General features: G+C 36.1%; 1 long non-coding RNA gene across 1 annotated transcript; it reads right to left on the bottom strand.

The window, feature by feature from the left end:
* Positions 1 to 84,232: 84,232 nt before the first annotated feature.
* Positions 84,233 to 125,397, bottom strand: LOC128626276 (uncharacterized). The gene is made up of 4 exons (XR_008390197.1): positions 125,222 to 125,397; positions 99,627 to 99,666; positions 87,994 to 88,134; positions 84,233 to 84,343 (listed from the first exon to the last, which is right to left on the bottom strand). It is a non-coding gene; the product is annotated as an uncharacterized LOC128626276 (long non-coding RNA).
* Positions 125,398 to 144,179: the final 18,782 nt, after the last annotated feature.

Raw genomic sequence — 144,179 nt, 5'->3', positions numbered from 1 at the left:
GATAGGGGGGAGGGCAAGGATAGTAGGGGAAATATAGAATCTAAAGAACTTGAGACACGTGGTCATAAACTAAAGGGGTGGGAATGGTGGGGGGTGTGCAGGGTGGAGGGGAATGGAGGGGGGAAATAGAACAACTGTAATGGCATAATCAAAAAAATTTTAAAGAATAAGAAAAATGAAAAAGGATATTTTGAACTCACTGATGTGCTCTTGGCAAATCAAGAAAAATGCCAACAACCAAAAAAAAGGGGCAAAGATGTGAGCAGAAAAGACATTATAAATGATTTTGTAAGCATGAAAAAATGCTCGTTAACATTTGTTGTATAATAATGACAAATTAGAGCTAGTCTGTCTTGCATCAAAAGTTTGGCAGACCCAAACCTCGATTATCCACTATGTTGGCAATGATGTGGGAAAACAAGCACTTTTATATAACCTGTGTAGAGGTTTAGTTGGCATAAATCTTTAGGAGGGTAACTTGTTAACATCTACCAAAGGTAACAATGTGCATACCTGTTGACTTAGCAATTCTACTTCTAAGACTTCATGCTGTATCTAAGTGTGTTTCTAGTCAACGTTAATATATATACCCAGCAATTCAGTGAGTACCTTTTCTGCAAGGGTCAAAAGGTTTAAAACAATGTACCGTCCACTCACAGAAGATAGAATAAATACATAACACATCTTCAAAAAGCTGTTTAGACGCATAAGGGAAATGTTGTCACACTGATATACGTGAAGAACTCCAACATTTGCTATTAAATGCCAATCATTTCAGTGTAAATATAGAGTAATGGATCACTTACATTAAAAGGCAACAACAAGCCAGTTATCTTTGAATTCTGAAACATGTGAATGTATTAACTATTCAAACAACTAATAAAATACAATTTTAAGAAAAATGTGACTATTAGACCTTACTATATTTTGAAATGCTTTAGCTTTTCTTTTGAGACCCGGCTTCCTGTTCTGTTTTTCCTTCCTCCTTCACGCCCAGTTTTTACTGGCTGATGGGGAGTGAGGTTAAAGATGTGGTGTGTGGTGCGACATTTATTTTCTTTTGACGAAGAGTTCAGCTCTGCATCACCATTACAAACTAGCCTGCGTCTCCTACTTTGTATTTAAAATTTTATTAAGGCAGTATATTCAATTATATATAAACATTACTCCTTTTTTCTTCCTTACTAATATTTTCATAAAGGAAAGTTTTCAAAATCATAGTTCTTAAGTTGGGGAAAAGAAATGTTTTTTAAGCATTTTTTAATTCCATTTCACAGAAAGTCATTTTAAAAAATGTCCTTGTTGTGTTACTTTTATTCCTGGAATCTACAACATTTATTGGTAATCATAGAATGCCATTAAGCTAATTTTAGAAAATATTTTCTTCAACTGTACCCAACCTGTTTATTTTTGCCTTCATCGAATCCCTGCTCATGACCACTGCAGAGACCTAGAGAACTGTGCTGATTTTGTTATCTTTTCCATCCACTCTTATTACTATCTGAAGCCCAGGGAAGTAAAAGAGAAGGGAGTTGAGGGTTTACAGCGTAGCTCGAGTTTAGGCTTTTAAACACTGGAATCTTTAATTCTGCTCACCCAAGGGTGGAAGAAAAGACTGACTCAAATTAGAAAACAGGCTGACAGTAGATAGTATACATATTAGGAATATTTTAAGGAGAAAGCATGGGATTGCTGAGCAACCTCCCAAATAATAAATTATCATTTTGAGATGTTATGAATTCTCCGAGTATCTTGAAACATAAATGAAAAAAGAAACCCACACTTTAAAGCTAAATACAAGTCATTGTTATTATACACTTTAATGATCAATAGATAAAATACAGCAAACTACATGTTATAAAATAATAAGCATATGGGCTGGTGTTTCTGGAAGCTTTGGATAAGCTCTAATGTGATCTACAAGTGCTAATTGCATTTGTATCCTAATAATTAAAACATTGTTATATTAGTCAGTGGTTCAGCATCATTTATTGAGCTTTTCTTTGTACTGGAGCCCTGTTAGAGGGGGCGTGAGTGATGGGGCAGAAATAATCCTCTACGTTCTCTGCGTAACGCTGGTGTGAAGACATGCGTGTGCACACACGCACTGAGAATCGTATTGACCGTCATCTGTAAAAAGGATACATTGCAGAGTAAGATGCAAAATAAAAGGGTGTTTAATGTCAAAAGACAGTAAGAATATTCTCTGAGGCCCTAAGTTTTGAGCCATGTTTTGAGGAAGGAATATATGAGCCTGGTTCTGATACTCGCTTACTTGTTTAAATTTTTAGTATGTCTTGTAATTTTTTTTTTGCTGAAAGTTGGACACAATGTACTTGGTAAAAGAAGCTCTGGTAAAAAGGCCTTTCACGACGTGGTGACAAGGTGTGGGGGAGGGGCATCACTTTCTAGTTCCTGAGTAGGTCTCGATCTTTTGGTAAGCGTGCATCCTGGGAGTGTGAATTTAAGTGTTTCCTCCACCCTACATCCTTATCTCTTAGATGGGACAGGATGGCTAGGAGGAGGTGGAGTTGGGTATTTCCCTTTTCCCAGGGAAGTCTGGCTCTGACGAAACCCCAGTAGGTGTGGCTCCTTTCTTGAGAGTATCTTTGTTGAAAAAACAGAAAAAAATTGCTTATTTCAAAATGTTTCCTTTCCTTCTGCCCCTGCCTGAAATATAAGGGATTTTTTTCCTCAGATATTTGATGTAAGAACCTGATAGATTTTCTGGAGATAAAACTCACAAAAGTGTGCTGGCTGCCCAAGACTGAACTCCGTTGGAGTTTTGAACTTTCAGTGTTAACTCAGTCCACACTGAGTCTCCAGCAATTCAATCACAGTTCAGGTTTTCCTGCCTCAGTACTTGTCCCCATAAGGGTTTCTGGTGGTGAGTCTGCTTTGGTAGGTTTTGATTCTCTGTATCTGCCTGCTTACCTTTTCAATTTTGGGGACAGCAGTTTTCCCTGTGACCTCATGTCTCTGATGGACCTAAGGAGAGCTGCTGGTGTTTCAGTTTGCTCAGCTTATTTTTTATTAGGGTTGGATGCTGACTTACATGGTAGACTGGGAACCAAAATTTATTTTATGCTTAGATTTAATCACGACTTGATTTCCATACTAGACCCATATTTTAAATGATCTAAAGAGACTTATTGCATTGTTAAATGAATGAGTTTCCACTCAGTTCTGTTGTCTACCCTATGGGAGAAAAACCAGGCCTAATTCTAATTGGACAATATACTTGCTTCATCAAGAAGTATAAACATGACATTTTATCTTTGGCTTGCCTTCTTACTTTAAAATATTTAGGAAGATAGAAGAAAAGGAAAGAGAAACTCTTAAGTGTTTTGTTAAAAGAAGTTTTATTTATTTATTTATTTACTTACATTTTTGCAAAGATAATTATTATTGTCCCTACTCAGAAGACAAATATTTTGAGACTGAGGCTATGAACACTCTCTCTCTAGAACCAAAGGTATGTAAATACAAATTTTTATATAAGATTTTAGTGTCGTTACAAGTGTGACAAAGTCAGTGGAAACCTGGTTAAATGCCTAGATTTCAAACTTCTTTCTTTTTGGATCTTGCAGATAATCGCAATTTCTCGTATTTACAGAAGGTATTTACTTCACAAGATTTTACTTAATTAAATGTTGATAAGTGGTTATTAGAACCCTTTCTTATATGATTTTAAAAGTTACTATAGTATTTATAATATTTATAAGAATTTTACATGTTTATAATATTAAAAATTTAATTGGATTTTCTCTAAATTCTTATTTTTAATAGTAAATATGCAATTTATAAAATTCAGTTTATAGCTATCTACATATTTCAATCTAGATAAATTTTATTAAGAGACATTTGTACATAGGTTCAAATCTTCCCTTTTCTGCTTACTATCTTTGCAAACTTTGGGCAAATTATTTCTCTTTTTCTAGCCTTGGATTCATATTTAGCAATATAGAGATTAGAATGCCTATATCATACAGTGGTTGTAAGAAGTAAGTACTTAGCTTAAGGACTTCTTTTAGGGATTGTTTCTAATGTTCTCAGCAGTTTCAAGCTTTTTATTCCATGTTCCTTACTTATGGTTAGCTTATAAATCCAGGTTATGTTATCTGATATAAATATCTGGTGCCAACACGTAGCAGTGGGTAGAGTTATAGTCTTGTAGGATCTAATTGTAACTGAACCCATGGTGCAAAACAAGGTCAAATTTTCCTCCTAGCTGACCTAAAATTCTCCTCAACTTGACATTGACATCTGTGAGTAGTACCAGGCTTAGAGTCATAAAAAGGTTGAGCTCCACAACCTCCTTAAAGACGTTCAGAACATCTAAGACTAAGTGTTTCATCAAGAAAGAGGCAGGACAGTTCCAGAGAACAGGTGAATAGAGAGCAGTAGCTACCTTATAAACGAAGGGTTTTTGCAAATCAGGTATGAGGAAGATCGTAAGACAGGGAAAAGAGCAGAGAATTTCAGAGTTCAACTTTGCATTTAACAGAGAAAGAAGTGAAAGTGCAGAAAAAATGCAAAATAGCCCTGGCTGGTGTAGCTCAGTGGATTGAGCAAGGGCCTGTGAACCAGATGATTGAGGTTCGATACCCAGTCAGGGCACATGCCTGGGTTGCAGGCCAGTTCCTAGCAGGGGACGCATGACAGGCAACCATACACTGATATTTCTCTCCCTCTCTCCTTCCCTTCCCCTCTAAAGATAAATAAATAAAATCTTTTAAAAAAAGAAAAATAATGTCATAATTTATCAAGCACTTTCACACATTGTTTCCTTTGAATCTCGTAGTCACATAGCAAAACAGCTGATATCTGTATATCCCTCCACAGATGAAGAAAGAATTCCAAAGTGGTTAGTGACTCACTGAATATGTATGACTCACTGATAGAACATCCCGTTACTTCATTCTTCCTTGTATAATTTATATCTTTTAATTAAAACAACATAATTTCTTTATCCAATTTGTTTTTCACCTTTACCCAGTCACTTCTTAACTCTCAATTGTTCTCGTTGGTGATTTCCTGAGAGATTTTTAAAAAATGTTCTAGGTAACTTCTCTTTTTTTCATTCTTCAAAAGAAAATGACAATCGAAAAGGTCACATGCTAGTAGTGGTGAGATACAACCTAGAGTCCAGATTTTTCTGGCAGTTTCTGAATTTTAATCAAATAATTATCTAACCTAGAAGTCCAAGTGTAGAATTTTTACATTTCAATGGTAATAGCTAAAACGTCTCCCCTTCCCTTCCCTTCCCTTCCCTTCCCTTCCCTTCCCTTCCCTTCCTCCTTCCCTTCCCTTCCCTTCCCTTCCCTTCCTTCCTTCCCTTCCCCTTCCCTCCCCTCCCTCCCCTCCCTCCCCTCCCCTCCCCTCCCCCTCCTCCCCTCCCCTCCCCTCCCCTCCCTCCCCTCCCCTCCCTCCCTCCCCTCCCTTCTCTCCCCTCCCTCTCCTCCCCTCCCCTTCCCTCCTTCCCTTCTTTCATTTCTTCTTTCCTTCCATCTCCAAGGGATGAGCTGAATGAACATTTCTCATTGACTAATTTGTAGTTGTACTTAACAGTCTACAGTTTTCACTACAAATTTATTTTTCAATGACCTCAGCCTGCCATTCTACCTCTGATAAATGTCTACATCTTCTGCTTGGGTTGCCTTAGTCCTTCACTTGGCTCCACGGTGAGGACAATAATCTCATTAGAAGATGAGTACCATTTGGAAAGAAGCATAACGACTTTTGTCTGATTGCTTAGGCTTATTAGTCCTGTAACACGAAGGGCAAAATAAGATAATTTAAACTTAGAATAGGGTTTGAGAACTGATGTCAGGGTCACTCCAGCAATTTGTGTCGCTATGTACAAAGCAAAAGGAAATGTGGAAGCCAAAAGAGTAGAAGGTATCTCTTTGCACATTATGGAACTTAAAAAATTCTATGCTATTATCAGACATTTGGTCCACTGTTTTTATGGGTTGGAGGGATGTGTAGCCACATGCCAAAAGGCACTTTTCATGATTTTTAAGGTTCAATTTTCTTCCTCATATCTTACAAAAGTGATTGTATTTTGCTCATATGCTTTTGGTTTGATTTTAAATTCCAGTGTAAATGGGTCTACATATTTATATGTCCGTTTGTATGTTTGTTTATTTCAGGGCACATTCCAGCTGGTTACTCCAAAATAATTGGTAGTAATTTAAGTAGAATATTATTTTTTTTTCTATCAAGTGGTCCTTTAAACTTATGCCAGGTACTAATCCAGATATTGTTCTTGCAAGAGTCAATGAAACTGAACTCTGGCCATTATTGAGAGATTTGAGTGTTCACTAAGATCCCAGTGAAACTGAATCAATTCTAAGACTCACACATTTTCCTTATATTTTACTTCTGGTGTCATTCCCACTTGCTATGAAAAATGATCTTATATTTTATGATAGGTTTTTAAGAGTTTTTATGAAAAAGGTAATGTATATTTAATGTAAAATAAATCAAGCTATGCAAACATCCATTCCACACGCAGAAATATAAATCCTCCAACTTATATCCCTCCCAATTTAAATTTGGGTATTATTTTATGTATTTTAAGTCCATCCAACAAGGACCTACTTTTTCTTTCATTTGCCATTTATTCTGTGCTGCAGGCTAGTCTACAAATCTCATAATATTAAACCTTTGGTCTGTATTCCCTACCAAAAATATACAGTAAGACTAAATTACTCTCTGAGCTAATATACTCACAGTATTCTATGTATTGCTCTTTCAATGTCTTTGTGGAGGCCAAAGAGCTCACTTTCAATCTTTACAAATGATCTCCAGCTTCTCAATTTTTAAGACATTATCCCTTGGGAAAAATCGTTTCTCCCAATATGGATCTGTATTTTCTAGCCATTCATAGGTTTGCCATGAGTCATATCTCCTAAGCAAATCAACAGGGCCTATGAAATTTATCCTTCCCAAGACAGATTCTTCAAGCTCACCTCACTTTTCCAAGCTCAATTCATTTGATCCATTGCAATTGATCCCCTCTTAAGAATAGTGCACAATGGCCTCAATTCTTTATTTTATAACTTGGTGGAGCTACAAGAAAATAGAGAGGAAAATATACAACACTATGACTTCTACAGTGAGTTCTTACCTTGGGCCTGATGTTCCTTGATTCTCTCAGGAGTAAGCATGCAACACTGGGAAACACCAACCCTGTGTATTCAGTGGCTGAGTCCCTTTACAGCATAAATATTTTATAAACCCTGAAGTATATATTGATAAATGTCATATGTAGTATGTCAACATACAATGCATTTTAATAAATATTTATAGATATCTTATAGGGCCTTGAAAACGCGTATAGGAAACTCACGGTCATAAGCTTCTCACCTTCGCTCTTCTTACGCTCCCTGATCTAGGGTTGCACTGGCAGGTATGTATAGGTAGAGCAAATATATTCAAGACTTTCATTCTTACATTTTTCCAAAAAGATGGATGTTGGGGGTGCCATCAGGAAAATTTAGGGTAAGGCTTCAGTCCTTGTTCTGAGAAGTCCAATCATAATATTGGTGTTGGGTGTTGGAGTAAGATCTTCTATATCATTTCCCCATCTGCTTGCTATTATTGGGAACTGCTTTAACAAATTTAATACTTACATTGGCACACCGAGGTAGGTATTACCATCATATCCATTTTATCGATGATGAAGCTTATGTACTCATAGAAAGGTTAAATAATTTGCTGAAGGTCACAAACCTAACAAAGAGAAGAGCCAGGATTCAAACAGGAGCAGCATGTTTCCAGAAGCCGGGCTCTTAAACATTATATTTACCTTCTTCAAATATAGATATCGATACACTATGTTTTCAGTATATAACCTTTTAATGCTTCGGAAAGCCTAATTAGCCTTAGGAAAATCTATGGAGTAAAAGTTGTGCTATTGTATTTTTAAAGTTGATAGATTCATGTTATAGAGCCTATAAAGAAAACACAACAGATTAAGATTGATAAAGCAAATATCAGTGAGTGGAGAAATAAAGAGAAGAGTTTGGGGGTCTCTGACACACTGCACAGGAAAGGGACAAGAAAGAGGAGGGTATTATATTCTGATAATACGGAGAATAACTTTCCTTTATCTTAAAGTCCAATTAGAGATCTGCTTTTCCTTGTTTCTCATAATATGCTTTGGAGTGAGTAATACCTCGATTTACCAGTCTGTGGGGTCCAAGTGTGTTCAGTTTGGTCTTCTCTTTGAGACAAGAGCCTTTTCTCCTCCTATGTAGGAGCTCTGAGCTCAGCTATAGATGAAGAGTATTCACTCACCATCACAGGTTTAATGCTCTGTGTGGCTAGTCAACAATGAACTCACAACTATAACATTAAGCTCTGGAGGCTTCCTTGACCTCACTGCATTTGGTGCAAGACATAAAAAGCAGACCAGAAGTACTTGTGAGACTCCAATCTTCCATTTTTCTGTCAGACACATTTCTACCAAAAGGACAAAACACAATTGAAAATAAGTAGCGGAGACTAACTTAAAATGCAGTCTCTGTCTCTACCACATTCTACCCCTCCTCCTTTTAACACCTGGTTTTGCCATATGGTTTCATCAACGTATTTTCTTTTCAAATGAAGATTGTATGTCTTCTTACACCTTACATAGAGCTTACTTGAACATATGGGTGGGGACAAAGAGACAGAGACAGAGAAGGAGGCAGGAAACACACTCTATCTACTTTGAAATTCTATTTTGGACGCTACTTTCTGACAGTGAAAGTTTTATGGTTTGATTGTGGTGCTGCCCTATTTGTTTTGGCAGCTGTTAAATATTATGCTGGCTATATAAAAAATTCATCTTCTTAAATCTTTAACCACAGCAATAAATCAATGCAATAAGAACTAGGGAATCTGATGGGCGAGGGAATGTGTGTTAACATGAAGAGAAAATTTAAGAACATCAGTAGGTCCATTTTGGCAAAAAATAATCTACTTCTTGCTGCTCTTAGGGTAGTTGCCTATCCACCATATTTCCACTTTCATCTGGAAATACTTCTAGGCAGAAAAAACTCCACATTAATTGCATTTCAGCACACTAGGAACAGTGGCCAGGGACTATGAGCATAATGATACCTGGAAAAAATAAAGATAAGTTATTGAAACAGGGTGGGTTACTGAAACTGTAAAGCTCCTAGAATAAAACTAGGGGGAAGGCTACTGTCATTGGTTTTGGCAATGATGTTTGGGATATGTCACCAAAAGCACAAGACATCAAAGCAAAAAACAGGCAAATGGGGCTACATCAAACTAAAAAGCTTCTGCACAGCAAAAAGAAAAACAACAAAATAAAAAGGCAACCTATGAATGGGAGAAAATATTTGTGAACTATGTATCTGATAATGAGGTTAATATCCAAAATACATAAGGAACTCCTACAAATCAATAACAAGGAAATCCTGCCATAAGTGACAATGTGGATAAATGTATGTGATATCTGGCTTAGTAAAATTAGTAAGTCACAGAAGGACAAATGCTTATGATTATATGAAGTATATAAAATAGTCAAACTCATAGCAATAGAGTAGAATGGCAGTTCCCAGGAAGAGGAAATAAGAAAAAATGGGAAATTGTTATTCCATGTGTATTAAGTTGTGGTTATGCAAAATGAATGAATTCTAGAAGTCTGCTGTACAACATTGCACTTATAGTTAATAATACTGTATTGTGTATGTAAAAATTTATCTAGAGGGCAGATCTCATACTGTATTCTTATTATAACTTAAAAAAAAGAAAGAGGAGGTATTAACATCCAGAGTTAGAGGTTGAAATCAGTATCCTGAATTGAAACAGGCTTGCTCTGATAAAATTCTGGAGGCTTTTCACAGCGCAGTGTTAAAGGAACCCATGAGAAATGTTGAAGTACCCAGGGACTAACATAGTGGGAGCCCATCGCTGCCTTTAGGTGTGAAAAGGCAACCAGAGGGAAGAGTATTGTTGAAGTGGTGTGAGAGCTAAAGAAAGGGAGGGACGCTGCCTAGTAAGATTGTAAGGACATGATGTGTCCAAACCCCGGAAACGAAACATGAAGGGTGTGGGGAAGAAATATCCTGGCCCCTCTCTGCTGGTGTTCCCTATTTTTTTCACCTTATGACCTATTCAGAATCTGGAGAGCAATGAGGTCTGGCTTATACAGTGTATGGTGTCTGTCTCTAGGGCAAAGCATAGTGAAGAGGGGGGCAGACGATGAATCTGGAGGGGGAATGGAGAAAAGTCAGTATAAACAGTGAAGATAGAAAAGATGATATAGTAAAGAATATTTCTTACATTTACATGTTGTAGTGGGCAAATTTCCAAACTTCATAAAAAACATAGGCCTCAGAAAGATTTTCTTTCACTTTTTTTCTACTTTATAGTAGTCTTTTTGTGGTAACTACACTTTATTTTTAGTTAATGCAACTATTTTAAAGAAATCCATGTTGTCATTACACAATTCCAGTGTTCACCATTATTCTTGGATGAAAAGAAAAATGTAGATGAATCCATGAAAAATATTTAATTTGTGATACCATCAGTATTGAGTCTGAGAATGTTTTCAAAGGCTGTAAGTTCCTGAAAGCACTTTCATAAAGGTATGTCTTCAACCAAATAACTAGAAGGGTATTTAATGACAAGATTTCTACCTTTTTTTTTTTTTAACAACTGAAGCGTGCAGAGAATTCTTTGGAAACCTGATTCTATTAAGGCATTCTCCCTTCAAAGTTTGAGAGCAGTTTTGGAGAGTCATTAATATGACATCAGTGATAAAGGGAATGAGTCATTCCTCTTTCTTGAGAAAGAATATTTTGTGTTTGATTCTTATGAACAAACAGGTGGAATGCAGATGGGATATATATATATTTAATCTTCCTTATACGTTTTAAAATATATTTTATTGATTATGCCATTACAGTTGTCCCATTCCCCCCTTCATTCCCCTCCACCCTGCACACCCCGTCCCACTCACCTTTCCTCTCTTCAGTTCATGTCCATGTGTCATAAGTTCTTTAGCTTCTACATTACTCTTGCCCTCCCCCTATTTTCTCCCCACCATGTATGCTACTTATTCTTTGTACCTTCTGCCCCCCTCTCCTCCTTCCACTCCCCTATTGCTATCCCTCCATGTGATCTCCATTTTCTGTGGTTCTGTTCCTGTCCTAGTTGTTTGCTTAGTTTGCTTCTGTTTTTGTTTTAGGTGCGGTTAGTAATTGTGAGTTTGCTGTCATTTTACTATACATGTTTTTTTATCTTCTTTTTCTTTTCTTTTTTAATTTTTATTTTATTGATTATTCCATTACAGTTGTTCTATTCCCCCCTTTATTCCCCTCCACCCTGCACCCCCCACCCCTGCCATTCCCCCCTTTAGTTTATGACCATGTGTCTCAAGTTCTTTAGATTCTGTATTTCCCATACTATTCTTACCCTCCCCCCATCTATTTTCTATCTACTGTCTATGCTACTTATTTTCTGTACCTTCTCCCCCCTTCTCCTCCTCCCACTCCCCTGTTGCTATCCCTCCATGTGATCTTCATTTCTATGGTTCTGCTTCTGATCTAGTTGTCCTTTTAGTTTGCTTTCGTTTTAGGTGTGGTTGTTAATATCTGTGAGTTTGCTGTCCTTTCACTGTTCATATTTTTTATCTTCTTTTTCTTAGATAAGTCCCTTTAACATTGCATATAATAAGGGCTTGGTGATGCTGAACTCCTTGAATTTGATACTATCTGAGAAGCACTTTATCTGTCCTTCCATTCTGAATGAAAGTTTTGCTGGATAGAGTAATCTTGGTTGTAGGTCTTTGGATTTCATGACTTGGAATACCTCTTTCCAGCCCCTTCTTGCCTAGAAGGTCTCTTTTGAGAAATCAGCTGACAGTCTGATGGGAACTCTTTTGTAGGTGATTGTCCCCTTATTTCTTGCTCCTTCTAGGATTCTCTCCTTCATATTAACCTTTGCTAATGTAATTATGATGTGCCTTGGTGTGTTCCTTCTTGAGTCCAACTTCTTTGGGACTCTCTGAGCTTCCTGGATTTCCTGGAAGTCTATTTTGTTTGCCAGATTGGGGAAATTCTCCTTTATTATTTGTTCAAATAAGTTTTCCACTGGTGGCTGTTTCTTTCCCCCTTCTGGTATTCCTATAATTTGAATGTTGGAGTGTTTAAAGATGTCCTGGAGGTTCCTAAGTCTCTCCTCATTTTTTTGTTTCTTCATATTTTTTCGTTTCTTCATATGTTTCTTCATATTTTCCTGTTTGGTCATTTTTTCCTTCCTTCTTGTTCACTCCCTTGATTTGAGTCCCAGTTTCCTTTTCATCACTATTGGTTTCCTGTGCAATTCCCTTCATTTCAATTAGTTTAGTCTTTATATGTTCCTCTAATTTGTGACTAAAATCAACCAGTTCTGTGAGCATCCTGATCACCAGTGTTTTGAACTGTGCATCTGAAAGTTTTGCTATTTCTTCGTCGCTTAGAGTTTTGGGCTCTGGGGCTTTGAGATCTTCCTGAGCCATTTTTGGTCTGTTCGGCCTGTTAAGTATGGGGAGCGGAGCCTAGTTGTTCACCAGGGTAGGGCTACCAAGGTTGCTAGGTTGTGACGCTGTATATGGGGGCGGGGTCAGAGCGGGGGAAATGGCAGCCCCCTCTGCCGCCTCCCACTGCTGGGGCTTGCTCAGTCTCGTCTCACTGCCCACTCCCTCGCAGGTCTATCTGCACAGAAATGCGCCGCCACAGTCAACCCGCCTCCCTGAGCCCTGGCTGGGTCACCGGTTGTTCACTGGGTCCACCTGTTGCAACCCCATGCCTGGGATCTGCACGCCTGAGTCCATCTGACCCAGTTTTCTGGTGCGACCCAGTTTTCTGGTGCAACCCCGCTCCGCCAGCTGCTGGCTTTGCCCCTCTTATCTGTCGGGCTGAAGAATTTGTTGTTATCAGACTTCCGAAAAGTTCAATTTTCTGTGTTCTGGCTGTGTTTCCTGTTGCTAATATTTTGTTGTCTCTAAACTTGGTTGTGTGAGAAAGCATGGCGTCTCCACCTATGCCTCCATCTTGGCCAGATGGGATATTTTGGGGAGAGCAAAATTTTGATATCAAATATTATTCTATGCTTAGTTTTAAAGTTACTAATAAATGTTTCAGCAACTCTATAGCGCTTATGAAATGCTTTATTGCTTTCACATACTTTATGTATGTGGTGGGATTTTAAATAGCTTCTGTGGAAAGAAAGTGTAACACTTGATTATTTAAATGATTATAAAATATAGCTATGAAAATTTCAGCTTTGACTTTCAAGCAGTAAAAACTATTCCACTTTTTGAGGGGAGGACTGGTTTATACTAGTTTATTAGACTGAAATAAGATAGCACAACATGGAGAGATTCTTAGTAAAGACTCAGAAGGAGAAAATGATAGTTATGGGCCCTGTGGCTTAGATTGGGTAATTAAAAAAAATTGCATCTATTCTTACTATTTTTAAATATTTTATTTTTTGTGATTGCTAATTAACTTTATACATTTTTAATTATTGAATTATGCCTGTGAGATAAAAATGGGTATGTTAAGGAAAAGAAACTACTATTGGTTAGTGTTCTAGAAGGAAGCAGGTAACATTCAAAATGGGGTAATAGAAATGAACAGATTTTTTTTTTCCAATGGTGTAGAGAAAGAACATCAAGGGTAACTGATGAGTTATGGTGATGTACCTAATGACTAGCAAATGGAAAGACTGTATCATCACTCCTTGGATTAAAGGGGTAAGGAGAGAGAATAGTGACTGAAAGCCCATGAGAGCAGTAACTATAGGAAAGGCACATCTGTCAAGATATGTCTTTTTTCTTTTCTTGTTTGTTTTTATTCTTTTAAAAAAATTTATTTAATTATTGTTCAAGTACACTTTTCTGTCTTATACTCCCATCCCAGCCCCGCCCCCCTAGTGCTCCCCAGCTCCCTCCCATTCCCCCACCTTAGTTTTTGTGCATGTGTCCTTTATAGTTGTTCCTGTGAATCCTTCCCCTTTTCCCCTGAAATTCTCTCCCCTCTCCCCTCTGGTCCCTGTCCCCCTCTTCTGTTTTTCAGTGTCTTTGCTCATATTTTGCTTGCTTGTTTGTTGTGTTGTTTAGGTTCCTGTTAAAGGTGAGATCATATGGTATTTGTCTTTTCAATTATAGTTGACATATAATGTTATATCAGTTTCAGGTGTACAACAGAGTGATTAAGCACTTCTATAACTTCCCTTCCTGTTTTTCACCCATCTTCCCAACCCCCTCCATCTTGCAAACATCAAAATGATCTCTGTATCTATGCGTCCATCAATGGACAAATGGGTGAAGAAGATATGCTACATATATACAAAGAATCTTAGTCAACCATAAAAAAGAATAAAATGTAATTCACAACAAAATGGATAGACCTAGAGGGTATTGGGCTAAGAAAAATAAGTTAGAAAAAGAAAGACAAAATATCATATGATTTCATTTACATGTGGATTTCAAAATATGTGTTTTGATTAGAGGAACACAGTGTCTGCTAACACTCAGCCAAAAAAGGAGGGAGCCTGGAGAATGAACACTTCCTACTTCTCTCACCTCCTTTGTCTCTTATAGTTGACTCCACTGGAAGTACAGAGTAAGGGAGCTAGAATGATGTGATTTAAAGAGACCATCTTAGATGCAGACTAAAGCAGAACAGGCTGGAAAAGTATAGGGAATTGCCCTAGGGGGCAAATCTAAAATATGCAGCACAAAATGCATGTTTGGAAGAGAAAGGACTCTATGGTTCTGATAACTTTGGCTAAAGTTAGTTTCTGCATGAGACTATATGTTAGCATGGAGCTTATTACTGATATTTGTAGTAAGACAAAGCATTAAGAACCAAATTAATTTTTGAATTCAGTTCAGCCTGAGTTTTGAGCTCTACATTGAAGAGAGCTATACCTTTTCACAAGTCATTGTTATTTTACAAAAAAAATGTACAAATAGAAGTAGAAATAAAAAGTAGTGATCACCATGGTTTGATGCTATGTTAAGTAACAGTTGGACAGTAGCCACAGGTCAGTCTGAAACAACATTTCCAAGGTCATTGCCAGCAGATTTAGGCCGGGTAGCATTTGGAGAAAGCTGCGTTAGAAGTAAATGATTGAAAAGAAACATAAAAACAAAAGATCTCAAGGAAAGAAATTAGAAAATTATTTTAAGAGTTGAAGACAAAGGAGCAAAAAACCGAAAACAAAGATAGCAATACCTGGTTAAAATTAAGTACAAATAAAGTGCCAAGATAAAGAATCAACTATTTCTGTTAATTGCTATTATTTCTATCTCTGTTTTTAAAAATCCCTGCTATTTTGGGTTGTGTGTCTGTGTGTGCATGCACACTTGTGTGTAACTATCATCTAAAACACAGGATGGCTCCTGCCACCAGGTAAAAGCGGGCCATTAGTTTGTGTCATTGGAGTAAAATTTTTCATCTTTGTAGGGACCAATGTAATGTGAAAATATCAAGTTCAGTTCAAGCACATATAAAAATTCCACACCCTCATTTTGTAATCAAAACATTCTGTATATTACTGATAAGAAATAACAAGTGTGATAAACCAGACAATTTTTAGTTTTAGTTGCTAGGGATGTTAAAAAATGTCCATCTCTATCCTGAAGCTACAGAGGCCAATATGAAATAAGAGCCCAAATGGATGGTACAGAAAGAATAATGACTGCTTTTGGAATTCAGAAAAAGGAGGGGAGATGAGAGCAAACAGGAGAACCTGGGGAAGGAGTCAGAGTTAGAGATCATGTCCCAGACATTACGTTGTGTGGAGGTTTGGGGTGCAATGGTGTGGGTATCTGGGAGTTCAAGGCGTTATGGGAGAATGCTCTAAATATAGCAGTCTCAAGGGAACTAAAGCACAGAGGATTTTCAATAGTGGAAGATTATGCTAAAAGTACTTGCGTAGGAAGGGTTGTTTGCAGCAGGAAGGTGGAGGGTGATAGGTTGTTGCTAGGCCTATCCTTGAACCCCAGCTTTTACAGGCTATTGCAACTCCCTCTTAGTTGGGTATAAGAAGGCCAATTCTAGGACACTGTGGAAAGGAGTAAGTCCATTAATGCACATTCAAGTAATTAGGACAGTGTTTAGCATCTCAACAAGCACGCATTAGTTATGTGACTTCCTTTCTTTGAGACTTAGATTAAAGGTGAATGGAGCAGATGATTAGAAAGGAGGGTAAAAGAGAAGTTCCAGATTCAGGTAAGGGATATGGGCAGTGAAATTTTTGCAAAGATACTATTGGGCAAATTTCTGTTCCTGCCAGGAGTTGCTAAACTCCATGGACAGGAAAATGATGATTGATTTCATTACTTATAAAGGCACCAAATTTAATGAAGAAACTCAATATGAGTTGAACTTTGCCTGCTTCCTGCCGACTTTCATATACAGAGTGGGGCAAAAGTAGGTTTATGGGTTTTTTAAGATGGAAAATAATACAATAAATAATAATAATATAGTAATAAACTGTGTTTTGTGTACTCACAACTGTAACCCTACTTTAGCCCACACCTATATATCCCTTAGAAGTCTAGCTTGCTTAGCTTATTCTCTGAGAAGCTTCCATAGAAGAATCTGGAAGCCCAGGACTGGAATTTTACTTAGCATTTGGCACATCAATGTCACAGTCCAGGATTTATTTCATCTCTTGTGGCATCTTCTGGTAATAGTTTGATTTATGTGTAAACCAGAAGGAAGAGTCTACTGTGACTGTTTCATCCCAACTGTTGGCTGTACCAGCTAGAAGAAAAAAGGATAAAACATAGAGGCACTGGCAACAAAAATCATGTGGAACTATGTAAAATGAGGGGAGTGGATAGGATAAGACCCACTAAGATGGGAAAAGACCTAGATCAGGGCATGGGTCTTCTGCTATCTATCACATAGGAAGAGCCATCATGGATTGACTGAAGTAACACCAGTGGAATCATTTAACTGAGTACCTATCCTCAGACATACAATATTGTTTTTGTTGTTGCTGCTGCTATTATTGTTGTATTTCCCACTAATGGCTGCAACTGTATAAGCAAACAGCTTGTATAGAGCTTGCTGGTAAATTCTGCCAGATTATCAACTTTGGGTTTTCTTTTTCTGCTCTCACAAGCTTTTCACTGCTCTTTCATTTTCATTTCTTTGCCTAAAGTGCATCTAAGGTAGAAGACTCCTTTAGCACCCTGTCCAACCATCTTACAGTCTATTTTTTTTCTGCTCACCTTTACTCTCCTGTCCATTCTTCTTTATTCTGTAACCACTCTGACTTCTTCTGACTGTGAACAGATCATCTGTCCATCTGGAATAGACCTATGTTCCACTGATCATCAAGTAGCCGTCAGCCCTCAGGAATACGTCTAAATGAACTCTTTCATTTTTTCTCTAAAAATCTTTCTGATCTTTTTGTTTTCATTCATATTTTGGCCAGTCACTAAGACTGTTTCTGAATTTTATTATCTAGGTGTTCTCTGAAGGAAAAGATTGTTTGTTTACAGTTTTGTTAAATCAAATTAATTATTCTTTCCTTAAGATATTAATCTTAGGCAGATTACTTTTAACATCCATGTTTGTTGGCTTATTCTCATGTTGATATTAAATTCTTATTACAGCCCTCATGTAAAATGGAAAAATATATCTACATAATGGTTAAAACATGAGATTTCCCTATATTAGAGTGCTAGTTGATTTAAATGCCTTATCTTTTTTAAAAACAACTTTTGCTTAAAAATTATAATTTATTTTATGTAAGAAGTAATGAGAAAATAGTCAAAGACACATGCTTTTGGAAGGAATGGTGAATCCCAGGGAGATCAACGTGGAATCTTAGTCTGGATCAGACATTGTCCAAGTAATTTAACATGCATTTATTTCTGTAAAATGGGTGTAATAATGCTGACTCTTTGTGTGTTGCAATATTTAATTAATGATTATGAGTTTTGCATAATGTGTGTCCATGTATTAATAGGTTAATAATGTGCATTCTCAATGCACTTTATTAAAGTACATTGGGAGCTAATTAAAAGGAATGTAATTTGTGCTTTTGGGAGGAAAAGTGTTATCTAAGTGTAAATTAGGGAGGGAAGTGGCAGTTAAATCTATACAACGTATCTATTACCACACATTTGAGGCTTAACTCTAATTACAGATTGGACATGTGAGCAAACAGCATCTGGGAGACTTCCACTCATTTCAGAAGGCCCTTCTTCCCATCTCTACAAGAAGGCTATTCATCTAATAACGAGGATTATTAATAAGCCACTTTCTGCTCAGAACAAAAGGTCAGAAGGAAAAGACCTCTGTCGAAGTCAGCATATTGACAGTATTTACTGTTCTTTTTTGAAGACAAAGTCCCCCCACAACAAGTTTCCTGAGAAAGGAGTGTATTGTTCAGCCCTTTAGACACAGGAAAACATTTCTGTGGATCGATAACTTTGCCCAGAAAGGGCATTTACACCTGGTGGAAGAGGAAAATTCTATATACAGATTTGTGCCTGTCTTCAAACCTTTTACCATCTGAATAACCCCCGAGGTTAAATAGCTGGTAGACATCTGTAGGCAGAAGTAAGAGAAATGAGATCATCAAGGAAATGGTATCGTGCTTACAACATGTGGTGAAATGAGTGGCTCTTCACCATCTGTTATTTGTGTGTGTATTTTATTATGTAAATGTTCGTACACACTGCATTCTAAACAAAGGAACATTACTTCCACTTTGTTGATGCTGCCAAGCTTGCGTATGTGTCCTGGAAAAAGAAAGTGGCAGACAGAAAATTCAGGGTTCATCTAGCCACTTGTGTCCCCACTCCTTTCACCAAGAGGGTGAGAGACTTTAAGTAGGTTTGATTCCTTTTCTACATCCTGTTAACAAATACAAAGCTCGACTGTGAATGGAAAACAATGTCTTAAATACGACAGTTATGGTCTAAAGCTTCTTTTGCTGGCATCCACGGGAAAAAGATACTGCAAGCTAGGATGTCTGGGATGGTTCCAATATACACCAGTGATAAATCCAAGCTGGGAAATAGATTTGGACAGAGAAAACAGGCTCTGTTCAATTTTCTCTCATCTGCTTAATTCCTGGCACATATCTCTGGGTCATGGGAAGGTTCTGGTGGACTGCTGTCATTGTCTCCCCCAAACAAGAGGGGTGTGTGTGTGTGTGCATGTTTCGTTGGAATGAAAGTGAGGAGATTTGGGTGACACATATTCTGGTTTAAATTTTCATAAAATTACCAATTTAAATTGAAATGTAATTATCCTAACTGGCATCTTTTTGGCAGCCACTTAAAAAAAAATCCCTCGGCTTTACTGTACCAAGCAAAAGCCCAGAGGAGTCCTGACACTGGCCTTTAATCAAAAGCTGAAAAGACACAAAAGCTTTCAGATAATCTATGCCAAGCTATCTTGGACAGCACGGAATTGCCTGGAGCACCCTTCTGGTGGCATTTAAAACACCTGGTGCCCTTAGAAAAAAAGTACATCTGTGTCTGCAGTTTCTCCTTCTGTAATTCCCTTAAATCTCTCTATCTCAACCCGTTCTCCTATCTTTAAAAGTAGGGACACGTCAGTGACAGTAAAATAAAGCAGTTTTATTTACCAGGAGAATGATACTTGTCATTGGCTATGCCTGGAGGTGACAGACTCAGGTGCCCATCTGCACAAACACTTCCTCACTGTTTATTTCATGTGGTTTAATATAATTAAACTATCATTGTGCTCATTGATTCAGCTCAAATTTTAATTTGATAATTGGGGGAAAGGTGTGCATTTGAAATGGAGGCAATTAATTGACACTTTAAATGCACTTGAACAGAAATAATATAAGTTACACCATACTTAGTGGTGACTTATACTGCTGTGTTTATGCAGATTCTTTAATTTAGCTCCTGTCATTAATGGGGAGAGGTAAATAATGTTACTCAGCCTAAATCCTTTCTATACTGGTAGTTGAATTCTGCAATTTAGAAATACTTTCATGGGCACAGACAATCCTATTCATTTCATAGTCATAGGCTTTTCTAAAATAAAGACATTTTAACTTTGAACTACAATCTAATCATTTATAACTAGTCTTACATATATGCAACATAATTATGCAGATTATCACCTAATTTTGTCACTAGACAGCCTGATTCTCATTCTATCAAACATCTTGCTCAAAGAAATAATGAGAATAACAAAGGCACAATTTCTCAACTTATACTGCCCATCTTTCCCATGATTTGAAAAAAAAGGAAGAAAAGTAACTAGTTCTTAGTTATTTAATTTTTCTCCAAAACCACTTTTACTTAAATTTGTTGCAAGACAATTTATACATTTTGGTGAACTTACTGAAACTTAAGAAGGAATCATATTTATTGGTAAAGCAATTTGTTGGTGCTAATTATCTTCCATCTGGAAACAAATATGCTTTCATATTTGTTAAGAATTTAAGAACAAAGCTAGTTTGCTTCAGCAACCTACAAAATCTTCATCATTTTAACTGGAGCTCTTTCCTTCACAGAGCCTGAAATAAATATTTTTCATTGAAACGGAAGCAAATTCGACTCTGAAAAATGTTAATGAGCACAAATTATACCTGAAATAAATATTGTCCCTTACTAAAAATTATTGTTGTTTCTCTATATGACCTGAGAAAACTTGTTCTTAAAATAGTGGACTAGAACAACCACTCTGCCTTTTATATGAAGGCTTATGCTCTTTCTTCTGTCTATTATTCAATATTTTTAATATTCTGTGTAACCATGGATGAACCTAAGAAACTTTTGGCAGGTCATTTCAGTTAAGCAACCACACTCTTTTTATTAAAGCTGGAAACCTCATTAAAATAGGCTCTGTGAAGATTTTCTAAACTTCAGCTTCAAATTAAGGTTGGCAATAATGCTCCAAAATCTTTTTATATAAATGTGGTTCTTTTGGCCCTTTCAAGTTTTTGAAAGTAAGAAATGTTATAAAGTAGAAAAAGGCAAGAAACAGAGAAAACAACCAAATGAAAGAACGTAAAATGCACGCACCTCACACACACGCTCCTATGCATAAGCATAGAATGAACCAAAAGCCAATTGATTTCCCTTATCTTTTGTTTCCATTATCTACTTTCAGGCCAAATTCCCCCAAAACATCTTTGCTACATCAGCTTATATAATAGTTATAAAGAAGGAAAAAACATAATCGTGAACATAATCTTTAAGCGTACTTAAAAAGAGCCTTTGGTTATGTGGCAGTAATTGAGGTGTCCTGAGAGATCAGAAGAATTTTGAAGCTGGAAGAGAACCGATAGATCAACTGATCTGTAGCTTGGTAACTGCAAAAGAGATGGTGGGCCAGAGATTAAAGACTGTGCATACTCGACAACTAGTGAGCGGTGGGACCAAGATTGTTAAACAAATCTTCAGACCCTCACCTCAATGCTAATTCTCTATGGATTTGCTTGTACTTTTATATTTCTGGTGCAAATAGCAATTGGACACAATTTGACATCTAAATTAATAAATCCATTTCAGATTAGGGTATTTTAAAATTAATTTCTCTCTCTTTTTTTTCAGGAAAGCCAAATTTCACACATCTAAGTCTCTATTGTGTAAAGTATTCTTATTTTTATCAACTTCTTAAACATAACATTGATACACTGCTGTTCCTAATCTTTAAAATTTGAATTAATCAATAATCCTTTTTCTTAATCTATGTTGTGAATTAATTCACAGAAGGATCTTTCTCTTTTTTGTCCAGAATTTTCTCCCCAGTGTTGAGAAGATTTTTTGAAAGCTTATTAATCCCATAGAGGTATTATTTAGGTAGGTATTAAAAATGAATATCATGCCAAGTGATTGACATAGTCTCTTTTTTAAATTTATTTTTAAAAAATATTTATTTATTTATTTATCTTTAGAGGGGAAGGAAAGAGGGAGAGAAACATCAATGTATGGTTGCCTCTAGTGCGTCCCCTGCTGGGAACTGGCCTGTAGGAAACTGGCTTGCATTGCAACCCAGGCATGTGCCCTGACTGGGAATTGAACTGCGATCCTCTGGTTCGCAGACCTGTGCTCAATCCTCTTGATGCTTATTTAAATGGCAAAGACCATCCCTCATGAAGGAAACCTAAAGTTCCTCAATTTGATTTCAGTTAAGCTCAACAGAATTAGTATCTAGGTCTGGTCTGAGTTTTTAGGGGGGAAAAGAAAGAAAACATACATGATAGAGTTAATCATCTCAAATTAGCTGAGCAATCCATATACTTACATAAAAACAGCCACAACATTCAACAAAAATACAAGATAGAAATAAAAGTCCTTAAATATATTGTACTAGTCCCAACAGGCATTAAATGAATTATATTTTCTTATTTGTAGAATAATTGAATATTTTTCATTTTTAAAGTTTTTCAGACTGATTAAAAGAAGCTGTATGAGAAATGCAGTTTGGGGTCCTGCTAAATAAACACTTTTTCTGTGACCAGGAAACAATGACTTTATGTGAAGACCTACAACCTACAGTTGTAACTGTTATAGGAATGAAAAACTAAGTGTTGGGTCCCTTAAATTGTGTGGGGACAATTAAGGAAGATATATTGGAGCTGTGAAGGAGTACATTTGTAAATGAGCCAGGAGTATATAAAAATGACTGGATGTAAATGCAGTGCCTAGAACAAGACACAAGGATACAGAACAATGAACAACACACAAATCCCTTGATAGTGGCAATAGTTGCATGTTATCTAGCCCTTCACATGCATGGACCGTGTTTCTCAGTTTGGGGGAATATTTGGAATGGAATTTTTATATACATGGAACACATGGCAATTTGTCAGAGAAATTGAACCTTATTTACTGAACTATTTCCTCAACTTAGGGGGAAAAAGATAAAATCGATGCATTTAGGACATTGCAACCTTAATTTTCAGTGTTAAAAATAACACAAAGGTAAGTTGAGACAACTCATTGTGACCACTAAACTTAACTGGCATTTCCCTAACTTTCAAAACATTGACATTTAAACAGCAGCTTCTACTTAGTTACACTCCCTGCTCCTCTCTCTGCGTACTAACGTTGGCCTGCTGTTTTACAGTCTTTCCAAGTGTGTAGGAAATTTGGCCGAGTTGAGAGTTTCATGTTAATATATTCTTGGAAATTTTATCTTCGGCAGTTCTCTGTGCTTTCAGCAAGTGGCTCAAATGGATGCAGGTTTTCTAGGTCTGACGAGGTAATGCCTAATAACACCATCAGCTGCAACAAAAATCATGTAGCAGCATGTCATACTAGAAATGGCCCAGGTGTCACCTTGCCACTTTCCCCCCAGTCTCATATATTAGTTTCATTGTAATGAAATCAGGAAAAAGATCTCTGGGCACTGAAGCTACTCATGGCACTTTTGAAAGCCTTAATAATTGCATCGGCAGCTCAGAGGCCTTAGCAAACCAAGAGATGCACATGGAATTGCCAGCAGCAGTCAAAGACTCTGGAAAGCATCACCCAAAGAGTGGTGAAGCTCCCCTAATCAAGAGTCTGTCCACTTCCCAGCATTTCTGTTGTGACCAGAGTACGTCCACACAGAGCCTCAAGGATGGCTTATCAGAATGAATGCAAGGGTAGCAGGACTCTGCCGGCTCCACTCTATCAGTGTTTGGTACCCGGTTCAGAGCCAATGTGACTTTCCACAACACTGCAAGCAATGAGAGTCATCTATGTCTCATAGTCCTCCTAAGATCCAGCTAGGACAGTTTCCAGATGGGCAAGGTCAGCCCTTGCTGACGAATCAGCCTTCCCTTAAGCTTATTTCCCAGCTCAAGCCCACCTACTAAAGAGTATCAGGCTGCTTGGATACTAGCTTTTGTTTTCCAGGGTGGGAAGTGGGGTTGGGGGGAGAATATGGCTTTGGCCATTTCATTAGAAGAAGGGCTCCCAAAGCTTCCACTCGAGTTAAAGGTGTGAAAAGTAGAAACTGACCTGCTGTTTAAATGTTATCCCCAGAAAGTTTAGATTTAGTATGTTGTGGACTGAGAGGCAGAGTACTTAAGAAAGAGTATTTTGAGATGAAGCCTATTGTTTTATGTGTTAGTAAGGGTAAGGATGGGTTTTCTGTGGCTAATAGCACTCCTCTGAATCACTGCCTTATTTACCGTGGAGGAATGTTGCAGATATCATATTTCATCAGCAATGATGGCTTGAATATGTTCTGTGAATAATTACAGTATCTTTTCATCTCCCTTTTGTTATAGGAAACCTTTATAGTAAAGCCTTTTAAATATGCAGCAGGAGTGTGTAATTCAAGTATCAAGTCTAATGAGAAATTGTTTTGGCAAGTTCAGAACCCTCTCAAAATTCATGGGTTTGGAGTTACATATCTAATTGGAACCTTTTAATGTTGGAATACGTTGCTCTTAGGAAAACAGTGTAAAACTTTTAAAGAAGGGGGGTTGAAACTTTTAAGAAATACCCAGCAGGATTCTGTGACATTAAAATTATGTTTATTTAAAAACAGAAACTCCCGTGTTCTGGAATCTTTACATAACGAGAGTGAAATGGGGATTATGTGCACATCTGCAAGAATCACAAGCCTTTGAAAAATTGCTTGTGCAAAAGCTTTGTGAGCTATTGTTGAGCCAAATAATGAAAAAAAGCTTGAGGGTGTCAGAGAGGTAATGAGGGATTCAGTTAAACATGTTGCCATTTGCTAGAAATTTTCTCTCAAGAATATGGGCCAGCTGTGTTAAGACATAATTTAGGTTTTCCCTCTCCTATTCTTAACTTAAATCGTCCTGAGGTTATTTACTACTACATTGAGAAAAGAGCCATTTTCTTTTTTCTGAAAATGCTTTCTAGTTCTCACTTTCTAACTTTCATCTACACCACAAGGTAGGCACACTGGCCTGCTAGCTGGTCAAATAGAAGGAAGTAGAAAATCTATTCTGCCTTGTCTCCTTCTAGTCTCGGTATGTTCAGTGTAGATAACTGCCATATGGTTTAGCCTTAGTGAGAACGTTATGTGTGTTGAGTAGAAAGAATCCTTCCTAACATGAAGCTTAGGAAGAAGTTGTTGGTGCAAAGCGTTGTCATACACAGGTGAACCTAGCTCTCGGATCACTGCTGCTGGTGGTGGTGAGAAAAAATTGCCCTGGCAACATCCGCCAGGTCGGGTGTTTGTAAAACAAGGCCTCAGAGATGGAGAGAATTATGAAGAAAGTCTGGGGTGGGTGGCTCCCTGGTTATATGAACATATATACTTGATACCCATTCTGGAGCTTCGTGTTTCAATTTTAATAAAGGTTAATTTGTCATTTGTAAGAAGTGACTCAGGCATTTGTGTTCTTTCAAATGTGTTTACCTATCTCAAGGATACAAAGGCTTTATTCCCTTTTATGAGAAGTTTTTTAGTTTTTGATTCTTGGGTCTAGACATACTTTTTTTTGTTAAGTGCTTTGTATAGTAAGTTAGGTAAGAACCAATGTTCACTTTTTTCCCCATATAAATATCCAGTTGTAACATTGTTTTGGGAAAAACATTTCTTTTCATCACTGAAAGGCCTTTGTACATTTCTTGGAAAATCATTCAGCCAATGTTGTTCAGATCTACTTCTGAAATCTATTTTTTCTATTTATTTTTAGATATATATTTTTCTGTAATACTATACTCTCTCAATGACTGTATATTTATAGCAAGTCATTAATCAGGACATTTAAATTCACTATTTTTCTTCTTTTAAAAAATTCTTTAGTGTATTCCTATTTATTAGCATTTCCACAAAAATTTCAGATTTATCATGTCTACTTCTGCAAAAACATGCTGAAATTTTGATTGGGATTGTATTGAATTTATAAATTTGGAGTAAACATTTCTTATACACACCTCACTGCATACTATTAGTAAAATCATCATGTTAACGTTAGTAAAATACTATTAACATTGGTATAATGCTGACTTTATTCAAGTTTCCTCAGTTGCTCTACAAACACTCTCTTTCTGGACCACAGTGCCATCCAAGGTCATACATTGCAGTTAGTTCTAATGTCCCCTTGGGCTCTCCTACTCTGGAAGAAGTAAGTCTTTTTGTCACTTGTGTCCTTAACACATTGGAAGAGTCTTGGCCAGTTATTTTGTTGCTATCTCCCAATTTGGTTTGTCTGATGTTTCCATATGTTTAATTTCAGGTTTTTCATTTTTAGAAGGAAAACCATAGAAGAGATGCCACACTGTCTCAGTACAGGTGATATTAATTCTATCACTTGTTTAAGATGGTATGTTACATTTCATGCAATATAAAGTTATTCTTCCTTTTTTCTTAGAAATTAATAAGTCTGTTGTAGGTCATATGTTTCTTCAGATTGGATGCTTTCTATTAATATGTTTTCAAATTTACTGACCCATTAATCTCTGTATCTCCTAAGCTTATCCAGTGGATTATTTTCTATTTCAGGCACTAAAATTAATAGTTCTAAAATACCCAGTTTTCAATATTTGCAGAGATACCTTATGTTATCACTTATCACAAGTGTAATTTTCTTTGTCACTGAGCATACATGCTTTATAAAAGTATTGTCTAAAGATTCCAACATCTGGTAATCTTGAGGTTGACATTCGTTTATAGTCTTTTCCCTTGAGGCTGGGTCGCACTTCTCTGGCTATTTATATGTGAATAATATTGGACCATGTCCTGGATGATCTGAATATTAGGTTGTGGGGAATCTGGATTTTGTTATATTGCTCCAAAAAGTGTGGATGCTTTAGTGTTAGCAGGTAATTAACTTAGACGCAGAGTGCAAAGAAGCATGTCTGCAGTGGACAGTGGCTGAGACTCAGATCAGGTCTTCAGACTCCCATGGTAAGCTGCTTTGCATTTTTCCCATTTAATATGTGGTTTAGTGGTCAGCCAGAGACTTGGCCTGAGTTTAACCACAGAATTTGGAATCTTTCTCTGGGTTTCTCCTTTCTATTCTCTCATTCTCTGGTAACACCAGTTGCCCTATGCTTTTTGCCTTATTTCCTTTAGCTGGTGAGTCTGTGGGCTTCTTATCAGCTTTTGAATCATTCTTATGCCACCACCATTGTGACTGAGGCTGCCCTCAGGGAAAACTGCCAAAAAATGAGGAATTCAGTCTGTTTGATTATTTTCCTCAAGTTTGGCACTGCTCCAAAATCTGCCTTTTGTACGTCAGTCTTTAGAAGCAGAGCTTCGTGTGGTTATTTATAATTTTACCAATTTATAGGTATTTCTAGGAGGATTGCTTTGTATGATGATTATTTTCTAATTATGATGAAGACTTAAGCAATGAGTTTTAAACTGGTTTTTGAATCGTGAAAAGGTGTTGTTCTAAAAATTATAGTGAATATGAAGAGTAAAGGACTTGAGAAAGAGACTTTTAGACAAAACTTTACTTGCATAACATAGTGCACTCCTTTGGGGATTTCCCTACTCATAATGAACCACTTAAGTACTTGTACTTCAGATCCTGCTGTATCCGTAACATAAGCAGGAAGCAGCCATATTCATACAGTGGCTCATCGAGTCCCTAGCCAGAGGCAACTGAGAAGTGATTGGACACCCCACCTGATCTGGGCCCAAGTTATGAATTAGGATCGAGAGAGTTCATCTCTCCACTATAGCTTGAATTCTGCTATGTACTGCACAGTAATGTTATGTTCTTATGCTATCATGTGAATTGAATTAGGAGAATAAAAAAACAGTACACCGAAAAACAGAGAGGTAAAGTTGTTGCACAGAAATAAGCAGAATCAAAAAAGTGGTGAGAGGGTGGTCCCAGTGTCCAATCATCTAATGCTCCTTTCTGTCCCACTTGACACCTGACTGCATTATTTTCCTTAACTATCATTAGCATTCTTGTATCCTAACGAGGAATCTTTTTTTCTTAAGCCGACTTTTGTAATTTGCAACTTTAAGAATTCTGACAAGTTCAAACACTTTTAATAGTACAAGCATCACAAGAAGGCTTATGTTACTCTAGTGATGGGTATACAGAAAACTGTGTGCCAGTGGATGTTAAAGTGGCAGGACATGGGCTAAAATGTTTTGGTATTTAAAATGAGATGATATTTAAATTATTATGTTAAAACTACCATATACATTTTAGGCACAGATCCTAACTGTTAATTTGAATGTATCAGAAAAAAATAGATACAAATTTTAAAAATAGTTTTCCCCTTTAATTAAGTAAATGCTAAAAAAAATGATATTAGAGTTTCAAACTTTGTAAATGCAACATTTGTGTCTTTTCCTGGTGTTCATTCCCCACCTCTGTGTCAAATCATTACCATAATTAAGTTTTGGCTTAATCAATTTTATTTCTGTGCATAATAAAAAGAGGCAATTTTTCTAGATGTTCTGTTTTTCCAATTATATAACCGCTAAGAAGTCGATTGCTTAACAAAAGTTAAAGCAATATGATTTGGACATAAATTACTCTGTAACAGAAGGACATAATGAGCCAGATGAAAAATCAGATCCTGTCTCCCAGCCCCCCAAATAAATAAATAAATCTCAGCAAAAGCAAACCTTGGGATTCTTTGGATTTGTCAAACATTTCACGGATCTTCCAAAACATTTTGGCAGGATAATTCCCTAAAGTGATTCATTATCCATCAATTCATATTTCAATGTCACTTAATATTTGTTGAATATTCACAACGTGCTAGCATCTCACAGCTGCTGAGAACATGCTTCTCTGTCTCTCAGCCTCACGCTGCATGTTTTTTTCAAAGATAAAAACATTAGATATATTTTAAAATTTGTTGAGAGGATAGGAGAAAACCAGTCTAAAAACAAATCAGTACATACAACCTTAAATAATTAACCATTGTTTTTTAAAGCACAAAAAATGTACCCTGTAGTACTATTTCTACATATTAAATATTCCTATATTTTATTTATATGTAAAATTATGTATATATTTAGAGATAATTTTACATTTTGATATTACTTTTATGTGTCTGTGTATACTTTAATTCTACTATTACTTCTATAAAAATTTGTTTTACTACAACATAATTTTTATCCACAACCTAATTTTTAAATCTTTATAAGTAACTCGGGTATTTCCATTTGTTAATAAATACTGAAGTTTCTTCTTATCTGCTCCTTATTTGCACTTGTTTTCTAACTTGAAAATTCTTACATAGAGACTTGTATATACATTTTTGGTTTTCATAAGGAGAATCTCTTAACCTCCATTTGCTCCATAAACCAGTAAGCTTCATTCCCTCACCTCATTCAAGTATCTGTTTAGAGAAGACTTCTCATATCACACTATCAATTCTTACCACACTCTTGGTCCTTGGATTTTGCTTTACTTCTCTTCCTTGCTATATGGATTATTTTGAACTTTATTGTCTCTTTCCACTCACTATAATATTAAGCCCATAAAACAAGATTTTATTTTTTTCTTTCCTTCATCTCTATGCCTCCATAAATTAGAACAGTGTGGAGCACCTGTAGGTGCTTCACAAATGTTGTTGAATTAATGAATGAATTCTGTAAGAAAAAGTGTCATTTTCCTCTTTATTCAAATCTTAATTTCAAGACAGAATTCAATTTGCAAGTCAGCCTAGTCTTCCACCCTCTCATTTTTTCTTCCTTTTAGAGGAAGATTTGAATTTTAGATTTATTCCTTTTGCCCAATCTTCCCTTTATCCTGATTTTACAAGGGTGAGCAGTGTCCATTTCTTGTGAAAACTTTTCTTGGCTATTTGCTTTTTTTTATGTGTGTGGAAACCCTCATTATAATTTTTTTCTTTATACTTCTTTCACCAAGATATTTTATAAGAAATACAAATGTTAAGTGTATAAGAAGTACAATGAATTCTCTTGCAAAAATACTTAAATATGTACAGATTTTAGTGTAGTTTCTCTAATACTTTGAAAGATTCTAAAATGCTACAATTGTGACAAAATATTAAAAAAACAGATGTTTTTAAAAATGCTCACAAAATATCTTTTGATATAAATGAATGTTAATGTTCTATATGTTCACTGACCTAACAGAAATAAGGGATATAATAATATTATTAGTTATAAATGTTGTTATTAACTATCATTTTTTCCATAATAAAAGTAGAGACTCACAAAGAACATGAAATGCAAAAGAAGGCTAAGATGTTGGCTTAGAAAAAACAATTAATTTTGTTTATTGCAGTGATTTTATGAGATATAACTGGTTCAGTGTAGCTCCAGAACATCCCATTCACTCTTTTTCCATACTCTGGAATAATGGACTGTTACATCCACTCAAAACAAGAGCTGTGACATCTGGTTGCTTTTCTTTTGTTTCTTTCTCATACAATACTATGTATTTCAGTACAAAGTTTCCTTAAAATGCTGTGTTTACCAGTGTGCTTTACATTGCCTAGTGTATTTTTAAATTAACAGAAAAACAAAACACTAATGACGAGCATTATAATTATTCAGTAATAGTCCAAGCAGTTGCCTGACTTTCTCTTTTGTTTTTGCTTAGAATTTCCTTTCATATTCTGAAAAAGAGAAAGTATGGAAAATAACCTTTTGATTGAAGTTGGATGTGTTTTTTGTAGGTAAAAATATAAATTATATTTGTTGAAGATTTAGAAAATAGATTCTCATTCTGTTTTTTCAAAGGAACAGTGAAAGATTATGGTAATGATATCAACAAATTTTGGTTTTTCTGAGAACAGAGTACTACATCTCAACAGCCCTTTTTTCTCCAATAGAAACAAGTTAAAGATGGCAGTTTTACTGTTGTCTATATAGACAAATGGCTATTTTTCTATTATTTTCTTGACCTGAAAAATCTATATAATAAGTGGTCATTTGACCACTGATAAATATTGATGATTTATACTCTTGTACATCTTAGGAGTACCCATGTCCCAGCACCTCCTGTGTTGAACTGCATTTATCAATTTATGGGTTTCCTTCTCCTTAGACCACATAATCTTAGCGAGTGAGGTTCGTGGTCACATAGCTTTTTATACCAACTGCCAAAACCGAACCTATGTTATGGAGACATTCTGTTCACTGAAACCATGTGCCAGAGGAAGCTTATATGATTCCTCCCAGGTACCTAACTAAGTGGGTGCAGCTAAATCAAGTTGTTCCCCAGAAATTTAACTAACATTTAAGTTTTTCCAAAATGTTTGCAAGCATAGCCAACTGTTTATATCTCTGACATAATATTTCCAAAATAATCTAGATATTTTCTATCCAAAGTACTATGAATGCAAAATATGAAAATAACTTAGGAATTAATTTTCTGTTCATTTGCATGATGCAGTGGTAGAAGGAGCATTGGGATGGCAATTTAAAATCTCTTTTCTACTTTCACTTCTGCTAGTCTGCTCTGTGTGCAATCAGTAAATTCTCAAGTCTTGTTGGTCCTTAGAGACTGTAAAATAAGGACGGTGGTTTATGTTGTTTCTATGCTTCTGTTCAATTTTAATATCTCAGATTCAAATTTCATTAATATGCCATAAACTGTTGCATTTGAACCTTCACTACTCATTACAATAGATTAGAATTCATGTCCCACTATCTTTCTGAGAAAATAACCTATAATAACCTTAGAAATCACTGTCTTCTATAGATAATAATAATAACAATATAATTACCTCAGTTTTTATCTCATTTTGTTCTTTTAAATCATAGTTGGCTTTGCAAAATCTGACAAGGTGATTTTACCTGTGATTGTGATCAAAGTCTAAAAAACAAATGCTTAGTATTAATAATATTAGGAGTTACTATGCACTGAGTGACTAAGTAACAGGGACTGCAAAGTGACTTTTATATTTTTACCCTCACAATAACCAATTTGAAGTAGGTATTAACATTCCTATTGCTACAACTATACTCATGTAGTTGGAAGCCGAGGCTCCAAGAAGTACAATACATTATCGAGATTTCCAAGTTTGTACATCCAAAAAATGCTGAAGCAGGGATTAAATCTAGCTTTTGGTTTTCTTTTGTCAAACTAAAAAGAAAAAAATCTTAGTCTTAAATCTAAAAACATGTGTATCATCTGGGCAGCTGGAAACCCTGGAATAAGTAATAAATTTACCAAAGCATCACATAAATCACAACTGAAAAAGTCATTCAAATCTTATGTATTTATTTAGATTTTGCAATCTTTAATTTTTTTTGGAGTCATTCAAATTTTAAACTGTGAAAACAGGAAGCCTCTAAAAAAGTGTTTTTTGACAGAGTCAAAATGTTTTTCCAGGCTTTATTGTCATTATTATTACAATCACCAAAATCTCACCACATAATACCATTCATATTTTCACCTTCAGTTTTTTAGAGATGATTGTGTCTGCGGTTTCATGTCCACCTTTGGCCAAATTCCTCTCACGAGGTTTTCCTTTCACAGCCTGTCATGCCAGAAGTATGTTTGAGGGAGTATCAGTCACATTGATGAAAATAGTTATATATTTATGTAAATATATATAGGAACATAAAAAAATTTAAAGATAAAGATATCAGAGACCAATCTTCTCTTTTTACTTTTTCTCTAATTATCTTTTAAGCCATAATTCAAATAAACAATTTCAAATAGCAATTACATGTTATATTTTAAATAATTACTTTGTTTTTATAATATGGCTTGTTTTCACCCCATAAAGAATGGTTGTCCAAGGTTGTTCTTCAAAATATTTCCTAAGAAGCTTGAAAAGTGCTTGTGTTTAATTTTGTTATATAACAATTCATTCATGCTACAGCACTGAGTATTAGCACACTAATATTTTGATGACTTTGCATAAATTATGGTATGAGGGAGAGATGGCGGATGTTCTAGAGAGACAAGAATGTATAAAGATTTTTGAAGGATGAGATATAGAAGGTGAGAAAAAGAGAAAATTCAAAGGTAAATATTGTTTTTCTCATCTGTGCAAGACAGCACATGGTGTTGTTAGTTCAGAGAGCAAAGATATGAAAGAGAATCAGATCGAGGGCAGGGAAGAGATAAATTATGACTATAAAATATTGTTATATTTTTTTATACTTGATTTCTTGCAATTTGATTATTCTGATAAACTAGACAACATAAAATTTCCTGTTTTAATCATTTTTAGGTACCTTCTTCAGTGGCATTAAATATATTAATAACATTGTACAATTATCACCACTATCTATATCTATAACTCTTTTCATCTTGCAAAAATGAAACTTGATACCCACTAAACAATAACTTCACATTTCTCTTTCTCCTTATCCATTGGCAACCACCATTTATTTTCTGTCTGTATGATTTTGACTACTTTAAGTACCTCATGTAAGTGGAATCATGCAATATTTGTCTTTTTGTGATTGGCTTATTTCACTTAGAGTAATGTCCTCAAAGTTCACTGATGATGTAGCATTTGTCAAAAATTTTTTCCATTATAAGGCTGGCTAATATTCCATTGTATATATGTACTACATTTTGTTTATCCATTCATCCAGCGATGGACGCTTGGATTGTTTCCATTTTAGTTGTTATGAATAACGCTACTATGAGCCTGGCTGTATGAGTATTTTATTGAGACCTTGATTTTAATTCCTTTGGGTATATAGACTGAGAATTGGGATTGCTGAACTATGTGGTAGTTCTTTAACTTGTTGATGAATCACCAAACTTTTTTCCATACCGGCTGCACCATTATACATTCTCGTCAACAGTGCACTAGGGTTCCAATTTCTCTACATCCTCACCAACACTTATTTTCTGCTTTTTAAGATAGTAGCCAATAAATGGGTGTGACGTGGTATCTTATTGTAGTTTTAATCTGTATTCTCTAATGATTAATGATGTTGAGCAACTTTTTATGTGCTTATTGACCATTTGTGCATCTTCTTTGGAGCAACATCTATTCAAGTCCTTTGCTCATTTTTGAATTTTTTAAAATTGTTGTTGACTTTAAGAAGTTCTTGATATTTTCTGGGTATTAATACCTGATCAGATAAATAATTTGTAAAAATCTTGCTATATGAGCTACCTAAATAGAGATGTTGATGAGATTATGTATATGCGGTTCTTGAATTAGAGATGAAATTTGCATCTTCGGTATATAAATAGTAATGGAAATGTTGAGTATGGATTAAAGGGCATAGGAAAGTTTTGACCAGCAAGTAAAGGCCTCCACAGATGGATTGTGCCTCTCTAATATTGTACTTTTAATTAAAACAGACATCACTGAACTTTCAGGAGTGGGAAAATAACTAAAGTGAAGATTTTAAATAAAAGTTACAAATAAAAATCTTTGCTGTGTACAAACTGCATTTTAAAATACCCAACTCAGTGTTTTGAAGCGACTTTATCATCTTGTATTTTCTTCTCAAGAACACAAGTTCTGCTGCATTCTTACTTCTCTATTCATTCACGCACACATACCATCAGCTAGCTTCCTATCGGTGCAATAAAGTCGCATCAAAGAAATATATTACCACACAGGATCAGTGATGTTCCCAAGTAATTCTGTCAGCAAAAAATAAATCACACTTTATTTTTTAGATTCAGTTGCTAAATAAACCGTAGCATTGTGAATGACTGTAAATCATTGTAAATGATGAACAGAGAGGCTAAAATTTTGGCTCGCCAGTTGCCGTTATGATGTCATCAGGAGATCTAGTCTAGTTTGCCTTAAGAAGTACCTAACTCACTGGTTAGGTCAGTTATGCTATTATCAATTATAAATACAATTTGAAAACATGCAGACATTTTAATCAGACAGATGTTTATCTCCTGGAATAGAAAGATATTCATGATACAGCGTCTTAGATTGGGTTCCTGAGAAGAGGCAACATTCTGAGAAGAGGCAAGTACAGAATGTTTGTTTACTGGGATGTGAGGAAGTGGGCAGGGCAGGATTAAGAGAGGGAAAATATGACTTTTAATGTTGTTATAACTGAGGACTCAACTGGTATTATAGGAAGCTTTGACTTAGTATGTTTCTTGAAAGTTATACCAAAATGTGGCAAAGTGGGAGGAGGGATTGTATCTCTATATTTTTCAGTCGTTGGTCAGGGGTTTTCTCTACCCCTTAACATGTGGCAGCCAACATTCTCTTTCTGTTTCTATGAGTTTGATGTTTTTAGATTTCGTATATAAATATCTTGCATATGTATTTGTCTTCATCTGTCTGTTTTAGTTTGGGAGTTCCCTGGAAACAAACTGAGATTGGAAATTGTATGCAGCACTCTGATTGGTGAATAGTCTCGGGGTTTACATCTGCAAGTGTAAAATGAGTAGGGAAAATTGGAGTGAGCAAAAGGAGAAGCTGGCTCGCAGCCTGCAGAATGCTATGAATATGGTACGGCCTTTAAGTATTGTTCCAAGTGAGGCTGGAGAGGCTGAGCAATTATGTCCCCACATCAGCCAGTCTTTCGCTGTGGATGTCACCTGGAATGTGAGCATAACTTTGTGCCTGGCAGTCCCTAGTAACCAAGGGCAACTATCAGTAAGAGGCATGGTTATGCATCATCAGAAGTGCCTGGAATAGGGGATCATCAGAGTACTATACCTCCACTGCGTGTGAGGATGAAGACGATTAATGATGATGTTGGTGATGATTATCAACAGTAAGAGCTAACACAGCAATTTGCTGTGCCAACACTATTTTAAGATTTTATAATATAGTTTGCATATAATCCTACTAACAACTTTATGAGTTAGGTAGCACTGCTATTTATATTTCTTGATGGAGAGACTGAAACATAGAGAATGCCAGTAACAATTAGTCTCATAGGTATTAAGCAGTGGAAGTGGCACCTGACTCCATGAAGGTGAAGGACACTGAAAGAAAAAAAAAGAAATGTACATAAAGGTGTAAAATATGAGCCTATTCATGTCAAAAGCATATGTGTATGTATAGATAAAATACATTTAAGCAGCTATAATATATGTGAAATATAAACATTGTAAATATATATGTAATATATATATATATATATATACGTATGTTATTGAAATGCCACTTCATAAAAGTGGTTGCTACTAGAGATTAGGACTTGGGGGGAGCTAAAATAAGGGTTTATTTTTTGCATATTCATCTTTGAACTTTTAAAATAATTACTCTGTTTTTATCTGTGTAGAGTCAGTCTAAGCAAAATTATTCAATTCCCCCAAACTGAGAGTCTGTCTGTCACTTGGCTACTGGTGCAACCTCTCTCATTTAGTTAACCCACAGCAAAGACAGACTTTAGTCTCCCCAGACTTTATATTTTGATTATAACCTTTCTTTTTTCATTTTATCAGATGTTCTTTCAACTCCAAGTTTTCTACCTGTGGGGATTGTGTTTATTTATGAATTCCTGTATTTACTGGATGATTTGCAGTCCCTGGGTTTCATTTTTCCATCTGAGCTGATCTGTACATGAATATAGGTCATGTGGATTTAACTTCTTTAGCAGTGAGGAGATCAGTTGCAATGTTGTCATGAGATCTCTGTGGAATTTGCCTGTATTTTCAGTGAATGCACCTGCCCACAGTGAGGGGTGAGAGGTGTCTTTGCAGGGGCCTTGGGGTTATTACTCATGACTGCAGGGAGAGAAAGGCTAAGGGGAGTAGTCAAAGGCTAAGGGGAGCACATGTGGCATTTTTTGGTGGTGGGGGGTTGGCAGAGGATGTGCAATCCATTTATACACTCAAATGCTCATGTAACCAGAGAACTTTAAGTTTACTACTCACCTATTTGACCTTGCTGACACCTTATTATTACAGATTTCCATCTTAAAAGTTATGGGTATTTGTTTTTTATGACCTCACTTCCTCCTCTCTTTTTTGTTGTTCCCTATTCTCTGTGCTTTACACTAAGCTCATTAATTTCCTGAGGAAAGTGACAATCTATTGTTCTAACTGTATCAGAAAAGGAAGTGGCAACACAAAACAGAGCTGGAAGGAAAGAAGAAGGGGATATGAGGGTACATGATCTACTTTAAAGGCAGAAAAATATCTAAAACCTCTTCATTTAATTTTAACGTATGTCATTGGGTCTTCAAGTCTTATAACAATAATTAATCACTTCTTAAAAAAAAAGACAGTAAATTATTGGTGTTGGAATCTATTTAAGTAATTATCCAGTCTACTTTATAGATCAAAATGGATGTAGAAATATTAACCAAATATCTTATGGCCACGCAATCCTCGAAGGAAGGATTGCATGCAATCCTTATAATCATGCAATCCTTATGACCATGAAATATCTTATGACCACACAATCCTACAAGGAGGGAACTTAATACACATCCATACATGAAATAGGATTGAAGGCTGGACTAGCAGATGCTGAGGTCTGGCTCTCAATGTGACCTTTGGTGTCTAGGATACTAAGACCACTGAGGTAGAATGAGTCCACTGTCCTGGGAGATCTATGGCCCAGAAAAATCAAAATTTATCATCAGAGCCATTGATTTGTGTATTTATCCACAATGTTTTTGAAAATTTCTGTTGACAATGACACTAGGTATCATTTTTCCAGATATAGTACTAGTATAAAAGAAAGCATACTATTCTACACAAAATCTTTACCACTCTCTAATAGAAAATACCTTTTTATATTAGGGGATCCTTTTATACCTTTGGGAATGGGAGAGATAGGAAGAGAGAGAGAGAGAGAGAGAGAGAGAGAGAAACGCCTTTAACACTTTGTTTATGGACAATTCATCCTCAGAATGTCCCCCTTGAAAAAGCTACATGAAAATCATCCCAGGGGCTTTTCAACTACAAAAAGTTTGCTCATAGGTGAGCTCTAGTCTCTTCAGGCAGTGTTGCTCAATCCTGGCTGTATATTAGATTCACTCAGAGAGTTCTAAAGTAACACCTATGGCCCCACCCCAGACAAATTAAATAAATTTCTTTGGGGATGAGACCTGGACACCAGTATTGAATAACAAAGAAATTCTTCCATACAACTAGAGGTGAGAATTTGAGAACCTCTTCCTGGAGGAACATGTGTCTAATCCTCCCTTTGTCTCCCCCGCGGAAAATCCCAGCCATTTAGAGTCATCATTACTAATTGAAGACAATTAGGTACAAAAATCTGAGAACCATCACTTTCACTGTGTCTTTAAGGATAGGGCAAGAGCTTTATTTAGAGTTAACACGGTGATAACCAGGACGTGGAATTAAAAACATAACTTACCTCGTTATCTATTATTGCAAAAGCAAACTTAATGAATCATTATTTATCCCACATTTTTCTGTAATAGAATAAGTATTTCTCAATTTAATTTTAATATCTAGATTTATTTTTGTGACAATGTGATATCTTTATAATTAAGTGATAACTTTAGTTTCTTGAGGTTACAATATTACCAGTAAAGTTTTAGAATTACAATGAATTTAAAGCATAAACAGAAACATAGAAATGATGACATGTTTAAGTTTATAGAAAAGGGGATATCTACACAGTTCCGATTTATAAAATGTTATACGAAAATAAGATTATTTAAAATTTACCTCTTTATACTGTGTTGAAAGATCTCATTTTAGAGAAAGTAACTTATACAAATAGGTGGTAATAACTGTTAGTTTGCTTAAATGAGTTTTATCCATATGTTAAATGTTAAAAATTGGAAAATATATTTCTAAAATGTAAAGATAGCAAATAGCATGAAGTAAAAATTATGTTTTCTGGACACTATTTTTTTGTTTTTATTTTTTTAAAGCAGGATTTGGACTTCTCTTTCTTATGTGATTCCATCTACACCAGTGATTCAAAATTGGGGGCATTTTGGGCTCCCCCAGGGCTTATATTGGAAGTGCCTAGAAAGGGGCTTTTTTTGATTGTCATAGCAGAGGGAAGGGGTACTCCTGGTATTTAGTATGTAGAAGCCGGACGTGGTAAATATCCTACAAAATTGGCAGCCTCCCTCAGGAAAACTTATGTGGCCCAAAGTGTCAATAGTTTGAAATTTCATTGTTTTAAACTAACTTGTTAAAAGTTTCATATGCTTTTTTAAAGCCAACAAACTATTGATAGTTTGATCAATAATGTAATTAAGTAATGATAAAAAATGTCAGAAAGGATCAGATTAAATCTCTAAAATAGTAGGTACATGAGGTCTGTCGGAAAATGTATAGCCATTGTAAATATAATGAGAATGGTTTGCGTAACACTGATATGACCTGGTCCCCAAGGAAAGTGGACTGGAATGTGCATGCATGAACAGTGATGACATCACTGTACTAGTCAGTGGGGGTAGTAGATGCCATTGAGTGAGCATGTGTACTGTGTGGCCATCACATTCAAAATGACTGAGTGAGTAGAACAACAAAGTGCATCATATTTTGCATTAACTTGAACATTTTATAATTCAGAAGGCTGCAGATACAGGCGACTGGTAATTGGCAGCTTTATCACAACAACTTCCCCTGTTCATGCATCATGTTTCCTGTAGTTTTTTTTTTTTTTGGTGAAACATCAAACAACCTTAGTGACTCAGCCCCCCTATAGCCCAGATTTGGTGCCCTGCGACTTCTAGCTTTTCTTAAAACTGAAATCATCTTTGAAAGGGAAGAGATTTCAGATCGTCGATGAGATTCAAGAAAATATGATGGAGCAGCTGATGGTGAGTGGAAGAGCTGTGTGAGGTCCCAAGGCTCCTACTTTGAAGGGGACTGAGGCATCACTGTCCTATGTACAATGTTTCTTGTATCTTGTATCTTGTTCAATAAATATTTTTATTTTTTATATTACATGGCTGGATACCCTCTGGGTAGACTTTGTACTTTGTTTTATATATAGACATATCCCAACCATGTTCTAGAATTTCCCACCTTGTTTGTTATTGTCATGTCACTTGTATATAATCTCTGTCCACTGGCATAACAGGCCAGGTGTACATACTATGTGATAGCTACTATAAATGACTTGTTCAATAGGCTTGTTCAATGACTTGTTCACTCCAACCCCCCTTTAGCATATGAAACAAACAAAAATAATCAACAAAGTACATATCCTAGATTTGATGTATAGTCCTATTCAGTTGTTTTATACATTGTGATTCTAGATGTGATTATACATAGTTACATATGTATATAATTATATATATGTATGTATAGTTGTAGATGTGATTTCTAGTCCTTGGTAAGACAAACTTACACAAAATTTGATTTCAAACTAAGTCATGTTGCTAGGTAGTCAGAGTATCAGAAACCTATTTTACTGGTGCAGGTATTGGTCGGTGGAGGTCATCCTGGAGCTGGCAGATGTAGAAACACCTTACTGATTTCACATATAATTTTCTGCTTTTAGAGCTTCTGTACTATATTAGGAACTGTAGCTCCATTGATGGCCCAGTTCTATAAGCTAGCTTCATGAATGATTCCTGAAAACTCATTTAAGAGTTGGATCTTCAGCTTTCCTAATGATCTTGTGTAAAGTTTAATGACCTTAAATGAATCCCTTCTTACATTGAGTGAAGTAGAGTCTTTTCTCTGCAACTGAACACTGACTGATACAGATAGAACAACAAGACAGGGCAGAGAAGAAAACATCACTTTATGTGCCCACTGGGTACCAATACTTGACTCTTCAACATTATAATCCCATTCACAGACCCGCAATGTCCCCTCTGCGAACAACATGGCACATTACTGTTATGTCTCTCATCCCATAAACAATTCCAAACACAGATGATCACTTCCTTCTCTCTTCTTATTCTTTATTTATTCATTTTTAAAAATCCACTCAAACCAGCTGGATTCACCTCATGCCCAAGAGAAATGAAATTCCTTTACTGGCTCAAGAAAAGTTCATGGGGAATATAGAATCCCAATTATTATACTGTGAGGGAAAACAATACAAATAAACTCCTTATTTTGTATTTGAGTGTTAAATTATATTGATATATGCTATCATAGTGGTAGTTACATTTTAGTACAAGGATTCTAGATTGTTATTCTGTCTTCATAATTCTGAAAAAATGGTAGTTATGGAATGATGACCTAATGTTTACCTACAAAATCTTTCCCTTGCTTTTTATTAAAATGAGCATTATAAAGTCTCCAAATTACCTTTTCTATTTTTCAAATTTAATACGATTTCTCCTTTATTTCTTTTATCATTTTCTCCTTCTTTCATCATTTTTTCCTTCTTTAATACTCATTTAGTTTTCATTATATGTAGGGGACCAGTTTGTCTTGGCCTGGTAAATGTGACTTAGCTCTGTATGGAAAACCTATAGAAGCGAAGTGGTGGGCAGGAGCCAGACCTTCAAACCGAGTTTTCCCATGGGAATCAGGCCTAGAAAATGCATACAGATTGTTATGGCTTGCTCTTGCTAAAGCTCTATCACCCTAGTCTAAAGCAACAGATGTGTATTGTCTATCTTCAAGGTAATTTCCAAAGCCTGTGTGAGCTCTCCCAAGGACAGAGCTAATCAGCTCATTGCCATCCACCTCTGCATGTTATTTTTATTTCCTTGATTGTACCTAGAATGTAGACAATAATCTACATTTATCTATCTATCTATGTGATAGATAATAAATCTTTCTTTGATGTAAGACCCCAGGAAAATAATAAAAGCTTGTCTAGGCAAGGGTCGGGGCACTTCCGTCTTGAGGGAGTGACCAAGACATCCATAGGCACTCTCTCCTTGAGAGAGTAGTTGTGCCGTTCTTTTTTTCTCCACAGGATTGTTGTCACCTGTGTATTTATCCCTGTCATAAGCCGCAATAGGCAGACTGCGCTGGACAGGGTCTGCCACAATTATAGCTTTGGGATCCTTTCTTATCCTCTATACCTCTTTTGCTCAGTTGTATTGATCGTATCCTCTATACCTTTTTTGCTTTATCCTCTATACCTCTTTCGCTGTACTAATTAATTAATTAATTAATTGTTATTTATTTTATTACAGCTGTCCCAATTTTTCTCCCTTTGCCCTCCTCTGCCCAGCCCACTCCCTCACTCCCACAGTCGGTCCCCACACCATTGTCCATGGCCATGGGTCCTTCATACATACTCTCTGACTACTCTCTTCCCCTACTTTCCACCTCACCCTTCCCTTTACTTTAGCAGCTGTCAGTCTGTTCCCTGTTTCCATGTCTCTGGCTCAGTTTTGCTCATTAGTTTATTTTGTTCATTAGATTCTTCTTATAAGTGAGATCAGAACTGAAGACTATTATGATAAGTAAAATAAGCTAGTCAGTGAAAGACAAATACATATTTGTTGAGTACCTATGCCTGCTAAGTACTGTACTAGGTACTGGGAACCTAGTAACTAGGTATCTAGTAACTAAAGCAGTAATTCTATAATTGTTTGTGGCTCTCAGGGTAGTGTGTATGGAAGATAAAAGAAAAGTAAGTACTAAAACAAATGTGAAATTGTATATTGTATTTATATGTAATGAAAACTCTGAGAGAAAAGAACTATGTTTTATAAGAAAGAATAAAATGCTGAAAAAATAGTTCTAGATTGATTGAGTTAGTGGAGTACAATCTAAGGAAGTGACATTTACATGTAGGACTCAAGCATGAGAATGAATTAGCCAGGTTAAAATTCGAGGAACAAGATTTCAGAAAAATACTGAAAAGTCAATGTAACTGAAAAATAGAGAATGAAGGAAAGAATGGCTTAAAGATCATGTTAAAGAGGCAGGCAAAGGCAGGAGCATGCAAGGAGTTGTAGATCCAGTAAAAAAATTGGATTTTAGTGTACGTATAAGAAAAAACCAGTGTAGATTTTTGGAGATCTATGAGACATCATATTGACATGTTGAAATGACATATTGACATGACTCTGGCTAATATGTAGAAAACAGATTAGATGATGGAAGAATGGAAAGAAGCAGACCTGTTAGGTTTAGCTGCTTAGGTAGATGAGCCCGGAGTGGAGTTGAAGATGGAGAGAGGAATTTTCAGTGTCAGAATCAATAGGACAAGGAGATAGACTAAATGTAATGTGCTAAGTGTTACGAATTGAATTGTGTCCCCAGCCCCCATAAAATATACATTGAAATCCTAACTCCCAGTACTTCAGAATGCAACCTTGTTTGGAATGGGCTCTTTGCAGATGCACTCTAGTTAATATGAGATGCAATATGGCTGGTGTCCCTATAAGAAGAAAATAGTTGGTCAGAGACACAAACACATAGAGGAGAAGATTCTTTGAAGATCGAGGCAGAACTAAATGATGCTGGCGTAGGCCAGGGAACACCCAGGAATTCCAGCAACACCAGTAGGTAGAAGAAATAAAAGATGCTCTTCTAGAGGTCTTCAATGGAACTGCCCGTGCTGATGCTGAGATTTCGGACCTCCCATAAGCTTTTCAGGGATCTCTGGGTGGTGGCCACACCTGAATGAATTTCCACAAGTATCTCAGTGAGTTGGTCTCATTCCTAAATTATTTCTTTAGGTATTTCTTACTTCTTTCCTCTAGTATTTATCATATCTTTTATATTTATTATTTATTATACTCGTATTTAAATTACTTACAAATTGGTTACCAATTTAATATTATACTTATCCTGTACTTTTTTCTTATCTATGCTTTTTGTTTATGACATTATGGAAATTACTTTTCTCTTGTTAATATATATTTTTTATCTTTCCCATTAAAAACAAAATCAAATCATCCCCACGACCTACTTATGCATTGACTTATTTCTTTGTTCTGTGAAATATCAAAGTATTCACTCAATAAATTTATCTTAGCTAAGTTGTTTTGTTATTTTTCTACACCTATCATTTTATTTTTTCAGTCCCATAACACTTTGTCAATACATTTTAACTGGTGAAATAACACATGTCCTGACAATCAGTTATGCTGCTTAAAATCTGCTCTGGGATATTTATGGAGAAATCCCCTGAAGAACTCATGTAGTTAAAATATCTGAACAGAAATGATGAATATGTTAATTAACTTGTTGTGGTAGTCAGTTCAAAATGTGTACAAAGTGATTTCAAAATATCACTTTATACACTCACTGTAAATATATACAACTTTTATTTGTCAATTATACTTCACCTAAAGTTAGAAAGAAAAGAAATACTGGTTTAGTTGCTTTGAAATTTTACTAACTTGGTAGTTGCAATCATTCTAAAATGCAGCTATGTTCTTCCTTTTAAACGATCATAAATTGCTTATTTTAAAAATCTATCCTTTATTTATGAAATCTTTCTACAACTATGATACATGAAATGGGTACTCAGTCCCCCCAAAAGCATGAGACAGATTTTGTGCACTTTTCCATACACCCATTCAAAATATTTAGTGGAATTATTTGAATGTCAATTTATCATTTAATTAGGAATTCATGTCCATGATATTTTGTATGATCAGGTGCTCATGTACATTCTATCCAAGACAGACAAGCCATTAGTGAGTATCAGCATACGGTCAACAGATGAAATCCTGGTTTGCTACCTCTCTGAAGAATAATTCTTGGGTCGAGGAGGAGCAGTGACCAGGACTAACAAAACAATTTGAAACATTTATTATTTTTCCTTTTTAACCAGTGCTGAGTATTTGAGGTTTGTTGCGCCTTCCACATTAATACAATTGATTCATATTTGTGTTTGGCCTTTTGCCCTGTTCACACTGATCTGTCTGTAGGACGTTTTAAGGTCTGTTCAGTCTAGAATGCAATCTCTGCCCCTGTGCTGCTCTGCTGATGGTTTGTTTCTGGTCCACAAACAAGGATGTAAGACCCCAAATGTGAGTGGAGTGAATGATTTTAGGGCTATTCTATCTTACTTAGGAAAAATATGTTTTATATGTCCTTTCCATTTTACTTTCCTGGCAATTAATTTTTTTGTACTATATTCTAAATTTTGGCTTTTTTCACTTGTAAGATTATTGCATTTTACCTTAATTTGCTTTAATAGTGAATATAACTTTCTGCATGAAATAATTTTGTTAATTTTTGCTTTTTGAGCCTTCCTTTGTGACTTTGTATGTGGTCATTTTTTTGTAAATATTTTATGTGTGTTTCAACTGAATGAGTATTATCTTTGGAATACAATATTGTGTACTTTTTATGTTATTCATTGTCTTATGGTTGTAAAAATTTTTATTTTCTCTTTTATTAGATTCAAAAAGTTTCACAATTGTTAAATCTTTTTTTGTGGGTGGGTCATTTTTTGACATTAAATATCCCACTTTGTATTTTTTAGTGATCCTAACCTTACATTTTGATTTCCTAGTATAAATGATGCTACAGCATTACTATGTAGGCTTCCAAAGCAAACATCAACTCAATAAATCAATGTTATGAGCAGCATTACCAGGGTAGTTCTCAGACCTCAGAAAATGTAAGTTTTGGTGACCGACTGTACATGAAAAGATACAGGAAAGAGATAAAAATATGACAGTATTAGATTACCAGAACATAAAATAGCCTTTTTTCAAGGACAACTGAAGAGGGACTAATGAATTTAGCTTTGTTGATATTAAGATATGACAAAGATACTTCTAATAGGCCTTTGAAAATGGAGTGTTAGAAATCAAGTTCATGGGGCTGTGGAGGGGGGCAGGGGAAAAACTCACATTACAATTTTTTGAATTCTTTTTAAGACTCAATCAGGCAAAAACTAAATAACCTCTCTTTTTTCTCACACCCTTATTTCTCCAGCACCTATAAATGTGTCTGGAATATAGTAGGACTATATGCACTTGAACCAGGAGGGAGGCAGCTTTTCAATTTGCACCTAGCTTTCCTCACTAGTACTACTTATCTTCTTAATATACCGCTGCCCTACTTGTTTTAAGCAACACAAGCAGGAGGGAGGTTTACTAAAAGTTTTCATGGTCTTTAGTGAGGCAGCCTTCCATAGTTTTTAATGGAGATAAAGCAGGAACAGAAACCAGATGGCAGTATGCAAGAAACTGGAAAAAGAAAACATATGCTTTGGATATAAAGCCTTTCAAATAAATTTGTCAGCAAATAATTCCATCAGCAAGAGGAATGTAGGCTATTGGATGCTACAGGTCAAGTGACATTTGTTTGCAGGAAAAATAGTAAGTGGGAGGGATAGTGGTGAACAGATACAGCAGAGTTAGACACGGAAAACTTAGAGGCAGAATTGGAAAATGTGTACATGAAAGGCTGATTTAAATAGACCATAGAGGGGGAAGAATGGAAAGCCCTTCTGGGAGTAGGAAAAAACTTCATTCAGGGTGAGAAGGGGAAAGCAGGGGGGAGTGTGAGGAACCAAAATAAATAGCCCTGAGATCAGAAACTTTTGGCATGCACATCATCAGAGAACACAAATAATTTGATATGTGAGATGGGCAGATGTACTTCCCAGGGTCTGACAAAATTCAGTCTCCCATTTCTCTTTCTTTCTTCCTTTTCAACTGAGCGTCTCCAGACACAGCTCTTACTCACATACTCAGTGTCCTGATAGTGTTTCTGCTCATCCAGCTCTCTCTTTCCTCTCCTTGTGCATCTGAGTCAACTTCCAGATGAGGACGAACCCCTTAGCACTGACTGAGCTGTAGTGCAGTGTTTTGGGAGTCTGGGCCAAATTTAGGGAAAAGCCCACCTGGAGAGTTTAAAGCCACTCAAACAAGAGGAATTGTACAGGGGTCATTGACAATCAACTCGCAGACTGGCCAACTCAGTCACTGTTCAGAAGAAGCCATGCCAAGAGAATTTAAAAAAAGGGAACAAACAGGAGAATAGAGAAGGAATCTTTGAATGTAGGGGACTAAAAAAGGACTAGTTGTTTTATAAGGGGCACGTGGGACCTGCAGCCTGAGCAAGGAAGGGGTTGCCAAAAGCTTAGACTCTGACCTGGTCTGCTACTGTGTTTCTTGCTTCAAAACTGTTCAATCCTGCCTCTCCCCAATTATCTTGTTTCTGTATTAGTGAAAAAGCAAAAAAGAAAAACAGGGTATCTGACAAAAATTTATGATAGACTTAACATCCTTATAGAAAAGGGGTGTTATTTTTTCAAACCTAAATAAATCTCTAATCAGTAGAATGTGTTGCAGGAAGTGAGCAAAACCCTGGCTCTGAATCTTGGTAAGTTAAACCAGTTAACTTGTGGCTTCAATTTAACTATGTTCAGATCAGAAATCTGTATTTTATTAGACAAATCCTTTCTAAATTTGCATTTTCTGTATTTTCCTTTACTTTCCCCTTAGTTTTTAGTGAAGTTATTTTCAAATTTTAGATTTTCTTCGTTAAGCACCAAGCTAGTTGGGAAAGGAATTTTTGTCTATTTTGGGGCCTTTCATCAGTTAGACAATTTAGTGTCCCTGGAGGCAGATGTGAAGACAAAGAGAACCAAAAGGGAGGTGGAGACCCTGGGGAGAAAGAAATAATTTCGATAGCCATGCTTTTTTTTTTGCCTATGATGGTCTCTGTCTCAATCCGTTTGGGTTGCTATAACACATAGACTAGATGTGTTAAAAACAACAAAAATTTATTTCTCACAGTTCTGAAGGCTCAGAAGGCCAAGATCAAGGTGCCAGTATATTCACTGCCTGGTGAGGGCCCACTCAGTGCTTCATACATTGCTGTCTTTTCACCCTGTCTTCACATGATGAAAAGGTGCTGGGAATCTCTGGGGTCTCTTTTTTAGGGACACAAATCTTTATATAAGAGGGCTTTACCCTCATACCCTGAGCACTTCCCAGAGGCCCTGCCTCCAAATGCCATCAATGTGGGTATTAAATTTCAAAGTGTGAAGTTTGTGGTGGACACAGTGTATAGCAGTGTTCCTTAGAGACTTTTCGCTTTCTTCATTGAGTTTTTCTGTATGCTTATTTCTGAAACCCAGCTCTCTGTAATGCTATGTAAGAGCCTGGCTGTGTAGTCTTGCTAAAACAGAATCTTCAAGAGTAGGATTCAAAATTAGCATATGTATCAAGGTCCTCCCACGATGCTTAAACTGCCAGCAAGGCTGCCTCTCCATGATACAGTTAAGTAAAACTCTTCTCTCAATGAGTCTTGTTTCTTTTTTTAATTTTTATTTTGTATTTTTTGCTTTTCCATCAAGCTCTTTTGGGGTTGGAACAAATTTTACATACCAATTTAAGAGTTCAGTTATTTCATGAAGGTTAGAAATATCTCAAACAAAAAATATTTCTCCAATTGTTATATCACTGACAGAAAAATTTCCCAACAGTTGATTTTTTCTTTGGTATTAACTTCTCTAGTATTATTATATATGATAAAGAAAAGTAAATGTACTAGGTTCAAACAACTTGTAATTTAATTACCTAGCTAGCTACCTGCAATAACATATTAGACATAGGAAACCTGAGATTACAGTGCCTACTGTATAGAGGATGCTCATCAAATATTTATCTACTGACTAACAGGAAGAAAGGGAACATTTTATAGGAAAGAAGAGTGGACAAAATTGAGTTCTGTGGTCACTAAAAACAATGAACTTATTTTTTTCTGACCTTCCCAGAAATGTTGCAATATGCTGCCCCTTAGTAGTTTCCTAAAATAATTCTACCTCTTATTTTAAAAAAAATTTTGAGCTATAGCCATTATACAGGAGATTACAGGGATCTTAAGTGTAGCGTGTGTGACAGATCTGCACGCCTGTGTTACCCACCCTTCTTTTGAGACAGAATATTTTTGTCACCCCAGGAACTTTCTTCCTTTCCCTTGGTCTATCAAGTCCTCAGAGATTACTACTGTCTGATTTCTGTCAGGAATCTATTAGTTGTACCTGTCATAAAAATTCAAATAAATAGATTTTTTGGAATCTTTCAAATTTTTGAGTGTACCAGTTCTTTCTTTTTATTACTGAGTAGTAATCCATTGTTTGAGTACACTACTATTTGTTTACCATTTTATTATTGATGCATAGCTGCACTGTTTCTAGCTTTGAGCTATTATGAATAAAGCTTGTATGAATGTTCTTCTAGAAATCTTTTGCTTGTCATGTTTCATTTACTTGGATAAATAAAGGAGTGGAACTGCTCAATCAAAAGGTAGATATGTGTTTAACCACATAAGAACTAGTCAAAAGTTTCCCACCAGCAATATATGAGATGTTTGGTTGCTCCAAAATGCCAATATTTTGTCAAACGTTTTTATTATAACCATTCTAAGTTGTGAAGTGATATGTCATTGTGGCTTGCTTTTGCATTTCCTTGATGACCAATGATGCAGAGCACTTTCGTTAATGTGCTTATTTGCTTTTTGTATAACATCCTTGTCTTCCTTTGTGAGTTGTTTATTTAAGTCTTATGCCCATTTTTAAAAGTTTGGTTCTTTCACTGTTGTTACTGAGTTGTGAAAGGTCTTTGTATATCCTATATATAATTCTTGTGCCAGACAGAAGTATTCTGAATATTTTCCCCAGTCTGTGGGTTGCTTTTTTCACTTTTTAAACAGGTGTTCTGGAATGACCAACTGTTTTAATTTTGATGGAATCCAATTGATCTTTAGTACAAAAGCATATTTTATGTTTAACCTTATATTAATCATTCCTACACTCATTCCTTCAAATAAATTTGAGATTCTATATGGTACTTGTTTCTTCAAAGAATTTTCTTTAACATTGATTGAATTTTAAATCTGTGGGTGACAAATTCAACATTTGTTTAATATGAATGTTTTTATTCCCTTTTTAATCTTGAAGAATTTTTGGTGTAATGTTTGGAATTCTAGATTGACCTTTATTTCAGCATTTTAAAGTGTTGTTCCATTGTGTTTTAGAATGTATAGTGTCATATTTAAAAAGTTAGTGGTTTCTATTGTATTTTTCCTATATATAATATGTTCTTTTTATTAGGCTGCTTTTAGAATTTTCTATTTTTCTTTGAGTTTTAGCCATTTGATAATGAGTACCTAAGTGTGCTTTTCTTTGTATTTATCTCAACAGTGGTTTTTGGATGCTGTTGGATATGTGGGCTGGTATTTTTGAAAACACTTTTACACATACTCATCTGTGCCTGATATTGACTTATAAATATATCACTGAGGTCATTTGCACAGTTTGTGCTTTAATTTCCATAGTTTAAAAAACCTGTCTTCAATTTGCAGATATTTTTCCAGCAAAACTGCCCAATGAATATTTTTTTCACTTTAGATATTGCATTTTTAGAACATTTTTATTTGATAGTTTTTATTTATCTACTAAGATATATTTATATCTTTTTATTTTTTATGTGCATTTCCCCGTTCATATACCCATAACCCATAGCATAGTCACAGGGAACAGTGTGGTGCTGGCCAGAGTGAAGGGGGTTCGGGGCTGGGTGGAGGTGGGCCAATAGTGGGTCAAGATGGGGACATCTGTAATAGTGACTATAATAAAAATAAAGTTAAAATTTTCTTGGCTATATTTATTACAGCTATGCCTATTGCTTATCTCATAATTCTACTATCTGGAACATCCTTATCATCGTGTCTGTTAACTGTCAGTACTTTATTTTTCTCTGCTTATTCACACGTCTAGAATTTTTGTTTGTATACTGAAAGTAGATGTTACATGGCTGAAATACAATGCAATGCTTTTGTTATCCAATGTTGTCTATTTTAAAAAATATTAAGTTTTGTTCTGGAAAGTGGTAAATTTACTTACAGATCAGTTGGATCCTGTCAAGGCTTGGAAGTATCTAGAATAGCCTTCTTTCTAAAACTTGGTTTTTCTTTTTTATTGTTGTTCTATTACAGTTGTCCTTATTTTTCCCCATTAGTCTCCCCTGCCCTACTCACTTCCACCTTCCACTTACACAGTGGAATACTATGCAGCAGAAAGAAAGAAGGGACGCCTACCCGTTACTACAGCGTGGGTGGAACAGGAAAACTTTCTGAAGTCTGAAATGAGAGTCCATTGTTCCTCAGTGAGGTTTATCTACTCTGACTGGTTAGAACTCTAGTACTGTCAGCACTGAGAAACCTCTAGAATTTTCATTCAGCTGCCATTCAGATCTCTTTCAGACCCCCTGATGTCACACCTTGTGCAAACACATCTTAGTATTTCATAAACGAGTCAAGAGAGACCCCATGTAGATGTCTAGATTTCCTCTTCAGTGTGCTGGCTCATAGGTTTCAGCCATCTCAGCAGCCCCAGATCCTCCCGCACTCTGTTCATTTGTCCAGTGGTACTGCTGCTCTGCATTTGTCTCCAGTTTTCCATGGCTTGGTTGGGAAAGTGTCCCCAGTCGAAAGCTGATATCGAGTTCACTGAGCATGTGTTTCTTTTTTTAAGTATCATAGTTGGGCACTATGCGTTCATGACCACACCATTTTATACCCGTTTAAAGTGGGAAAGTCAATCAACACTTATTATTCAGTTTTGGCTATGATTACAATTTCTCTTTTCTCTGTGAATATAAATAGTTACATTTGCATTGTGGCTTATTCTTTTTTAAACATTTTTATTCATTATCTCACATAAGTCTCAAAACATTGTCAGGTGAATTAGTACTCATGATGGTAATCAAGGAAGAAAGGAATTTTAAATTCTATGTTTCCGATGAGGACTAAACCTCAAGAAAGGTACGTGATTTTAGCCTAAAGCATCTAAATCGGTTTTCAGTTTTCTAATTCTTGTTTTAGTACTTTTTCCATTGTGCAATATTGTCTTAAGGAAAAACAAAATTATTGGCTCTTTAAGTATATATTTTTAAATTTTTGTTGATTTTATTTCTTTGAATATGTGCTGTATTTTTACCAATTATAATTGATCAAAAATCTATAGATGTCTTATAATTTTTTTCTTCAGAATTTTCCTGTTATGGGCTTGCTCCTTTCATATATTCTGAGAAATTCAATATCAGATGTGCCTATATTTATAACTGAACTTGTTACCAAATTATGACCACTAGTTTTATTTTAATAAAAATTTTGGCATGGGTGTTGCAAATACCAACATAATTTTAGATTTTTGTAACATAATTATAATGTCCAGAGAGAGACATTGCATCTACCCTGTTCTTATTGTAAACTCGCCACAGTTGTAATTTAGTACTAATATAACTATCTCTACCCCAGTGCCAGCACTGTTTTTGATTTCATGTATTCTAAGACAGGTGAAGAATATCTGTCTTGTTTAACCACTAGTCTGTGTTGTAATAGCTAGTTTATCAAAGATGCTTATTAAATATTTATTGAAGGAGTAAACCATGAATACTGATTAGTGATTAGTTCATATCTGGAACTAAATAAATTCTAAACATCACAATTCAACCATGTCATGACAAGCTGGATAAAATAGAGAGAAGAATGGCATTGGTGGTGAAAGGTATAGAAAAACAATTGAAATTAGAGACGTTAAACTGAAGATATCCCTCATGGGGCATCTGATGACTTCTTTAAAATATTTGAAGTTATCTTATGTAGGTTTAATGGTAGACTTTCTCTGTGATGCTTCATAGAAAAGCACTAGGCCTAATGGATGATGTTTCAGAGATGTAAATGTTCAACTCACAGTAAGAAGGAATTCTTCAGATAAATGTATACAATTGGACTTAAGGGACTTAGGAATCTAGAGAGATTCATGCCTTTTTGTTGTTGTTGTTCTAGAGATTGAATTTGTCTGTTGGGGCATGAAATCCATCTTTGCATATTTCTGGAAAACAGATCCAGTAAGCTTTATATTTAATCTCTAATTAAATTAATAAAACTGTGATTTCATCACTTAACAAGTGTTTATTGCACTCCTGGTAAATGTAACATCCCCCCACCTTAGGAATTATTTTTACTGTAGAGAGAGCTTATTTTCAAACTCTCATTTCAGAGGGGATTCAGAAATTCTTTCCCTATCCCCTTATTTGAAGTCATATCTTCCTTAGAGAGATGTTACTACTAGAAGTGTTTAATGCATTCAAATACGCACACACACAGACACACACAGAAAGTTCAAGAATAACTGTTAATCTCGCATGTTCTTAGCAGAAAATTAGAGTAATTATATTTTCAAAGTATTGTCAATTTTCCAGAAAATAAATTATAAGGGCAAAAGGTAATTTAAAAGAATCATGAGAAACACTAAACATTTAGTATGGAAGGATAGATCCTTGTGACTTAAGCTAAGAACAATCCACATAACATATTTAGGATCAGATTTCAAAATATAATCTTCCTAAAAGTTTTCCATCCCCTAGGTTGGTATACAAATAATTTATGGGGGGAACCAAATTATCCCTTAAACTGCTATTAACAAGTATGCAGCATAATTTAATACTAACTACTTAGATGTTTAAAAATGGTGACATTAAGATGTTTGAACTCTCTCAGCCTCACCAGCTTGTGAGTATACATGAGGTCATACATTTGTCTAAATGATTACTTTCATCTGCTAATAATGCATGTGTGATTCTTGCAAGGGCTCTGGGATCCTTTATTAGTCTTCAAAGGTCTGCCAAATCTTCAAAAAGCATGCATGTAGAGACATAGCTGGACATTGTCAAAAACTGTCCTGTGTCACATAACTGTTCTTTGCTGCTATGGCCACTGCCCAAAGCTAGGGGTGTGCAGATCTGAAATGCTCTGCCACTTTACTAAGGTTTTATAGGTAGGTCAAGCTCATGGTTTCACGTTACCTAAAAAACAGGTTTTTTCTAGGAGGATGATTTTCAGTTTTGTCCCATTTATAATTCCCTAAATGCTCAGTTATGTCTAAAGTTCCAGGAGTAAACACGATGTAGATATACGTTCTAAGGTAGGACACAGGTTATGTAGCACCTTGGGAGGCCTCTGTGATGCTTAGAAATCACTACTAGAGTATTTGAGTTCCCTGGGATACATTTTAGAAGTGGTCTATAAAGCATACAAGAAGCTCAGAAAAAGAGAAAAATTTCATCTTATGGAAAAATCAAACAACTGTTATTGACACATAAAAGTAACCATAGGCTGAACTTACATTTTTCTTCTTTCCAGGATATCTGGCTGTTTTCTCTTTACTTTCTAGAGCTATTGCTGATTGAGTACAGGAGTCAACACCTACACTTTGTGATTCCTGTATTGTGTTTACTCTTGGGAAGATATTAAACCATTGATTCTCTGTAATGAATGTGAATCATGACATTAAGTAGGAGTCTGATCTTTGAGTCAATGGTTTTCCAACTGTAAAATCTAAACACACTGAACCTTGATAACATCTTTTTAAAATTAAGTAAAATTTGCATCCATAACTGGGAGATTTTATCAGTGGAATTATAGTTTGGATTTATCCAATGTGTTTTCTTTTTCTCTTGCTTTTTTCTTTTTCTTGATACTCTGATTTTATATATATATATATTACATACCCAGCTTTTATATATATATATATGATATAGAGATAAGTATATAAATTTTATATATATCTCTATATATAAACACCTTGGTACAGGTCATGTTATACAGATCAATTATATTATGTATGATGAAGAAATAAGTATAAGAATTATCAAGGTGTAAAGCATTTGCTTATGTGTGTGCATGTGGTGTGTGTTGGTCATGTAAGAGGTGTTTTTCCACAAACAAACATTTTAAGTACAAAATACATAAAATACAAACTGAAATGGTCCAATATCCAAGGCATTTAACCCCAAAAAACAAGGTGGGAATTGGTCAAAGATACTACTATGGGTTAGATATTTTAGCTAAGTGAGATAATGCCAAGAGAGAACACACAGGGGAAGAAAAAACTGGGGATACATATGTGAACCTCTCACTTGCTTCAAGCTGCCATATTGGGGCTCAGTGCCAGTGTAAGCATAAAAAAAGATCTGGGGTGGGAACCAGAGGCCAGGAAGGAGGATAATCAGAAACACTGGCCATAAAAATGCGGGTGTTAGGGAAACTGCAGCCCACACTCATAGAAATACTCCAGATATAATGAGACCACAGGCCACCCAAATCCCTACAGTACGTGACACTAATATGTAAGAACCAGAGGTTCTATCTAGTCATTTCCTTGTTATGCATATTGGAGCCTGTTACCAGCTTTTATGTGATTTAATTCCTTAATCTATACAATAAAAATAACTTAATTCTATGTCTTTCTCTTAATTGTAATATGAGCATTAAATGAGTTGATGCTTATAAATGATATCATAGCATCTGGTAGATAATACATGCTTAGCAAAAGTAAACTATCATTTTTATTATGGTAAGCATTATGTAATTATTCTTTCCCTAAAGTATAAAGCAGTGCATGTATTGTTTCACAAAATTTGGGTGATTCCATTAAAAATGAACATATAAAATAATACTGAAGCCTGTCTGATTTGGTTGAACTAACATGCAATGTTATGTCTACCAATTAAAAAATAATCATTTTTTCTTTATTTGTTTTGGTGTCTAGTTTCATTATTCGAGTTGTAGGGAAGTATATATTTGGCATTCATAAGAGGACTTTAGCAATTCTTTCTAAAGGGAAAATAAAAGCTTTGGGTGAAGCCTGAACAGTTGCTTTTAAACAAATTTTATTCCTTCCTAATTCATTATGCTTTTAAAAAATCATTCAGTGCAATTTGGTTAAAACTCTCCTTCTTCCCACTTGCTTCCAAAAATGCATTTGCTATTAAACTCATTTTGCAAATGTGATACATTGATGTGAGTTTTCTTCACATTTTTATGATGCTGACACCAGCAAATGCTAAGAGGAGGTTGAAACAGTTGGGGTTTTATGTGATGTTTATGACAGATATTTTTAAGGTTCCTTTTCTGATACATGATTTGAGCAGCAGTACTTTTCCCTGCATAATATAAAAAATAACTTTCCTTTAATGTTCAGAAGGAGAAAGGGTGATTAGAAAAATTAAGCAGACACCATGAAGACATAAGAGAAAAGAGATGTACAAGCCAAGATTATTTATTTTGGGGCTTATAGTTCTTTCTGTCAATGATTATTTGGGTAATAAATACTTTATCTTCTCTTAAACAATGCCAGTTCTGCTTTTGAGTCAGACATTCTGGTAAAACAATGTAAATGTGTTTCTAAATATTCTTTGTTATCTTAAGAATTGTGAAAAGGAAAATGGTATCTAACTCTCTGCAGATATTTAGTTTTAAGTCATACTACAGAAGACTAATATTTGGAGGAAGAAAGGATTCTAATAAAAGGAGGCAGATGGGTAGACAGTTATTGGGAATGAATAGAGTCTAACTAATGTGTACAAAAAGAGAAACACTAATATTTAGCCGTGACACTCATATTTTCAAAACTGTGTTCTTCCTATGTCTATTCTTTCTCCTCTTTCTAAATATTAGACATACATTTTTGTTTATATGCTATTGAAAGTATTCTCGTTTATTTACATGAACCCTTAGTGCCTCCTCCAAATTTTATTTCCAATCCACTCAGATGTGTTGCATGCCTGTGAATTATACCACAAGTGTGACAGACGATGACTATTTGGAGGATGCCAAGTAGCAGTTGCCCTAGCAACAATAACCAGGGGATGCTTCTTAGAACTTCTACCTCATCTTGTTCCCATCATTTCCCCTGTTTTGAGAGTTAGATAACATAGTTACCAAAATTACTTGAAGTAGTTCCCCCTCCCTGACCATAATGAAAGAGAACTTAGAAATGTCTGGCTTTTCCTTACTACCAGGAAAAATTCAGCGTATCTGCACGGTTAAGATGGAAAAGGCGGGGCGCTCTTAGAGGGAAAAGAACTGTGTGCTCTCACTGTAATGAATGCTTGATGGTGGGAGAGTTAATTGTCAGAACTGTTACTGCAAATCACTTGCAGTGAATGAAGAAAAATCATTGTTGAATTTCCACACGTGGGCTGAAAGAACAGTATGTAAATTGGATTTTAAGATGCTGTGCTCTGTGAGTGGAAATTTCTGGCCTGTTCTGAATCTGATATGGCAGATTTAATTTTATCCTCTTAAATGAAGAAATCCTAAAAAAACAGGAGTGGGATCTAGACAGCAAGAGAGAAAACTTCTTTTAATTACCTGTATCTTTATTGAGATGTATATCCCTGCCCCCAAACAAATAGTCAGATTAAACCACAGAGTGACGTTTAACAAAAGTTCTATTGCTAAGAAAATAGAACTTATATTTCTGTGAAGCAAAAAAGGCTTAAGCTTCAAGGCCCCATAAAGAAATATGCATTTGTAGATATATTACTTTTATTCTTAAAAAGACACTCTCTGATTTGATACACTTTAAGATCCACAAATTCTGGACTTATCTCTGAAAAGAAGAGAAAATATAAATTATTTGTTTGACCCAAATTATTGCCACTGTATCATTTTTTAAATGACATTCTGGTTTCTTACCTTATAGTTCTGTTTTGAATATTCATGTCTATTTTTACTTTTTCTCCCTTGTTTTGGGGGATATTATAAAATGTGCATTAATTTCATGCTTGCCTGTGTTTAAGCAACAATGATAAAAAAATGTAGTTTGCATGCATCATTTTACTTTCAAAACCATTTAATAAAATTATGAGTCTAAAATAAATTAGTAGATGATAGAAAATAAATGGGACTGATTGAGAGTTATTTTAAAATATTTAATCTATCTGCTAACCATGTTATTTGCAGTCTATGTAATTTCTGTGAGAAACATCAGGTTTCTGACTGAGAAAAGTTTTTGTGTAATCTTAGTAGTAAATATAATGAAATAGGTGCATAGTGCAGGTTTCTTTTTTAAAAATATATTTTTATTTATTTTTTTAAATATAGCTTATTGGTTATGCTTTTACAGTTGTTCTATTTCCCCCCTTCGTTCCCCTCCACCCTGCACACCCCCTCTGCCACCATTCCCCCCCTTTAGTTTATGACCACTTGTCTCAAGTTCTTTAGATTCTATATTTCCCATACTATTCTTGCCCTCCCCCTATCTATTTTCTACCTACCATCTATGCTACTTATTTTCTGTACCTTCTCCCTGCTTCTCCTTCTCCCACTCCCCTGTTGCTAACCCTCCATGTGATCTTCATTTCTATGGTTCTGCTTCTGATCTAGCTGTCCTCTTAGTTTGCTTTTGTTTTAGGTGTGGTGGTTGATAACTGTGAGTTTGCTGTCCTTTCATTATTCATCTTTTTTATCTTCTTTTTCTTAGGTAAGTCCCTTTAACATTTCATATAATAAGGGCTTGGTGATGCTGAACTCCTTGAATTTGATCTTATCTGAGAAGCACTTTATCTGTCCTTCCATTCTAAGTGAAAGCTTTGCTGGATAGATCAATCTTGGTTGTAGGTTTTTGGTTTTCATGACTTGGAATACTTCTTTCCAGCCCCTTCTTGCCTGGAAGGTCTCTTTTGAGAAATCTGCAGACAGTTGATGGGAAGTCCTTTGTAGGTGAGTGTCCCCTTATCTCTTGCTGCTTCTAGGATTTTCTCCTTCATTTTAATCTTGGCTAATATAATTATGATGTGCCTTGGTGTGTTCCTTCTTGGGTCCAACTTCTTTGGGACTCTCTGAGCTTCCTGAATTTCCTGGAAGTCTATTTCCTTTGCCAGATTGGGGAAGTTCTCCTTTATTATTTGTTGAAATAAGTTTTCTACTCATGGCTGTTCCTCTTCCCCTTCTGGTACCCCTATAATTTGGATGTTGGAATGTTTAAAGATGTCCTGAAGGTTCCTAAGCCTCTCCTCCTTTTTCTGAATTCTTGTTTCTTCATCCTTTTCTGTTTGGTCATTTTTTTCCTCCTTCTGGTCTGCTCTCTTGATTTGAGTCCCAGTTTTCTTTCTATTACTATTGGTTTCCTGTGCATTTCCCTTCATTTCAATTAGTTTAGCCTTCATATGTTCCTCTAACTTGTGACTAAAATCAACTAGTTCTGTGATCATCCTGATCATCAGTGTTTTGAACTGTGCATCTGAAAGTTTGGCTATTTCTTCATTGCTTAGATTTATCGGCTCTGGGGCTCTGAGTTGTTCTTAAGCCATGTTTTGATCTGTTTGTGCCTGTTACATATGAGGAGCAGAGCCTTAGGTATTCACCAGGGCGGGGTCACCCAGCTCACTGGTTTGTGATGCAGTATGTGGGGGTGGGGTCAGAGAGGGACAATGGCAGTTCCCTCTGCGGCTTCCTTCCGCTGGGGACTGTGTGGTGCATCTCATTGCTCACTCCTTCACTGGGTTATCTGCATGGGAATGTGTGACTCTGGTCAGCCCTCAGTGGTTCTGTCACCTTGTGCCCTCAGTGGGTCCGCCCGCTGCTACTCCACATTTGGAATCTGCCCAAGGCTACTGGCGCACCTGGGTTGCTCGCTTGGGTTGGTCATGTGGATCTTTCCTGCCCAACCCTGCTCTGCTGCTGGCTCTGCTGCTGACTCTGCCCCTCTTACCAGTTTGGCTGAAGGGTTTGTTGTTGTCAGACTTCCATACAGTTCAATTTTCTGTGGTTTGGCTGCGTTTTTGTTGCTAAAACTTTGTTGTTTTTAAACTTGGTTGTGTGAGAAGGTACAGTGCTTCCACCTACGCCTCCATCCTGGTGGAAGTAGCGCAGGTTTCTTTAGAATTCTTTTTCTTAATCCTTTGAATGAATATAGATTTTATTACACAAATGCTAATAATATTGGAAAGATACAGCCTATGATGCTTTAAGTTTGATATAATTTGATATAATTAAAGTTTGATTTATAAATTAAGTTTGATTTATTTGATATAATTATCAAATAAAGTGTGCTATAAATAATATACTGGGAAATTTAGTAATTATTTAAACCCAATATTTTATGGTAACTGGAAGAATTTTGAAAGGTATAAAAATATTGAAAAGTCTTAGTACTCCTACTAATTACCTTTATCACAATTTATCTTTTATACAAATATCCAGTTAATCCATTCAAATATATTCTCTTGAAGACAGGGGTTAAATTTTAATTTTATATCTCAAGAACATAGTAACTTGAAATCAATAAGTTTTAACAAGTATTCTTTTTAGTTGGATCTGACGTAATCAATGGGTTTTCCAAGAAATTTGCTCTAAAACCTTGTGGCTTATATAGCTAGCTACGTAAATGCTATAATAGATGATATAACTTAGAACTTTTTTTGCACATATTATTTACTTATTTAAAAACAACATATTCACCTAATTCAAAATTAAAAGGTATAAAAGGAAATATGAATATGTACATTGAAAAAAAACACTCCTCAGTCCTCTTTGAGATGTTTTAGGCATATACAAATAAAGTATATATTCTTTTTAGCATAGCATGTGAACTGAACAGTTTTAATTGCTTCCACTTAACACTCCTATAGATTGACCCATATCTGCAAGCCAACAAATAAAAGACCGTATTCTCATTATATGCTATGATTGCATTGCATTCTGTTTCATAAGTGTATAGTATAATGTATTAAACTGGTATTTTGTTAGTGGACATTTAGCTATTTTACAATTATTCTTACTAAGAATGCATTGCAATAAATAACCTTGTATATGGCACATTTCTACAAATGAGAATGAATTTATAAGCTATATTCTTATTTATGAAACAAGGGTCAAAGGTTATGTTTTTATATCTTGATAGATATTGCCAGATTACTTTCCCTATGGGATGAATTAGTTTACATTCACAATCAAAATACCTTTTTCATTCAGTCTTGCTGGTAGACTATGGTATCAAACTTTTTAATCATTGTTAATAATGTAGGTTAAAAAAGTCATAGTTTCAATTAATATATTTCTATTTTTGAATTTAGACTTTTTAAATAAATTTAAGGACATTTGAATATCTTTTTAGTTTATCATAATACTTTATCTTTTTTCTATTCAGTACAATGTGTACAGTATGTAGTTATTTAATTATTTGTGTCCTTGGTTATCATTTGTCTATGCTATTATTGTACAAGCTCCATGAAGGTCAGTACTTGGCTTTCTTGTTCATCACTGACTCACCACCTCCCAGTATGGCACCTTCCCTAGTGAGCATTTGGTGACTACTTACTGTGCAAATGATGTAGTGGAGTGATGTGAGTCCTTCCAGAGATCTCTAACGTGCTGCTCAGAACTCTGTCTTCTGTGCCTTATTACCTCTGAATCTCCTATAACAACTGGTTATCCTTTAGGATTTTTTGAAACCTTGCTCAGCTATTCGAAATGAAATTGAGAAGCCCAGTACTTAAATTAATATTTTGGACTAAGACTTGTTTATGGCTTCCCCAAAATATCCAATTGCAATCACAGGCTAGTTTCCCATAAGGGAGAGATCCTCTAATGAGAATTCCTGATTTCACTTGGTTTTTTTTTTTCAGTGCTATCATGAAAAGGAAAATGCAGATGAATCTTGGAAATAAGGAAAAAATAAATGTGTTTGTTTACAGACCTCAATACCATATATTGGGAATATACACAAAATTTGCTACACTAAACTTTGTTATTGTATGAGATTGTAGAGTTTTCAGAAATGTAATTATTTTAAAAGTTAACTATCAATTAAAAATTGGGCTTCAATCATAGATTGGGCAATGATTTAAAACTTTTTCTTTCCACAGGAAGTATTGTATCTTTCTTTCAGCAATTACAGGTCATAGCAATTGTCAAAATTTAAGGTGAATTTGTAGTGTACTTGAAGGATGTTTGAAAATGGATAAGCATTACTGTATTTTTAAGCAGACTTCAACACAGCATGTGAGTATTTTTCTTCTTGAGTAATAACGACTCTAGTGTAAAGACCCAGTGATTTTGTGATCTTCCTAGTCTTGCTAATCAGATTAATAGAAGTCCAGAAAGAAGTAATTGTTTTCCTCTGCAGTGTATCAGATTTACAAATCTTAATAAGACCAAAACTTACTCGGTAAGAAGTGATTGAGATGAGAGGCTTTAAGGGGCTTTGTCATTGATATCTAAGTCTGGCTCTATTCTGAGCAGAGCTTCACCTCTGAGGGGTTGCCATGTGACTGATTTTAAGCTTTGTAATGAGCAAACCAGAGAAAGGAGGTTGGAGATGTAGGTAGTTGGGAGAGAAAGACCTCTGATTGTGGGGGGAAGATAGAAGAGCCTGGCATCATGGCTTGAATAAAAAGAGAAGACATAGGTGATACACTCCAAGATACATGCTACTTTATAACCGATTCTTTGTTTCTTCTTTCTGCATTTCTTTTTGATGCAATCCTTAGAACTTCAGTTCAATTTGTTTAACCAGTAAATCTCAGGTACACTGCTGTAGGGAAGCCAGAGTATGGGTGTATAGCCATGTCTTAGAGTGAAATTGACTAGACAGAACAAGATAGTCAATGATAAATGGATGGAAGAATCCCAGCTCTATGGTCAGAGTTGAGAGGTGACAAGTGAAAGCCTAAATTATTAGTGCAGCCGAATATATGGGGACCTCATAAACAGCAGAGCAGGGGTCTGGACTTCCTTTATTCATGAAGATGAAACTTGGATTATAGTTAAATGGTAAAAGATATCTCAGGAGACTGAGGAGACTGGGGGACATTCCAATATGGAGTTAAGAAATTGTTTATGGATATGTGTTACAAATCCTCAATGAAGTTCAAGAGTGCTTCTTGTCTCCTATTTTGTTGCTTATATTATGCATTTTCAAGAAGTTATGGCTGTGCTTTCACGTGCATTAGAATCTTTTTAATTTTTATTTTTTATTGTTTTCAGTAACATTTATCCCCCTATACTTGTGTCCTCCCTTCTCCCACTCCACAATCACCACACTGTTGTCCAGGTCCATGAGTCCTTTTTCCTCCACCCCTTACCCCTGCCTGCCTCGGCCCGCGAGGCAGTCAACGGGGTCCGCCGATATACCTGTAACGGATGAAGGGGGATGGGACAGGAGGCGCGAAGAATGGCAGCAAGACAAAGGATTCTGATCAAGCTGCAAATTTTATTTCAAAATGGAGGGAGTTATATAGAGGAGGGCAGTGGAGGAAGTGCAGTGGATAGGTGGCTTCAGAGCGTGCTCTAGCCTGTGATTGGCCGGGGGGTGCATGGCGGGCGCGTGATCAAGGCACTGATTGGTGTGCCACCCGCATGTCCAGGAGGGGGAGTTCTATGGCTCCTAACCGCAGCATCCTGTTATTCAGGTGCAACCTTCAGGTCGGATTGTATCAGCCTGTTTCAGGCTTATCCCAGCCCCCAACACCTGCCCCTAGAGCTGTTAACCTGCTCTTTATCTATGAGTCTGTCTCCATATTCTTTGTTAATTCAGTTTGTTCATTAGATTTCACAGATGAGTGAAATCTTACAGCATCTGTCTTTCTCTGACTGGCTTATTTTACTTAGCATCATGTTCTCCAGGTCCATCCATATTGTTGCAAAGGGTAAGATTTTATTTTTTAACTTCGGAGTGGTATTCCATTGCGTAAATGTCCCATAGTTGTTCCATCTACTCCTCTACTTATGGACACTTGAGCTGCTCCCATATCTTGGTGATTGTTAACCAGGCTGCAATGAACATAGGAGTATTTATATTCTTTTGAATTAGTGTTTAAGGTTTCTTTGGAAAAATTCCCAGTAGTGGAATTCCTTGGTCATGAGACAGTTCCATTTTTAACTGTTTGAGGTATCCCTATACTGCTTCCCACAGTGCCTGCACCCATCTGCATTCCCACCAACAGTGCAAAAGGCTTCCCCTTTCTCTACATCCTTGCCATTGTTGTTTGTTGATTTACGGATGATAGTCATTCTGACCGGTGGTGTGATGTGATATCTCACTGTGCTTTTCATTTCTCTGATGAGTAGTGACATTGAGCACCCTCTCCTATGTCTGTTGGCCATCTGTGTGTCCTCTTTGGAGAAGTGTCTATTTAGGTCCTTTGCTCACTTTTTAAAACAGGATTGCTTATATATTTTTGGTGTTGGATTTCATAAGTTCCTTATAAATTTTAGATATTAATCTCTTATCAGATGTATTGGTGAATATGGTCTCTTATTCAGTAAGTTGTGTTTTTTATTTTGTTGATGGTTTCCTTTGCTGTGCAAAAAGTTTTAGTTTGATATAGTCCCATTTATTGATTTTTTTCTTTTTCTCCTTAACCAATTTGTAAACTCCTTGAAACATGAGGCTCAGTTCTTATACATTATACTTACCTGTCATAATCTCTACCATGCACTGAGCCAATATGATGGTGGCCAGCATATATTTATTAAATGGACACTTGATTATACAATGCTTTTTAGGACTATATGGCCCATGGTCTCAAATGACTATAATGAGATGAATGTGAAGTTTTCACTTAAAACACATTTTCTTTTTTCTTTCTATTACTATCTTCATGTAACTTTGAATGCCCCTCTGTAGAACTTGATTTTCAGGGCTTCTTGTAAAGAAAAACAAAATAACTGAACTAAATCTATCTCTTATGTCAAAATAAGATCAGTGATTAATTTACATCTCAAATCTATGCTCATGTTTAGGCATATATTATGAAGGCTTAAAACCATATGTCATGTGGTTGCCCCACTATTTGTACAAACATGAAGTACCGACATGCTTAGAAGCTCTGAGCAGACCTATGACCAGTTGCCACCTCTGAAAGAATTTTTTCCTCCTAAGAATCTTGTTCTCAAAGTTTTAGAAGTGTAACTTCTATGATCAATCTTAAAGTTATATACATATAACTTATTCTTATGTCTGTGAAAGCCTGCAAATTATCAAGTGTCAGGAAGAGCAGTGAATCAATAACACACATCTCACCTCCTTTAGGGGGTAGGAAGGATTGAGTAGGGAGGAAAGGAAAAGAGTGCAATCGGTGGTTCAATTCCTGTACCCAATCCTCTCACCGACAGGAGTGCTGAGTTTGACCAGAAATCCTGCCTACTCCAGCCCCCGAGTTAAGAGACCAAATCGCCCCAAGGATGGATGTGTTGTTTGTTTTTCCAATCGTTTCCCAGAACAATACAATGAGTCCTCCTTCCAATGAGGCTGGGCATTTTAGGTGGCTACATCATTTCTGAATAGTGAGTTCCAGGATTGGTAGCTGAGAAAAGGTCTTCTCCATAAAAAATGAACAATGGAGGGGCTGGGGTGGAGATTAGGGTTTGGTTTTCCCTCTGCCGCTGCTGCTGCTGCTGCTGTTTATGCATAGCACGTTCCTAGAGACTGTGCAGCTGACGTGAAGCAGACTCTTCGTTTTTGTTCAGGTCTGGTTTTGATCTGCAGTGTTCAGGGATGAGCAATTCCTTTCACGTTATTTGCAAACCTTGTCAAAGCCTGATTGCAGCATGACATTGATGACAGACTGATTATTACTTGTCTCAAAAAGCAGTGTAAGAACATATTGGCTTTCATGCAAACATCCAGCTTGTCATTAGCGTACAGTGCAAATGGCAGCGGTTTTATACCGGAATCCTGGAAGCTTAGACAACAGGAGGCATCTCTCTTTCTATTCATTCTGGAAAGATTTCAATAAAATTTTAGGGACAATTTTTGTTCAGTGAAATTCCTACAACACTGAGACAAATACGCTAACTTTGAAATTTCATTGGTTATCTTGAGAGACATTTATTCCAGTAGGCTAGATAGAAAAAAATAAAGAATAAATATAAAATAATTTTAAAATATACAAAAAATTTTCCCTATGAGAGCAAATTTACTAAAGCTTAGAAGTGTGTTCAGTTGCAAAGTTCTGCTTACTTGGAAGCCCTAAGTACTAAGTTTTGATAATTTCTCAATAACTTGAGGCAGACCCACCCAAAGGAATAAATTAGTGACTTGTGATATGAATGAGATGTTGCAGTAGGTGTATTTATTCTGTTCAAACCACAGGAAGTCAATTGTGTTAAGAAGCGTGTACATTCTGAAGGCTTTTCCAGGAATAACAAGCGCTATGATTTTGACTTTATTTAAGAGTCATCAAGCATGCCTAAACATCTATTTGATACTTAGAAAAAGTTACTTGCTGGAAACGAGAGGTTTCTACAATTAGCATATGACATCATCTCCCCACCTGTGGACTTTCACTATTCTTTCTTTTTGTTTTGGTGAAAAAGTAGGGGATAGTCCTAAGATACTCATTTGCCCAAGGGACAACAACTTCAGTTTCTTAAAAAATAAATATTAATTCTATAAGGAGATAACTTGTTTTAAGTTAATTTTAACTTTTAATTGAATAAATAGTATATATACATGGACACATTTAAATCAAATGTGTAAATGTAAACATATTTACTTTTACGAATATATACATATTAACATATACATATTAAGTCAAGTTTGTAAATGGGTATTTAATGAAGACCTTTCTTTTCAATACCTGCCTTAAAAGGCAATCACTTACATGCATATATATGGTTATTGTCCCCCAATTTTTACATAAACAGAAATGGGACCCAATATAGTAAGATTATGACTTTTTCTTTTTTTGTCTTAACAATATTGGGAAGCTGTGGAGACAGGGCCTCAGTCAGTACTGAGTTTCTACCACACTTGTGGTGGAGAAATCTCAGAGATGACTGGAATTGATGCTTGATTTATATAACTCTGATATATTTTTCTCCTGAATGTGCTTGAGCTGATCTATACTAGCTTGCAAATGGCTAAGAGAGGTAGAGGTAGTTATTTCAAGAATAAGAAAGACTAGAACTCTGACATGTTTATATAGTGAAATATTTAGCAACACCAAATAATAAAAATTGCTCACAGTAAGTAGATAATGTAGAAGAGAAATTACTTGGAAAAAAGTAGGAAAATCAGCAAGAGGACTAGAAATTTTAAAATTCAAATTTTGTATTTACATAGTAGGTAGCAAATATTTTGTAATATTGATAAATCTATAAAAAGATAAATGCTAAAAAGATTAAAACCAACTGATTAAGTAGAAATTTTAATGTAATGTGTATATATTTTTTCATAATGAACATTTTAAATTATAAAGCTTATTTCATATTTGAGATAACGAGAAATGAATTAAAAGCTATGGGACTCCCATTCTGCTAATGTCTATGCATATACAACAGAACAGTCAGAAATATAGCAGAAGCTGTTACCTGTCTCACTATCTGAGTTCACATGGGCCTCTGTTGAAATGCTTCCCATCTACCAGCCTTAATAAAGATCGCTCCCTGGAATCTCACACAAACAAGCATATGCATTAGTCAGTGCGTGAGATTCAGTGGAGAGAACTTGGCAGAAAGACAAAAAGGAGTCTCCAAACTTCTTTGGAAAGTGTTTTGCCACTTATCTTAAAGCTATAACTCTGCCAACTGGAGTCAGTGGGCTATTATAAATTTATATATGCATTTAATCTGCCTGGAGAATTTTTTTACTTATATGGTACATCAACATTTCAAAACAAACTTTTAAGATACAAAATCTTCCAAGAGGAAGGCTCTTTATATGTGAGAGGCAGCTTTCCTTCTGAGGGACAGCAATGACTCGTTTGTTTGAGTACAAAACTGACAGTTGAGAAAGTCTGAAATATAATTCTGGCTTTTCTACATCCTTAGGTTGGCCATACAGGATAAACACGAACCTGTTAGGCAAGCAGAATTTTGGAGGAAGTGCACACACATTTTAAAGAATAGTTAGAAACTGAACTGTAAGATGGGTTAGCAAAATACCTTGACCACCTTTTGAGTGACCTTGGCTGATTAGATCTGGATGGAAACCACTGGCAAAATTAGTGCAGAGACTTCCTGAGGCTTTGCAAAATGAAATGAGAATAAGATAAGAGGATTCTGAAGAAAAATTTCACAACTCTGTGAAATTATTGTGCCTTCATAATCTGAAAAGAAGTTTAAAATATAGTCAATGACTATTTTTTAAATGAACAAATTAGTAAAAATTAATGAAATAATGTTACAGTCTGAAGGAAAAGTTTTTATAGAAGTGTATTTAGTTGCATTCTAGGAGAGGAATCTTAGGCTTTGGTAAATTTTTTATGTAGATACTTTCAAGATATAGTTTTCACTCAGATGTCTCAAAGAGATGCTAATCCCTAATTGATGGTTGAGATATGCCCTGCAAATAGTATGACTAGTTATTCATAAGAAATATTTGTGGTCTTTGTTGTTTAAAAAACTTGCTATGAGGGAACCAAATTCACCACAGAGTCTGGGAAAAGTTACCTCAAACTATATCTGATAGAAATGAAAATAAAACAAAGAAACCCAGGCTCTCAACAGGAAGCAACTGGAAGATTGTGGGATTAAATAGAGAAGACAGTAAGTGGGTAGAGGTGTCAGTAGAAGGATTACAATACAAGGGTTCCAAGGAGAACTTCTCTGTCAAATGGGTCACATAAATACTGATACAGGAATTGGGAGGACTACAAAATGAATTAATCAGTTTATTAGATTGTCAGAGACTTAAGGCTCTTCAAAATGGAAGCCTAGTCTCTTAAAGGATGAATATTGAAATCAGTCTTTAGCCAAATCCTTGAAGTAGGCTAAGATATTGGACCAGGAAATGAAAATAATTGACATAATCACCTATGACTTTAGTAGGTCTAAGTCCATAATTTTCAAAAGGTTCAGGTGTGCTCATTTCATAAATCCTGCAGTGAAATATCATACCTTGATTGAGGAGATCAGAAATCTTCATAATTTATAGGAAAAAGAAGGTTAATTGTGAAGATTAAGCACATTGTAGGTCCACTCATGTAGGAATTAGAACGAGCTCTTTGTTACAACCCTTCACTGCATTTGTTGCAAGAAAATTTAGTAGAACAACAATTCCAGGTTGTTATGTCTATCTGTGGTATATTGTATGACCTAAGATTCATTGAGCTGTGTTAGGATATGTTTATGATTCATTTTTAAAACTAATATATGTAGTAGAGTTACCCCTAGGCCAAGATTTTCAATTTCTATCTTTTTGATGACTTCTAATCTCTGGAATCTAACTATTGACCCTAGGACCATACATCCAAGTATTTGCATATGAACTTACATATCTTGGAAGAGTAATTTCAGACTCACGACATCCAAACTGATCTCATGTTTTAGTCAAACTTTATCTTATTCCCTGTCTTAGGGACTGGGACAGCCATCTACCCAACCGCACAAAGAATTTTCTTTTCTTCTGTACCATACACTGCACCTAAACCTAGATTTCCTTCTGGAACTTGGTGGGAAAATTTATACTTGTCACAATGATTTAATAAAAAATTGGGGTTAAACACTTCATTTACTTTAAAGCATTGTGACAAACTCCTATTATAGGTGCACACTCATACATACACAACACACACACAGAGTATATTTTGTGGAAGGCAAGTAACCAGAATTCCATTAGAAATGAGATGTCGATGTTTGAATAGTAATAAAGAAATCATGAGCAAGTTAAAAATGTAGGCAGATTAAACATCTGATAGAATAAATGGGGTATTGGAGTATGTGTGACAGATTAAGGCTTTGAGGGAAGAAAAACAGGAGAAAGGAAGTGTTTACTAGATTTGCCAGAGATTGTAAATGAAAGAAAATATTATATCTAAGCAGGAAATCTGGAGATCTGGACTATTACATATAAAGCAAGGAAAAGAGATTTAATGGTGGAAGAACAACCCACTCTGTCAACCCACTCCGCCTTCCTTTTCTGTTCACTTTTTTCACTGTCATGTTTCAAGCCCTCTCATCCAGTTAGTCTTCTCACAGTGTTAAGTTTTATGGGTGTGCCCTCAGGCACAGTTATTTTGGAATGCCAACAGTCTTTGAAGATTCCTTTCTAACTGCTTCATCGTATAACATTTCAACAGGTATGTATTTTCCAACACATTAGATTGAAATATTTGTCAGGTGTGTAACATGAAAGGGAGAATGATTTCTTTGCATCACAATCCTGGAACTAATAGTGTAATTATTTGTTCAGCTTCAGCAAGAACATCACAAAAAAGAAGCTGTGTTCTTCTTAGCATATTATATCAGGGGGCATGTGGTAGTGTTTTGTCCTGTAGTGAAGCCATTAACTTTGATTTTTTGAGTAAGGTAGCATTGCTAGATTTCTTGATAATGAAATTATCGTTTTTCCCTTAGTAATTAAGAATTAGTTTGTAGTGGGATTCTATGAGACTGAATGTCCTCTTTTTCATCAAAGTTTCACTCACTATTTTAGCATTCATTGATTATTAAAGATTTGGTGCTAATTTCATCATTATATATTTATTATCAGCATCATTTCTGTAACAAAGAACAGCCTTCCATCTCTCCTTTATTTCTTTCCACTCTCCCTCCCTCCCTTCCTTCTTTCCTTCTTCCCTTCCTTCCTTCTCTCTCTCCCTCTCTGTATGAACCTAGTGATTCTCATTTTATTAAATGAGTTGATTGTCCTCATTACTTTAAAATTTAAAACTTAAAGTGATCAGATTTGACCAATGAGAGCCCCTTTGAGTCCTGTTTCCTCCTAATATGTTAGATGATTTTTGAGTACTGTCTTATTTCCTGAGCACAAAAGTGTCCTAGAAAACTTTCTTTTTTGCTTAGGTGTCCTAGAATCCAGCCTGTACTTGCCATTTAGAATGAATGGGAGTTGGGTTCTGTTAGATCTTGTCTATCGGTTTCCTTCTGACTCGATGATGTGTCCCAGCCAGGAAAATTGGTAAGGCCCTATGTTTTCATTGATTTGAAATCATTTCCTCTCAGGGTAGCAGATTCATTAAATAATCCAGAAGCTTTTGACAGCTCCTTTAACTTCCTTAGAAAATGCAGACTTTAGTACTTCATGTTTTCTCAGTCTTCATCATGGAGGTCAATGGTGAAGGCAGTTAGAATCCTTTTTCACAATGGCTTTCCTTACTGGAAGCCAACTGATCAATTCATGGCTACCCAGTGGGTAATTTTACTCAAGTTACCATTTACTTAAAAGGAAAAAAAATGCTTTCTCTCTTGTTTTGGGTCCTAGCAAGGCCTGAATCCATCTCGATGGTTCAACTGAAAATTTTTTAAGAAAAGATTATCACATAGGGTTGTGAGCAGGCATAAGTGAATAGACAAGATTTAGTGAGGGACTTAAGTACTATCAATGTTGGGGAGCCATGGCCACTGCCAAGGCTTAATGGACTAAGAAAGGATTCAGAGTTACGTGGACCACTGTAGTGAGGACCACGAAGGGAAGGCTCTCAGAATAAAACAGTTGTAGAAGGATAAAGACACTGCCACACATGTGGCACCGAAGCAGGGTATGCATATTTAAAACATCAGTGAGAGAGAGGAACATAGATAGGTTGCCTCCTGTACACGTCTTGACCCAGGATCGACCCTGCAACCTAGGCGTGTGCCCCGATTGGCAATCAAACCCTCAACCTTTTGGTGTAGGGGATAACACTCCAACCAACTGAGCAACTGGCTAGGGCTCAATGAATATTTTTAACTCCTCCCACATGCTGAGCCTGGTGATGATGTCGTTGGTCAAACTTAACTGAAGGTCAGCCTGTAGCAGAGCCAAGGATACGCAATAATCTATATAAACAATGTATTTATTAGTCAGGGTTCTCCAAACAAGCAGAACCAATATGATCTCCCTCTCTCTTTCTCTCTCTCTATCTCCAAAAAACCTGTGTTATAATTCAGTCTGAGTCCAAAGATGTGAGGTTGGAATCGGGTGAGAGGCTTGATGATGTAACTCCATGCCTGAGTCCAAAAGCACCAGGAGCTCAGATGTGCAGGGCAGCAAGGTGACGGATGTCTCAGCTCAGGCACAGAGAGCAAATTTACCCTTCCTCCAATATTTTGTCTATTTGGGCCCTCAACATATGAGGTGGTATCTACCTGCATTGGAGAGAGCCACCTGTCCGCCTTACTCAGTCTAGTGATTCAAGTGCAAATCTCTTTCAGAAACACCCTAATAAACACACCCAGAAATAATGTTGCACCATTGCTCTGAGCATCCCTTAGTCTAGTCGAGTTGGCACATAAAATTAACCATGACAAGCACAGACAAGCCAGAGAAAGGGACAGAAATAGATTCTCTGGGCAAAGGAAGAAGATCCAGTGCATATTCTCAGACATAGTCTTCCTCGTCCTCACTGGGGAGCTTGGTGTAATTTATTCTTTACCACAGTGGTAGATGCTGAGTTCCCTAACTTAATGTCTCAAAAATGCACTTTCAACTTGGTGCAAACGATTTGGCCATACACAAGTGGTATCATATTTACTTTATTAGAAGGAGCTTGTGCTTCTCTCCTGCTCTTGAAAAATCCAATTTGTTGTCCCACTGAGAGAAAGTGTGTCAGGTGCATGTGCGGATACGGTGGTCATAAATAAGTCTCCATTCTGCTCACAAAATCTAACCCTGTTAGAGGCTGTCACTTAGGGCATTTTCAGGGGGGGACTGAAGTTGATTATGAGAGAACAAAGAAGCAAAAGTCATGCTATATAATAAAAATGGAAATTAGTGGAAACTCTCAGCTCCATTTGCTGAGCCAATGAACATAAAGTTCGTGTTCTGCACATCTGTTTGCTGAGACAAGTCTACGGTTGTATTCGGGTAAACTAAAATAAACCTCAGATAGGTTTACAGGGTCATCCTCAACACTGAAAACCTAGACCTTGGTCTCTCTGTGGGCAGATTTAGGACATCTTACTTGGGGTTTTTGTGAGGGTTGTGATTTCCTCATTTTTACAAGAACTATAAAATTACAGTATTTTCCCATTATATTTTCCCTTTTAAGCTTGGCAAGCAAGCTGTACTGATCTGTTGCCAATATGATACTTAAGGCCAAATGTCTGCATTTTAGAAAATTTAATTATAAAGAAATGAAGAAATTATAAAAAGGCTGCTACCAATAGAAATATTTTCATTAAACATATTTTCGTCCAATTATGAACCCAAGCAGCTCTTTTTTTCTCTTTTCTATTCCAAAACCATTTTGCTGCTGTGTTTACAGCCTGGGACTGCATTGCTGTGCTAGCAAGGGAGACGAGGAAGCAGACGTGAGCAGACACAAAGGTGATAAAGGCTTGTCTCATTTCAATGTTCAACCAGAGTGGAATGCAAACAGCAAGCAGTGCATGACAAAAAGTAAATTAGATCTTTAAAATCCTTCCTTTAATAATCTTAGATGGTACTGGCAGCTCAGGTAAAGCTTTTCCATGAATATGGGATTTTTAGCTCTGTAAAATCCAGTTAAAAGCCAGATAAGAGGTAATATACTTTGTCCCTTCCATATAAATGATGTTTCTTTTTTTTCACACTAGCTTTTAAACACACAGACGTATACACACCTATATCTTTTCTGTTGGCTTCTCATTCTTACATCACTTAATTATATACTCTCCTAGTAAATGTTTTTGAATACCCATTATGGTGGGACACTGACCTGGATACTGGAAACTCAAAGGTCAACAAGACACATGTGTCCTTTGGGAGATCACAGGTTGCCTGGAGGAGTCCTGCACAGAAAACAACCATCCAGTGCAACATGGCAAAATGCTCTGATGCTGGTGTGAATACAGTGCTTGTTGGAGCAGCAGCGAGGGAGCAAGTAGTTCTGACCTTAGAATTAGAGAGTGTGTCCAAAAAACACAGGTAGAACTAGATTGTGAAAGATCAAAGGGAAGGGATTTGTCAGATGTAGTAAACAGAAACAGATTCCTTGGCAGAGGGAACAAAATATTCAAATGTATGGAGACCTATGCTGATGAGGTCTGTTGAAATTTGTACCCATTTTGTCAATTTCAAAATGACATAATACCTTCAAGAAGAGTAGAGCTGCCTTTTTATACTCTCATGAGTTCAGGTTAGTAGGGCTTTCAGATGAGCATTGAGATACACATTAAGGTTGACCCATGCTTGAATTTTGCTCCAGCATCGGCCACCTGGTTGCTAAGGGCTTTTGTGTTCTAGTATCTGAAATAGTGGGACTAGTACTCCATAGAGGACACATTTTATGCTGATTAAAAAACCCTACTTGTAGAAGTTCCCAGGCACCTGAGAAACCCTTGCAAAGTGACTAATTTATGAATGAAGTTGATTAGCACGGCTTTTGGAATCAAATAACCTTGGGTCTAATTATCTGAGTGAGCCTGAGCAATTAAACTCCTCCGAATGTCCGTGTTGTTATCTGTAAAATGACCACAATGGGGCTTAGTAGCACTTCTGGGAAAGTTATAAATACTAAACTAAAGGTATTCCTACAGGCTGTTCCATTGCATCTGCTCAGCAAATGAGTGACTGGAACAATGATGCAGAGATAGTATTCTACTTATCCTAAAACATGATGTAGGCAATGTGGGAAATACTGTGTTTATATGAGAAAGTATGCGTACAACTTTTTTTAGGAATCCACGCCATTCTATCTCCTTTCTAAAATAATCTTTTGTAGCCCCTACACTTCTGAGATGGCATTTGGACTTGCCCACTCTTCTCTGGCCTTTTTGGGGAAGATGGCAGAGAACAATGTGATAAGTACCAAGTGGAAGGTAGAGATAAACAGGAAAAAGATGGCCAGGGCATTCTTGTTTTTGCCATTCTAGAACCTTCTTCCCCCATTCTTACCTTCGACAGAACAGGTTTCTGACATAAGAACATACTGATCATGGTGTAATAGATTCCTAACACACGCATCAGAGGCAGATTCAAGGCGGCGTGAGGCTCTCCTCTCCCGTTTTCTTCCTGGAGCAGGTTTCTTTGTCTCCTGCAGCCACACTCAAGCTGAGCATGTCAGCAGCGGCACAGGAAGATTTGTGATCTGAATCTTGGGCTTGAAGTTGTTTACCGTTGAGCGTATTCAGGCATCATCGCATTTTCTTCCCTCTTTAACATATTACTGGCAGTCGGATGGCTTAAAGGATCTCTGTCCAAATGGAAGCTTTTTCTGCTTTGTTCTCCCCTCCCTCTGCCTCAGACACATGGCCACCTGGCATATGCTGTGCGCTCTCTGTTCAGAGGCTGCCGGCACGCAAACAAAGCCTGAGTGGACACGCACCACCAGGGCAGCCGCGGTGGCTGTGCATTCAGTCAAACCGCTGGCTGGTCGGTCAAACACTCAGATCAAACGTTTTCTTTGACTGAATTAACCACACGGGCAGTAGATCCTGTCATGGATGGACACAAAAAAGAACAGTAGCAATTCACAAGTTCCTTTTCAATGACCCACTTTACTGAAAGACAATTCCCTGAAAATCTTTGATATTTAAAAAATTCAAAATAAATCCTTATTCACAGATGCATTTTAATTACTTTAGAAATTTGCCAAGGAAAGAGAGGAAGAAAAGCCAAAATCTTTGGTTTAAAAGATAATACCCAGATCTTCCTAAAATTACAAGGATTTTTGAAAGCTTTGTAATAGCTATTCTAGATATAACAGGCATATATTCCAGGAGGTAATTATAATAAAAAACAATTTGGAAAGAAAAGAGAATAAACTTGCAAAAAGTAGGTAATAGGATTTTTTTTAAAGTGGTAGCTACACGTCTTTGTGCCATTTCATTTTTTTCCCAGGTGATACTTTGTATAGCACAGCTTGCTTTTCATAAAGAGAAACAAAGAGGCATAAAAGATTCAGTGTCTTAATTCCCTTGGTTCTCTAAATTTACATTATTGGAAGATAAATTCAGTATTTTTTTGAGTTTTAGATGGAGGCACAATTGTTATTTTTGCTAAGAATAATTTTCAGCAAACACGGTAGGTCTCACTAAGTTTAGCACCAAACAGTGTATTTACTGTTACCACAAGGCAGTGCTTCCCCAAGCTGGCGCATTTTCTTCTTCATGTGCAGTAAGATTAAATAGCAGAGGCCAGCGCACTGCACAAGAATATGGAAGCTAAGTGCTATAGCCCCAGTCTTTGAAAGGCACCGTGTATGGATTTGATTCATGTCCAGCATCCATAAGGTCACCACACACAGGTGAGTCAATGTAGCCATGCCCTTGTCATGGCCCAGGGGACCCAAATTTCAAAGAGCCAAATGCCATGGATGGCAGCCACTGTAGACAGGAGTCACATTAACTGTCCTTCTGTGGTCATATCAATTCAGTTTTGCTGATTATCCTCTGTTGAGTGGTAGAGTTTAAAAACAGATAAGGAAGGGCCCTTCCTTCAGTAACCTTGTCTGGCTTATGCAAAGAAAGCAAAATACTAGTACAAGATAATGGATAAAAGATGCCAAATCAATGGGTTCTCTGACTCAGCTCTCTCTATCCCGTCTTCTCCCTTTCCCCTACTTCCATTTCCACTAGCCAGAAACCAAAGTATGTAGCTTGTCGCTTCTGGAATTTTATATGTTCTGAATTGCAATGGTCCAAGTTTAAGTTGTCAAAAACCCTTTTTCCACACTATATCAACATCCTATGATTTCATTTTTTGGACATCAGTTTGCCAGAATATCTATGTCCATGTGTACATCTTATCTGTATCTACTGTTTATGACTTGAAGCTGTGTCATGTATTTATCTTTTAACATATCCATATTTCCTAGAGAAAACAATGTATATACACCTTCATAGTGCCTTTCTCAAGCCAACTTTCCTACTTCGTATAATTTCCTTTTCTAAGAGAATGTATATGTTTATATGTATATAAAGACAACAACCCTTCAATGTATCCATATTTTATTTTCCCTAAAAAACATAAATTTATACTCTTTACCAAGATATTCATTACTAAAAGATTCTAACAATCTTTTTTGCAAGTTAACTTTTCTACCTTATTCATTATAGTTCTTTATCTTGCACTCATTCTCTACTCAGATCAGTATAGAGGAAATATTTTTTCATCTTCCTGTTAATGATCATGAAATTTCACAAGGTGTTTTTCCCCTTTTATTTCTTGTTTGTAAATTTATTCATTTTTTATGTTTGTCTCAAGTGTAACTTATACCTGGAAGATTTTCCTGATTTTCTCATCTCACCTCAAGTCTCAACTATTATAGTTACAGCATTTGCCATACGGTGGTTTGGGTTTATTTGATAATCATTTTCATTCACTATTTATTGAGGATTTATTGTGTGTCCAGTGTTGCAGTAGGAGGTCAAGAAATCATCTTGTCCCTTCCTTTGAGATGTTTACCATCTAGTGGTGAGACAGACCTGAGGACAAATATGATATGTTGAAAAAGCGCTGGAAATATAGAACAACAGATGCGATTATATGAATAAATGTCTACATTATTATGTAGGGCATTGAGACCACAGAAAGAAAAATGCTTGGACTGTGAATGAAGGATGAACAAGAATTGACATGAACCAGATAGCGTATACAGTGAGGTGCAACAGGGCATTCCAGACAGTGAACACACGCAAAGGCATGTGTTTAATCACATGTTTGAGGACAACTAAGTAATTCACAATGCCTGGAACTAACATTGCACAGAGGGAAGTGGCAAGATGTTAGATGAGGGAAGCAGTGAGAGGGCATAAACCTAGTTTGGGGCTCAGTGTGTAGGTAAACAAGGAATACAATAAGATGCACGTATTAGAAATGTCATTTTCAAAAGGTTATGAGATGAGGGGAAGCAATCATGTAGTTTTTAGGAACAAAAATTTAGATTAGTTTTTCATCTAAAACAAGGTAGCAGGAATAGAGAGGTAAAGACAGAAGGAGTTACATAGGTTTTCATGTATCTTTCTTGGGAGGTACCATTACTAAAATAAGAGATGCATGAGAAGGCCAGGTTTAGTCCAAGTAGAATTAATATAACTACAAATTGGGTAAGTTTAGTTTTCACAATGTATCCAGAAGTTTCTTAAGAATTATTACATCTACTATTAGGCTATTAGATCCTTCATGGCAGGATCTTAGCTTTTCCTTCAATATATTTCCACTGCACATAATCCACAGTCTTGCATGTAGCAGCTGAATGAGGAGTGAGTTGACCTGAAACAAGTTTATGCAGGTCTCAGAAACTGTTCCAGTCTGGCTGCTCAAGTCTACAGTAGACTACCTCCACAGCTTCAGAGGCAAAGAAAGTTCAAGAATTTATTCCCTCTGTCGTAGGGGTTTTAAAGGAACTCAGTGATGAGCATGAAGATGTTCTACATAAGCTGTGTTCTCTTTCAAACAATGTGGCATCCCCTTTTGCTGATTCGTGTTTCCTGAGAAGTAAAAATGGTTGGTGACCAGTTTATGATTCTGCTAAGCTAGCTCATCAGTTTCTGGATTCAAGATCCTAGGAAGTAGAATGGTTTTAGATGATAAAAAATATGACATACTACTGTCTCAAAGGCTATAGCACTTCTGCAAACACGAACCTACCTAAATTTAACTGCAAGAATCTGTGAAATATACATAAAAATTTTCCAAGTAAATTTTGTTTGAGCAACGAACCAGGGCCATTTTCTAGTGAGGTGGAAAATAAGGGAGTATTAGGGGTACATCCAGAGCCATATGTTTTTCAATTTGTATTCATTTAGGGTATGTGACATGATTTATTTATGGATCTAACATAACATTTACTATTTTTTTAAGCTCAATTCAACTTTTCTGTAATTGCTTCTGGTCTGCTTTGGAAAATGACTCATTTTGTTTTTTATATCAACTCCTGTACAGTTTTAATAGCATTATAAAATACCATTTTAATTTAAGCTATTTCTCAGGAATATAAACACCAGTTTTTTTAATTGGTGGGATTTCAGTTTCTCAAGAACAACTAACCAATTTATATTTCTAAAGCATTTTTTCCACAAGACTACTTATCCCAATAAAGATATTTTCTAGTTTAATTTTCTGATATGTCTCAAGGTTGGGAGCAAGAAAAAGGAATATAATTGAACAAGTTGGGGCACTATATATATATATATAGTGCCCCAACTTGTTCATATTTATATATATATATATATATGTATATATATATATTTAGTTTTGTAATACTGAGAGAAGGACAAATAATTTGCCAAATCATTATTACAATATTACATCATTCTGAAATTGTTTGTGGTAATATTATACAACATTATCCTACTTTGCATATACTATAGTTTTACACATTGTAATTTAACACAATGAACATAACAGAGAAGACAAATATAAAAAGGATATTTAGATACATTTTACATATCATTAACATGCCATATGCAAACAAAAAATTATATAATGGAAAGTTAGTCAACAAGCAAGAGTAAGAAATTCAAAACAGGTGATATCCAGGAGAATTGAGAATAATTGGAACAGAATTCCTCTGAGTAGAGCGGCCCAAACTTGTGTTGGCTTACATGTTAGTGCAGCTGTTTTAGACCTACAAAGAAGTGAGACTATGTTTATTGCCTTTACTGAAATGTGTTTTATTAAAACGATTCCTTTCTGGCTAAAAAATGTTCAGTCTTGCCATTCTAATTGGGGAATTACACAGTTTTATGATGAAAAACAAATAGCAAAATGTATACATTCATGTGTGGGGAATAAGGTTAGAGAGAATATGTGGGAATGTTTATTTTAAGAATGTTGATTGCAATTGCAGTGCAAGAGTTGGAATAGTTTTAATCATCTTCTAGATAAGAAGGCCTCAGTCTCAGGAAATTCTCAATGGAAAACAAAGAATAAATTTAGATTGAGGGAAAAAAAGGAAATGTTGTAAGATTACCAAAATGGCGTACCAGCCATAGTTCGTGTTTCCAGAGAATATGTGGTTATTGTGTCGAATGTTTCAGTCTTGCTCTCAAGGAACTTCATTCAATCTACATTTTGAGACAAAGGCTATTTATAAAAGTCATGCTCATCCTTCACTTGCTATTAAGAGAAATATTTGGGTATCACATTCCCCTTGGAATGGAGAGCAAGAATACCATTATTTAATTTTGTGAAGATGCAAATATTTTCACTGAATGAATGGAAGGATCTCACACTTGGGACACTTATTCACTTTGGGAAGAACTGTTGGCCTAGAGGATAGGAGAGACTTTCCATACCTTGCCTATTTTTCTTATTTGCTCATTTGCATCAAGGCAGGAGAATTCAGCAGTCATCCTCCTCTAAGAAAGCTGCCCAAGACTTTCTATCTCATATCTTTCCACATATCACAAGGTCAGTCAGATGAACCACATTTAAGCATACAGTTGTACAGAGCTCTGCAGTATGTGTTGTGAGAATTACCAGGGAAGTAAGTTAAGATCTTATTCTAAGGAGTTCCAAAAAAATGCAGACAGGAATCTGAATTTAAGTACATAACTATAAGATTAACATAAATCAGACTTCCGCCAAGATGGAGGCATAGGTGGAAATACTTTTCTTCCTCGCACAACCAAATCTAAAAACAACAAAGTTTTAATAATAATAAACGCAACCAAACCACAGAAAATCAAACAATACAGAGTCGGAAAATAACAAAACGCTCAGCTAAACCGGTGAGAGGGGCGAAGCCAGCAGTGGAGTGGGTTGGGCAAAAAAGATCCCCCGACCCGGGCAGCACACAGGCAGCTGAGGGTGTGAATCCCAGGTACGGGGTAGCTACGGGTGGACCCAGGGAAGGCGTGGTGAGGCTGGCTGTCTATGGTCGCACAGTTGCCCACAGATAAACCAGTGAAGAGGTGAGCATTGAGACAGACTGCGCAGGCCCCCACACAGGGTGGCGGGCTCGCACTTTTGCAACCGGATAAGCAGGAAGGGGCGAGCGGTGAGGCAGACCCGGTGAGTGGAGAGGACTGCCATTGCTCTCTCTCTGACCCCACCCCCACATACAGTGCCACAAACCAGTGACCTGGGTGGCCCCGCCCTGGTGAATATCTAAGGCTCTGCTCCTCATACGTAACAGGCACAAACAGATCAAAACATGGCTCAAGAACAACTCAGAGCCCCAGAGCCAATAAATCTAAGTGATGAAGAAATAGCCAAACTTTCAGAACTGGTTGATTTTAGTCACACATTAGAGGAACATATGAAGGCTAAACCAATTGAAATGAATGGAAATGCACAGGAAACCAAAAGTAATAGAAAGAAAACTGGGACTCAAGTCAAGGGAGCAGACCAGAAGGAAGGAAAAAGTGACCAAAGAGAAAAATATGAAGAAACAAGAATTCAAAAAAATGAGAAGAGGCTTAGGAACCTCCAGGACATCTTTAAACGCTCCAACATCTGAATTATAGGGGTACCAGAAGGGGAAGAGGAACAGTCATGAGTAGAAACCTTATTTGAACAAATAATAAAAGAGAACTTCCCCATTCTGGCAAAGGAAATAGACTTCCAGGAAATCCAGGAAGCCCAGAGAGTCCCAAAGAAGTTGGACCCAAGAAGGAACACACCAAGGCACATCATCATTACATTAGCCAAGATTAAAATGAAGGAGAGGATCCTAGACGTGGCAAGAAATGAGGGGACAGTCACCTACAAAGGAGTTCCCATCAGACTGTCAGATAATTTCTCAAAAGAGACCTTCCAGGCAAGAAGGGGCTGGAAAGAAGTATTTCAAGTCATGAAAGCCAAAGACCTACAACCAAGATTGATCTATCCAGCAAAGTTTTCATTTAGAATGGAAGGACAGATAAAGTGCTTCTCAGATAAGATCAAATTCAAGGAGTTCATCATCACCAAGCCCTTATTATATGAAATGTTAAAGGGACTTACCTAAGAAGAAGAAGATAAAAAAGATGAACAGTGAAAGGACAGCAAACTCACAGTTATTAAGAACCACACCTAAAACAAAAGCAAACTAAGAGGACAGCTAGATCAGGACCAGAACCATAGACATGAAGATCACATGGAGGGTTAGCAATAGGGGAGTGGGAGAAGGAGAAGGGGAGAGAAGGTACAGAAAATAAGTAGCATAGACAGTAGATAGAAAATAGATAGGGGGGAGGGTAAGAATAGTAGGGGAAATAGAGAATCTAAAGAACCTGAGACACGTGTTCATGAACTAAAGTGGGGGGAATGGTGGGGGAGGGATGTACAGGGTGGAGGGGAATGAAGGGGGGAATAGAACAAATGTAATGGCATAATCAATAACATAAATATATTTTAAAAAGATTAACATAAATCATACCACATCACAAATTGCCACATGACATAAGAAAAAAACATTTTACCTACTGTTTTAATTAAGGTTAATTTTATGATGAACAGAACTTTTTCTGGGGCTTGCCCAAAGGTCATGTTACAATCTACAAAAGAATAAAAAGGTGATTTTTGTAGTTTTACATTAAATATATATTAAAATGTATTCATGATATTATAATAATGAGGCCTGAAAGGATAGTTTGGTGTTTTTTCTATAGTAAATTTTCCTATTGTCTTGCATTGAATCCCTTTGAAAGAGTGTTATTCTGTGAGCTTTCTAATACTGATTCTTTATGTGACATGAATTATGTAATTTTTAGAACTGGAAAAACAGTTATTTACCATTTATGTGTTGCAGGAATGCAGAAGACAGAAGGGCTGATAAGAAATATTGAATAATGGCTTGACTCCAAAACTACCTTTCTAGGCCACACTTTGGTAAACACTGAATTAAAAATCACACATCCACGGAACATTAAGGAAAGAAAGAACTCGAAGATTGTCTAGTCTACCCTTATCATTTGTGCAGATCCAGAAACAAACCAGGGAACTAAGTGGCTCATCCAAACAGTCAAAAGCAAGTTCATAACTGGACCTGAACTGAAACCCAAGTAGTCTGTCTCATGGTTCTGTTTGTTTCTCCAAATTCTCCTAGTTCTCTAAATAGTATAGTTTAAGCTTTAAAGATTTTTTGTAAAGGTACTAGAACCAAATGGTTCAACATTTAGAAAAGGTATGCAGTAAAAAAAGTACATTTTTCATCTCTTGCCCCTTTTAGTTACTTCTCATCAGCTCCCCTGCCCCTGAACACATCCTTATGGAGGTAATCTCCTTCAGGACATTACTCAGAATCACCATTTCATTCAGTCTTCCTTGCACATTCTACTTCAACTGAAACCCATACTCTCAATGCTCTGGGCCCTGTTTCCCTCCTTTAACTCCTCCACAGAACCAATCACCCTTTACCATATCGTGGGTTTTACTTTTTTGGCTTATTGTCTCTCCACACAAGAATGTGACATACACAGAGGAAGGAGTCTGTTTCTTTACCTACTACAGGATCCAGCAAAAATAATGCCCCTTTTTATTACAAAATCATAAGCATGTAATTCTGTAATGTAACAATATCACTCTCAAGCACACCATGTGACATTTTAAGTGAAATGTTCCAATTAAAACTATAAATTTTTACAGCTGTATTATTACCCACCAGCCACACTGAAGCAAGCCTTACTTCTGTGGAACCCTGTATATCTCCAGTGCTTAGCGGGGGCTCAAGAAATGTTTGTTGGATGAAGTTGAACAACTGGGAGTCTAAGTACTGGTGCTGTTTAGAATATCTGTCCTTGAATATTCTATAATTTCTGCTCTCTGAGTAATGATGCTATGTTGTTTAGTATGTGGATATTCGTAACCATTACTGTACGTTATAGACTTGTACCACTTGATGTTTTCACCAGGAGATGCATCTTAGCTGATAATGAAATTATGCCTCTACATTTTTTGATTTGCATTAGCATGGTTTTCTTTTGTCCATCTTTTAACTTTTGCATTGTATCGTTATGTTTTCTGTTTTTATTCCCAGTGTTTTTTGTGCACTTTCACTATGTGGTCTCTGATTTTGGTATATGTGTGTATCATGTGCATGGCTGTGCACATGCACACTGGCGTTTAGTGTTCAGGGATATTTTTCTATTATTATAGTTTTAACACCCTTGTTTTTTTTTTACTGATTTTGAAAGTGTCTATTGGTTCCAAATAATAGTAAGATTGGTACATTTTCCTCTTTCTTCCTCTCTCTGTTTTCCAACATTTGATTATCTCTTTTATTTTTCATTTTTGTACTATTGAATATGAACAAATTTATATTACTTAACTTGCTAAGTTTAAGTGATATATTTAGTATTTTATATACATGCTATTCTAGATGAGACAATCAGTAAGAATTCCTATATACCTAATTTTTTCTATTCTCCAATGAATTTTTGTGTCATATTTATTATAATATATTGGAGAAAATAAATTATTATACCAATTTAGGAAATGGATAACCCATGTGTTTGATTTCCTATTGTTGCTGTAACAAATACCACAAAATTAGTGACTTAAATCAACCCAGATTTATTACCTTATGGTTCCAGATGCCAAAAGTCCAAAATCAGTCTCACTCTAAAGTCAAGGTTTGGCAGGGATGCTTGCTAAGAGTGGCCGCTATGGGAGAATCCACTCCCTTGCCTTTTCCAGCTTCTAGTCAGCCTGCATTCCTGAGCCCATGGCTCCTTCCTTCTATTCAAAGCCAGCAGATTGGCATGGTCAAATCTTTTTCTGCTTCAGTTGTTACACCACCTCCTCTGACCCTGATCTTCTGCCTCTGTGTATAAAGGCCCTTATGATTTCATTGGATATACCTGGATGAACCATGATAATGTTCCTTTCTCAAGAGTCCTAATTCATTTCCATTTGCAGAATCTTATGCTATATAAGGTCAAATATTTACAGGTCTCAGGATTAGGATGTGGGCATCATGGAGGTGGTATTTTGGGGGCATTATTCAACCTGACATTTGATGCTATACTATACAGTGACAAAATACTTGATAAAACATTCACTTACCATAAACGGAAACATTTAAAATATGCCCATTGATCTTATGATCCCAGGTAGAATGGAAGGTTGGGCAAGATGGTTCCAGGAAGAATATCAGAAGGAAATTTTGTTGCTTTGTGCTACCTATGATAAGGTACAACAAAATGAGCTCAGAAAAGTGAGGGCATTTGAGCAAGTTAGCTTTTGTTTAATTGAGGTAAATTGACACACAACATTATGTTACTGGCTTCTCCAAAAAGTTTGTTTAGTTTTTTTCTGTACGACAACTCTAGCAGTGCTTAGCTGTCTTTAACTTCCTTGGAAACAATTTTATTAGATTGTATTGTGACAGTTGTCATACCAGTGTGCATTTAAAAAAATCAAAATTGGTAAATTTTTGTGCAGCCATTTTAATATTGAAGATGGAAGAAGATACCCAAACTTTTCAAGGTATTATTCTTCATTATTTCATGAAAGGTAAAAATACAACTGAAGCACACGAAAAGATTTATGCAGTGTATGAAGAAGATGCTGTGACTGATCAAATGTGTCAAAAGTGGTTTGCAAAATTTCTTGGAACTCTTGACATTTTGGCCAAATAATTCTTGGCTGTGGGGCTGTCATGCATTGGAAGGTATTTAGCAGCATCCCTGGCCTCTAACCACTAGAAGCCAATAGTCAGAGATACTGACATACTCAAAATGTCCAAATCAATAAAGATATTGGTGAAAATAAAAATGTTTCTTTTATAGAAAAAATAACCATTGGCCAACCCAATAGTTTCAGGGGTACAGGATAATGATTCGATATTTGCAGATATTACAAAACAATCAGAACAATAAATGTTTAGTTAACATGCATCACCATGCAGTTATGAATTTTTTCTTGTGATGAGAGCTTTTAAAATTTACCCTCCTATCAACTTCCAGATAACATCACAGTGTTATTAATTGTGGTCACCCTGCTGCACATTATGCCCACATGACTTATTTTGTAACTGGAGTTTGTACTTATTGACCCCCTTTATCCATTACAGGAGGGCCTTTTGCAACACTAAAACTTGAGTTCTTGTATGTTTCTTACGTCCTAAGATCGCAATTCTCTAGATAATACAGTGTCCCCAAAAGGAGACAACCATGTGGAGAAAATTTGGATCCACAGGCTTTCTGAATCCGAGCGTTCCCAGCCAGACTGCAGATTCTTCAGTGCTGAAGATGATTGTGTGAACCACTAATTTCTTGTGTGATGGTGGTAATGGGTGAATTTCAAATAACATATTTTATGTATTTATATTTCCTTTGTCATCATAAGTGATATTCTTTGGCTTCTAGATATTTCAAAAGAAATATCTAGACAGAATCAAGAAATTCTTCTGTCTTTTCCAACATGCTCTTTCCTAACTTATTTTTCATTATTTCTTTATCATTAGGGATTATACTTTTGCCTATTTTGATGTAACTCTGATCATTTTGTTTGTTTTGCAGTTAAAAATATTCTATGCTTTCTTCCAGTTTTCTTGTGATTTTTTTTATCACTTTTCTTAATTAACTGAAATCTCTTCCTCTAGCGTTTTTTTAAAGGCCTCTTGGGAATAAAATTCATGTTTCTTGCATGTGCAACACAATTATTGGTGAGTTTTATACTTGAGTATAGCTTGTCTTAATATAAAATCCATGGTTCATGCTTTCTCTTCTTAAGTGCCATTTAGGTAACTTCTCCACTGACTGCTGGTATTGAAATTTTCCATGGAGAAAACAGAGACCAGGATGATTTGTTTTTCTCTCATAAGTAATCTGATACTTTTGCTTGTCTCTGTACCTTTAATGTCCAATGTTTTTAATGGACTATGTCTTGGCCTATTTTAGGTCAGATTTTTTTTATGACACAAAGTGTTCTTTTTTTGTTATAAAAAGATAAGTCCTGTTTTGTAATCTTTTTCCTGTGGTAAAGCATAGTTGATGTAACATTTACTATTTTAACCATTTTTAGGTACTGTTCAGTAACATTCAGTACATCCACATCACTGTGCGGTCATTACCGCCACTCACCTCCAGATTTGTTTCCGTTTTTCTCAAACTGAAACTCTGGGCCCATTAAACACATTAAACCCATTAAAGCCATTCCTTTCTCTCCCAACTTCTGACAAACACTCTTTACCATTCATATTTCTGTCTCTATGAATTTGACCTCTTTAGATATATTGCACATAGATTGAATCATACAGTATTTACTCTTTTGTGATCTTTTATAATTAAAAAATTATATCTTTAGGAATACTTTTCTGTTTTTGTTTTACCTTGCTTTTCTTATGAGGGACTCAAATTAAGCATATACTGAGAATATTTCCACCTAAATTGAATAGCTAATACTTTAAGTTATTTTTAAGTCTTTCTCTTTTATTTTTTACTCTTCTAGACTCTTACTACTTTTTTTCTAAAGTGACCATTCTTCTTCATGACTTTCATGTTTATTTCTGCAATTATTTTTTCCTACTTCTCTTCTGAGGTAAGACAGCTCATGTTTCAGCTCAAAAATTTCTTGATATCTTTTACCTGAGTTCTTTACTTGTGTAATGTTACAGAGGCCCTTGTTTCATGAGGTATGGGGCTGACTTTGCCCTCAAGTCCCCCCATCTGCCACAGATGAAAGTAACACTACCAAGACATGATCTGCTTGGGGAGGAGAGGTGGCCAGTTTCTCAGAGGAGAAAGAACAGGAGCCTCTTCCTCAATGACTTTAACTAGGTTATAATACACAGGAATACAGGTGGCAAGGATCAAACAATAGATAACATTTCAGAGAAATCTGAGGGCTTAGTCTGAGTCAGAGTCTGTCAGGAAGGGGGTTTGCAGAAAATATAGGGTTTCCTGCTTGGACCCTTAACACATGAATGAAAGCACTCTTATCAAAGCAGTCTTCACAGGATTTTTAGGAATTCTTTCTTGTGCCAGATTTCCCTGGATCTGCTCTAGCAAGGCAAGGAGCTGCACCCCTCCCCATCAGGCTTTCAGACTTAAGTGGATTAGAGCCAGGAAGTGCTTCTCCCAGAGGATGTGGGCACTTGGGCTATGTCACATAGCCAGGGAGCAAGGGTCTATTACTTGCTCTTTGTTGCAGTCCCCAAGTCCTTCCATGATGGCCTCCCAAGTGATCAGTCTGGCTTAGGTTGCCCCTCGCTGTGAGGGGTCTTACTTGTCTCTGACTTCTGACCATACTTTGGGGGCAAGGAGAGGAAACTGAGGCAGTATTTGCTACCAGAGAAAAGCTTTGTCTCCTGTGGCTCGCATTCCAGAGGTCTCTCACTCATCCTTGGTCATGGGGGATAGTTATAATTCCTGAAACCAGGCAGAGCAGTCCCCAACAATGAGGTGTTTTTTTTTCAGTTCATGCTGAAATATGTGTCTGTGATGTTCATGGGCACCACAACTAATGTGTTTACTCTGTAGTGTGCTTTATGCTTCATTTTGTATATTATCTTTGTATAGATGCTGTCTTAGTTCCTTTTGTATTACTCATCATGGGATAAATTGGAGTTTTCCTGGACAAGTTATTTGCAGGAATTTTCTGTAGAGTTAGATACTCCAAATTATCTTTCCTCTGCTGACAAATAACTCCCTAGGCTGCTTTGTGCTAAAATTTCTGGGAAATTTTATTTAGCTCTCCCTCCTCTGCCCCTTTCACTCAGACCACTTCCGGTGTGGGGGCAGGGGTGCCATCAGTGCTGCTCAGGCTTGTTCCTACTCCCGTTGCTGCAAAAAAGGGGCTATAGTCCCAACTCACAACAAGCCACTTACCTTCGGGAAATATGTTTTTGCTGGTGCTTACTGAAATATGCTGCTGCTGAGCGATTTGATAACTCCTGTATTATTCTCTGTTATTTCTCCTATGTAGCTTCTCTCCAATGCATTCGCTTCAATTCTGCTTCCTAGTTCCCCCTGAAAATGCAGTTAGAGAGGTTTCTATTATCACTGTGGCTTTTGCATGATTTCTAGCAGGAGAAATGGAAGTTATGTGCTGGGAAATTCCCTTAATCATTTCTAATCTGAGCTCCAGGAAGTATTATAAGTTTCAGATTGGTAAATAAGTGACTTTCACATTGTATCGTGTAGCTCTTGTGGTTAGGTCCCACGACATTACCTGTAGTGTGGTTCACGGGACTCTTCTAATGTTTTCTTTGTATTTATCTTCTTGTTTATTCCTGTATCCCAGGGAGTGCTTATTATAATATCTGTCACATAGTAAGTGCTTAACCGATGTTTGTTGAATCTAGTTGATGAATGAATTGTGGATGTTCTATGTCAAAATAATGGTGAAATTTTATGACAGTGAGTATTTTATCTATCCATTTCTTAATTGATTTTTGTTGAAATTGTAAAGCAAGACTTTTAAATATGGCCATTGATCGACTACAAATTTAGACAACAATAGTCCTGACATATAAAAATAACTCCTGCATACGATGAGAAGTGCATTTTACCAACTATATAGATTTAATTGGATGTGCAAAATAAAACGATGGTATAACAAATGTTTTGTATTTGTCTTCGTATCTGAGATCATTTACTTAAACATTTGAATTTATCTGTTTCTTTTTACCTACTTCAATAGTTTAAAAGGTTCACATTATGGGAATGAACTAATCAATAACGAATTGAAACTCTTTGCTGTTTTCTTAGCAGAGCACACAATGTACCATTTATATGGACTTTCCCCCAGTGGTTAAGTGATTCTTTATTTTAACTTTTTAGTTTTCTTGCTCTGTCTTTATATCATATTTAAATTGACATGATATTAAAGCAGCAATTTATGTAATTACAAAGAGTTTTCTAATCTCTGGATTTATACTGATATGTAATCTTCTCAAGATGAAATAAAAGCTATTGGTTAGTATGCTGGGCAAGAAGATACCAATTTTCAATTATCATCCAGTGTAAAGTAAGCCTACTGAGCACGAATAGTATATTTGGTATTAATTATATTAATGTAATTGCTTTTTATTAATTTTAATACTTAACCAATGAGATCATATCTGGAATGGAATTTTCAAGGTTTGCAGACATTTATCATAACCTCCCTTGAATTTTATTATAAAAAATATAAAATGTAAATGCATTTTATATTCTTCACATTTGCATATGTTAAAAAATTCAATTTCTATTTCTTAAGAATAAAATGTTTTGTTGAGTTGGTGAAACATTAATTCTAAAATATTTTATTAATACTTATTGCTCCTACAATATTTATAATGTTAAATAAAAAGGCATTATTTGATTTATTTCCATGTAAGAAAAGATATGTTTCCTCATATTCCATTTTGCTATATGGGGAATATATTTAGGTGAACTACAAAATTAATATATTTCCAATCGAGGAGTAAATAACCCACATGAATAAATTCTGGAGATCTAGTGTATAACAATGTGACTTATTCTTAAATACTGTATGACATTCTTGAAATTTGCTAGAAAGGTTGATCTTAAGCATTCTCACCACATATACATGAACAAAAGGTAATTATGAAATGATGAATATGTTAATTAGCTTGATTGTGGTGATTATTTTACAATGTGTATGTATACCAAAACATTAAGTTATATGCCTTAAATATACACAATTTTTATTTGTCAATTGTAACTCAATAAACATGGGAAAAGGTAGGAATTTTTAAAAAGTGAGTCAGTTAACCTAGCCTACCTGAGGGAAGTGGGGTACAACAGACCATGAACATTCAAACGCAGTACTTATTTGGGGCTATTTTAGAGACTGTTTAAAAGTATCAAGAGTGATACTGAAGACGTTAACATAGACTTTAGGAGGGCATTTAAATTCTCCCAGTTCTAAACTTAACTCACATTACATTTAAATATTTAAGAATACGCATACATAATTATTGTAAGCACTCTGTAAAAGAGCAATACCTATTAGAAACTGTAAGAGTGAATGTTCCATAGATATTTTTCTCCAGAATTTAATCATCTCCAAGAAGTGAAACTTTTCCCCTTTGATAACAAATGTCTCCCCATTTCCCCTCACCCTGAGTCCCTTCGCAACTGTCCCTCTATTCTCTATTTCTAAGACTTTGACTATACTAGAAGTACTGAAATGGCACATCCAAGGTTAGGACTTGAAACTTCTATGCCTTCCATCTGGAATGTTCTCTCTCTGCCCCTCTCATTACTGGTCAGCAGCACTGTGCAGAGGCCCCTGTGGCCCAGCAAAGAAATGAGGCCCTCAGTGCCATAGCCTGCAAGGTACTGAATGTTCTGATAAGCACTCGAACCAGTGAACTGAAGAGGTCGTTTGAGCCCCAGATCAGTTCTGAGATGTGGCCATGACTTACAAGTGACAGCAACTTCACGAGAGGCCTGTGCCAGGCCATGAAACAAGATGTATCCAGATTCCTGACCCTTAAAAACTATGACATAATAAATATTTGCTGTTTAAGCTGCTAGGTTTTAGGGTGATTTGTTATGTAGCAGTAAGTGGGGAAATATGAAAGTGTGCACAATCTCATCTACTTCACAGAATAACATTTATAAAGTATTTAGAAGTATGTCTGGTATACTTAGCTGTTTTTTAAGTCAAAATGACTGTTATTAAGCAGGAAATAATGGATATTGATGTGGATAGAAAGCACTTACATTTCAGTCATTTTTATTCATTCTTCACATTTAATTTATTGCCAGATTTTGTTGATTTTTCTTCCGAAATTATCTCCATGTCTCTTATAACGTCCTTGAATCTGCTTTTCTTTCCTTCCACCCTAAAATCTGCTTTCCACACTGTAAATAGGTTCTTTTCAACCAGAAACAGGTCATTTCATTCTTCAGCCATCATTCTCCATAGCTTTTCAAAGCTCCTCATGATTTTGGAAGAAAGGAAGGAAAGAAGGAAGGTAAGAAAGAAAGAAGAAAGGAAGAAATACCTTACAAGGCTCTTTGTTCCTGGCCCCTGCCTGTGCTTTTTGGCATTTTCTTTCTAACTCTCTCAACACTGTACCTGAACAGGTCTTGTTTTAGTTTACTTCGTAGTTATACCGTGACTTCTCTCCCCACAACTTTCTTGCACATAATTCTTTCTCCTGCAGGGAACATATGCACTCCTTCAGTTGACTCCTTTCTTTCAGCTTCAAATTAATCATCACTTCCTCTTTCATCTTAGGAATTACTTATTTTGAGACCAATTACCATCAAAAGTAATGCAATTATTCTGACAAAACACATCATAGTTTGTGATAAGGTAAATTAATTGTTTTTTAAATAAATATTTGCTTCTCTCACTATATTGTAAACTTTTTAAAAGTGGCGATTAGGTCTGTTTTATTGTTGTGCAAAATTTGATTTCAAGCTTCCAGCTTATGCCTGATACATAGAAGGTATTCAAGAAATACTTGTGGGGTGAAGAGCAGAGTGGTTGCAGTGCAGCCCGGCAGTAGTGGCGGTGGCAGCAGTGGCATCAGCAGCATCAGCAAGGGTCTGGATCTGAGAATGTTGGCCTCACAGGCTGAGAACACATGGAAATGAGCTGGAGGCAGTGCGGGTGCCACTGGGCACAGCACCCAGGTGGAAATGAGTTCTCAACAGTTTCCTTGGTTTGGAACTCCTTCCAGTGGGCTAAGCCAGGCTCCTTCACAGATTGCAAACAGTGGTTCTACAGGACTGATAAACCCAGCAGCTGCAGATCACAAAAAAGAGTAGGAGGAAGCGGTGAACACCAGGATATCTACTGGAAGAGGAAACCCAACAACAAAGGAACCACAACAGATAGCAGCAGAAGAAGGTGAAGGAGGGAGTGGAAACCACGCAAACCTCAATCCAGGATCTATCTGGAAATACAACTAAATAGTGGAGAAACTACCCAGTACAGACAACTGAATAAGAGCAAAAGAGAATCCTCAAAATCTTGTATACACGGAAGAACTAGCTTCAACACAGCCTGCCATCACCAGCACAATGAAATACAAGAGGTGGTGGACAGAGTGACCCTCAGTTAACCACCTGGTGGGAAGGACCCACCAAAGAAAGACCCCAAAACAATCAAAACCTAAAGACAAACATAGAGCCAACTTAAACAACAGCCCAAGACCAGTGAGCTTGGGAGATCAAGGAGACTACACCACTGAAACTCACAGGTATTCTACTACAGAAGTTCACACCATAAACCCAGGAACCAGAACAGATCAATTTAAGAAGCTGAAGCTAACAAGAAGACTCTCACAATGGGAAGACAAAGAAACAATCCCTAAATGAAAAGGAAGGAGGAAGCCTCAGAAAGAATATTAAATGAAATAGAGGCAAGTCAACTATCAGATATTGAGTTCAAAGCAATGGTTATCAGGAAGTTCAATGAGCTCACAAAGAGCTACCAGAAACTACAGGGAAACTACAGTGAAGTCACTGCAAACTATAACAACATGAAAAAGAAAATAGAAATGATCAACAAGGGCCAAGAGGAAATGAAGAATACAATTTCTGAACTGAAGAGTGCAGTGGAATCAAAAGAAGATTTTGTTTATCTTTTTTGAAAAGATAAAATCAACAAGCCTTTAAGCAGGCTCATCAAGAAAAAAAGAGAGAGGACCCAATTAAACACAATAAAAAATGAAAGAGGAGAGATTACATCTGATGCCACAAAACACAAACCATTGTAAGAAACTACTATGTAGAACTGTATGCCAAGAAATTTGAAAACCTAGGTGAAATAGACAAATTTTTAGAAAAATACAATCTTCCAAAACTCAATGAAGAAGAAGCAGAAAGCCTGAACAGACTAATAACCGCAGCAGTAATAAAAAAACTCCCAACACGCAAAGCCCTGGACCAGATGGTTTCACGGGAAAATTCTACAAAGCATTTAAGGAAGAGCTAACTCCTGTTCTTCACAGGCTATTCCAAAAAATCCAAAATGATGGAAGAATCCCAAACTCTTTTTATGAAGCCAGCCTCATCCTAATCCCAAAACCAGATAAAGACACAACAAAGAAAGAAAACTTCAGGCCAATATTGCTGATTAACATAGATGCTAAAATCCTCAACAGAATATTGGCAAACCTCATCTAGCAATACATTAAAAAGATCATACACCATGACCAAGTGGATTTCATCCCAGGGATGCAAGGATGGTTCAATATTTGCAAATCAGTAAATGTAATACATCACGTAAACAAAAGCAAAGACAAAAATCACATGATCATATCAATAGATGCAGAAAAAGCTTTTGATAAGGTACAGCACCCATTTATGATAAAAACACTCAGCAAAGTGGGAATAGAGGGAATATTCCTCAACATAATAAAGGCCATATATGAGAGACCTACAGCCAACATCATACTCAGTGGGCAAAAATAAAAGCTTTTCCACTAAGATCAGGAACAAGACAAGGTTGTTCACTTTCACCACTTCTATTCAATACAGTATTGCAAGTTTTAGCCACAGCAATCAGACAAAAAAAGGAAATTAAAAGGCATCCAAACCGGAAAGGAGGAAATGAAACTGTCATTGCTTGAAGGTGACATGATAATGTACATGGAAAATCCTATAGACTCCCCCAAAAAACTGCTCAACCTAATAAATGAATTTGGTAAAACAGCAGGATACAAAGTCAATATCCAGAAATCAAAGACATTTTTGTATACCAATAATGAAACAGCAGAAGCAGAAATCAAGGAAAAAATTCCATTCAATATAGCAAAAAGAAAAATAAAATACCTAGGAATAAACCCAACCAAGGAGGTAAAAGACCTGTATGCAGAAAACTACACAACACTGAAGAAAGTAATCAAGGAAGACACAAACGAATGGAAACATATATCGTATTCACGGATCAGAAGAATTAATATTATCAAAATGTCCATACTATGCAAAGCCAGTTACAGATTCAATGCAATACCTCTTAAAAGTCCCAATGGCATATTTCACAGAAATAGAACAAACACTTCAAAAATTTATATGGAACAATAAATAATCCTGAATAGCTGCTGCAATTTTGAGAAAGAAGAGCAAAGTGGGAGGGATCACGATACCTGATACCAAACTGTATTACAATGCCACTGTAATAAAAACAGCCTGGTACTTGCATAAAAACAGGCACATGGACCAATGGATCAGAGCAGAGAGCCCAGAAATAAACCCAAGTCTCTATGGTCAATTAATATTCAACAAAGGGGGCAGCAACATAAAATGAAGTAAAAATAGCCCCTTCAACAAATGATGTTGAGAGAACTGGACAGCTACATGCAAAAAAATGAAACTTGAGCACCAACTTACACCATACACCAAAATAAATTCAAGGTTGATAAAAGATTTAAATATAAGCTGTGGCACCATTAAAGTCCTAGAGGAGAACATTGGCAAGAAAATCTCAGATACTTCACACAGCAACATTTTTACTGATATGTCCCCTAGACCAAGGGACATAAAGGAAAGAATAAACAAATGGGCTTTCATCAAAACATAAAGCTTCTGTACAGCTAAAGAAAACAGTATTAAAATAAAAAGAGAACCAACTGTAGGGAAAAGCATCTTTGCCAATGATACCTCAGACAAGGGTTTAATCTCCAAAATATACAAAGAATTACATGACTCCACTCTAAGAAGATAAGCAACCCAATTAAAAAGTGGGCAAATGACTTGAACAGACACCTCTCTAAGATGGACATACGGAGGATCCAGAGACACGTGAAAAGATGTTCAATATCACCTGCTATCAGAGAGATGCAAATTAAAACCACAATGAGATACCACTTTATACTGGTCAGAATGGCTGACATAAACAAATCAACAAACAACAAGTGTTGGAGAGGTTGTGGGGAAAAGGAGACCCTAGTTCACTGTTGGTGGGATTGCAGACTGGTACAACCATCATGGAAAACAGTATGGAATTTTCTCAGAAAACTAAAAATGGACCTGCCTTTTGGCCCAGCAATTCTACTGCTAGGATTATATCCTAAGAACCCTGAAATACCAATCCAAAAGAACCTATGCATCCCAATGTTCATTGCAGCACAATTTATAATAGCCAAGTGTTGGAAACAACCTAAGTGCCCATCAGTAAATGAATGGATCAAAAAACTATGGTACATTTACACAATGGAATTCTATGAAGCAGAAAGAGAGAAGGAGTTCCTACCCTTTACAACAGCATGGATAGAACTGGAAAGCATTATGCTGAAATGAGCCAGATAGTGAAAGACAAATACCATATGATTTCACTTTAACAGGAACCTAAACAGCAGAACAAACAAGCAAACAAAATATAACCAAAGACACTGAAATAGAGAATAGGCTGACAGTGATCAGGGGGAGAGGGGAGGGAATTTCATGGGGAAAGGGGAAGGGTTTATAAGAACAAGTATAGAGGACACATGGACAACAAATAAGGGGGGTGGAAATGGGAGGGAGGTGGGGAGCACTGGGGGGATGGGCTGGGATGGGAGTAAAAGATAGAAAACTGTACTTGAACAACAATGAAATAAAAAATGCTTAACCCCCCCAGAAAAACAACAACAAAGCATTTTTCGATCTTTATTATTAGAATATTTATTAACATACACAATATAGAGAATTCTCATATTTTCATGGGCAGCATCACTGATATTTTTCATATTTAGTTCATCTATCTTTCTCTTTGTTTCCAAGTTTAATATAATTGTATTTTATTTTATTTTTAAATATTTTTATTTATTTATTTTTAGAGAGGGGAAGGGAGGGAGAAAGAGAGAGAAACATCAATGTATGGTTGCTTCTCATGTGGCCCCCACTGGGGACTTGGCCCACAACCCAGGCACGTGCCCTGACTGGGAATCGAACCTGAGACCCTTTGGTTCGCAGCCCATGCTGAATCCACTGAGCTATGCCAGCCAGGGCCTCAATATAGTTGTATTTTAGATACACATATTGTAAAGCTGTTCATCTAGATGAGGATCAGAGACAGAGGAAGGAAAAGAAATGAAAGCTAGAGACATTAAATATCTAGTAGTTAACTTCTAGACTGCGTTAGGCCATTTTATGGGTTCCTTCTTAATTGTCCCTCATAAGTTGTTTATTATTATTATTATTATTATTATTATTATTATTATTATATAGGCACCAAACGTATCCTCAAAATAGTTGTGGCCAATTTTCTTCCTCAATGGTGTAAGAGAATGTAACATTTAATATTCTAGGACATACTATTTTTTTTAGTCTCAAGTATATTGTGAGTTCCTGTCTTACAGTAGTCATCCATAAAACACTCTTTTTAAAAATCTCTTTTCAGTTACTTTTTCTGGATTTTTCAACAGCTTCTTTTTTCCTCACAATTTCTATGCATTTTAAACAACTCCATTTACAAACTTGGTGACTGAGCATAAAACCTGTAACTAGCCCTGGCTGGTGTGACTCAGTTGGTTGGAGTGTCATCTGGTAACCAAAAGGTTGCTGATTCAATTTGCAGGCAGGGCATGTACCGAGGTTATGGGCTTGGTCCCCTTCTGGGCAAATAGAAAGGCAAACCAATCAATATTTCTCTCTTGCATAGATGTTTCTCTTTTTCCCTCCTTCTCTCCCTCTCTTTCTCTTTAAAAACCAATGAAAAAAATGTTCTTGGGTGAGGGGAAAAGAAAAAGCCTGTAACCAAAGTACAAAGTGCATAGTATTTGATTCTCTTTCAAATAGACAAGAACTTATTTCTGTTTGGAGCGATCAAAGGGACAAGGCAGTTGGCAAATACCAAGTCATGATTATGGGTTAAACATTATCCTGTTCACTCTAAGGCCAAATGCTGAAAGAATTCATTGGCGAAGAAACAGTCTCAGTTACTCAGTTACTCTTTTTGGATAAAGTTTATGTTTTAATTTTATTTATCTAGACAGTTATAAAGTGCAGGTCTTTCTTGTGGTTCACAACTAATAAAGTTCCAATATATATGTCAATGGCAGAATGAAAACATTAAAAATTATAGTACATTTTCCAGGACGCAAAGAGTCGACATCCTGTTGAGGTATCCATAGTTAGAAAGCAAAGCAAAAAGGTGGGTGGTGATTCCCAACCAAAAGCAAGTGCTCACAGGTTTTCTCTGCAAATGTCCCTTACGAAAGATACATACAGGACACTCCACGCTCGTAGACCCTGGCTTCTTTCTAATAAAAGTATCTGGAAAACACTAGAATAGCACCTACAGCAAAAATAGTTACCCATCTAATTTATGTGATTTAAAATATGCAAATAAGCCTTCTAATGAGCTTCCAAATGAGTCAGCTACATCCAGTCCTCATAGGCGAGCAACTGGCTTTCTTCTTTTAGTTTTCTGGTAATATTTTACCTCCTTTCATAAGTCGGAGACATATTCATGGACTAAAGGAAGAAAAAAGTGCCCTTTAATTCTAATTTCACTGTTTTTTGCTAAAATAAAAAAAGAAAGGAAGGAAAGAAGAAAGAAAACACAACAACGAGGAGAGTAAAAGTAGGTGAGAGGTCTGGCATTGTTCCGAGGCAATTCATTTACAATGGCTACATGGTATTTAACGCAGTTTGTGCCTGCTGGGAAAAATTAGTATTCGTTGCAGAGGTAGGCATTTTGGTCAAGTAGCAAAACATACCTTGTTCCCACGGGGTACAAAGCCTAGCCTTTAAAGCTATAAGAACAAGAAAAAATACCCTAAAATAATCTATGCTTTGATATATTTTAGTAGAGAAAAATCTCTACAGGACACAGGAGAGGTTTTGCATGCTTTACCAGTTCTCTCAAAGGCAGAAAAGAGTAGAAGAAAGAGGAAATATCAGTGGCATTTAACTTGGATTTACACCTTTGGAGTTGGCATAGCCTAAAATGAAATTCTGGGTAAACCCAACAGCCGACATTGCTCTAGGGCTGGGCCCGGTTAGTAACTTTTCTAAACCTCACTGTCTTTACCTCTGTAATGGGGATTAAAGAGCACATTTCTCAGGGCGACAGTGAATATTGTGTTACTGGGGTAAGACAAATTTTGAGCAACGTGTTTATCATGACTAATGTCGAGTTTACGTTCTATAAACTTTTGCTTAAAATGAACTTATTTTACTGAACTGGAACTGACAAGGCCTTAGTAAAAATTTAATAGCTAACATCAGAATGGGAGTTTCCTCGAATGCTAACATTTCCCCAGACAGAACTTCTGCTAAGCTTAAATTGTCAAGTTATTACAAAAGATACAGTTGGCTAACTTATACTAAAATTTAAAACCCAAACTTGAAAAATGGTTCAAGATGATTGATTTTTAGTTGGTTGTTTACTGGGGCAATTTACAACTACCATGGAGTGCTAAATTGGAGGCCTAGGTAAGCAGTGCCTGACATGCCAAACACAGATGTTCTTGATCGAAGTAAGCTACCTGCAACTTTCTGAATTTCCTGGATTTACTTTATTTGACAAAAAAACCAAAAAACAAAAAACTGAGATGTTGTTAACTGTGTGAGGATTATTTGGAATGATTTGAGAGGGCTAACAAAATATAATATAAATATGACATTGTGACTTGAATACCTCAATGGTGCTTGGATCTTTTGTATCCTGGCACTTAAAATCACAGGCAATATTGTAAACTTTTTATAGAACGCATAAGACGCTGTTGTACATGACCTTTGTGGTGGGTCTCTAATCTTCTGATATGTTTCTTCTTGATTATCCTTAGTTCTAGCCTTGTTGCACTTCAATTATAGTTATGAGATTATTCAAAACAGACGTACTAAATATCTGTGTGCATTTATTCTATCTCCTCCACAGGATTATATACGATACTGGGACTTTCTTCTATGAGGGTAACATAAATAGCAACATCAACTGGAAAGGCAAAATATAAAAGGAACAGGGCACTTAATTTATGGAAATAACTTTCTTATATTTATTGTGCTACTTTACAATGGAAAGTGTCTGGAAGTTTTCAGGGAGCTTGTTCCTACCAAAATAATAACTAGCAGATTCATCTAGGAATGACTTTACCTAGGAATGACTTTGTGCCACATTAGCCACAGTCAAAAAGAAATAATATGCAAGCACCAGTCCATAAAAGCACACTCTTACCCTTGTATCCTTATCTGATTATCATCCTTATTAGCATACTGTTTTCCCCAAAGCCAGAATGAAGAAACAGAGAAAGGGAAGGAGGGTGACTAATGAATCATAAAAGTTCCTTTATGGTTTATTTAAATAAATACAATCTAATCTTATAACAAAAAATTGAAGATACTAGATCTTTGGAGAACAGTGTCATTTAAACACATGGCTTAGAGTGACAGTAAGAAGCACAGGGGATAGAGAGAGAGAGAGAGAGAGACAATCACTGAGCTGAAAAAGAAGAGAATGAATTTTTAATCTCATTAGAAAAAAGAGAGCAAATGACACAGAGAAACAGCAGTTCATGACTTTAGAAACTGTCATCAAATAAAAACCCTCTGCTTGTAGAATTACTCACCTATCAATGTAGCATCAAGTGTTGGTCTGTTGCACAACAGCTGCCAGAAAAGAACAAAGGTATTTTTTAAAAACAGTATCTGCTAAAAACAGAAAAGGAGATTAATCTGAAATACCAAACATAATAAAGATCGAATGGTAACAAGTAGAATGAATATCAAAGGTCTATTTTCACCAAAATGAAATAAGTGGTTGGACTTATATTAGGCCTATAAAATGTATTTGTAATATAAAGGAAAAAATGACTATAATGAGATGTGTTCATATTTTATTAATTTCAAAATAAATGGAAATGTTGGACTATAAAGGTATTTTCTATACAATCACATTCAAGTATGTCATAAAATATACATATATGTAAATTTATCTGCAGCTGCATAAGTAAATGAGGATGAATAAGCAAACCAGTTCCATAAAATGCAGGAAAACAAGTCAGGAAAGAGTGATCGCCCCTGGTGGTCACACACAATAATCAGGTGGGGAAGTTTCAACTACATGCAAACATGGGTATTAGTAGGAAATGTCGGTAGAGTTAAATAAATAATAAACTTAAGTGGGCATCGTTTGAGCAGCCATTGATAATGGCAGTAACAAAAGGAAACAGTGGGGAAGTCCCAGGGGGGAGAATAAGGAGAGGCCACTGGGCCTTTGGAAGGGATGTAGGTGGAATTCTTCACTAGCTTAGTGTCTTCAGAAAAGGTTTTGATTCTCTGGTGAGTCAGGGAAAGAAGTAAAAGTAGTTGTTGCTTCTATACTTTGGTCTGGTTGGTTAAGATGATAGGCGACGGAGATATTAGTTCTTCTTCTTTACAGAAGAACTGATTCAGGAACAGGACTTTTGTGAAGGTTTAGTGCTTGGAAAAAGATACCAAATGGACAAGGGTCAATATGTGGTATCATTTGTGATACATTTATCTATTTACATCAATAAGTACTAAGTTTATGTTCATTTTCCTTTCATTTTAGATGGATCAATAGATAATAGACCTATATCTTTATCTAGATATATACATATATATTTGGTTTTAAGCAACTCATCTAATCCTATGATTAATACATTTCTTCAACTTTAATATGATTATAACAATGCTTATTTATGTTGCCTTTCCTAAGAATCAAATAGCTGGTGATTTTTGAGGCACTTATCAAGAGTGAAAACGCTTTGTGTTCTTCCCAGGAAAGATTCACTTCAAAGCTATCATTGCCCCTACTGTATTTTTAAAAGGTCTTCTTGCCTCTGCAGAAGTTTATATAATTCCAAGTGCAATAAAAAAGGAAAAATCATGACCTAAACAGCAAAAGAGCATTTAAGCTTTGCTCCCTGACTTTACTCTGGGACTCTCTAAGAATAATAGACACCCAAATAGTACAAAACTACTTAACATGAAGGATCATACAGTATTCATCATTCCAGCTAAAATATTGTATAATAGAAGCATTCAGCACTTGCATACTAGTCCATTTCCAATTCGGCTTTGGGCTTTGAGGCATTGTTTAGGATGAATACCAACTTTGAGGGAGAGCACACAAATTTCTAAACTATTATCTGTGCATTCACATAAGCCCTCCACTTTTGACAGTCTAGTAGTGCCAGGCCTACACATTTCATTCAATTAACAATTTTGACTCCTCTTCTATATAGTAATTATTTGAAATATCTAAAACTGAAACAAGGTTTTATTTTTAATTACCATTTTACTTTAAAAACAAAGAAACCCATCAGGGCTCTTTCTATGTTATCAATATGCTTTGGATCACTAGTTAAATAGTAACCAGGGCTCAGTTCTATTAAAATACAATATCATCTGATACCAGCATAAGGGGGGGACTCCAATGATTTGGTTCTTACTTTTCCCTCTAAAATACCAAAAGAAAGAAAGCCTTAACAAAAGAAACAAAAATAGTTAAGTGCATAACAGGATGTTGCTGTCTTGTACAAACTGTATTATTACAGTAAGTAAATAATGTCTCTTCCTTAAAACTAGAAAACTGTAGAGTGAACTGCCATTGCTTCTATATTTGTTGCATACAGGATGAATTTCTCTAGTGAATGCACACATTATAAGCTTTAACTTGTATTTTGAATGGATTCTAAATTATTAAATACACCTGAGTTGAAGTCCTATTTCTCAGCTAGAGAGAATAGAGAGGGTGATGATATGGTTTTTATTTTTTTGAACTTGATGTAGCCCAAAAATTCTCTGGACATTGCCTGATGAAGTGGAATCAAGGAAGGGAGTTAAGACAAAAGAGAACGGTCTTCCTTGCCAAACAGGTGGGATAAGTGAGGATGTAATTGGAGATATTGGGGATATAGACAATGAATAGCACTTAGGAAACAGGTCTAGAAGTAGGGTCAACGCAGTTGAGAACAGGCATTGCAGGACCCAGGTCTATGACTCTGGGCCTTCTTTCCATGCTTGATCCAGTGCATCTTGCCAAGGTTAGGGTAGTTCCTCTCTTAAGTATAATTAAATTTGACCAGAGCTAAGAAAGTCAAGATGAAATATATATATATATATAATATCATATTCAATGACAACTTATACTAGGAGAGAGTTTTGTGATCAGTTTATAAAAATAGGTCAAATGTAGAAGATATGGCACAATGAAGAAAAGAGATTAAGTAGACAGTGACAACATAGTGCTAGGTTTAGTCAGCATTCCACTGTAAGAATGCACTTGACATTTGATGGGGCAAGATATTGCAGTGCATTTGAAATTTATGTACAAACAGACTCGTGAATAACTTTTCAAGGAAAGGATAGTAAAGGATGTGGCATGTATGTTTAAATAAAACACTAAAAGCTCTGGTAAGGTTATACTCTTCGATTCTCAATTTTCAATGCTTTTGTTACAAAATTAATATTAGGTTCTGGACTTGCATAAGAATTGTTTGTGTTTGTTCAAGAAGCCTCACATTCATGACTGCTAATATGGCATAAAATTGTGCACATGAATAGAATAAAGCATAACTGAAATGTTTCAGTGATTCTTTACATACTTGATATGAAATACTCCTTAGCTCATAATGTGAAAGAATAGAAGTTCAAAAAGTCTTGGCTGAATTCAATTGAATCTGAGCAAAAGTGTTTGTTGGACAACCACATTCATTTGCTTAAGTGACTCCTTTTTGCATACTGACCTTTAGAGTCATGACTTGGCAAAATTGCACATCCCAAAATGGCATTGGCCTTGGAGTTTATTTTGAAGTTTCCAAACCTCAAATAGTAAATTGATGAATGCTGTGGTTCGCAGCAAAGCACTACATTTCAGAGACATTTTATAAAAGTCCATTTTGCATTCCACAAATTAGTCAGTTTCCAATCAAATTAAACATTCTTTGGAAATACCTATGTTATATAGGAAAAATGTGTTAAATTACTTCCTTAAAGAGGGGCGGAGAGCACTGTATTGGCAGTGTCTGTTTAGCTAATTTAATAAAATTATCTGGAAAACACTGTGTGTATAAATGTGCATACATATATACACACAGATAACACATCTATATACATCTAATACATACATATGTACATATACATATCTACACTGATAGATATTGATGATTTCTACTGAAATAATTTTTGTTGGATGTACCATAAATAATTTTTTTTTAAACACAGATATTGCTTGTTTGTATATACTCTTACAAAGGTTACCTAGGATATTGTTACCTTCCAGGATTATACCATTTATCCCAAGTAGTTAACTACAGTATGATAGATTATTTGAATTGAAAATAATACTTGACCCCTTTCTACTTTACTTAAACATTGGATTATCACTGCAACATTCCAATTAGATTGTAATCCAGTCTCTGTGTGAATTTATCCACTTTGTTTTTGAAGAAAATGCTCTGTCCTATGAATCTGAATTTCAAGAGTTTGAGGCACCCTCTTTAAGTTCCCAGTCCCCCAGCCCTTTCTTCCTTTGCATAAAGACTGTGCTGGAGAGACTGCTAAGATCTCATCTGCCTCTTGGATTTCAGAACATTCGCTCTCCGAGAGTTGAGAATCGGTTCCGATCCAGCACTGCTCTTGTTGTTAGAAGGGCGTTCCTCGGGGCCAGATGAAGTGTATCCATCTGTACTTTTTAGCATTCATTCTCTGAGTTCTCTCTCTCAGTCCTCAGAGTCTCCATTAGAATCTAAGCCCGGACACTGCTCAGGAACAAGTTCTGAATTCTAACCCTCTTTAAAAGCCAGGGCATTCTTATTTATGGGTAACAATATTCTTTTGATGAAAGTGAAGCCAATCTTTGGCTCTCTTCTTAAAGAAGCTAAAACAAAAGGAGCCATCAAATACACTCTCTGCTGGATTACACAAACTATTATGTATGATGGAGGAGACCCCCGTTAGTAGGCATGGAGATCACCTGGAATGTCCAGATGGTTCCTCAGAATGGGGGTTTTCAAAAGACCATTGCTAGACATATGTGTCTGGTTAGAATGTTTAACCTTCATGGTCTTTAATCATGTAGCATTCTGTGAAATGCCACCGGCTGACTGGCTTGATGGAGTGTTTTGAGGCTGTAGAGTTTCCAATCTCCTGGCCACCACCAGTGGCCCTGCAGCAACTGGGAATGTGGATCCTACGATATGAATGCCCTGCTATTGCTCTGTGAGAAAAGTGGGCAGATGGGAGTCAGCCTTCACACTGGGCAATGTGGGCATAAGGAGTGCTGTGATTAGACAAATGGATATGAGAGAGGGGGAGGGAGAGAGAGAAGAAAGAAAGGAAAGAGAGAGGAGCGATGAGAGAGAGGAGAGAAAGGAATGGGGGAGAGAGAGAGATCCATCACTAGGGCGGCAAGGAAATACCTGAAGTGCTATGCTTTTGTTCCAGTTCTTTCCTAATTGTTGTAAATCTCAAAGGCATCATTAAATTCAAGTACTGAAAATCCTCTTTGGAATTTTGAATTCTCTGAGGGCAAAAATTTCATGTGGGGGAAATTCATTACTCGGCACTCCTTAAGCACTCAGTGATGACATCAATGAGGGTGAAAAGCCCAGAACTGTTCACCCCAGGGGTAGCTACAGTGCATGGAAGCAGTTTCCCAGGGAAAACCTTCACAGCAGGCTGTGCGCATACTGAGTCCTGACACTGCCACTCTTAGCCAGAGCAAGTACCTGAATTTCTCTGCACATCAGTGCTCTCCTCTGCAAAGCTGGGATAATGTCAGGGTTGTGGTGAGAACTGGGTCAGATAAGCCACACAGAGGGATCCCTGCAACGCCCCAATTTTAGTCAACTCATAAAGGGTGGCTATTAGTATTTATTAGGATTATAATGGTCCTATTGTGCTTACAAGGAATGTTGATACTGCTTTAGGAGCAGAACTTGACCTTCGGATCTTTCTGTGTAAATGCCTTGTCCTATATGTGCTGATATTTCAGACCATTTCAGGGTTCATTTATTTGACATGAAGTTTTTCTGTTTCAGGTTTTATTTAAAAAAAAAAACAACAATACAAAATTGCTGGTTCTTGGTAAAAAAACACAATCACTGGGACACTTCTGAAGAGCTCTGAAGCTGGACGGCAACTTCTCTTCCCTGCTTTTCAGAGTCCTCATTCCATCCAAATAGAAGCATATGTGCCCTCTCTTTTCATTTATTGGGGGTCAGCATCTTTGTTGTTGTTGCTGGAACTCGGGAAAGAGGGAGATTCAGGGAGCTGTGCTCGCCAATTTGGCAGCGTGCATTTTCAGCCCACTTGGCCGGGCACAATATTCTGTCTGAGTTTGGGAAGATCTGTCTGCTTTTCTCCTTTGTAGAGGGGCTATGAGGAATGAGGCGATGGATTTGTCTTATACAACAGCCTGGAAAAATAGGCCGCGGCCTATCAAATAATGAGAATTACATGGCCTTCTTCCAGAATGCTCCTGGCTGCAGACAGGAGGACAGGTTGAGACGCCTTCTGATACATTTTGCACTAATTGCACTCTTTCCTAAAAGAAGTCCTATTTAAAATAAAAAATGGGGGGTCGGGATGGTCAGGGGCAGGTGAAGATTCTTGCATAGAATGAGATCCTTTAAGAAGAATCAATATGATGGAGATTTTGAGGTTACGGGTCAAATCTCAAAGCATAGCAGCAAACCCTATAATCCTCATATATGACAGTGAGGTGTGGTAAGGGGCAGGTTTGACCTTAGCCCCAGAAGTTCCTCACTTGAGACTGGCCTAAACCATCTCCTTGCCGCAGAATCATAAATGACCTCACACTATCCCTTTTTGTTATATTTACCTACGGGACACCCACTGTTGTGTTAGGGTCTGTCTGAGCTGGATGGCTTGTTATATTTTTCTCTGGATGTCTTCTTTTTCAGTCAGTGAGGAGCCTCAGACATGAACTGTGATTCCTGTTTATTGGTCTGCGTTCTGCCCCCTCTATGCACATCCTGTCATTTTAATCACCTTTTTCAGTAATGATGGAGTGATATTTTCTTTGTTGGGCAATCTTTGTCATTATGGTTTAGAATTTGAAGAATGGGAGAGGCTGGGATACCATCAGTCTCCAGAGACAGAGGATCTGACTCAGCACCGGCCTAAAAAACATTGCCTTGGAAAAGATGCAGTCCCCTCATCTGTGCTAACACCTAGAGTCCCTGCCTTCCCTGTGAGTCATCCACTTAGCTCTGAGGCTGCCCGCATTGGTGATGATGGCGGGGACCGATTCTCCATTGCTTTACCTCACAATAACGCTCTCCAGAGCTGCTTTATGGAGCTATTCATAGATAAGAGCAATAAGCAGCCCAACGGCATGGCTCCTTTTCTGTATTCCATGACATTCTCATCTCTGCCGACTGTGTCTGGCAGCCGCACAATGAGGCCCTGCATGTGTCAGGGAGATGGATGATATCTGCAGGGCCTGCATCTCAACGCTGCCTCCACGAGCTCCTGCTGAACCTTACCTCGGGGATGCTGGATTCGGTGCCACTGAATCAGAAAGGCAACCCTCCCCCTTCCAAGCACCGTCTTATTTTCTCCCAATACAAAATACTTTAATGGAAATAATGACACGCATTATGTACTTTGATGGATAACATATTGTACTTTCATCCTCAATATTCCTGCTTCTAGGACTCTTTGTTTTTGTCTTGTTGCTCTGTTATTATTTTTTCAAAGTGAAAATGAAGAGGCTACCAGTGTAGGTAATAGTTCTTTATACACTTTTCATACATTTTTGCTTTCTTCAGCTAAATGATAGCGGGAAAAATAAATCAAAAAGGATAGTAATGAACCCCTATTTCCTTATCAGGGAAGCAGCCAGTTACTTTGGGGAAAGTCTGCTCCGAACTAAATTGACTGGTTCTTGTTTCAGCATGACATCAGTTTTGAGCCTTGCACAAATACACTGCATGGTGTCTTTGGTAGTGCATTATAGGTATGATCACAAAGAACCATCTAGGCACATCTAAGCAAAGTGGGCTAATGTAGAGTATGACCCCAAGGACTAACAACAAAGACTATTTATATACTCCGTTGTCTAGGGCTGACCTAAAGGATATGTAACGTGCACATTCATACAGCACCCTCTGCCCCCCTACCCCACATTTAAATGGGCAGTTGAGTGCTCTGATAGCATCATCTTGAAATTCTTAATAATTCTGAGCAAGAGGATCAGAATATTCATTTTGCTTTGGCCCAGAAAATTATGTAGCCAGTAATGGCACCAGACACTTCTCTGTGCTTTTTAATTGGTAATAGGATTCCTCCTCAGTTTTCCTTCATTCTTAGTTTTGACTGAGCTACAACAGGGTAGAAGGTAGGGTAAGATGTTAGGATATGACTGCCTTGTAGCAAGTGTTACATTGGGAGGGCTATAAGAACCTATTGTATATGTCTTGGACCCTTCAAGCAGATTAAGTGTCTAAAAAGGGGGCAAGAGAAAAAGGATTTGGGAAGATATCTCTTCAGAGAGAGCAATTCCTTTGCTATAAAACCCCTTTTCCTTTTGTGGTTGGGAAGATAAGGACTGAAGAGAGAGAAGAAGGATGGATATTTGACTCAGGCCTGCGGAAAATTTCAGGGACAATGTCTTAGATCCAACTCATTTTTGGAAATCCATAATCTAATACAGAGGCTAAACAGAACCGAAGGGAAGTGATGCAGTTTGTTGGCACAAGGGATGATGTGTGAGAGTTGGCCGTGGGCCATCTGGGAGAGAACCCTGGTGCAGAATTGTCATAGGTTTTTTAAGCTATCTGGGGACTTTTGGGGGCATGAAAAGACACCAGGAGAAGAATGAGGACTCACTGAAGCAGGCATCAAGGCCTTAGAATAGAAATATACCTGATGAGACCAAGAGGACCACGAGAGAAATTGGCCAAAGAAACCATTGAATAAGTCCCCTAATGTGCAACCATGAGGACAAAAGTTAGTTCTGATCATTTGCTTGACTTTCTACTAAGATCTGCCAGTTTAAGCTTTCTGTAAGACCAGGAAAGCACCCAGCTATCACATCTTTCTCTCTCCCATTTTGGTCCTAAAAGGCAGCTGAGGACTGGGAAAGATGGTTAGCAGAAAGGTAGAAGTACCAGAGACTTTGGGCCATTGTAAGTTCTAGCACAGAGGTGATGCCAGCTTGTTGAGGAGGTACGTTGCACTCTGAATCAGACCTGGAGTTTTCAATATTACATCAGACTAAACATTCTGGCAATGGAATTGAGCCTCTGTTTTCAATGTAAAGTAATATTTGGATCTCATTTTACTGAATCATGAGAGGAAAAGCAGGGGAAGCTGCCTAGGTGTTCAGTCCAGGGACAGCAGAAGGTTGTATGTTCTCCCACTATCAGATTAAACTTTACTGGGTGATCAGAGTGCACACACAGCGTGCCTGTTGACATACTGGTCGCATCTTTATTACCCATTCAACCATCCCAATGTTTTGCAGGAAGTACTATCCAAATGTTGAAAAGGAGAAAAATAAAGAACATAAAAGTCATGAAACCTTAGCAAATTTATAGAAGTCAGGGTTTGTTTCTAAGTTTATTTTTACAATCATTAGACTTAGTCTCTCCCCTAGATTAGAAAAAAACACAATTTATTAAGCACTTACTGTATCCCAGGACGAGTGTTAATGGCCTCAAATATATCATTTACTCCTTACATAAACCATGAGTAGGATGCTATTCTTGTTATCTATAGGAGGCAAGATAGAATTCAAGGGTTTCAGTAACTAGTCAATAACTAATCTGAAATTACATAGTCATGAATCTCATAGCTCTTCTCTTCCTGGCTTCAAATTTGTGCAGTTTATTAAGAGAGAGAAACAAGGAGGGGGAAGAAAAGAACCAGAGATGGAGGAGAGTGGGAGAGATATTTGTCTTCTAATTTTCCTCTCAACTAAGTCATACCTTTGCTAAAATAAAATAGATATAGAGATCCTCCTAATTATACAGCCCGAGGTAGGCACCAAAAACAAAAACATAATCATTGGCTAGGTATGGTCCCATGCAGAGGTCATCAGAACTACAGAAAGAGAAGACCAACAGTCATGACTACTTCAGCCAATGAGCAAGCCACCAACTATGCCTTCCTCACTACAGGCAAAATTGGAACGTCTGAGAGAGAACTTATCTCTGCTGTTGCCCGAAATACTCAGGGAACGCTTCATGGAAAAGGGGAATCAATAATAACAGTTTTATTTAAATAGTTCAAGAACAACAAGAAAAGCATCTAGGTTGGACGGTGGCAGCAAAAGCAAAATCACTGTACTCAGAATAAATGTAGCCAATAAAAGTAAAAGTCAGGGAAAGAGTTCTTCTCTTAGAAAGATTGCTGTTTGTTCTAGGAGAGTGGGACATATGTTTTGGCTACGTTATTGATGCAGAGAGCCGAAGTCAGGCTGATGTATGTGAACACGAGATGTTAGGAAATGAGAGTCCATGACAGGCGCTTCATCAGGTGATTAAGCAAGGAAAGAGAAGCTTTCGAAATATTTGTCTGAGAGTAATACGCTGGCTAGACTGGAGTCAAAAAAAATTGAGCCAGTGAAAGTGACAAGAAATTTGTTAGAGAGTTGCACAATATGGTTCTTTTGCAGAATGGGCATTTGGATTCTTTCAGCTTTTCTTCCTGAGAATGGACAGGCCTGAGAGTGGATGAAAGTAGGGAGAGCTGTCTAGCATCTACATGAGATATGTAGACCTCTGATATGTATGTCTCTGCAAACTCTAAGAGCAGAGCTGTAGCCCTGAAACAATGTGGGGAGAGTTTATCATTGTATGTTAAAGCATAGAAAGCTCAGAGTTCAATGAAGAAAAATCCTGACATCTATAAAAATGGAGAGAAAAATAATTATATACATCTAAACATATACATTTATTACACCTATAAAAATTGTGGTACTGGGAAGCACAATGTGGTAGAAATAGCAGTACCTAAGAATCAAATTTCTCTCTGATAATGACTATAATGGAGGTAAGAAGAGGCAGGAGAGGACAAAACAGGAATAAATGGTGATGGAAGGACATGTGACTTGAGAAGATGAACACATGATACAGTATACACATGATGTATCAGAGCAGCAGTGTCAAACTCATTTTCACCAGGGGCCACATCAGTCTCCTGGTTGCCTTCAAAGGGTCATATGGAATTTCATCTTCTTAACAGCTAAGGAGTAATTACATTTGTACAGTCCTAAAGGTATTTTGGCCCTTTGAAGGTAACTGCGAGGTTGATGTGGCCCCTGGTGAAAATGAGTTTGACACTCCTGTATTATAGAATTTAACACCTTAAACAGATAATTTTATTAACCAATGTAACCCCAATAAAGTCAGTAAAAATCAACAGTAATGTGTTTTGTCTAGAAGTCCAATATTACTGTATAGAGAAAACGTGTCTTCCCTTTCGTCTAACCACTTTAAAATCAGGATATAATTCTAGCATGTTACCTACTGCACTTGAAGCAGTGGAATCGTCAAAGAAAATCCTGAATACACTGGACACTGTTTAAAGTTCTGCAACATCCTTTCTAGAGTTGCAATGACAAATCAAAACTTATCATCAAAGGTTTTGTTGCAAAATACCAGAATGCCACTAAATAATAAAGTGACAATGAGGCAGGGATGGGACCCTTAATTTTTCCAAACTCTGCTTACAGTTTGAATAATAAACCCTGATGTACTATTGGGAGGGGGGTGGAAGTGGTGTGGGGGACACAGTAAGTAATTGATGTGGTGCATTTTCCAACTCTCTCACTGGCAATATCCATATTATGGTTTCTATTTGAAGTGTTGACAATGGAGAAAACATTACAAGGAATGGCTGTGATGGATCAGCCAATAAAGTTTGAATCGCTCTTTCCTTTCACATTCACTTGTCTACTGTGATTCTGACATGAAACAGAATCAACTCAGAAGGGGCGAAGTAAGGTTACCTAGGATCCCAGACAAATTTCTTTTAAGTTTGGCTTATTCCTTTGAATGATTTCTTAAAAAATTGACCTTTCTATTGAGGCATTTTCTAAAACAGTATGATGTCTTATTGAAGCATGCCTGTCGAGTCTTTGAAAGCATTTTTTTTCCACAGCTGCACAAGTCTACCTCGGCTTTGGACCAGAAAAAAACAGTGTGATATTTCTTTTCTTCTTTAGAATATTCAATTTCTATTGTCATGAATCATCATTTATTTGAATTAATATATAAATGTGTCTTTGAAATCAGATGGCAATTTTTATTTTCACTTTCAAAACACCTTTTTTGTTTGTTTCTGTTCCAATTATCAGACAATTGCATCCCTGGGGTATAATGCACATGGCTGATGTCTTTAAGAATTTGTCTTTAGGATCTAGGGTGAGAGGTGGGGATAGCTGGGGTGGAGGGGAACAGTGGGGGGGGGATGGAGGCCACTGTACTTGAACAACAATAAAAGCAGATTTTAAATAAAAAATTATAACCTCCCCCCAAAATAAAAATCTGGGCTTCTTAAAGAAAAAATAATTTGTCTTTGGAATAAATATACACTGCTCTCACAAGCCCACTCTTGAATTGGTAGTAGATATAATCAATGATTTGGTTAAAATCACAAAGTTCTCAGGAACATCATGCATGGTCCTGGGTAGGCAGTTTTCCTTAGGTTGAAATGATGATTCTCTATAAAACCCTCTAATTGGCTCAAATATTTCACTCAGAATGTAGTTTTATTGGTCTTCATTTTAATATGTTTTCTCTTTTAAAAATGGAAATAAATTAAGATTATTGAAATAAATACTGTTTGGGAAATCTAAAAGAGTAAATAAAGGTATAAGTGCTCTCTAAGTAGCTAGTGGAAGGGGAGAAAATAGAGTAGCAGTGGAGGAAGTAAGAAAAGTGTAGAGTTGTTCTAATGAAAGGTCATGTGAGAAGCAATCCAAGTCCTAACTGACACGCTTTTAACTATAAGCTTTATGATTGACACTATCTCGATTAATCCTTAGTTCCTTAAATAGGTCTGTCATGGTCAGTAACCTGTTAAGCCACAGAAGTGTTCTACCTTGTTTCTTGTAATTATTCTTGAGACAAACAGAAACATGTAAAAACAAAGAAGGATCCATACTAGTAGTATTCTACAACATAACTCTTTTCCTAACATTTATTTCTTACGCTTTTTCATATTCTACTACTGTTGTTCTTTCAAGATTATTGCTAACACAATATTTGACACTAATAACAGTCATTAGATATGGATAATTATATGACTCCTTACACAAAAGGAGAAAAACAACTCTTGAGTCACCAAAAATTATAATGGTGGAAGTAAAACTTTAGAAATTATGTTCAAGTGAAGATGAGTCATTTTAATATTGTGATACACTACTTTATACTTGTCAAGTACTTTATAATTATTCAGTTATGTGTATATTATATATAAATATCCTGTTTTATTAAAATGTCCAATAAAAACCATAGGATATTCACCATATATCAATGTTGTACTTGGTGATGGACATAAAATGATGGATATTAACAGTCCTAACTATTTAGATTTTGTGATTTCCTTACCACTCTTCATGAAACAGGCAGGAAGAGTATTAACTGAAGTCCAAAGTTCAGAACTACTGAGTGTCTATGACATTCTTATTCCCAGTCCAGAGTTATATACAATATACTTACATTTCTCAAATTGCCTTCTATCTTGGAGATGCCACAAAAAGAAATTTGTATTGCTAAATATTTTACAGATGTTTCAGACTTCATCTTCTTTGGGGAGATTCAAAACTCACATTAGCACATTCATTATTCTGAGAAACAGTTTAGCAGAGAAATATTTTATGATTCAGTGAATCCCAAACTATTAATATCTATCATACTGTGTATAGTTTTGGGATGCAATAGATCATGCTTTATTTTCAAGGGCTGAGCTTGTGAATACATTTGCTTAGTCCATTAAGTGACAGATTTGTCAAACACCATTGGCCTCCTTGCTTGGCAATCACTTTGCCAGAGTAGCCCTCATTGTCATCATATGGTAACTCAGTATTGAATTAATCTTAAAACAGCAAAGTATATAAACTACTGTGCATATTGTCAGCCTTCTTTGTCTTTTTGGAAGATAAGGTCTTTCAAATTAGACTTAATATTTTTACTATTTTTTATTATTATTGGCAGAAATTTTTTTTGCATTGAGTAAACATTTTTTTATTGGTGTGCAAGTACAGTTGTCTCCATTTTCCCGCTGCCCAAAGAGGACAGGCAGAGGGCCCAGAGACATATGAAAGGATGCTCAGCATTACTAGCCATGAGAGAGATGCAAATTGAAACCATAATGAGATACCACTTCACACCAGTCAGAACGGCCATCATGAACAAAGCAACAAACGATAAGTGCTGGCAAGGTTGTGGAGAAAAGGGAATCCTAGTACATTGTTGGTGGGAATATTTTTTACTATTTAACATTAAGCAGTTAGGAATTTAATCCTTCAAATATTGTAGGATAACACAATATTTTACGACTGCATCATAAATACTAAAACTTCTAGAAAGAAATACATCCAAATAATTACATTTCAATTTCTTCTCCATGTGGGTGGATGAGAAGAACCTATGTTGTGGAATAGTGTTATGCCTTACTATATATAACTTTATTCAGTAAACCCCTCCAGATGTTGCTCTCATGAAATCTCTAAAAACACCACCCAGGCCAAAAGCATATCCAAAAAAGTTTCCTCTTGTCTCCTGTAGTAACTGTGTGTGCATATGTAGTTAGAACATTTAACATATGATCTACCCTCAGCAAATTTATAGTATACAGTACAGTACTATTAGCTACGAGTACTAGTAGGTTTCCAGACTTATTTATTTTGCATAACTGAAATTTTGTAGTCTTTGGCCATCAGCGCCACATTTTTCCCTCCACCAACCCCTGGCAGTCACCATTCTACTCTCCCCTTCTATGAGTGTGATATTTTAGATTCCATATGTAAATGAGATCACACAGTATTTGCTTTTCTGAGTCTAGCTTATTTTACTTAGTATAATGACATTCAGGTGCATATCTATATTGGTACAAATAGCAAGATATTTTTTTAAGGCTGGATAATATTCCATTGTATGTATGTACCACATTTCTATATCTAGTCATCTGTTGAACATTTAACTTGCTTCCGTCACTTGGCTATTGTGAATAAGGCTGCAATGAACATGGAGGTGCAGATATCTCTCTGAGATCCTAATTCCAGTTTTTTGGGGGCAAATACCTAGAAATGGTATTGCTGGATTGTATTGCAGTTCTATTTTAAATATTTTGAGGGATCTCCATGTTGTTCTCCACAATGGCTGTATCGATTTATATCTTGCCAAAAGTTTGCCAGACTTCCCTTCATCCACATCCTTGCTAACAATTATTCACTTACACATTTTAGTAAGAGCCATTCTAGAAGTTGTGAAGTCATAGCTTTGATTTCCATTTCTCTGCTGGTCAGTGATGCTGAACATTTTTTCTCATTTACCTCTTGGGTATTTGTATGTTTTCTTTGGAGAATTGTATATTCAGGTCATTTGCTAATTTTTAAAACCTAGTTATTTATTTATTTTGGTGTTGAGTTGTAAGAGGTTTTTTTATATATATTTTGAATACTAACTCATTGTCAGATACATAATTTGCAAACATTTCATTCCATTGTGTAGAGTGTCTTTACACTTTGTTGACGTGATTTTTTCCTTGCCTTAGAGAAGTGTTTTAGTTTGACATAGTCCCATTTGTATATTTTTGCTTTTGTTGCCTCTGCTGTCGGTGTCATGTCCAAAAATACCATTGCCAAACCCAATGTCAAGGAGCTTTTTCATTATGTTTTATAGCTTCAGGTTTTACAGTTAAAATTGATTTATTAATCAATTTTGAGTTGTTTTAGTATAAGATAAGGTCCCAACTTTATTTTTTATTGTTTTTGCAAGTGAATATCCAAGCTTTTAAAACACCATTTATTGAAGAGGCTATTTTTTCACCGTTTTGTAGTCTTGACACTCTTGTTGATGATTAGCTGACTATATATGTGTGAGTTTATTTCTGGGCTCCCTATTCTGTTCCATTGACTTATGTATCTGTTTTTCTGCTAGTATTATGTGGCTTTGATTATTGTAGCTTTGTAATATAGTTTGAAATCAGGAAGCTCGGTACTTCCTGCTTTTTTTTCATGATATTGCTTTTCATATCTGGGATCTTTTGTAACGCCATATGAATTTTAGTATTTTTTTTATTTTTGTAAAAATTACCATTGGAATTTTGATAGGAATTTCACTGTATCTGTAGACCGCTTTGGGTAGTATGGACAGTTAGACAATATTATTTCTTTCCATCCATGAACATCATTTTTTTTCATTTATTTGTGTCTTCTTCACTTTCTTTCATCAATGTTTTATAGTTTTCAGTGTACAGATCTTTAACTCCCTTGGTTAAATTTATGCCTAAGTATTTTATTTATTTTTTAATTTCAGCAATTCAAATAATCTTTCTCCTGGACTATAAGGATTCTACTGAGAAATCAACTGATAGCCTTATGGGGATTCTGTTTAAATTACAAGATCTTTTCTGTTTATGCTTTCTTTTTAAAAAACATTTTTAAAATTATCGTTCAAGTATAGTTGTCTCCATTTGCTCTACCCCACTCCTCCCCACCCCAGCCATCTCCACTTCCCACTCTTGACCCCACTCTTCTTAGGTTTTGTCCGTGTGTCCTTTGCAGATGTTCTTGAAAACCTTTTCCTCTTTTCCTCCCATTATTCCTTCCCACCTCTCCTCTGGTTACTGTCAGTTTGTTCTTAATTTCAATGTCTGTGTTTATTTTTTGCTTGCTTTATTTGTTTCATTTCTAGATGAGATCATATGGTATTTGTCTTTTACTGTCTGGCTTATTTCACTTAACATAATGCTCTCCAGTATTTCATTGTTTTTTTCTGTATTGTAAATGAGATTTTTTATTTCTTTTGCAAGTAGTTTATTGTTAGAGCATTAAAATGCAACTGATTTTTATATATTAAATTTGTATTCTGTAACAATACTCAAGCTGTTTATTACTTTTAACATTTTTTTTCCTTTTTCTGGTGGAGTTTTTAGCATTTCCTATATATAAGATCATGCCATTTACTGACAGAGACAGTTTTACTTCTTCGTTTCCAATTTCAGCACCTTTTACTTTTTGGAAACACAGTATATGGGAATTTATGGGATGCAGCTAAAGCAGTTCTAAGAGGAAAGTTTATAGAGATAAATGTCTACATTAAGATAAAAGAGAGATCTCTAATGAACAACCTAAGTTTACACCTCAAGGAACTAGAAAAAGAACAAACTCATCCCCAAGCTAGCAGAAGAAAGGAAATCATAAAGACTAGAACAAAAATAAGTAACAAAGAGACTAAAAACAATAGAAAAGATCAATAAAACTAGTAGCTGGATTTTCCTTTAAAAAGATTTTAAAAAATTGAAAAGATTTTATCTAGGCTAAGAAGAAATGAGATTGAAATAAATAAAATTAGAAGTGAAAGACGATACCTTATAACTGACACTACAGAAATACAAAGGACTGTATGAGATTACTGTGAACAATAACATGCCAATAAATGCGGTAACTTAGAAAATGAATTCCTAAATACATATAACCTATCAAGACTGAATCATGAAGGAGTTGAAAATCTGGATAGACCAATTTTGAGTAAGGAGATTGAGTAAGTAATCAAACAGAAATAAAATCCTAAGACCAGATGGTTTTATTGGTGGATTCTATAAGATATTTAAAGAAGAATAAATCTAATGTTTCTCAAAGTCTTCTAAAATTTTTTAGAAATTTTTAGTCTTTTAAAATTCACTCCCCTCTCCCCTCTGGTCACCGTCAGCCTGTTCTCTGTTTCGGTGTGTTTGGTTATATTTTGCTTGCTTGTTTGTTTTGTTGTTTAGGTTCTTTAAAGAAGAGGAAGCACTTCCAAATGCATTTTACAAAGCTATCGTTACCCTGATACCAAAGCCAGACAAGGACATTACAAAAAATTAAATTACATACTTTCTATAAAAATTACTTTGAATGATGATAACCAACATATTGCCCAAAATCACATTTGATACTTTTAGTCTTTACATATAACCTTTGAAAACAGCTTGCCGAAAAATCCAATTATTATCTATTGGACTGATACTGTGATTGAATATAATATTTGAAATATCCTAAATGATCAAGTAGCATGAAATAACTAGTTTATTAGAAACTTAGAAAAAATATGAGTAAATAATTTGGAAAGAGAGACTCTCTAGTTGTCCTGAAAGTCCAGGATTAAAAAAAAATGTATTGCCTTGGAGAAAATAGACCAAGATTTACAGGACAAATCTGCTGTTTTCTGGGCATGCAGTGTTAAATGATTAATCTCCTTCACCACTTCAAACCCAAGTTTCCTTATCTGTAAAATGTAGATATTAATACAACTCCCTTAAAGCAGAAATACTACCAAAAAATCATGTTAACTGTGTAAAACATTTTGTAATCTGAAAATTACCACACTTTTAAGGTCATTCTGTTAAATAAGCACAGCCAGGGAGTTTCACCAAATTACTCCACAGAAGTTATTCTGCCTCTGAATAGGTGAAGAGATAATGGCAATTTTCTAGTAAAAGGATCTTTTAAGGACAGATAATGATACACTGAGGTATCCCAAACAAAACAAAAACCCTGGTTTAACTCAATAGAAATGTATATATTGTTCAAGCTATATACCTAACCAAGGTCAGCAGAGGCCCATGCTATGCATAATTTTCAGGGACTGGGTTTATGGCCAGTATGGCATCTCAGAAAAGATCTTCTGGGGTGTCAGCAGGAAAGAAAAACTGGAGAATCATAGGTGGGCTTTTGACTGTTTGAGCTGTTCACAGATCCACTGGCTTTTAATTGTAATAGGGCTAGGAAGTATAGTGGAGCAAATGGACTTTGGCAAGCATTACTGTTGCTACTGTGGTATTTAATTAACTTGAAAGAGAGAGAGAGATAGAGGGAGAGAACAAGAGAGAGGAAAAGAGGAAAAGGAGGAGAATGGGAAAGAGGAGAAACAAGGAGGGAAGTTTCTAATAACATTCAAAATTACATTGTAATTTGGTCATTCTTTGATTTCTCCAACATCAACTGAGTGTCCAATAATTCAATTCAATTCTGACACTTACTGTCTGGAGTAAGCACAGTCTCCACCAATGAAGAGCTTACTGCCATGAGACCGCCCTCACTACGGACACTATTTGCAAGTTCTAGGGCCACTTGGACTTCTCCCCAAGCAGCTATAAATTTGAGAGTTGCCACAACACCCTCTTGAAGTTTGATAATTCACTAGAAAAACTCACAGAACTCAGGGAAACATTTTACTTATATTTCCTGATTTATTGTAATTAATACACTTCAGGAATAGCCAAGGGGAAGAGGTGTCTAAGGCAATACCTAGGGGAGTAGATTGGTGCCTGCAACTTCCATGTCCTCTTGAGACACATGACCTTTCAAAGCACATCAGTGTGTTATCAGCTCAGAAGCTCTTTGAACACCATCACTTAGAGGTTTTTATGGAAGTTTCAAAACACAAGCGTGGTTGAACAGATTATTGACCATTCGTAATTAACTTAATCTCCAGGCCTTCCTCCCTTCCTGTAGGCAGGGCTGAAATTTCTAACTCTGTAAGCATACCTAGGTCTTGATCATGACCAGCCTCGGTCCTGACTATCCAGTGGACCACAGTCAAAGCCATATTACTAGCATACAAAAGACATTCCTATCCCTCAGCAGATTTCAAGACTTTTAGGAACAATGGCACCAGGGCAGTGACCCAATATGTGTGTATATATTTTTATTATACCAAATATTTTAAAACAAGTAGACTCACACCATATACGAAAACTAACTGAAAATGGACCAAAGACTTAACTGTTGGAGTTAAAACTATAAAACTCTTAGGAAACAACCTGGGCACAGCTCTTTCTAAACTTGGATTGGACAATAGTTTCTTGAACATGATGCCAAAAGCACAAGCAGCAACAAAAAATTGAATATCATCAAAAATAAAAACTTTTGGGTGCCAAAGGACACGATCAAGGAAGTGAGATGACATGAAATATCCACAGAATTGGAGAAATTTTGCAAATCCTGTACTTGGTAAGGGACTGATATCTACAATACACAAAGAACTCTTATACTTCAATCATGAAAAGAAAAAGATGTCAATTAAAAATGGGCAAAATATCTGAATAGGCATTCTGTAAAGATGATACACTAATGGGCAATTCACACATGAATAGATGCTTAACACTATTAGCCATCAAGGAAACACAAATCAAAACTGAGGTGATGTGTCACTTCACACCCATTCAGTGACTTGTAATCAAAAAGAAAGTGCCAGTGAATATCTTAAGAAATTGGACCCTTTATACATTGCTGGTGGGAAAAAATGTTAAAAAAGTAAAATGATACCATCTAATAGTTCCTCCAAAGGAACTGTTAACATAGTTTTTTTAGCTTTAACATAGTTAATATAGTTTCCTTTACTTAACATAGTTCCATAGTCTTAAAACAGTTACTATGTGACCCAGTAATTCTTCTTGTTTGTATATACTCAAGATAAATAAAAAATACATCTGTACAAACACTTGTCCATGAATAACCATAAGTATTTATAATAGCTAAAAAGGGTAAGGGACCCAAATGTCCATTGACTGATTCATTATGTGGTATAGCCATAAAATAGAATACTATTAGGCTATGAAAAAGAAAGAAGATAGGCTCCAAACAATGATTGAAAAACAGAGGAAAAGGTAGGATAAGCAGAGGGGTTTTACTTTGTACAAATTACAGAGGTATAGAAGAGGGTATTTGGTGGATATTTTCAGATTAGCCAGAACTCATCATATTTGATGGACTAGCTAGAGATTTTGGGATGTTCCATATATTCTGGGTTAGAAAATACTTTGCATTTATCATGTATGGAAAGCTACAACCCAAATAATCTATTGCTGTTTAGTGAATCGCCCTATTCTACCAATTCCTTATGAGCAAAACTGCTCTTTGGCCCAGGAACATACCACTTGAAGTGCTTTACACTTTGTGGTGCCTACCTTTTTGCTTCTGAGTTCAATAAAACATTTTGATTATAGCTGGTTTCTCCTAAAGTATTTTTATTTGCAAATTTGTAAGTAGCAACTTGCCTTCCAAATATTTCACAGTAATTTAAGTTTACCACTTGACATTAGAAGCAGTTAAACCTTACTAGGAGATAGCCAGCTCTCTGAAAATGTGTTTTTGTAGAGAACAATCTGTTTCTTAGACATAACCACAATCTGTTTGTCTGCAGTCATTTCCTCACAGAAAAAGGTTCATTTCAGACAATGCAACAATAGCTATTTAAAGTAAATACGATTAGTATTAGGGGTTAAACTATTTACAAACCTACAAATAAATGGGATGTTTACAGCAGTTAGAAGCAGCAAAAACAATATACACCTATACACACATATTAGATTTTCAGTACTCTGAATATTTCCAAATATATTATTTAATTTACTTTGAAAATTTTTTCTTTTTAGACTAAATATCCTGAATATTTATAGCCTGAGGATGTCAAGTGGGTGTCACAAATCATCATGATTATGAGCATCAATATGTCTTGGAGCAGGAATTTGTACAGGCCTATGGCACCAAAGCAGATTTTGTAAGAAATATGTTGTCTGGATGTCATGACTTCTTATTCAACTTTCAAATAATTGCAGTAGAATGTACACATTATAGAATGAACTCAGCCAGAGGCTGAGAAAGTCTCTGCCCTCCCCATGGTGCCTGTGCTCCCAGCTGTCCTGAAGATTCCATTTCGCTCAGGTCAAGTTCCTAGGAACATCTTCTGAGACTTGAGTTGCTTGGCATTGAGAGATCTGTCATGCCTGGACAACTGATTTCTCTTCCATGTCAGAATTTAACATTAAGAATACATGCATACTCTACAAAGAGCAGAGGAGATATTTAAAATAAATATTTAATCACAATGCCAGTCTTTTGTCTTACTTGCATGCATAATTGAGAATGAGTATTTGGATAATTTTTAAAGTATGTTAGACTATGAATGGCTTTGCTGTCTCAGATGAATAAACCTAAACTGTACTAAATTTCTGGTCAAAAACTTTAGGAAATATATTAAAGACTATACTCTATATTTCTAAATTGGACTTGGAATATGTTACAGTAATTTCTAAGTAAAAAGAGAGGTTTTGAACAATCAAATTTTGTTTTATAAGGACCAAGGAAAACTGGAGAGGTTTTGTTTTAGTTTTTATATACAAAAAGATTAAAAACAAAAGGATCTTTACTGTATGGAAATGCAAAATATCTAAATTCACATCATGGGAGATTCCTATGATGAAGTCGGAGTTGAAAATATAGTTGCTAGGCAAAAAAATAAACATTGAAATCACCTTGTGATGAAAGATGAGCTAGCTGCCATAAGAGTACTCTCTTAAGATTATTATACAGCAGTCCTATCTTCCTCTCTGGCCTTCAGAGGGAAACCAAGAATGAAATATGTTCTAATCTTCCAATTTGTATTGAGTATAACACGCCAAAATTATAATTATGGTGGAAGAAACATTAAAAACAACAGCTAGGTATCAAATCAACAGTGTCTCTCTGAAAAGTACTGACCAGAGTCTGTGACTTCAGCAGGGAAAAGCAGAGATGGGAGAGCATTTGAGGGAAAATGAGATAATTTTTATTACCTCTGCCTTCACAGAAGCTCTTTATTAGAATTTCATTCAAAAGAGAATATATGAAAACCAATAAGACTACAATCTTCTGGAAATATTTTAACACTGCCCAGTAAAATTTCTACAAGATCAAAAAGCAATTTGTCTTATACAAAAATATGATAATAAGCAAATGTTTAATGAAATTTATAACATCAGTCATCATACCTGAGTCAGTGAGGGAGGAGAAATAACAGCCTTCCTCCTGGCAAGAGGAATTAACTAAGATGACTTAACTCAAATCCTGCAGTCTGAGGAGATAGCTAATGTTTAAACAGGACTTTTCTCAAGAACTAAAAGCATGAGGGTATATCATACTGTGTGGTGGAATATTTAGTCCTGGTTATCAATAATTATTTTCATTAATTTGTATATATCAATAGATGGTTAAACATAATCTATTCAAACAGAATACTGATAATTTAACCAGGCTAAAGCAATTTCTTAGTTTTGTCAATTCAGTACCTACTGTGTAAATGGAGTGAAGTGCTCAATTGGACCTACCCCTGAAGCAGTAGAATGTCAGAGTGGACCAGGGAAGTGTAGGTACTGTTCTGGAATGGAGTGGGGTATGGCAGAGTAGAATACAGGCAATTAATTACTTAAACATAGGCAAGATCAGCCCTAATGTATGCGGAGTCTAAGGCAAGAGTACAAATGGGCCCATATATTCATTATATCTAAATATTTAAAAGTTAAATTTTTCATAACTGTCAAAATGTTTTATTATTTACAGCTAAATAGTAAGCTAAAAAATGCTTAAATCTATGGTTTTTGCATGACTAAATCAGCCAAATACCAGAGAGAGCTAAATTTAATTATTAATGTATATGGTTGGATATTCTGTTGATTGGCTGACACTCTCTGGGTAAATGTAAAATAAACACATGTGACTCATGAATTATTTTATATGTATTCTATAAATTCATTTGGATCTTTGTTTTAGAGAAATGAATTGTGTGATTATAAATAAGATTTTCATATAGTTTGTGTTCTAATGACATCTAAAGATGTAAAGAACTAACATAATAACATTTAATCATTTTCAGAGCTCATGATAATTGAATTATTTTCATTGGGAAATATACTATATATTTAAGCAAATGGAAAAAATTAAATTAAAACAAATTTTCTTGTATTTGTGCTTTAGAAAGTTTTTTTTCTCTAAAATACTCAATATTATCTACCAAAATAATGGGAAGAATACAAAGTATACTGAATGAATATTATAATTTGAAGTCTAGGTTTATATACAGCTGAATTATTAAATTTAACTTTTAAAAATCCACTTGTCTTACTAAATTATTTTACAAAACTAAAACTATTCATAACTATAACATTCAGTAGTAGTTCAGATAGCCACATAGAGAATAACCTTATATGTCACATAAAACTACTGCAAATATTATGCTTCCATGTGAATACTTCCCATACTATAAATTGGAACCTGAGAAATCTTTTTAGATAAGAATTTGTTGTTGTCATGCCATCCGAGAGAAGAATTTGGTAAGTTCCTTTGTGTTTTTCTGTTGCTGAGGTGTTTCAGATGATCACATCCTCCCCAAACTTTGAGTCAGCGCTTGTCCAGCAGCCTTCAATCATGGCTTTGGATAAATCGTGCACAAGAAAATATGTGGAAAAGCGTTTGCCTGGGGTCTAAGCAGCATGCAGTCCAGAGAGTGGATGTTCAGCTTGTAGGTTGTGTTGTGCCAGAAGCAGAGGAACCCATGTATTCTTTAACAATTTTATTTTTGTGGCTCTGTGACATATGTCCTGATGAAGTACTGGGCAAGGCCCACTGTTGTCCAGGCTGAATTTAGGGTGGCAGTGATGATAGGACCTGGAGTCAGACTGCCCACATTCATTAGAGGGACATACCACTTTTCTTATGTGCCTCTGCAGATCCTTCCAGCCATACATTCCCCAGAGCCCTTAGCTGCCATCCCAGACATTCCATCCCAAGCCATTGCTGCTGCAATGATCCACGCATGGGCTCCAAATGGTTTCAGAGGGAGGCAAATCAACTCCACCCTGAGCCATTCCCCTGCAGTGTCTTTGGTGCCTCTACTATACGTCTGTTGATGAAAAACCATAAAAAGCCAGGAGATCATTTTGACAACCGTGCTTGCCCAATCCAAAAGTAAAGTCAGAAAAATATTTAACCAATGGGACACACAAACCCATGAATACTCCTTCCTTTGTCTCTCCTTCAATGGATAGACAGTCCTGAGATGCATTCATTATGAGGTCTGCCAGAAGATGACCCTGAGAGAGCCAGAACACTTGAACTTGAAAATATATGATCTTATGTAAATGAACTTGTGTCTCATTTTTCTCATATGGAAATAGGTAATGATAGTATTAATCTCTTGGAATAATTGTACTGACCAAAGGCATTTATATGTAAAAAATACTTAGAACATTTCCTGACACGCTTTTGTAGAAAGTAGAACCTGAGAGAAAATATTTTTACATTTTCTTTTCCCAGTTCTGAATTTTTCAAATAGACAGCGATCCTTTTGGTTTCATCACTATGTTTTCATTCATCTACATATGTTGAGCATAACCCTTCGAGCAGTCACTACACTATGTACTAGTGATTTGGATAAAGAACATGGTTCTTCTATAACACAAGCTCAGAGCCTTGTGGGGAAGGCACAAAAATTTAAAACAAACAATAAATACTGACAGGGATATTAACTACACCATGAAGCAGAAATTAGTTACCTGAAACAAGCAGCTTGAAAGCTCATTTTAGATGAAACTATAGCTTAGCCAAATTTTGAATGGCACAGGATAGTTAAGTGGGATAAGTTAAACATTGAGATCATTTCAGAGAGAAAGCAATGAATGCACAAGTATTCACATAGAAGAGTACATTTAGATATTATAAGCAGTTCTACATTTTTATATTTAAATCTCAAAGTGTGAAGAAGGAAGATACCACTGAAAAGTAGCAAGGACAACATCGTGAGCAGTTATGCAAAATATCTTAAGATGTTAGTTTTTATCCTGAAGGCATTCAGGAGCCATAGAAAGAGCTTGGGCAGAAACAATAGACTTACAGAAAAAAACACTCTAGATGGTAGAATAATGGGGGGGGGATCAGAGAAGGTTGAATTCAGTAACTCATACTAAAAACATTACCTGAACCCAAGGAGTGGCAAAGATGGTGGGGATGGAAGGAGTGAAACAGACATATAGGTAAACAAATAAATATATGACTGAAGATAGGGAGTTAGATAATTAAATATTTACAATAGGCATTATAGATTAGTTATATGTATAGATAAGTGTATGTAAAATACCATATGATCTCACCACATATATATGTAAATATATAGTCATATTTATATAGACATGTATAGCAACTTACAGAGTGATGGATTGAGAGAGAGATTTCCACACCATTCTCAGATCTCAGTTCAGAAGTGATGGAAGATGGTACCAAAAACCAATATAAGGCACATGAGAGGAGGAGTGCTTAGCGATGGAGGTTGAAGTGTGTATGACAAGTTCAGTTTCGAATGTTTTAAATGTGAGAGGTCTGTGTGACAATCAAAAGCAGATACCCAGCATTCTGGAGCAGTGCAGGTTGCATTGATTTTCTGGTGAGAGAAAGCAGGAAAAAAAGGAGTTTAAAAATATCAAGTGCTTTGAAGAAAATGTGTTCTCTTGAAAATGTTTTTATAAACATTAATATTGATATACAACTAAACAGAAATAAATACTAAATATTTAGTTTCTTTGACTATATACTCAGCTAAGAAATTCAAGTTTGCTTTGTTTTCATTAATTTTTTCTAACATTCATCAAAGTGAGAAGAGGGAAATAATTACAAAATATAATAAACAATGATCTGAATTACACATAGCAAAAATATAACAGTTGACAGTTTCTGTATATTTGGGGCACTGCGGTAAACAGCATGGAATTTCCTAAAAAATAAAAAATCCAAAAAACGAACTAAAGATGGAACTGGCTTTCTATCCAGCAATCCCACTGCTGGGACTATACCCTAGGAACACTGAAACAATTCAGAAGAACCCATGCACCTCAGTGTTCATAGCAGCAATATTTAAAATAACCAAGAGCTGGAAGCACCCTAAGTGCCCATCAGTAAATAAGTAGATCAAAAAACTGGTACATTTACATACTGAAATGCTATACAACAGAAAGCACAACTCCTACCCTTCATGACAGCATAGATGGAAATGGAGAGCATTATGCTAATCAGGGGTGTCAAACTCATTTTTCACTGGGGGCCACATCAGCCTTGTAGTTGATTTCAAATGACCAAGTGTAATTTTAGAACTGTATGAATGTAACTGCTCCTTAACAGTTAAGCAAGAGCTCAGCGCTGCTACCAGGTAGTACTGGTCCAGATAATAGAAGGTGGAGGCATGGATGCAGCCTGTGGACTTTGTGTTTGCCACCTGTGTGCTAAGTGAAATAAGCCAGGTGGTAAAAGACAAATACCATATGATCTCACCTATAAATAGAACCTAATGAACAAAACCAGCAAGCAAGCAAAATAGAACCAGAGACTTGGAAATAAAGAACAAATGGACAGACACCTTAGGGGAGCGGATGGGGTGAGGATAATGGGGGAAAGAAGGAGGGACAAGCAAGGGAACAGGAATGAAGGACTGGTGGACAGAAACAATGGGGGGATTGACTGTGGGAGTGGGGAGATGGGGTAGGGTGAACAGTGGGGAAAAAGGTGGGACAACTATAACTGAACAAACAATAAATAAAAATATGTTAATGTTAGGTATCATATGATAAATATGTCAAAATAATTGGAGACAGATAACGTTCTGGTAGTTGCTACTACATAGATCCTTCAGGAAAGGCTTCTTAGGAAGTGATATTTAGGCAGAAATCCAGGAAAGGAACCTGTCATGTAAGGACAGGGGAATGTTGCATAGAGAGAATAGTGTCATACAGACTATTGAACTGAAAAATCTCTACAAACCATACTATTCTATAAAAACCATCCCCCCACAAGTAAATTCTTAGCTATCAAATTATTTTAGTAGCATGGCTTCTAGAAACTGAAGCATGTGCTTGAAAATAAAATTCAGCTTCTTAATCACTAAAGTATTGAATACTTGGGCAAAGACCAACTTAGAACTGAACTGGTTGAAACTGAATACTTTGGTTAATTACAAAAATGTCAGAGTTCCAATGGACTGTGGCATGGAAGTCACCCATGGACCTCATAGACAAACTTGTAGTACCTATGGCTACTGAACTGTCTCAACAGTGTAGGGAAATACAAATTTAATATATTTAAGACATACAATTTTATATCTGAGAGGATATGCCACAGATTTCATTTAATCTGTATCAAAACCAGAGAATTATTATTAAATCATAATAAAACTCTATGTCCTGTATAAAGTCTGACTCATACACATGCAGTATAAAAATGAAATCTATTACAGCCACAAATTTATGGCAGCCAAATGAACTGGCTATTTGAAAATGTGAATTTTCAGGGCTGCCATTTTCTTTGGCAGGGATGGATTGCTTCTAAAATAAACCCCAGTGAACAATCTTCCCCATTAATTACATGTGTAACCACCAGCTGTTAGTTCAAATTAAGGCCTATTTTCTACCAGTTTTCCATGCCCCTATCCCATAATCACCAAAATAACTGGAAATAATTTAACAAGGATAATAGTAGGAAGATTCTTATATACAAAAACTGTGAACATAACTCCAAATAGCGGTACAGGATAAGCTACACTCTTCTAACACCTACTCAGTTGGACAGCTAAGACATTAAAATGCATGTAATACAATATTCAGCACATTGTGGGTTTTGTTAAATGGACTAGTAACATGAAAAGCACACGATAGTTTTTTAAATTTTAAGTACACTTTATTTTAAATACATAAATGAAGAGCTTTTGTTAAGTATATTTCACTGATTAAGTTATTATAATTGTCCCTTTTTTTCTCCCCATTATCACCCTCCACTCTGCACCCCTTCTCCCTCCAGCATTCCCCACTCCCACCTTAGGTCAACTTCATCGGTCGTACATATAAGTTCTTTGGCTTATCTGTTTTCTATTTAACCTCCTCCTGTCTATCTTATACCTGCCATCTGGGCTTCTTATTCCCTGTACCTTTCTCCCCATTCTCCCTGTACCCCTGCCCTCTATCAGGTGATTTTTCAGAAGAAACTTTATAGGCAAGAAGAGACTGGAAAAAAGTATTCAAAGTCATGAAAGGCAAAAATCTACATCCAAGATTACTCTATCCAGAAAAGCTTTCATTTAGAATGGAAGGGCAGATAAAGTGCTTCTCAGATAAGGTCAAGTTAAAGGAGTTCATTATCACTAAGCCATTATTCTATGAAATGTTAAAGGGACTTATCTAAAAAAAAAGTAGATCAGAACTATGAATAATAAAATGACAACTCACAACTATCAACAACTGAAACTTAAAACAAACAAACAAACACAAACTAATTAAACAAATAGAACAGGAACAGAATCACAGAAAAGAGCTTTTAATCAAATGAACTTCATTTGAAATACTTGGGACCAATTCCTATAAACTTAACTAAAGATGGTGTAGTCTTTTAATGACTCAGCAATCACAGACATGTTTAGAAGCAAAGTCAGTATATTTACATAGATATTGACCATTGCAAAGTTAGAGATAATGAAAATCAAATGATCTGTGTCTTAGATTTATTTTAATGTGAGAGGTAGCAGCAATATATATCACCAGTGTATTGTAAAAAAACTTGATCCCCAAATGTATATCTATCCCCACTCACAAAAGTAGCTTTGAGTTTTTATACATTTTGTTGCTATTTTTTCCTTAAAAATGACTTGTATGGCCTATAATAATTTTAGATCAGATTCTCATTCTCACCAATTCCTGGTTTTTTTGGAGTCCTCCTGGGTTAAATCTTTACTTCCAAATTCTTCCCAGAAAACTTCTATCCTCTTCTCAACTTCAGATTTTGTCATAGTTTTAGCTAACACATAATATCTTGTACATACAAGACACTGTTCTTTGTATACCTTGACTTACATATATGTAACCCATATTAATGCACTGAACCCTCGTTTAGATTATTAAAAGCAAATGTATTATTATCATCCCTATTTTATAGATGAGAAAATTAAGAAATAAGTAAGTGTTACAAATTGGAAGTGGGTGGTAAAAAAAAAAGTTTGAAAAGGGGCAAATGGCTCCTGAGTCCTGCTTTTGGCTTCTACATTCTACTAGTCTACCATCTCTTTCCGACCCTCATATTTGCATATGGTACTGCATTATTATCCTTTACATCATGATTTCCTCTTTTATATGAGGGGTTCATAACAAAAATTACACATTTTAAGTCTTTGTCTTCAGAGGCAATTATGATATTTAGTATTGTATAGACATGCAAAAATAAATATTGAATAAATGAATCATAACTGACTGGAATAGGCACTCCTGTCAAAGATACCTAGTTATAAGCTTTCCTTCTTCTTTTCAAAAAAATATATTTTATTGATTATGCCATTAAAGTTGTTCTATTTCCCCCTTCATTCCCCTCCACCCTGCATACCCCTCCCCCACCATTTCCCCCTTTAGTTTATGACCATGTGTCTCAAGTTCTTTAGATTCTATATTTCCCCTACTATTCTTGCCCTCCCCCTTATCTATTTTCTATCTACTGTCTATGCTACTTATTTTCTGTACCTTCTACCCCCTTATCCTTCTCCCACTCTCCTGTTGCTAACCCTTCATGTGATCTTCATTTCTATGTTTCTGCTCCTGATCTAGCTGTCCTCTTAGTTTGCTTTTGTTTTAGGTGTGGTTGTTGATATCTGTGAGTTTGCTGTTCTTTCACTGTTCCTATTTTTTATCTTCTTTTTCTTAGATAAGTCCCTTTAACATTTCCTATAATAAGGGCTTGGTGATGATGAACTCCTTGAATTTGATCTTATCTGAGAAGCACTTTATCTGTCCTTCCATTCTAAATGAAAGCTTTGCTGGATAGATCAATCTTGGTTGTAGGTCTTTGGTTTTCATGACTTGGATTACTTCTTTCCAGCCCCTCCTTGCCTGTAAGGTCTCTTTTGAGAAATCCACTGACAGTCTGATGGGAAGTCCTTTGTAGGTGACTGTCTCCTTATGTCTTGGTGCTTCTAGGATTCTCTCCTTCGTTTGAATCTTGGCTAATGTAATGATGATGTGCCTTGGTGTGTTCCTTCTCTCTGAGCTTCCCGGATTTCCTGGAAGTCTATTTCCTTTGCCAGAGTGGGGAAGTTCTCCTTTATTAGTTGTTCAAATAAGTTTTCCACTGGTGGCTGTTCCTCTTCCTCTTCAGGTATCCCTTATAATTTGGATGTTGGAGCATTTAAAGATGTCCTGGAGGTTCCTTAGCCTCTCCTCATTTTTTTGAATTCTTGTTTCTTCATATTTTTCTGTTTGGTCATTTTTTTCTTCCTTCTGGTCTGCTCCCTTGATTTGAGTCCCAGTTTCCTTTCTATCACTATTGCTTTCCTGTGCATTTCCCTCCATTTCAATTAGTTTAGCCTTCACGTGTTCCTCTAATTTGTGGCTAAAATCAACCAGTTCTGTAAGCATCCTGATCACCAGTGTTTTGAACTGTGCCTCTGACAGGTTGGCAATTTCTTGTTCACTTAGATTTATCGACTCTGGGGACTTAGTTCTAAGCTTTCCTTCTTAAAAAAGATTTTATTTGTTTATTTTTGGAGAGAGGGGAAGGAGGGAGAAAGAGAGGGAGGCAAACATCAATGTGTGGTTGCCACTCGTGCACCCCTTTCTGGGGACTGGGCCTGCAACCCAGGTATGTGCCCTGCCTGGGAATCAGACCAGCGACCCTTTGGTTGACAGGCCCATGTTCAATCCACTGAGCTACATCAGCCAGGGCTAGTTGTAAGCTTTCAATAAAGAAATGAAATTTACCTACCTGATCCTACTGTCAAGATCAAGTATTGATTCTTGAAAAGAATCAATATAGTGATTCTTTCTATCACTATATGATAGAAATTTTCAAAATTTCTATCATATAGTGACTTACTAATGGTCAACTTTCTATGAAAGGAATAAAATGGAACAGGAAAAAGTCCATTTGCTACATAAGCACTATTTTCTATTGCTTCAAAGATTAGAAAATAACTTTTTGAGTTATATTTTCAATCTGGCACAAACTCTAACTCTTTTTCCCCCTTAAACTCACCATTAGTCCAAGCACTGCTCGAGAAAAGTCACTCTATTTCTGGATACTACAAGCCCAATTAGTTTTTTTCTTTTCTGCCATTGTCATTTTCTCAGCAGGGTACAGCTAGCATTTTGTAGCTTTCAGCTGTGATGTAAGCTGCTTCCCAAACCAGTTGTTCTCACTCTCTTAACCATGGCTGATTTCCTTGGTTTTTTACTATCTTTGATGCCATAAGCATCACCTGTTCAGATAGACTGAACATGTTCTCAACCCTTAGTTCCTTACCCCATGAGTACTTTGGAAAAAAGCAGAAACTGAACTGGAGAGGATATCATGCCCTCGAGGAGAATGTGATCATGTGACATCAGGTTCTGGGCCAAATTAAGTGACTATGGAGTATCAGTAACCATAAAGTTTCTTTTACAGTTTTGCAGTATAGGGTACCTCTTATTTCTCAGGACATAATTCTGAAAGTTTTTTTCATGCAAAAAAGATTGAATGACTGCTTAATTTTTTTCAACTCACTTATAAAAATTCTGGCTCCTCTGTTTTTCGTAACTGCATCAAGGAGAAATTAAGTAAATGAATATGCTCTCATGTACTTGAAACTTCTGATGCTCAAGAACACAGCCTCGAGTTGTAGAGTCACTCAGTGAAAGATGGGGAGGCAGTAACTGAAGCAACATACCCCAGTCAAACACAGTCAAATTTGTCATGGGCTTTTTGGACATATGTTAAATGTTTGGTTGAGAAAATATTTTACAATGAGTCCGTAAGTTTCCAAAACCTAGAGAGTGGGAATATAGAATGACTTCTATATAGTGAAGATTTTTGGATTGATTTTTACTTACTAAAATGTTACATGCCCTTGGGAAAACATTTAGGAAATGTGGAAAAGCACAGGAGAGAAAATGAAGGTAACCCACAATCTTACTACCTATAAATAACTACTGTTAATATGTTCATATATATTTTAAATTATTTTATGCATATATACAAATGATTAATACCTGTAAAGATTTTTATTATCTGTTTGTTTACTTAATATGGGAACAATCTCCAAGAGAAATAAATATTTTTTTAAAACATGTTTAAGTGGTTGTAAAATATTTTAGCATATAGGCTATTTATTAAAAGTAACCAAACTCCATTTTATGTATATTTGGTTTATTTGGCCATTTCCCAATTTTTAAACCTTATTTAAAAATAAGCACTGTAGTTATTGTCATTAATGCCACTGACATCCTGCTCTTATGCTCCAGACCTACTATTGATTCCAGTGACAACTGTAGTAGACAGTTTTGTTTTGATTTTAATTTACTCTGGGTTGATAGCATTTGTCCCAAAGCAGGGCTTGTTCTCTAGCTATGAAACCAAGAATGCACAAGAATTGGCACTGATCCATGAAGACTGTAAGGGGATGAAGAAGAGAGATAATGCCAGCAGAGAGGTTCCCACCCAAAGGACCCTCAGATGAATTCTTCTCTCAGTTGATCCTTGAGAGAAAAATTCTGAGAAGCATTCCACAGTCTTTTGAGGAGATCCCTGGTACATTAAAGCCCTAGCTGTTGACAATAGACACTTATTAGAGCTTTTTTTCCATCTGTCAATATCTCCCAACCCTGATTCCTCCATCCTGGAAGTACCGCACTAGCATAAGTGTGTCTCTGGCTTCCTGAGGCTACGGGGAGAGCCAGGCATTTCTCTCAATGCCCTTTCCATAATTTCTTGTACATATTTCTAATTATTTTCATTGGACTGATTGCAGGAGGTAAATTTCTGAGGTGAAAGTCAGCAAGTAAAACAAGAATTCTCATACATAGTACATGTTGATAAATTTTAACTAAACAGAAAAAATACCCATTGCCTAATTACCACCTTTCTCCTAAATTGGCTTCTATATATTTTAACTTAAGAGAATTTTTTCTACATTTATTCAGCAAACAGTTATTGGATTGTCTTTGGGATAATCTTAATCTTGGAAAAGCCATCCAAGGAAGAGATATTTGCAGTCCAAACTCCATGACAGTGCCTCCGAATTCTATTAAATATTTTTCTTAACCAAGAATTGCACTGACCTTTTGGATGCGAACGTAACTACTCTTCTCAGGAGGAATAAAATGTCACAAGAAGCTGTCAGCATTCCATTTCCAATCTTTTGGAAAATCAGTAGAATTCACCTTTATTTAGAGACACCTATTGGTACAATTTTCCATTTGCCTATTCTTGATCATTTACTGTTTAGTTTATAATCTCCCTGCAAAATGTATTCAAAGCAAGATATTTATTTAAGTAACTGTGTAAGTGCTGTGCTTCCTTTGCCTAGAGAGGCCTAACCTAATCATACCCTAGACGCTGGGATGTCCAACATTTTGGTGTCTTTGGGCCACACTGGAAGAAGACTTGTCTTGGGCCACACATAAAATACATTGCAACATGTAATCACAAAAGGATCTCAGTGTTTTACGTAAATTTACGATTTTGTGTTGGGCCACATGCATAGCCATCCTGGGCTGCAAGCAGCCTGTGGGCTGCAGAACGGACACCCCTTGTGAGAGGCAAGGTGCAGTGCCACAGTTTGTAATCCACTTGCTCCCGCTCATATCCGAGGGCTCTGTGATTACATCCAGGGCCACAGTGATAAGTTGTGCAATGTATTCATGTTAGGAATATTTTATATCAGCTGCTAGTGGATTGCAAAGTTAATGAGAACTTTTCCCTAAGGAAATAGACTGTTTTTACATGAAAGAATTCAGTGGTCTCTGAGGCTTCTTTGAGCCTGAATTTTATTGTTGGCCTTATTTTGCCCAGTTTTTATTTTATAAGAAATATGTGCATCTTTATGTATTCTGTGTATAAATACAAACACTCTTTATCTGACACTGTTGATGGTGTGTATCTTTCTAGATAAAACACTTAGAGAAACAGCTACATTTAATTGGGTTCATGGTTATGGGTACTTTGTTTTTAATTATAGTTGATGTACAATATTATATTTGCTTCAGGTATATAACATAATGATTCTACATTTATATACCTTACAGTATGATAACCATTGTAAGTCTATTAATTATCTGTCACTGTACAAAGTTATTTCATTATTGACTGCATTGCACTGACATTTTTTAACCATAAGACAACCAATGCTGTTGATTGCCTATTTAACATTTTATCTTAACCATATACAGTCTCCTTCCCAGAAGGATTTAAGGTATATCACAAATAAGGCATAGATATAAGTGGAAATAGAAAAGGAAAATTAGAACCATGGTAAAGAGAAATATGTAAACCTATCACCCACAATGATGGGTATGAGAGCTATAAACAGTGTGGTGTCATTAAAGTCAAGAAGAGCAAGCATTTCAGGAAGGAAGAAATGGCAAGCTTTGTCAAATGCTGCTAGGAGGGCTAGTAAGATGAGAGAAAATGGATGGATTTAGCGTCCTGGGGATTGTGAGTGACCTTGGCCAGAGTAGGTTAAATGACATGCCATGGGCCATGCTTGGGAGTGAAGCCACATTGGTGTAGGTTGAAGAGGGAATTGTTGCTGAGAAAGTCGAGAGAGCAAATGTAGAGAACTCCTCTGAGGTTTTCTTTGAACACAGATAAAAAGGGATGAGAATTATTGAAAAGTGGCACAGAGTTCACGAACACCTAGACTTCAGTTTTAGCTCAGGAGATACCAAAGTGTGTTTATATGAACATGCTGTCATAAGATGGTTTCTCCTCATGAATGTCTGTAAAACTCAAACACGTACCTTTTAAAAATATTGAAGAAAACAAAAATTATTATCTGATTCTTCTTTTAAGAAATTTGATATGCACAATTTAAAAAAAAGTAAGACATTGAAGTAAGACTATTGAAGTTAATTTGAAGATAGCCAGTAGGACATTTAGGGCATGCTGGTGTAAGTGAAGGCACCATTGAGGAAGTACCTTGACCAGCAGCATACATGGGGCGGGGGGACATCCCAAAAGAAAATAGCATTGACTTTTTTCCAGCCATAAATGTACTGTTCATCCACACTATAATCTGTAGTTCTTCGAGGTGGAAGAAGTCATCACCCCAGCAGCTTTCTAACTCTCAAATGTCTTGTTTAAATTCATCTTTTGCTCTCTTTTCATCCACTGAACTGATAATAAGGTGCTAGCCATCTACCATACCTGTGTTCCAGTGATTTTTCTGGGCAGTCCTATTTAAAGAACCAAGGTTTCTGTGCTTTATAGGCTGAACTTCGGATGAAGATATCCACACTCTAGCCTGTGGTTATCTCTCTAATGCTCTCCTCTCACAGTCTGTGCTTGAGATATATACACAGCAATGGAACACTCTTGCCTTGGCGCAGTCAGCATGACTTCACTTAAGATGACATTCAAATATGTATAAATGGATGTTTTTACCCCTGAATAATTCCCTCATTTGTCTAAGGATGTATGACTCCTCTACCAAACTTTCTTTGCATTCTCAGCATACTCATTATGATTTCTATCATGGACATGCAATAAAAGATAGAAAAAAAATCTTATATAAACTATCTTTCATTCTCAGATTGTAATCTTCTTCTTGGCAAGTACCACATGCTATTTATCTCTGACTTTTCTAAACTCACACATAGTAACATGCAAAATATTTTAGTTGAAGAAATAAAAAAGAATTAATAAAAACTCTGACGCACTTTTATGTTTGTATAAAATGATAATTTTCTTATCTTAGTTATTGGTCCAATATCATCTTGTTTAATTTGTTAAATAGACTTAGTCATTCATTTAATTCCTCCCTAGGTTCTCCCCAAATCTTTTATCCCTTATTTTTCTCTTTCCAATACAAAATATTTGAATTTTTTGCCTCTTCTGTCACTGTTATATGCTCACTTTCTTTGATTTTTTTGAAAGCCTATTTTTTTAATTTTTAATTGAACTTATTAGAGTGACATTGCTTAATAATATTATGTAGGTCTCAGGGGTAAAATTCTATAATACGCCATCTGTATATTGTATTGTGTGTTCACCACCCCAAGTCAAGCCTTCTTCCATCACCATTTATCCTCCTTGTGTCCTCTACCTCGCCCCACCCCTCTTCTCTCTGGTCGTCAGTGTCTATGAATCGATTTGTTTTGTTTTGTTGTTTTGGTTAATCCCTTCACTTTTTCACCCAGGCCCTCAACCCTTCTCTTCGCTGACAGCTCTCAGTCTGTTCTCTGTCTATGAATCTGTTTCTATTTAGTTAGTTTATTTTGCTCATTAGATTCCACATATAAGTGAAACTATATGGTACTTACCTTTCTCTGGCTGGTTTATTTCACTTCACATAATAATATCCAGGCCCATCTTAGATAATTTCATTTTCATAAAGTTGCTTACTGTGGAAAGTCACATTTATACTCTTTAATGACTATTTTATGATAGACTTGCAATATCTGTATTACATTACTATATTCTTTGTAAGAAAATTTTTGTACAAATGTGCCAATATGATCTGATGTGCTTTTTGAATTAATCAGGAGTGTCTGAAGGTCTCATCTCAGGGCCAGATTTAAGATGTTATTAAAATAACTGGCAACTAGTAGAATGGCACTAGGAACTGGCTTAAGAAAGAAAGAACATTCTATAATTATTTATAAAATCAATGCCTTTATACATCCAGAATAAAGGTATAGTAATGGGATTATTGAGATAGAATAATTGGATTAAAGGTAACAGTAAGAACACCAGAAACAACAATAACTGAGATATAAATCATGGCCCTGGCTGGCGTAGCTCAGTGGATTGAGCGCGGGCCTGCGAACCAGAGTATCGCGGTTCGATTCCCAGTCAGGGCACATGCCTGGGTTGCAGGCCAGTTCCCAGCAGGGGACTCAAGAGAGGCAACCACACATTGATGTTTCTCTCCCACTCTTTCTCCTTCCCTTCCCCTCTCTCTAAAAATAAATAAATAAAATATTAAAAAAAAAGAAATATAAATCATGTAAATCACTAAAACAGTGAAGGAAGGTTGAGAAGTTCTTCCTTAGCCAATTTGAAGCAATTTTAAATAAAGATATGGGTTGAGAGGCACACACCACCATGAGAATACTGATGACAGAGTAGTTCAGAAAGAATGAGATCTCCTAGCATGGTCCTCTGTGGTAAAGGCTACGGTAACATTCCCCAGGGCAGACATCAGATCTGATACTGGGTCATAAGGAAAACTTAGATGGGCCTTTAATAGTAGAAGGAAACCTGGAGGGAATAATTACAAGTTGATTAAATTGAATTCCTTTCCCTAAAGGAAAGAAATTTAAATGTTGGAACAACTATGGAAATAAACTTGAGAAAACTAACTGTATCAAGCTTGAAAACTAGTACAATAATAAATCCTTGGGCTTCTTTTAGAAACTGGAATTCAAGGAAGTTAGCTATCAAAAAGAATAAAGTTCTGCCCACTCAAACAAATTATACCAAGATATTTGAAAGTCAAGAAAGGAAATAAGCCGATATGACTAAACCCAGAACTTTGGATGAAGTTGAGGGACAAATGAGAACATTCCAAAAAAGGAATAGTAGAATCAAAGTAAATTAATTAACTAATGATCAGATCTAAAATATTTAGAGGACATTTTTTCTTTTGTCAGAGGGGGATAAACATTACAACTAATGTGACATAAAATTTTTCCTCATTTATTCATTGCACACATATTTATTGAAATTTTGTCACGCGGAAGGTATTGTTTTAGACATGGGATGTTCACCAGTAAACAAAGCAAACAACTTTTCTCCCTAGTAAACTTACATTCTTAAAATATTATAAATATATCATAAAAATCATTAAAACACCTTCCAATATATTTCCTAATGCTGTATTCAGTTCAATTCCCTACATATTTTACATGGGCATTTTTTTTGTAAAGATGATTTATGCTAATCTAAAATAATAACCCTGGAGACCAAAATCCTTTATAAATTTTATTCACTCAAAAAAAAACCTAATACATTTTAGAATAATATGCAATTTTCAGGATTGAAATGCAACTTCTATGGTTGTTATTTACTTACTAACCCAGATAATCATGATATAATGGACACTACATTTTGTCTTCACAAAATGGCACATTTATACATTTGTCTTCACAAAAATGTCTGCTCCTTTTTTTTCCCCAAGAGAATCCTGATTATGTTTGGGTAACCACTACTTCACTCTTCCTCCAGGAAGAATATTATGATCCAAGGGGTAATCCCCTTCCTTTTGCCACTGATTGGTTCAGGAATGTAATGGGCATGTGCCCCAATTTTGCTTTATGAGGTATTTATCCGTGAAGGCCCGAAATTGTTCTGTTTTGATATTAAAATGAAACTATTGACTATGATGTGGTGGTCATAGTTTTAAAAAAAAATCAATACATAAAATGGAAAATAAAACTTCTGAAAATATAGCAGGGTATATTTTAAAAACCTTACTCTAATGAATCTTTTGATGCTTCTTTTTTCTCATCTATTATTTAGTTAAATTAAAAAAATTTGCAGCTGGTATGAGAAGGTCATAATTGTTCAGTGGAACTGCATTCCTAGGTGATTTAAAATTGATTGGTGTTCTATTTGACAGTCCTTTTTAACTAATTTTACTCACACTTCCCAAATAGTTCCCAGGAGACCTATGACTCAAACCCTGGTCCCTCTTAAGTTTCAGACTTACAGCCTCAACTGTTTCTCAGAGTGCAAAAGGCACATCTTGCTCGCACAACAAACCTAAATGCCTCTGACTGAGCCTATTATCTCCTTTCCCTCAGTCTGGCCCCTTGCCTTTGTTTCCCACTGTGGTTTAAACAGGATCACTACCCTCTGGGTTAATCAATCAGAAGCTACTCCCTTAATTTTTTCTTTCTCGTTTATTAGGGAAAACAAAATGGCTCTTAGTATCTCATATTTCTAAATGTAAATTATTTCTCCAATTAATCTACTGACTTCCCATTGGTAGCCAATGCCTGATTCTGGAATTTATCCACTCTTCCCTGGAATTCACAGCGGTGATCTAACCTATTTCTTTCCATCCTCTCTCTTCCTCCTGCTATCATCAGTTATTTTGTTACCAGGGATGTGTGTGTGTGTGTGTGTGTGTGTGTGTGTGTGTATGTGTATGTGTTTATGTACCAAAAGTTTGGCAGAACATCAAGGTCTTTCACGATCTGACCCTTATAACTTTTTCCAGACATGACCAGCTTCATTCCTCTTTGTGAAACTTGTATTATACTCACCTCAGAACAGTCATCACTGCAAGAACATATTTTTCTTCTATTTCTCTATTCACAGTGTTTTCTGAAAGGCCATTGCCTTCAGTCTCTACCTGTGGAAATACTATTTCCAAAATCCCAGCCCAAACCTGAACTCCACTTAGAAATATCTTTTTCCAAGGACAATCATTCTTTTCCTCCTCGACATTGCCTTCAGGATTTGTTTGGGCTCCATCAGGCGCTTATCCGCTTCTCTGCAACTCATATGACTGTAACTCATTAATGAGTTACTATTGGGCAAAAAAAAAAAATCAGCTTGTTTCTGGAGCTACCATGCTCAAGAGCCAGATAACAATACTTGATCCAAAGGCAACATTACTGTAATGGTAATTTTAATCCCATCTTGCCAGTACATTTTATTAAGGTGACCAATAAACCAAAAAAAAGCACAGAAACTAAAGCTAAAGGCATGAAAACAGTAAAAGGGTAGAAACACAATGAAAAGACAAGTTTAAAGAGCTAAGGATCTAATAGGGTTTAAGCTGGACTCCTTTTAAATTTGTGAAGTGACTGGACTACTAGAAAATATTCTCTACACAGTCAATGCCTTAACATGGGCCTATGCCTAAGGATTTGGTGGTCTTACTCAGGCTGAGCTTTTTCTATTCACCTTTTTAATAGTTGTGACCCTCTAAATATTTGGCATGACTTAAGACAAAAGAAAATCTGAATCAAGAAATTTAAATCCTCATTGATCTTAGACGGTATCTCAGGTAGATCATGCCGTGAGACTTATTATATACTTCCTTGTTTGTGCATTTTTCTCCCACTTCTGCAACCCAATAATAATAAATCTCCATGAACAAAAGGACCTTATCCAGCTACTGACTACATGCCCCCAGCACCTAGGACAAAGCCAGCTCCATGGCAAATTCCATGACTAAGAATTTGTTGACTTATTTAATGAATTACAACACCCAAGCCCAAGCATGATTTGGAGAAAGTAATCTTTAAAGATATCTTATAAATCCTGTTTGTTAACTACTAGCCCAATCCTATCCTGCCCTCACTTCATCTCCCTCCTAGTGGGATGCGGCTCCATAATTGAACTCTGGCCAGTGAAAAACCACACGTGCCGTTTGGGGGCCAAAATTTATCAAGGAGAAAAACCTCTCTCATTTTCACTTTCCCTCCTGCTGGACTGGAGGGTAAAAGAGCACAGGCTTTAGCCCTTGGGGGCCTGTGGACAGAATTCAGGGGGTTTGTGAATGTGGATGAAAAGAAGATACACTTTTGAACTAGCCTCTAGCTGTGAGTGAGCATTTATTCCCCTCATGATGGCAGTCAAAAAATCCCACTCGTATCATTAAAATACTTGTGATTTGGTTGCCAGTTGAAATCACAGATATTTCATGTCACATTTCTGTTGCTATAGATATTTCAAAATATTGTTTACCCTCATCACTACTTCAAAATTTTGGTGGTTATTGAATCTAGGCTGCTAGATTTAGTTGTTTAATGATAATCAAAAAAAACACATATAGGGAGGGCAAAAATAGGTTTACAGTTGTTGATATGAAAAATAATACAATAATGAATAAATAATAACACAAAAATCAACCAATACAAAAATAAATCTTACTTTTGCCCAACCTTGTATTTACTCTGGATTTAGTCACAAATTCATTTTATACACATTTTGATAAATTTATGTCAATGAACATTAATCTATAATGTATAACAATTGCTTTCCTTTATAATCCTATGGGTTTTATGTATTTTAAAATGTTACGCTTAAAAAGGGCCCTTAGACACATGAACAAAGCCAAAGGTGGGTAGGATGCAGGGCAGGAGTTGGGGATGGTTGGAGTGGCAGGGAGTGGTCAGGGTCAAGTACACTTGTACTTGAACAACAAGAAAGAAAGAAAGAAAGAAAGAAAGAAAGAAAGAAAGAAAGAAAGAAAGAAAGAAAGAAAGAAAGAAAGAAAGAAAGAAAGAAAGAAAGAAAAAGAAAGAAAGAAAGGAAAAGGGCCTTTAGGCTTTACCAGAATGAAAGATGGGTCCATGGCACAAAACTAAAAAATATATAAATAAATAAAAGAAGCAGAGGAGGAACCCTGTCTCTGGACCAGTGGAGTTGTGAGGTGGAAAGAGGGAAGGTACATGGGTGTCTGAATTACCACAAGAGCTGCTAGCTGAAAAGTGGCCCCTTCCTTAAAGTATTAAGGATGTGAAAAGGAAATCTTTGTTTTCTGTTCTTTTATTCCTGTTGGGAGTGTAGCTGTGAACACAGACTATCCTACCAAAACTAATATTATAGTATTTTCTTCAGTTATCAATTCCTGTGCAATAAAACACCACAAAACAAACAAGAAAGAATCAGAAAATAACAAAGATGTCTAAAGAACTATATGGAATAAAAAGAATAAAAAAGGGAAACACTCATGTAAGTATTCTAGCTCTCCAGGGCTATTTGAGCTGGACTTGATTGACTATGATTCCATTTGTATAATAAGCTTGGTCACAATTAATGACAGTTTCCTTCAGATCAGGTCTCTGAAAACTTTGCTTGCTAATTTTCATTCATAGTTAGCACGAGGGATTTTATTTTTGTTGTAACAGAGAAAGAATGATTCTCTTTACTTCATGATTGAAACCACTTTGCCGCTTGGCGACATGCGTCCAAATTTCAGTTTTAGTACTTTTTGCTGCTATCAGAACTGCAGAAATAATGGGGCACTGTCCATAGAGTCAAAATTGTGTATCCTTTTATTCTGCACCAACAAGCCAGCAAAAGCATTTTTAGCTCTCCTTTTGTATTGACTGTTTTAAATTGGCCACAGTTTCCAAGAAAACAGATGTGATTCATTTTGGACAAGACTTACACATATAAATTTCACATGAGTTTAGAGGCCACTAAAGTCATGGAAGAAGCATCTCATGATTTATAAACACAACCCATTCTGGGCAAGTGACCAGTTAAGGTGATAAGGGCAAGAGAAATATCCGAGAGCACTTAAGGTGAACTATTTTTGAACAAACTGTTAACGAAATTCACGATTATTTCAGTTTGTTATAAAATTGCTGTTTAAGATTTAAAACAGCAAGATCTGATTTGTTATTATATTCTCTCCCTCTGCAGCCTCCTCTGCAGGCGCCACCCTATGTGTTTGAACAAAGTCCAAAAATCAGTCACATTCCAGGCATTTTTTTTGGCTTTGTGTGTTGTTCTTCTTTCTCCACCCATCTGCCAAGCCTGCTTTACCCTACAAGATTCAAACTTTTACTGTTTAAAAATTAGAAGGCTGTTTAGGAACTTAACAATTAGCAATCCTTAATAATTTTAATATCAACACAGGTTTCACTGTGTACAGGTATATGAGAGTATTTGAGACTGAATATAGTGTGTGTGTGTCCTTATTTATTGTTTTTAAACAACAGCTTTATAAGTAAGCAATCTATTTTTGTTATAAAATTTCCTAAGTTGTATATTTTAAAAAATTGACTTTCTTCAGAAATAATGGAAATGTATATTTTAGATTTTTGGTGGGAAATTAGTACTTTTCTTTCTTAGCTGCACTGGGGTATTGTTATTGGATTAATTAGAAAATTTTTGCTGTGAGAGAGATTACTTATACATGGATTATTTCCCCAAATAATTAGATAGTAAAATTATATATAAGTATTATGGAGACATTATATCTGTCATTTTGTTAATATTTTTAATCCAACAGAGCCCTTATTAGTGCAAGGGTGCGACCTATGATAATAGGAATTTTGTCATAACAATCATCTGTATTGTGGAAAGCTATTTCCTCAGGGTAAAAACGTTCCAGTCAGGTTAGTCTTACAATTTAGATGCTGTTTGTTTTCGTGGAAGTTTTTCTTGATTCTGAGTTTTTCCTGTCATGGGACAAGATACATGTGAGACCTAGTTGAGGAGAAGTTAATTACCGTTGCCTCACTGGGACTCTGATGGTCCTGGGGTTTGGGCCCCAAGGGTGAGTCTTCAGTGCAATCACTGTAATAGCCACTCCTTTGTGTTATTAAAGCCAAATAAAGATCGGATGGGGCAATAAAATGAGAAATAAGACATAGCATGGTGTTTCCAAGATTAAAATCTCAATTAATATAAAGAAAATGTATGACTGAAACACTGAAGAATTTCTTAGTATTTTTAGAGTTAGATTTCTCATTTAGAGTTATTTGGCCGTCATAGCTGCTACATATTTCAAAAACCTTCTTCATCAAGAATCTGGTTAGTCAACAGATTCACATGAAGGCTGTGTACATGCTGAGAAAGAATGAAAAATTGTTCATTATGATTTGAACTTGTCAAATCATAGTTTGCCTTGTCTGTTGATTCTCATCCTTTTATTTTCAGTATTTTTTATTGTATCCGTTTCCTTTGTTTCTTTGCTATCATCTGGGTCACTTGGAAATTATGTATCTTATTTCATTCTTCACATTTTCCTTTTGTGTATAGCACACTACAGTCTTATATCAAAATCTAAAGTTCATCACTAATCATAACTTCTTCCCAAATAAAGCAAGAATTTTATCATGCTTACATTTGCCTCCTATTTCACTCCACTTTTGCCTATACCTATATCCAGGTAATCTGGCTTTTTAGTTCCAGTTTAGTTAGATGTCAGCATGTTAGATGTCAACATTTAGTTAGTACTGAATATATTGTAGTTTTTTCCTTGCTTACCATTTTTCTTTGGATTCCAAGTCATCTTCTTTCCCAAATACTTTTGTTGTTTATTTTGGTTTGCCCTAGAAGTGGTTTTCAAGTGGCTTCCCAGTGACTTTTCCCCCTGACATTCCTTTATCCTTTGATTCTAAACTTGGACTATTCAGGAGCCATTCCTATGTCTAATAATAGCTAACATTCTTATGACTTAAATTTTTTTCTGATTAAATCC

This window comes from Artibeus jamaicensis, unplaced genomic scaffold (assembly GCF_021234435.1).
Source record: "Artibeus jamaicensis isolate MK-2021 breed Jamaican fruit bat unplaced genomic scaffold, CSHL_Jam_final scaffold_474, whole genome shotgun sequence".
NCBI lineage: Eukaryota > Metazoa > Chordata > Mammalia > Chiroptera > Phyllostomidae > Artibeus > Artibeus jamaicensis.
Note: the sequence above shows the minus strand (reverse complement) of the source record. Positions and strands in the feature narration are given on the sequence as shown.